The 120047-nt window shown below is 59.7% G+C and overlaps 4 protein-coding genes across 32 annotated transcripts in view; 2 read left to right on the top strand and 2 right to left on the bottom strand.

Moving 5' to 3' along the window:
* Positions 1-14422: 14422 nt before the first annotated feature.
* Positions 14423-65273, bottom strand: CROCC2 (ciliary rootlet coiled-coil, rootletin family member 2; the record flags this gene model as incomplete). Its single annotated transcript, XM_079130409.1, has 28 exons — positions 65012-65273; positions 60544-60831; positions 57194-57344; positions 56378-56526; positions 54986-55092; positions 53354-53486; positions 49973-50076; positions 49332-49529; positions 48732-48828; positions 48572-48661; positions 48235-48441; positions 47872-48071; positions 46473-46634; positions 45949-46093; positions 45560-45706; positions 45063-45293; positions 33332-33525; positions 30568-30695; positions 30045-30214; positions 29328-29504; positions 24357-24470; positions 22048-22191; positions 18200-18417; positions 17722-17881; positions 17166-17333; positions 15607-15964; positions 15066-15391; positions 14423-14482 (listed from the first exon to the last, which is right to left on the bottom strand). Exons 1-28 carry the CDS (start codon positions 65084-65086, stop codon positions 14423-14425), a joined length of 4701 nt encoding a protein of 1566 aa, XP_078986535.1. The 5' UTR covers positions 65087-65273.
* A 6874-nt stretch (positions 65274-72147) lies between these two features.
* On the top strand, positions 72148-79705 carry MAB21L4 (mab-21 like 4). The gene is made up of 5 exons (XM_079135559.1): positions 72148-73067; positions 75680-75905; positions 77320-77473; positions 78191-78547; positions 79242-79705. The coding sequence occupies exons 1-5, from the start codon at positions 72581-72583 to the stop codon at positions 79332-79334; spliced, it is 1317 nt and encodes a 438-aa protein (XP_078991685.1). The 5' UTR covers positions 72148-72580; the 3' UTR covers positions 79335-79705.
* A 4424-nt stretch (positions 79706-84129) lies between these two features.
* On the bottom strand, positions 84130-92849 carry AGXT (alanine--glyoxylate aminotransferase). The gene is made up of 11 exons (XM_079135367.1): positions 92512-92849; positions 92235-92427; positions 91268-91332; positions 90652-90752; positions 89525-89595; positions 88551-88635; positions 87380-87475; positions 86982-87051; positions 85430-85525; positions 84949-85077; positions 84130-84444 (listed from the first exon to the last, which is right to left on the bottom strand). Exons 1-11 carry the CDS (start codon positions 92740-92742, stop codon positions 84337-84339), a joined length of 1245 nt encoding a protein of 414 aa, XP_078991493.1. The 5' UTR covers positions 92743-92849; the 3' UTR covers positions 84130-84336.
* Positions 92850-118743: 25894 nt separating this feature from the next.
* The window catches only part of KIF1A (kinesin family member 1A), a 96952-nt gene continuing 95648 nt past the window's right edge, over positions 118744-120047 (top strand). For 3 of the 29 annotated variants that reach the window (XM_079131319.1, XM_079131317.1, XM_079131293.1), the window contains exon 1: positions 118744-118938. The gene's annotated coding sequence lies outside the window, so the exon portion shown is untranslated. Of the gene's footprint in view, positions 118939-119548; positions 119684-120047 lie in introns of those variants that run through there. The other 26 variants (XM_079131297.1, XM_079131315.1, XM_079131320.1 and 23 more) reach the window with 15 other exon arrangements.

Below are 120047 nucleotides of genomic sequence, written 5' to 3'. Positions count from 1 at the left end.
GGCCTCTGAGGCATCTTTAACGACACGGGGAGCCTAGTGGCAGTCACGTAGAGAACTTAAACAGCAGTAACCCAAGCAGCGTCCACAGCACGACCTCCGCTGAAGCAGGGATTGTGGGTGTTCTTCTTTTTAAAGAAGTCATTTGTTCATCTTCAGGCTGTGCTAAGGAGCGGACCCGGGGCTTCACACACTAGGCAAGCGCTCTGCCCCGAGCCACAGCCCAGACTGTGTTCTTCTTTATGTTTTGCTGCTGATGATTTTTGCAGTTGAGTATGACTCCGTCAAGCACGGGCTGCATGTGGGGTGGTGGCCCCAGCAGACTGCGTCCCCTGGGATGTCACATGTGGCAGTGTGACAACGGCCTGCTGACTTACTTTTCAGAACACATCCGGGGTTAAGCCACCATGGTCTATTTGAAAACTACACATCTTAGGAGCCCAAGTGAGCCACACACTGTCCCACTGTTTTCTGCCCTGGCTGTGCTGTGGCGAGACCTTCCCTGACCCAGCCCTGGGGCTGGCCTGCCTTGGGGTGACCGCTGAGGTCCTCTGTGGGACCCCCTCCCCTCTGTAGTCTGTGGCACCATCCAGAAATGCCTGGGAGGTGGGACACCCCGCCCTGCGCACGCCTGGGCCTGGTTGGGGCTGCCCAGTCAGAGGTTAATGGGATCCTGGCCACCCCCAAATCCCCCAGGAGAGGCAGCGAGTCTGGCAAGTAGCTGGGGGTCTTGTGCTTGTTTTAGGAGCTGGGCTTCTGCCTGCTTCTGGGCCTCGTATGAGTGTTTCCTGGTGTTCTAAGGCCCAGCACAGATGCCCAGAGGTGAGTGCCCTGCAGGGACCAGGCCCAAGAGCCACCTCCAGGTTCTCAGATATCCAGAGAGCCTGTCAGGATAGGTCGCCCAGCTCAGGCACAGAGCTGGACTCACACACGAGGCTGGCACCTCTCAAGCCACTGCTGGGATCCTCTGGGCCTTGTTGGGGTCAGGGACTGCCATGTTGGGTGACGCTGGGGGAAGCAGGTGTTGGACCGGCTCCTGAGTTCTGAGAGCAGGCTGGGTGGAGGCAGGTCGCTGCAGGGTCGTCCTGGTCCTGCCCCTGGCGCTCTGGGAAAGGCAGAGGGCAGCCCTCCCCTGCCCGCTCACTGCCTGTGCGTCCAGGCCCCTCCTCTGTGGCCCCCTCTCCATCTTCCCTGCTGGGCAGAGGGGAAGTGAAGTTCCGGGCCTGATCCACGTCCATCCGGTGTTATGTGACCTCAGTTCAGAAGCAGCTTCTGCCCCTAAGCCAGGTGCCTCAAGTGGCACTGTGGGGTCCTTTGTCTGGCACAGGAATGGCTGCTCGCACACGGAGGCCAGCACACCATGGCGAGCGCTCAGGAACTGCTCGGTGCTTCCATGTGTAAAAGTGCTCTTTTCCTAAATATATACTTCTTGTTAATCAGTAAATCAGTGTCTCCTGGCTGATTTAAATATCGATTAAATACAAAGATCTCAGAGGCACAGAAACTTGGAATATTCCCCATAAGCTGCAGTAGGGAGGGTCCCCAATTGCCATGAGAGGTTGGTCAAATGATGTGTGGCTTTCTTTCTGAAGCTGAGAAATCATCCAGACCCCCACAACTGAAGCAGGGTCCCTCTGTGCACATTTGCCAAGCAGCAGCTCTGTGCCAGGGATTCTGTCCTGTGGGTGGCACTCAGGACTGGAGAGGTGGGAGCGGGCAGGGCACGCAGGGCACTCTGAGCCAGGGCTGGGGCTGCCCAGCTTCCCTCCCCACCACCTCTCCAGTCCTCTGTGGAGGTGTGGTGTGGAGGGCCCTGGGCACTGCACACCTGCTCTTCCCGTAGTGCAGGATGCTGTTGGGCAGCGTGGAGCACACCTGCAGGCCTCCACTGAGTTCACGGCTGCCCGCCGTGAACTGCAGGTGGGCATGCCAGCACTAGTGTCTTCCCTCCCAGAGCAGCCCTTGCTGCTAGGGTCTCCATGCACATCCCCTCAGGGCCTGGGCAGACTCCATGACAGGCCACCAACAGGCATTCAGAGTGGATGGCAGAACAAGGCCCGCCCTGCTACTCTCTCTGGCTTTGGTTCTGGGTGATTTACAACATATCTGCTAATCTCAACCAGAAAATGAGGTCTGACAGGACAGCCTGTTGTAAGTGCTGCGTGATCTTGCGATGGACAGACGGGCTCCACCCGCTTCTGGTTCTCCCTGCCTCATGCCAGAGTCCTTGAGGGTGTTTCAGGAGGCCCGAGGCTGTCACGGGCCCCAGGCCGCCCGGGCCTTGTGCTGCCTGTGGGAATCAGCGGGCCGGCGTGTGCCCCAGAGATCCTGGAAATGTGCCACTTACAACATGAAAGAAGCCATCTGGAGAGGACGGGTCACCCTGGCCAGTGCTCATGGGAAACTCGCAAACATGCCAGCAGGTGAAGGAGTGGCAGGGCAGCCTCAGCCTCACGGCCACGGGGCTGGATTCCCACAGACTGTCCCCAGCTGGGGACAGGCTGGGAAGGCAGGAGGCTCGGGAACCCAGATTTCAACTGCCATGCCCCTCGTGGCCAGTGAGTCACGGGGACTTGAATCTGAGTCACTTCCAGGCACCCTGCCGCTGGGACGGGCCTGCAGTTCCTGGATGTGGGAGGTCTCAGCTTCTGGACGGGGCTGGTGGCTGACCTCCGCAGGACTGTTTTGGCCCTGGGGTGGAAATGTTTTTCCACGTGTTTCCCGGTGTTTACAGCTGGAGGGGTGGAACACAGCCTGAGGCTGAGGGAGAGGCAAGACAGGCTGGGTCTGGCTGGAGCAGCAGCCTGAGGTGGAAAGGGGGTTCTGTGGGAAGGGGTGCTGGAGGGGCGTCACCAGCAGCAAGGTCCAGTCCGGGCAGAGGCCGAGGGCCCGGGGCAGAACTCCTGCAGTCTGCAGGACTGGAGTGCTTGCTACGGCAGGCCCTGGGACACAGGGAGAGCCCGGTGTCCACCTCACCGTTGGAGCTTGGCCCCCTCATGCAGCACACAGGCATCAGCAGCCGGAGGCCCTGGGGCATCTCCACCTGGAGCCCACTTCCTGTCTGTCAGGGCTTCGGCAAGGGCTCACTGCCTGACCCGCAGGGCCTAGCTGAGGGGGGACGAGTTGCCGCTGCCGCACTTCCTGGTCCGAGCTGCTCCTTCAGGGTGAACACCTGCACAGAGGCAGGATGCAGTCAGGAGGGTGTGCCAGGCACAGGGCACAGAGAGTCCTGTGCCAGCGTGGGTGGACTGGGAGGCCACTGTCCCAGCCCCCAAGGAGAGGAGCTGTGTGTGGGAGAGAAGCACCAGGTGAAAGGAGGGCAGTCTCCACCAACAGAGGGTGCCAGGGCTCGGCCCAGGGATGCCTTCCCATGGACAGACCCCTTCTTTTCAGGCCATGGGAATGCTTGGAATGATAGGGAAGGGGGCTTTGCTTATTAACTGAGCAACGATGGCCGGTGGCCAAGACCCACTCGCTTGGGGTGACCCCAGGCATCCCCTTCACTCCTCAGGCTTCAGGGTCCTCGTCCGTAAAGCCAGGGCTCTGACCAGGTGGCGCCAGGCTCCTGGCAGCTCTGGGCTCTGCAAGCTGGCGATTTGCATAGCAGGCACGCCATGCAGGCACAGGAGGAACCTGGCGTGCAAGCACGTGCGTGTGCAAGAAACTGCCACACTTCCCCGCCCCAGCAGAGTGCAGCGTGCCACTGCTCTTCCTGGTGGACTCTGCAGGTCAGGTGCAGGCCACCTCTGCTCAGCTGCACAGGGCAGGCGCAGTCTCTGCCCCTCACACAGGACCAGCCATGCTTGGGGTCCCCTCTGTCAGAAGCCACCCTCAGCACCCCACTTTGTAGACAGGGTGACAGGGCCAGAGAGGGTGGCGACACCTCCTCTCAGGGAGGGTGGGGTAAACCACAGGTCTGCACTCTTAAGAGGCTGAAGAACAGTGCCTGGTGTGAGGCCTCCTGTGGAGGCCACACGGTCACCTGCAGGGTGCCTTCTGGGGTCCTCTCCCCTCCTGGCTCAGGAGGCTGGGGTCCTGGCCCTACCTGCTCTTCCAGCCGCTTTCCCCATTGCCAGTGGGTCTCTCTGGGGGATTCCAGGGCCTCTGTGGCCTGAAGCTGGGCCCATGCAGCTTCTCCACCTCTGCAGCCGTGTCCTGCTGGTGCTGGACGTCCAGCTTGGGCAGCCGATTGGGTGTGGGCCTGCTCCAGCTCAGCCATAGTGCCTGGAACGAGGATGCAGGGCCCTGCTGCTGTCCACTCCAGGAAGCACTGCCCAAATCCTGAGGCCAGGCCCAAGGGGGGCCTGCACTTTCCTCAGGGTCGCTGGGCCTTTGCTGGCCTCACTGTCTGGGGCAGGGTGCTCACTCTGGCCCAGGACCCCAGCAGACCTGGTTGAGCACACATTCAGCCCACCAGCCTGGGGTCCTGGCCACCTGCTTAGGCCTCAGGGTGGACCCTTAGATCAGCCTCAGTGACGTCTGGGTTCCCCTTGACCAGGCTGTGGTCCTGAGGGCGTCCAAGGTTGATGGATGGGGAGGTGGATGGGGAGAGGCCCAAGGCTCCAGAGCTACACGTGGCTGTTGAGCCCTGGCCTGGAGGGACACGTCCTGGCCCGCCCTCCAGGCTTGCCTGGGCCCCTCTGTTCCCTGTGTTACTCTGCAGAGCCAGGCTTGGTCTCAGAATTCCCAAAGGAACTTTGATACCTCAGGAGAGCAGATGGACCTAGACAGAACACTAGGGAGTGCACTGGGGCCTTGGGTTCTGGCTCCAGCTCTGCCTGGGACCTCAGCACTAGCCCAGGTGGCCCCACTGAGGTCTGCCTTTCGCCTCTGCCTGCATCCTGTGCAACAGCCAGTGAGTGAGCTTTCCTGCATGTGTGTGTGCTGAGTGCATGTGCATCCAGGCATGAGACAGGCAGAGCCCACCCTCTGGGACCCCACCCGGAGCCCACCAGGTCACTCTCAAGGCTGCAGAGCACAGAGCCCCTCCCACGCAGCTCACCTGCAGCTGCAGGTTCTGCCTCAGGGTCCAGTTACACCTCCTGGTGAAGGGTGATCAGGGACTGCTCCAGCTGCTGCTTCTTGGCCCCCAGCTGCTCCAGGGCCCTCTCCCTCCTGGTTGTCTCTCGCTCTGTCTGCAGGGAAGGGTGCAGAACTTGTACTGGGATGTGTTGGCCTCCTGGCCGGCATGTGGGTCCAGGCCGGTTTTCCCTTGGGGTAGCAGGGGCACTCCTCTGAGAGGGACTCTGAAGCCCCTGAGAGCTGGTGGGGCTGGCCAGTGGCAGTGTTCCCTGCCCCTGGCACCACTACATCTACCGCCAGAGTAGCTTAAGAACAGGGCCGAGTCATCCTGTGGAGACCTCTGCTAAGGTGGCATCCTAGGACCTCTGCCCCAGCTCCTTCCCGGGCACCTCCAGGCCTCCTGAGCCAGGGTCCCCACATACCATGGGTCTTCGCAGGACCTTGACCCGTGAGGTCACACAGGCCCACTCTTGAGGGGGCGCAAGCCTGCAGCATTGCCAAGAGGCTGCTGCTGCCCAGCAGAGCCCCTCACTAGCCACCCTTGCGTGGGATGGGGCCGGGGGAACCATCATACCATTTTCCCAGGGGAAGCTGGTGGGACAGGCTTTGCCCCTGTAAGGATGCGTGGAGTCTAGAAACTCCCTCACTGGCTGGGAGGCAGCAGCAGCAGAGGGGCCCAGCCGCCAGCCCAGAGAGCCCGGGACATCCTCATAGTGCTGCCGTGACGTCCCTCCAAGCCCTGTCCTCAAGAGGCTTGCGGGGCCAGGACAGGCAGTCGCGGAGGGGAAGCAGGTCCCACTGCCTGCTGGTCCCAGGCCTGGCCCTCCCTCCAGTCGGGGTAGACCGGCCCTCTCACCAGGGGTCGAGTTGCGAGTCTCTCAAGGACCCTGGGGTATGGTGGGTGGTTTGCAAGAATAGTTATGGGGCAATGGTCAGAGCTTATACAAACAACACTCCTTTCTTCTTTAGGACTGAGGGAAGCAGTCCTCCCCCACTGGAAAGGAAACCTGTTCCTTAAGAATCTAGTTACAGCCTGGAAGTCCATGTTGTAAAGAAGAGAAAAAGTGAAGTCCGACAAATAAATGGCCACATCCGGGTTTCCCCTCCTGAGACGCCATAAAGGGTTTTATGTGTTTGCGGGCCCCTCTCAGCTGACCTCCTGGAACTCATTACTGTTCCGTCCCTCCTCCACCAAAGCCCCAGGGGCCACAGCCAGCACTGTGCCCACAGCTGACTGCTGTCCCCTGGCACCGCCATGGCCCGGCTGGCCGTAGCCCAACCCTGACCTCAGCACCTACGGGGAGACGCCCCCAGAACCCACAGCTTGGGGCCCACCGGGGGGCCCACCCTTCAGCAACAGGGTGGCAGGATCCTGTTACTGACCTTGCTGGCTATGCCTCCTTCGTGGGAGGGCAGGTGGCCCCCTGTGGTGGCATCCTTGACCGTCCTGGCCACTGGCCTCTCTCCCCTGGTGGGCTGGGTGGTGGCAGTAGGGAGGTCGGGAAGGGCCGCCCTGCCAGCACCTGGCCTTCCTCCTTCTGGAGGGGGACACAGAGCCCCTGGTCAGATTGCTGGGTGCCAGGCGCCCACCCCAGTGCTGTCCTCCCCTCCCCATCCCACGTCCCCACCACCCCCTACAGCCTTCCTCTGCAGTCACCGTCCTTGGGGGCCAATTTGGACCTACATAGGTCCACCAAGTGGACCTACGGCCTGGCCCAGTGCCTTTGCCAGGTCAGCCTGGTGGGGCTGCAATGATCCTCCGGCTTCTGAAATGCTCAGAAGCTCTAATGGTGGGATAAGGACTGGTCCACCAGCTGTGTGGACCCTGTCCTGCACACTGACCTGCGTGATGGAGACCAGCGTGGTGAGGCCGGCAACCCCCTGGCCACGTGAGCTTTTCCTGGTGGTGTTGTGGCGCTGGCCTTCCTGATGGGACCTTGAGAGAGCAGTGGCCACCCCTTGAGCCCTGAGAGGGTGGCCTGCAGCCAGGTTTAGGGAAGCACACCTGACCTGGCTCCACCTGCTCCTCCTGCTTGGGCCCCATGGCCCCTGAGGCAGAGGCCATTCCAGCTCCCAGGGAGGAGGGATGGTGTGCTGGTCACATGTTTTGGCAGAGCTGGGGCCCAGCCTCGGGGAACTGCCAGGACCTGGTGTGTCCCCAGAGAACCAGGGCAGGGCGACAACCCCGGATTCGGTGCCATCCTCATGGGCGTGTTGAGACCAGATGGCGGCGGGGAGAACCCCCTTCCCGCAGCCCAGCCGGTCTTTCCCAGACCTCCCAGTCCTGCGGCACCCTGCACCTCGCAGGGAACCCCCACGCGCGCGGAGCCAAGTACCTGCGCCAGGGCGTGCGCGCAGCGCGGGCGAGCTCCCCCTGTAGGCGGCCCGCTCGGCGCGCCGCGCTGTGGTCCGCTCCCGCAGGGCGCGACGCTCTGCACTCAGTGCCGCCGACTCCCGCGGGCGGCCGCCGCCGCCGGAGCACCTGGGCCCAGGGAAGGGGGCGCCCGTCTTCTAAGAGCTGGGCGTTCTGTTTGACGCTGGCCCTGGCTTGACCTCAGCCACGCCCCCGCCCAAGCTGGGCATCTACAGCTGCCTCCTTTGCTGCAGGGTGCTTGCTCACGTGGAGCGAGAGAATCCGCCCTGTACTCCCTCCAGACTCATTTCCCCATCTGCCACCAGGCACTGGATGCTTTCTGGGTCACCGGCCATGCTTCCCACTTGGGCACTGCCTATACCTCCTGGGAAGGACTGAGGAGGCCAGGCAGTGCGGTCTCTTCCTGGTGAGGGGTCTGCTGCCTGGGGTGAGGGCCTGCCCTCCCTGCTGAGGCCCTCACCTGTGCTGGGGCTCCAGGGGTTCCTCAGCCTCCTGGCTCCTTGTCCAAGGCCAGCAAGTTCCTCCTCCAGCAGCCTCCCGTTCTCTGTGAAGCCCTGACCGTGCCTCCTGCTTCTCCCCAGGGCCTGCTGCCTTGCGTCCACTTGCTCCTGGAGGGAGACAGGGCCCACCTGAAACAAGGGGCACTCCAGGAGTGGTGCACAGTGCACCTGCCTCAGCTCCTACAGGTTTGAATGCTAGGGGGTAACGGGCAAGAACGGGTCTGGACAACCGGCACACTTTGAGTAGGTAGTTGGTGTGCCAAGGAGCCTCAAGGGTGTGTGCAACCTACAGGAAGCCTGGCAAGCATGCTTGCTGGCTCTGCACAGGCACGGCCTGGCTCAGCAGGGTCTCTGCTGTGCTGAGTGGTCTCAGAGGACACATCTGCAGCCTCCCCGCCTGGGAGCAGAGGCTGCAGTGCTCCTGGGGCTCAAGGAGCTGGTGGCCTCTGTCCCCACGCCCCCTCTTCTGCCTGCAGTGTTCTGCCCCAGCTTCTGTCCCCCAAAGCCCACCTGCAGCCCCCGCCCCTCCCTACCCCACAGGCAGTGGGGACACAGCTGGTCCCAGGCAGCTGAGGGTGGGGTGGCCCATGTACCCACTCCCAACCTGCGCCCTCTCCGCAGCTGCTCTGCCTTTAACCTGCCCCACCCTATCCATTCCGCATGACACCTGTGAGTCTGTCCATGGTGTCCAAGATCACCTCCCACAGGGGCCCACGGGCATGGCCAGGACACCTGCTTCTCCCCAGGGCTGTTGTGAGGGCCTTGTCCTGGGCAAAGCTGGACAGCCTCCAGTACCAGCAGAGGAGACAGAGGTGTCCTTGAACGTCCGTTAGCAACGTGAGGGAAGCTGGACCACCAGCACGTCGACCTGTCCTAGAGCCCTGGAGTCGGGTCCTCAGCATGAAGCCTTTTATCCACAATAGGCCTGGTTTAGGTGGCCAAGGCAAGTGTCCCTGGGCTCCCAGCATGGGCAGCACCTGGCTCTGCCCTCAGCCCAGTTACAGAACAGAGCTGGCTCCGGGAAGTCCTAGCTCTTGGCACAGTGAGACACTGTGACCCAGGGAGTCCAGGGAAACCCTGGTCACCTCTGGCCTCTGCCTGCCTGCTGTGCCTTTGCCTGCTGTGCCTCAGCTGTCCTGTGCCTGGACTAGCACAGTCGGCCCTGCTGGTCCGTCTGAACACTTTCTTGGAGGATCTCAAACATCTATTCCTTCCTATAAACTGCAATCAGTGGGCCCAGTTTCCCTCTAAATAAACCACAAGCAAATAGACAGAACCAAGGCAGAACAACCTACAAACAACAGGCAGTTCTGGAGAGAAGCCCGTTCAGCCAAGGGCGGGAAGCCGCTTGGTGCTGGACGCAGCCCGTCGGCAGACAGTGGCAGCAACCTTCGAGTTAAGGCAGAAGGAAAAGCAGAAATCCTGGAAAAACTGACAAGGGGAAAGAATTCCTACAGAAAACCTACGGACACACACCCAGCAGCACGGTGGACATGACACTGTTTGCCATAAAGGAGAAAAACCCAGGGAGGAAGTTCCACATCCCATGTGAGGAACTAGAAATTCTCCATGAAAAGAGGGTGTGAGGAGAAACACATCAGCCGGAGGGGAGAGAGGGGCAGAAGCAACTCTGGAAAGACCAAGACAGCAGATGAACTGTGAATGAGTCAGAGGGAAAGAAACCAACCCAACCTGGGACAGGAGAGCCAGGTGTGACCCACATGAGGTTGTCAGATGACAGGCAGGCCTGAGCCCTCGTCCCCACAGGAGCTGAAGTCAACCAGTGCAGGAAGAGGTCACAAAGCAGCAAGATTCCTCAGGGTGCAGGCCCCAGAGCTGCCTGCGCAGTCCAGCCAAGACTCAATTCCTGCCCCACTTGACTGTCCAGGTCACAAAGGCAGAAACGCTCTTAGACAAAGACGTCTGCGAACACAACCTCAGGAAGGTAGCAGCGGGGTCCACCTGGGGCCCAGCGTCCATGGCCAGGGCCTGGAAGGTAGGGCTCACCTGGACTTGGATTCTAGAACTCAGGCCTGGGGCTCAGTCAGGCTGTGGCAGGAGGTGAGCTGGCACTGGGGGATGTGAAGGGCCAGTGGGGTTGGACGTGGCATGTTTGGCACAGGGGTGGGAGGAGAGCTGGGCAGGAGTCGAGCCAAGGCACTGTGACCTGGCTCCAGCCTGAACAGTGCTGTGGTCCCTCCCAGGGGCATGGGCAGGGTGTGTGGGTAACGCTGGGTGGGTGCCAGGCATGCCCCTGCTCAGAGGCCCGGCCAGCTGTGTGCACCCAGCTGCTGCGTCCGGAGCGTGTCCCTGCCCTGCATGCTTGGCCGTGTGTTGTCCTTCTGCTGGGTTCCCATGGTAGCCCTGGCAACGGGGAGGGATTCGCTCTCAAACAAGAGCTGTACTGTTTGCACAGCACAGCCTGCCATTTATTAGAGAAATATGTTTTAATTAACTTTCTCTTGACAAACACGTTGGTCTATGTTAAAGGGGGTGGGGGCTCGGTGAGTGGGAGCCAGTCCGTGGACGTGAAAGGAGTGGTGCACGTGCGGAGCTTGCTCTTGAGGATGGTGGCCCAGGGTCTGCTCTGCCAGAGTCCAGGAACACCCTGGCCTCGGGAGGGGGCGCGGTTTACAGTCCCAGCCCCCAGCCTGCTGGGGCCCCTGGGTCCTGTGCTCTCTGCCTGAGCATCTATCCACCAAGTCGTGGGGTCCCAGGTGAGGCCACGGCACAGATGCGTCTGAGCCCCCTCCCTGAGGCTGCCACAATGCCCGGGAGGTCACCACTGGGAAACCACCTTCCATCTGCAGACCAGGGCTTCAAGGGGTCCTGAGGGCAGATGGAACTAATTGCCCCCAAACAGTGAAAATGTTACTTGCCAGAATCATAAGAAAAAGAGACATCTACGCGTGGGGCTAGAGTAGTTCACCAAAAATGTGGCTCCATACGGACAGAGAGCAAGTGCCCAGAGCAGCCTCTGCTCCAGCTGAGGAGACCCCAAGGGCAGCCCCAGGACCCTGGAGCGTGGCTCAGGTGGGCCAGGCTGGGGGGCGGCATCCCCGTCCCTCCCAGCCCAGTGAGCTCCCTGGAGGTGGGGAGCCCTGAGCTGCTGCACAGCTCAGCTGTCCGCCTCACTGACTGGGGACAGGGCCTGCCCTGCTGCTGGGCCCCACCGCTCCCCACACCTGGGGGTCTTGGAATCCCTCTTCGCCTTTCCTGGGGGCTGGAGGTCAGACAGGGGTGATTCCAGTCCCCATCTAGCACCCAGAAAGTCTCCCTTCCTCAGGGCTGGCAGGGAGAGAGCACCTGAGGCAGCCCCCCTCAGTACTTGTAAGAACTGGCCTTCTCAGGGGCCAGAGGGAGACGCATGGCCCGAGAGAAACAGGCTGGCAATTAGATCAGTGAGGAGGACGTGGTGGGGTTTGGAGGAGGAGGAGACTGGGCAGGAACAGGGGCCTAGGCTACAGTCTCTGGGCTCCTAAGCTGAGAATCCCAGAAGCCCCGGGGCAGAGAAAAGGGTTGTAAAGTGGAGGCCCTGAAAACAGAAGGTGGATTCAACCTGCAAACCAGGGCTCACCACAGACAGCAGAAGTCCTGGGAGGGACAATCAGATGGACACTGTGGTGACATTTCTACATTTCAAAGAAAAATGGGCCTCTGGTTCCACGCTGCAAGGAGCCCTGGCGAGGAAATTCCAGAGCCTACTGACCCCACGTTCCCTGAGCCCAGGGAGCGAGGCCCAGGACAGACCCGACCTCGCTGTCTGGGGCGGCTCCCCACGTTCCCTGAGCCCAGGGAGCGAGGCCCAGGACAGACCCGACCTCGCTGTCTGGGGCGGCTCGCGCCTGCACCCCGTCTGGGCGCAGGGGATGTGCACCAGAGTTCCGGTGGCCGGGCATGAGCCGACGCCAAGCTGTGGTCATGGCAGCCGCACCGTGCAGGCAGGTCTGGGGTGGGAAAAGGGCTGCCATCATCGCCACATGAGCCAGGGAGAGGGGGGCCTTGTCTCATGGCCCTGAGCTTGTGCAGAAGAGGGAGCAGTGCGGGCACTCAGCCTGGGGGCCACTGCCACAGCCATGCGGGACTCTGTGCGAGGCCCAGGAGCCCTCCACCAGGAGCTGGGTCAGAAACAGAACCCCAGGCCCAGAGCCCCTAGAACCCTGGATGAGCCTGCGGTGGTCCTTCCCAGAGGTCAGCGAGCTCATGGCTCAGTGCCCGGAGCTTTCCAGAGGCCGGCTTTCCAGAGAGCTGGGCCAGGCCAGCTCCTGACTGTGGACCTGGGGAGATCTGCAGCACAGCATTTGGGAGTGAGTCCACCGAGTATGGGCTGTCGTGGGAAGAAAGCCCTGGTCAGCAGCAGCGGGGTGGGGTTCAGAACTGCACTCAGAGGAGGGTGGGCCTTCCTCCCCCAGGACACAGCAGAAGTAGCCAGGGAGGGAAGAGAGGAGACCCTCTGTGCCTGGAGGGGTGCAGGAAGTGACCCCTGAACAGAGCAGCACAGTGTGTTCACACGTAACCTGGAAAGACAGAGGCTCTGAGCCCCAGGGGCAACCAAGGCAGGGAGAGGAGGCCTGCGGGCCAGCGCAGGAGGGACGGGGAGCAGCCCAGGGGAGGCCCGCCACCACAGGGCCTGGATTGGAAGATACCCCCAAGAGGGAGGGGCTGCACAGAGGCTGAAAGCCCAAAGTCAGGCCATGAGTCCATGGGAATGCAGAGGCCAAGGTGGGAGAAGACACCAGGGCTGGCGTGGGCCGAGGGAGGAGGACACGGCCATTCTGTGCGGGAGGACAGTACACAGAAGCCACACTCTGAGCAGCATGTCACAGAACCTACAAGCTACAGACCCTTAGCCATGGAGACATGGACACGAAGAACCGAGTGGGAAGGTCCAGCTCTAGGTGGAGGCCCTCAAGGACACATTCAACTCACAGCACGTCAAGCGTGTTTGTAAGGGTGGATTCCCAAGGGGATTTCCAATAGGCAGCGCCTGGCATCAGCCCCACCTACAGGTGCCCAGGTGAACCCCAGGTAAGATGAAACTCAGCCAGACCCCACTTCTCAGAACCCGTCTCCTGGGTGCCCCTCAGTCCTGCGAAGGAGAGGGAGAAGGGAGCCCGGGCCCACTACCGTCACCAGGCCTGGCCACTCCCTCTCCAGGACAGCTCCTTGCCTGAAACCACAGCAGGTCATCTGGAGTGGCAGGACATGTACCCGCGTTCCTACAACCCCTTCTGTGTCTGAGTGACCCGGAGGGAAAGGCCATCCTGTGGCAGCTGGAGCATGACCTGAGAGGGGCCCACAGCTGGCAGGTCCTCCCATGCCTGCCAGCGTGGCCAGAGGGAGGATGCCCAGGGGCTGGGGGCCCATCCCTCTGCCTCTTCACAGCTGTGCATCATGGCCAAGGGCCCAGCTTCCCCACGGTGTGAAGCAAGGGCCGGGACCTGTTCATGGTGCTCTTCCAGGGAAAGCTCCAGCCTGAGGCCTCGGTTCCAAGGGCCCTAGCATGCTGTGGCTCCAGTCCAGCCTGCACCCCATTCCCACAGGGAGCCCCGACTCGGCCACCGACCTCTGCCCTGACATCCCGAGCTGTTACAGCCCCTCACCTCCATCCCTGCCCTGCTGCCTGCCCTACCTGCAGCCACCGCCTCTCCTGGCTGGCCGCCCGCAAGCTGGACAGGTGCTCTGTCTCCAGCCTCTGCAGTGCCTCCTTCTGCAGGGCCTGTGCTGCCCGGGTGCTGTTCAGCGCGCCTTCTGCCCGGTGCCGGCCTGGGGGGAAGCCAGCTGGCTGGAGGGCTCCCAAGACCTTCTGGCTGCAGGGGGCTCCACTCCCAGGCCTGCCCACCCCAGTCCTCAGGCTGCAAATGAGGCCTGTGAACCGAGGACTGGCACTGGGCAGCGAGCTGGACAGGGCTCCTCCGTCTTAGCTCAGGGTCCCTGGCGAGGACCCTCTTCCATTTCCTTCCGGGCTCCAGACCTGCTGCCTGCCCTCTACCACACTGCTGTGACACCCCTCTGGGCCCAGGCCGCCCCCTGGGCTGACGCTTTTTGGGGGGCTCTGAGTGCTGCGTGGGGGCCTCTCTGAGGAGGCAAGGGGCGCGCCCCCCAGAGGGGTGCCTGGTGTGGCCATCTGGGGAACTGGGGGTGAGCACAGCCAGGGTCAGGCCCCGGAGGGGGATGGCGGGGGGCAGGGCTGGTCTCCACCTGGCAGAGCCCCCAGAGCCTGTGGATGGCCGCCCCTGCCATAGGGCTGCCGCTGTGACAGAGGGGGCACCAGCCAGGCTGGGCCGTTCCTAGGCCACTCATGGTGGCGGGCATGGGAGGGGCGTGGGTCACCTTCCTCTGCCTCTGCCAGGGCCCTCTGCAGCTGCCCCACGTGGCTGTGGGCTTGGGCACGCTCGATCTCCACCCTGCTCAGCTGGCTGCACAGGTTCACCACCTGGACTCGGGCATCGTCCTGGGCAGAGGAACTGAGGTCAGCAGGACAGCCTGGGGACAAGGAGCGCTGAAGCGTCTGCTGGCAGGCTGGGTGTCAGGGGGGCAGCTTGGGGTCCAGCCTGGGAATGTGGGGCAGGGCTGTGGGTGGGGTGGGCTGTGGGCAGCAGGGAAGGCCAGGTCTGGTGGATGGCTGAGCTGCCCTGCTGGCCTGGGGGTGCCCAGAGGGGCCAGAGATGGGGCTAGGAAGAGCAGACGTGGGCAGGGCTGGTCATGGCCTGTGGGCTAGTGTGAAGGGAGACAGGCCCCCAGACAGGGCAGAGCTGAGCGGGGTGGGCCTGCCCTGGGTCTGGTGCCAGCAGGAGGTGGGCCTGAAGGAGCTGGTGGGGCCCAGTGGGCTCTGTGACCATTGGACTGTCTCTCCCAGTGTCCCACCCACTGGGGTCCCAAGCCCACTCTGCCACCTGGCAAGTCAAAAAGGGACAGACCACAGTGGCTCTGGTGGAATCCTGCGGCCAGGAGCACATCTGAGCAGCCACCATGTAGTGTCCCCATGCGAGGGGCTCTTCCATGCAGCCTTGGGGATAGTTCTTCCAGAATGGCATGGGGTGGTGACTGGGCCCCAGGGGACATCACAGTGGGGCCAACTCAGGGGCTCTGTGGCCCACCCTGAGGGATGGTGTGGCTTTCTGCCATGTGAGGGTCAGGGCTTGAGGACAGAGGACAGTCTGGACACTGACCCTAGGGCCCGCCAAGGTCTCAGTGGGCCTGAGGACAGACTCACACATGGAGAGCAGTCTGGGTGAGTGGCTGTTCCCTGATCCCAGAGCCCCCAGGGCGTGTGCCCACATGGGTGGGGAGGACCCCAGATGCCCCTCACACCGCTCCCGTTGGGCATCCTGAAGTTTCTGCACCAGGTCTCCCAGTGCGTCCCGCACAGAGGCCACGTCCGTCACCTCTGAGTCACAGTCTCCAGGTGCAGGTGAGCGCTGTTGGGGTGGCGAGCGGGACCCAGTGGGGGAGCTGGCTCTGTGCCACCCAGGTTGAACGTGGGAGCTACTGGAGCCTGCAGTAGGTGACAATGGAGGGGACGTGAGGGACAGTGACAGGAATGTGGGCACTCCCCCTTCTCTGCAGCTCCTGCTGTGGGAGCTGGGTTGGGGCAGGGGTGGGCTCAGGCTCCTAAAATTGCCGCGACTGGTCCAGTCCCCTGGTTGTGTGAGACCTAGGAAGGGGCGGGGTGCCCAGGTTAGGGACAGAGCTGGACAGGAGGACACTGACCTTTTGTAGGAGACCCAGGTCGCTCTGGAGAGGCGGAGGGGCTTTGACCCCGCAGCCCCAGGCCACGGCGAAGTGTGGAGCACAGCCTGTTCAGTTGGGCTTCTGTATCCCGCCTGGCACCCTTGGTCTGGGCCAGCTCCTGCTCTAGACCGTGGACCCGGCCATGGGCACTGTCCAGGCGAACCTGAAGACTGTCAGCCAGGCTGCTGGCCTGCTGCAGCCTACTGGTAACACTGAGCAAATCAGTACGCAGGGCCTGCTCAGCCTGCCGGCTCTCTCGGAGGTGCCCCTCCAGCTGCTGCGCCCGGGCCTCCGCTGAGGCCTCTGCCTCCACCAGCTTCCACCGCAGCCCTAGCACCTGCAGCGGGATGTGGGGGAGGGTTGGGGCTGGACAAAGGCTCTTGACACCTGGGCTGGCTGGCCATTCAGGAGACCAGGCCTATCTGCCCCGGGAGACCCTTCCCCTGACCTCTGGACCTCACTCTCTTGCCGGTCACAGCTGGAGGGACTCCAGATTTGCTTCCCAGTTGTATTAGCAGGTGGGGACACTTGAGCCAAGTGGGAATGGCACCTCAGGACCGCAGAGTGTCCAGCAGCAGAAAGCCCTGCTGGCAGCCTGGAAGTCCCTGCTGTGTGCAGCAGCCCCAGTACCCTCCCGCTGGGGGCTCCCTCAGCCACTGCTGCAGACCCTGCACGGTCCCCTGCACTAGTCAGGCATGGCCCTGGGCCAGCACCTGCACTCAGGCCCTCTCCACAGCTGTGTGTGAGTGGGGAGCATGCAGGCTGCAGGAGCTGGGCACAGACAGGCCCCGGGTTGGAGATAAAGGGTGGCAGGCGGGGCCTGGCCTCACCTTGCTTTGCCCTCTGGGGGCACAATGACAGCCCCACTCACAGATGGGGCTGTAGTCATCTGGTGGGTCACACAGACTGTGGGAGGTCAGCCCTGTGTTCTCTGGGCATGGCCTGGGCTCAAGGCAACTGTGGCGTGCACACCTTTCTGAACCAGGGGCCCCAGTGGCCTGGGGACCCCAAGGCTCGGGAGCTCTTCTGGCTCTGGGAGGGTGGAGACCCTGGCTGTGTGCAGGGCCTGCTTCGCACAGAGCTGGCAGGCAGAGCTGGGGCTGGGCACAGGCTCTGGGAGCTGAGTCAAGGCTCTGTACAGGTGTGGGGAGCGGGAGCGCGTGTGTCGGGACATGGGGACAGCGTGCAGTCGGTCGTGGGGGGTGTGTGTGCATGGCACAGGCGTGAGTGTGAGCTCAGACCGTGGGCTCTTGGGCACCCCTCATTTCAAGGTCCCCTGCCCCCTCAGAACTCTGTCCTTCAACTGGGCAAAAGGTGGTCCTTTTCTGAACAGCTCCCTGGGAAGTCCAGGGAGTGTCTGCAGTTGGGTCCCTTGCCTCAGACCCATCTGCCCTGCCCTGGCTGCAGTCACTTAGCATGTGGGCTGTGGACAGGCCCACGGGGGCAGGTGGGAGTCAGCCTGGAAGTGGGCACTCTGGTTGTCCCCTGCCTCCTTACTGGGCTTCCTGCGGGCCCTTCCACAGACCGCAGGGTCCTACCTCCTTCTGGGTCTGCTCGTGGGCGGCCTCGGCCTGTGCCACCTGCCTCTGCAGTTCCAGTGCTTCCTGCTGGCTCTGCCACCACCGCCGGGCGTCCCTTGTGCCTTGGGTCCGCAGTTCACTCACCTCCTGGCCCTTCCTCTGAGTCTCGCTTTCCAGCGCCCTCACCTGGGAGTGGCGGCTCTGATGGGCAGAGACCCAGCAGCACCCCACCCCGCCTCTGCTCACGTGTCCTTCCTCATGGCAGCTGACCATACTATGGGGCCCCAGGCTAAGTCCAGCTCTGGGCAGGGACCTTGGGTCCCCCATGTGACCAGGCACTGGGAGCCAAGCTCAGCCCTCTGCAGACACATACCTGGTACTCCTTTCTGAGGTGGGCTGGGGCAAGGAGGACATGAACGGGTCGGGGACACTGACCTGAGAGCTGAGTGGTATGGAGGGGTCTGAGTTGGGCTGGCTCTCACTAGCAGGTGGCTCTGGTCAGTGTGGCCCCTAAAAGAAGCTCCTGCCCAGGATGGTTGAGGGGGGCAGCCTGGCCGAGTGTGGGGACCTCTACCTGTCTGCGGCTCTCCTGCAGCTCCCGGCGGGCGTCTCCCCAAGCTTGCTCCAGCTCCTGCAGCCGGGCCCGCAGCACCCCAGCCTCCTCCCGAGCAGCCGCCAGGACCTCCTCCAACACCAGCCGCTTCTGCTCCTGCTCCTCCTTGGACCGCTTAAAACTGAGCAAGCACCAGAGGCTACTGGACACCCCAGGGTCTGACCTCTTCCTGGGGACCCTGCGGCTGCCTTCCTGAAGCCCAGCCAGGCCCCCAGGTTCCCCCAGGCTGCGGAGGCAACTCCTGCAGGGCAGGGCCAGGGTCCTCGCCCCCCTGCTTGGGCTGGCCCTTGCAGGCCTCTTGGGCTGGGCGGTGGAGGTTGGTGCCTCTCCCTCTGTCTGGCCCAGCTGAGTGCATGCCCCATGCCCCCCTGCTTGTGTCCCAGACCACACCGCAGCCAGGGCTGAGCTGCAGGGCTACTCCCTGGGATGGCCACCATACCTGGCCTTCTCCTGCTCAGCCCTGAGGACGGCCGCCCGCAGCTCGGTGTTGGAGTCCTGCAGCACACTCTTCTCTCGGGTCTCATCGCTCAGAGCCCGGCGGGTCTCCAGGACCTCCCTGTGCAGACCCTCTCCGCTTTCCTCCCAGCCCCGAAGCTCCTGGTGCAGCCCGGCCAGCTCTTCCTGGGCCACGTTCAGCTGTGCCCGCAGCTCCTCAGCCTGATGGAAGCAGTTGGTTTCAGGGCCGGTCCTGGGGGCTGTGGCCTGGGTGCTCAGGCAGCTGCTCCAGGGACACATGGCAGCACACGACTGATCCTGGTCTTGAGGGAGCTGGTTTCTCATGCAGCCCTGGGTCCCCGGACCCCCAGCCTCGCCCTCCATGGGTGAGAAGGCACCACCTTTCTACCATTGCTGAGGCTGGGGGCAGCTTAGTCTACCCAAGCCCAGGTAGACTCTACCCTGACCCCCAGCCCTTCCCTGTCCTGGACTCCAGACACTGGGCACTGGCGGACAGGCCTGCCTGGGCAGAGCTGTTCACACCTCTGCACCATCCTCACCCACACTGGGCTGCTGCTGTCCAAAGGCCCTTGCCCCCGGCTGACCTGCGCCCACTCCTCTCTAATGAGTGTCAGCGAGGGCCACTCCTGCCCTGGAGTGGGCAGCTGGTCAGTAGCCCAACGGCTCAGCACCAGACACTGCATGGCTGTGGCATGCCTACTGACTCCAGCCTCCTCACTCCGCTTCCCGCATCCATGGGCGGCAGCTGGGAGGCAGGCCAGTAGCTGTGCCCTCAGAATCTTCCAGCAACTGGGCACCAGTGGGGCTGGGCTTCTGGGACTGGAAGCTGCCACCACAGCAGCAGCCTCCACGGGCACAGCTCACAGGGGCACGGCCTCTCAGGCCTGGGACCATGGGGCACAGAAGGCCACTGCGGGTGGCTCTGGGGCCCCTGGGAGCCACTGCCCCCACCCCACTCCTGGCCTTGGTCTTCCTGCGCCTCTGGTGTGAGTCCTTGTTGCTTGCCAGGCCTGTCCCAGAGTATGACCCATCCCTGCTCCAGTGGCCTCTCCCCCTGCAGGGGCCTCCAGGTAGGGCCTGGATGGTGCAGTGTGCCCTGGGCTAAAGCACAGGAGGGGGCCGTGCAGCAGCCTGGAGTTGGCTCCCCACTGTGGACAGGAGGCTTCTCAAGGTACTCGGCGCCGTGGTGGACAGGTCTGGAGGGGAGGCCCGCTGGGAAGGCTCAGGGTTGGGCAAGAGCAGCCCACCTGTAGCAGTCAGGCTCTGGGCAGGTGGGAGCTTGCTGAGGCCCAGCCCAGACCCCTGGCCTCCTGCCTCCCAGCTCTGAGCTACGGCCCTGACCAGCAGCCTCTGAAAAGGCTCCATCCTGGCTCTCACAGGTCTCTCGGGAGGAGGAGAAGGAGGAAGTCGGCAGGGGCAAGCTCAAACACTCCGCCAGGGCAGCTGCTAGTGTGCCAAAAGCAAACCCCTCGCTGCTTCCACAGGACCTTGTCCAGGCCCCTGGCCGCCTGGCTGGGAGTCTGCCTGCTGTTTATTGTTGTTCTGTTTTTGGAAGGGCCCCAGCCTCCCCTCCCACCCCACATGTGGGAGCCACAACTGTGCTGAGCATTTTCCGCTGAGCTCAGCAGAAATCCGCCCAGAAGGTCAAGGACCAGGGAAAGGGCCTATCCATCATAAAAGAAGCTGCTTTCATTTCCCAGGGCGGAGGAGATGAAAACCAGGGAAACAAACGCAGGGCGGCCCCACCCCCACCTCTACCCTGTGTCCGCCCACCCCTCATGAGAACAGCCATCCCTTTTACTGGAATTTTACAGCCAGATCGCTTAATGTGATTATAATCATTATTTCTTTACTAGAAATCGTACGAACAGCCTCTTTTAACCTCCTGCAGGGGGGCAGCTCTGGAACTGCAAAGGAGGCAGGGAGGGGAGGTGGGGAGAGGGCAGCTGTGGGGCTGGCCCGGGTGCAAGTGAGCACGCGTGTGCTCTATGGGATGTGGGTGTGCAGGCGCCAGGGAGCATGCATGTGCTTGGCGGGCATGCCGAGCATGAATGTGCACGCATGTGCTCTGGTGTGCAAACGTGTGTGTGTGTGAGAGTATATGCATGATAGCTGTGCCTGTGTGCACGCGTGTGTGCTTGCTGTTCCTCCTCGGCATGCATGTTTGGTGGTGCCCACGTGTCTGTGTGTGAGTGCTTGGGTGTCCAGCATGCACTTGTCACTTGGTGTGTGTGCTCCGAGCAGCACGTGATGCACGAGCACACTTGTGCATGCATGAGTAGTATCCGTGTGTGGGTCTGCGTGTGTGTGCGTGCACGTGTGTGTGAACCTCAGGCAGGGCTTGCAGGGTCTGGAAGTTCCTCCAACTTACAGGCTGTGGAAATGTCAGGTTTCCATGGCAACCCTGGGCTCGGCCAGCGAGGGAGGGCTCTTCTGCCTCCTTCTCTGTGATTGTTCCTCTGAGCCCCCCACCTCCTCAGCCTCCGGTCATCCCTGCACCCCTTGTGGGGTCTCCTTCCCCTTTCGGTGTCCCTACTCCTTTTGTGGGGTCCCCGTTCCCTTTCCAGGTCCTCTCTGACCACCCGAACCTGCCTTGAACCTGACCCTCCTGGACCCCAACAAAACAGATGTGTCCGTCCCCAGGTCCTCGCTATGCTGCCCCGTTTTGAAAGCCCACTCTGCTTCCCCTGTGGCCGCTGACCAGGCCTGACTTTGAAATCTGCTGGAAGGAGCCCTTTCTCTTTGGGGCCAATGTAAATAGCCCGTCAAGCTAAATCATCCTCTGCTCTCGGGCCACGCTGGCCCCACAGGGTGTGCCGGGAGGGCTGAGCCCCTCTCCCCGCTGAGCCGGGTGCATGTGGCACCAGGCCAAGGTCCCGCTGGCCAGTTTTGGCACACAGCCTAGGGAGCCGCGAGGCTGCCTGTCCCTGCGGGCCCACCTGGGCTCTGCTGACCCCAGATCCAGCCCTCAGTCACATGTCCCCTGCCCTGCCTCTCACAGGCGTCCCCAAGTCCTGGCAAATCTCCTTAGAAACGCCTCTCAATCTGCTGGCCTGCTGGGCCCCAGTCCGGCCTCTCTGTGGCTCCTCCTGCCCCTGCCCAAGTCTGCGTCCTACCCACCACGATCACGTAGCTACTGGGCTACTGGGGCCTCTGTGCTAGCACAGAACCTTGCCAGGCCCGACTGTCCCTGAAGCCTCCATGTCTCTTCCTGCCCCACTACTCCAGCCGCCTCCAGCCCCAGCCCCATCCCACCCCAGCATCCGGCTGGCCTCCCTGACATGCTGGCCACCCCAGTCCATGCTTCTGCCCAGGGCTGCCCTGCCTGGGCCTTCCCACAGCTGATAGGCTGAGGTCCAGCCTCCCCTGCCCCATGCCCAGTGGCTGCTGCCTCCTGAGAGTCCACAGCCCCTCCACAGGGGGGTGCCTCTGACTCCTGATGTCTTAGCTGTGTGGCAAGAGCATGCTGGGTGGGGGCCCCCACCCCTTGACCCCTGGATCATGTGGTCCCAACAACCTCCTGCGTGCTGGCCGGCCAGTGCAAACCCTCCCTGGCCATCCTCCCTCTCCAGCCTCCTGGGTCCCAGCCTGCCCGCAGCAGCCAGGACCCCCCCACCCCCGCTGCCATGACCAGGACTTGGACAGTCACGCCCACCCACTCCAAGCCAAATCCCTTTCCTCAGGTTCAGCATCTTTACCTTCTTTTCACTAAACAAAAGGCCAGCTTCCCCTCACCGACACAGGAGCCTGTGCCGTTTTATCAGCTCCGAGAGGGAGTCAGCTGCTCGCACCCCAGGTGCCTCCTCCTCCTGCCCCCTGGGCCTCCCTCACCTCTCTCTGCGCTGTGCTCCTCTTGGCCGCCATCTCCCGGAGACTCTCGCTCAGAACTGCGGTCTGTCTCTGGTGGGTGGAGATGGCCTCCTCAAGCTGGGCCTGGAGGGCCTGCAGCTCCTCCGTCCTGGTGGCAACAGTGGCCTGGGGAAGCAGGGAGCCGCTGCGTGTCAGGGAGGCAGCCGATGCAGGCGTCTCATGCTGGTGAAGGGTGCGGGTGGCAGCCTGAGGGGAGCTTGGCTCCAAAGCCCCCTGCCCCACTCTGTTTTCCCTCTGGGGCCAGACGATGGCGGAGGACAGGGCCCAGGACCCAGGAGCTGACTTTGCTCCTGCCGAACACTCTCCCGCTGGGCTCCTTGGCTCGTGGGGAGGAAGCAGGGTGGTCATTTGGCGGGTGCACAGGCCCTGCCCTCAGCGATACGGGCACTTGGGGTTCCCCATGTGGGCAGTGAGCTGGGTTGCCTCTGCCCTTGCAGGACTTGCTGGCCACACAGGCCCAGTATGTGGAGGAGGACCCGGGGCCTGGCCTGCAGCACTCACGAGGCCAGTCCCAGGCCGGAGCCCTCTGATGAGGTGCCTGCTTCCCCTCCTTGAGGGACCCTGGCCCCTCTGCGTGGGGGAGGAAACAGGACATCTGTGTGGAGATGCGGCTTCCTGGGAAGCCGGGCACTCTGCTGACCACTGCTGACCCTCAGTTCCTGAACTGTCACTAGGCAGGTGACGTGGGGACATCCATGGCCCCGCCTGCCAGGTGAGAGCACCGGGGTCTTGCCTGCCTTGTCACTCAGGCTGTGCAGGGATGCCACCATGGCCAGGCAGCTCTGGCACCACCTGGGACGCGTCACAGCCTGAACTATCCTCGGGTCCCACGCCCACTCTCCTGCCTGGCACGGACCCTCCCCACCGTGCCCTGGACCACGGTGTCCTCTCATGAGAGAACGGGAGAGCTTCCTTGGCTACAGTAGCTGTGGCCGACCAGCAGCAGCTGGGCAGAGCGGGGGGCCAGCTGGTGGGGCACCGTGTTCCAGGGAGGCACGGGTTCCGCCTGGGAGGACCCCGCCCTACGTCCTGCAGGCCACTGGCTAGGGGCCCTGCTGTGGAGCCCTGTGTCCTACACCCCTGCTGGACTGATGAGTCACCCCGGATGGCGCGGTCTGAGGCTGTAGGACGAGCACAGGGCCCTGGGGCCGTCCTGGCTCAGGACAGCAGGCCCCTTCGCCCAGGCAGCCCTCCTGTCGCCCGCAGCTGGTGCTCCTTGGCTGTTTCCGTTCCCGCTCCTCTCAGAGGTCTTAATTTCCGTTTTCTGAGCTGAGGTGGCAAAAGAGCCCCTATGAGCTCCCCTAGGAGGTCTGCTGGCTGGAAGGCCTGGTCCTGGGTCAGCAGCGGGCAGGCTCCAGAGGCCAGCGCTGTCTGCAGCACGGCTCTCTGGGGGTACCTGCGTCCCTCTCAGGGTCTCGGGCAGCCTTCATGGTTCCCTGCCCATAGGGTGGAGCTGAGAGGGTCGCTGGGAAGGAGGAGCACAGCCACCACCAGGCTGAGTCAGTCCTCCCAGCCTGAGGACCTTGGCCTGGCTCAAGACAGGAACAGAGCCAAGGCGGTGGCCGGAAGCAAGAAGTCTGAAGCAAGACTCTCCTGGGGTCAGGGTGCCTTGGGCTGCCTGCCCAAAGCGACCACACAGTCTGGTCTTGGTGTCAGGTGGGAGGGCCAGGCAACCCCCTGGAGTCACCTCCTAACTGGAACCTCTTTCCTGCTGCACAGCACCTGGGGTCAGCCATGAGTCCCTGCCTCCTGGTCAGAACAGCAGCAAGCCCTCCCAGGGCCCTGCCATGCGAGACCTGCCTCCCACCCCCGCTCATGCCTCCCAGGCAGGCAAGCAACGGTTAGGGGACTGCAGGGATTGCTCTGGGGGCAGTGTCGAAGCAGGATCCCCGGCCAGTGTGCCTCTGGGAACTTCTGCGGGTCCCTATCTGTGCTTTACTACCAGCTCAAGCACAAGCCGGGCAAGGCAGGGTTGGTGTGGCCACAAAAAGGGCACAGGCCTAGGGTCCACCTCAGCCCTCTCCTCCCTGGTCAGGTCTCCCCTCTCTGCCTCTGCGGGTTCCGAGGGCAGGGAACACCAGGCAAGTGGAGTCCAGTGTCCTGGCCTGCATAGCAGGGACCAGAGCTAGCTTTGGCTTTGCCGCCACCAGACGTCTCCTCCCTGTTCTGGGAGGACGGGGACAGGCGGGGAGGGTGCTGGTGTCTGGCTGCAGGCTGGGCCATGCACAGCCAGGCCAGGAGCTGCTTCCTGCTCAGGGAGGAGGGCTCACCTGGGCTTGGGCCTGCTGGCTCTGAGCCTCCTGCTGCACCCGCTCCAGGTCCCGTGTGGCCCTGGACAGTTGTTCTCTCAGCAGGCTCCTCTCTGCTTCCTTTAGAGACAGGGCCTGGACATAGGGGTGCTCGTGAGGGCTGGGACGGGGGCTAGGCCCTTCTTAGGCCAGCAGAGCACTGAGCGCCTGGGCCCCTGCAGGCTCGACCTGCTCGTGTCTCCACGCCCTGCTGCAGGGAAGGTGGCCTTGATCCCTGGGCCTTCACCTAGAGCTCCTGTCTCTGTCCACATCCTCTGGCCTGGTGTCTGTGCCCAGGCAGCCCTCCCGAGCACCCCATCCGGTCTCTGCCTAAAACCCTGCTCTCCCCCAACCTGAACCTGCCTGCAGCCCTGCTCTGTCCCAGTGCAGACCAGAGCGTCACGACCTTGACTCCTGCAGACAATGGTCCTGCAGGGCACAGGAAGGAGGCACCAATGGCCCTGAAGCCCCCGAATGCCCATCTCACTAAAGGTGTGAGGAGAGCAGGGGGCCTGGCCCAGAGAGGCCTCGACTGTCCCCGCTCACAGCAGCCTGTGCTCCACCAGCAAGCCCATGGGCAGTGGAGGAGCCGGAGTGCCCCTCACACCAGTGCTGACTCCCTCTCCACCCCAGCCTACGGGGGAGGGAAGCCCAGAGACTCGTGTCCACGTGCAGGATGCCCCGTTCAGCTGTCTTCCATCATGCCTGATGTGACCCCGGCATGGGCAACAGGAGACCACGCAAGGCAGCCCAGGAACGTTGCACAGGGGGTGGAGAAGAACCAGGAAGCCCAGAGATGGGTGTGCGAAGGCCTCGGAACACGTGGAGGACCAGGCCCCTGGCCAAGGGGGCTCTTCCACTTCCGTTAGGGAGGTGTAGGAGGTGACGGGGGGCCCACGTTCAGAGGAAGGCGTGTGGAGTCAGCACGGGCTCTCTTCTCAGGCCAGCTATGGGTCTTCTCTGTCTTGACGCTGGGCAGCCCGAGGAAAGCCCTGGACCGGTGTGTGAGGTGGGCGGGGGCATGAATGCGTTTCGACTCAGGACAATGTCGGCAGGCAGCTGGTTCAGCAGGGTGCACCCCAGTGCTGCGTGTTTCTGCTGCAAGCAGCCTCAGGAGGACGTGCATACTAAAACCCTCCTCTGGTCTTCTCCTGGGTCCAGGTGGGAGCCTCAGCATCTGGGACCTGGCCACGTGGTCACTATCTGCTACTCCTGGTGGCCCTGGAGCACACCTGAGACCTGCTAATGACGGCCCAGTTTTGGATGGTCGGAGGGCTGTGGCGTGGAGCCCTGGTGGTCAGCTCTGGTCTCTGGGAGGACTGGAAACCGACTTCAGCACATGGTCAATCATTCATGGATGGGGAAGCCCGGTGGAGGCCCTGGATACCAAAGCTCAGAGGCCTCCTGTGTGGTGGGTGCAGAGACCCAGGGAGGCCACACGCCAGCCCCAGACTGGAGACCGGGGCCTGCCCGGGGCCCAGCTCCTGTCTCTTCTCCCTCTGGTGTAGCCTTCCTAACACAGGCAAGGTCAGCCCAGCCTTCGGGCGCCCCGTGAGGTGGACCGGGGGTCATGGGCCTGAGGGGCTGGTGGGCCCCCACGCTGGCAGTTGGCTGGCACCAGTGCGACTGGCCTGGAGATGGCTAAGTCTGGACTGGCATCCACGTGGGCGTCAAGTGGGGACTCGCGGGGTCTGTGCTGACCTCAGCACGCCCAGGGTCACGAGGAGCAATCCTGGGGGCAGGTGCATGTGGCAGAAGACAGGCCCCTCCAGGGGCACCCTGTGTCTGCGACTGTCTTGGAAACCAAGGCTCCCTGCTTGGTCCTCTTCCTCCTGGACCCCTGGCTTGTTCCATTCAGAGTCAGGGCATGTCTGTCCCTCTCGAGACCCTTGTTAGTGGACACAGCAAGGAAGTGCCTGCTGGAAGTCTTCAGAGTGTCCGTTCCCGGGCGCGAGGCTTTGCTTGGCAAACAGACCTGAGCAATCCCAGCTCAGACTGGCAGGCCGGCAAGAGCAGGCACTGAGTAGACGCGTCCCTGCAGCCCTGCCCAGCGTCTCCGACTTGTCCCCAGAGCTGCTCTTGGTCCTGAGGCCTGCTCGGAACTGTTCCAAGACTGAAGTCCTGATGGCTCCCTCAGGTCCTGCTGTCCTGTTCGGCTCTGTGTCTAACTGGTGGCTGGATATGCAGGGCAGCTCTCAGGCCGCACGTGATGAGCACAGGCAGTGCAGCCTGGTGGGTGGTGTCGGAGAGGTGAGGGCCACACAGGGCCTTGGCCACTTGGCTTCCCTGGGCCTCTCCCCGGCCCCCAGTACAGGGTGATGGCACTGCATCCCCAGGGCCTCTGGACCTGCCCTTCCTTTGGCTGACCCTGGCCCAGCCCTGGCCTCTTCCTGGCCTCCCTGGTCTCAACCTCTCTTCCCAAAGCCCCTCGTGACACCCACTACTCAAGAATGGCTGCCACTCCTGTCCCCAGACCTGCGTGAGGTGCCGTGGTGGCTCTCCAAACTCCTCGCTGGCTTCCTGGCTCACTGCAGCTGGTGGCTGCGAGGCCACACCACCCCCGACCTTCCTCCAATGCCCCAGACTCCTGTTCCTCCTTTGAGGCCACTGCAGGGTGCAGGGTGGTGGCACTCAAGAGCATGGACTGCAGCCCCTTGTGGGCAAGCTGCCTGGTCCTGGCCACGGAATCCCAGTAAAGTGGGCTCGATGAGCACGTCCCTGAGTGCCGAGACTGAAACTAGAAACGCAGTGCGATGATAAGGTCGGCTGCTCCAGCCTCCGTGGCTCCCAGCAGTCGGCCTTTGTGCCAGCAGCTTGTGGTCCTTGTCCTGCTGTGGTGGCCCATACGGATGTGTTCACTTGTCTGTCCTGTTCACTCAACAGTGAGTTCTTCAGGGTGGTCTATGCCCTGGAGAGGCCTGCACTAACCCCTCAGACCCAGTGTGGTCTCAGCTCCTGGGTGGATGGATGACCAGTGGGCAGTGACAGCTGTATGCCTAGATTGGTGGTCAGGCTGAATACTCTGAAGAATGACTGGTCAGACGCATGGATGGGTGGTATGGCATGTAGATGGACTGCTGAGTGTGAGCTTAGGAGTGAGCACGTATCAGTGGATGGATGGATGGACGGTCAAGTGAGTGGATGAAACGGCTGGGTGAGTTGGTGGACAGATGATCAGGCGTGTGAATAGATGACCATGTATGTGGGTCGACAGCTGAATGTGTGGAAAGAAGAATGGATACTCAGATGAGTGAAGACAGACAAGTGAATGGAAGAACAGTCAAGTTGATGGATGTGTGGATGGATGGATGGACGGATGTGTTGGCGGGTAGGTGGGTAGATGTGTGTATGGATGGTTGGATGGATGTGTTGATAGGTAGGTGGATGGATGTGTGAATAGATGGTTGGATGTGTTGATGGGTAGGTGGGTGGCTGTGTGGATGGATGGATGGATGGATGTGTTGATAGGTAAGTGGGTGGATGTGTGAATAGATGGATGGATGTGTTGACGGGTAGGTGGGTGGATGTGTGTATGGATGGATGGATGGATGTGTTGACGGGTAGGTGGGTGGATGTGTGTGGATGGATGGATGGATGTGTTGACGGGTAGGTGGGTGGATGTGTGTATGGATGGGTGGATGGATGTGTTGATGGGTAGGTGGGTGGATGTGTGTATGTATGGATTGATGGATGTGTTGACAGGTAGGTGGGTGGATGTGTATAGGTATGGATGGATGGATGTGTTGATGGGTAGGTGGGTGGATGTGTGGATGGATGGATGGGTGGATGGATGTGTTGATGGGTAGGTGGGTGGATGTGTGAATAGATGGATGGATGTGATAATGGGTAGGTGGGTAGATGTGTGGATGGATGGATGGATGAATGTGTTGATAGGTAGGTGGGTGGATGTGTGAATAAATGGTTTGGATGTGTTATGGGTAGGTGGGTGGATGTGTGAATAGACGGATGGATGTGTTGATGGGTAAGTGGGTGGATGTGTGGATGGATGGATGGATGTGTTGACGGGTAGGTGGGTGGATGTGTATAGGTATGGATGGATGGATGGATGTGTTGATGGGTAAGTGGGTGGATGTGTGGATGGATGGATGGATGTGTTGACGGGTAGGTGGGTGGATGTGTATAGGTATGTATGGATGGATGTGTTGATAGGTAGGTGGGTGGATGTGTGAATAGATGGTTGGATGTGTTTATGGGTGGTGGGTGGATGTGTGAATAGACGGATGGATGTGTTGATGGGTAGGTGGGTGGATGTGTGGATGGATGGATGGATGTGTTGATGGGTAGGTGGGTGGATGTGTGTATGGATGGTTGGATGGATGTGTTGATAGGTAGGTGGGTGGATGTGTGAATAGATGGTTGGATGTGTTTATGGGTAGGTGGGTGGATGTGTGAATAGACGGATGGATGTGTTGATGGGTAGGTGGGTGGGTGTGTGAGTAGACGGATGGATGTGTGATGGGTAGGTGGGTGGATGTGTGGATGGATGGATGGATGTGTTTATGGGTAGGTGGGTGGATGTGTGAGTAGACGGATGGATGTGTTGATGGGTAGGTGGGTGGATGTGTGGATGGATGGATGGATGTGTTGATGGGTAGGTGGGTGGATGTGTGTATGGATGGTTGGATGGATGTGTTGATAGGTAGGTGGGTGGATGTGTGAATAGATGGATGGATGTGTTGATGGGTAGGTGGGTGGATGTGTGGATGGATGGATGGTTGGATGTGTTGATGGGTAGGTGGATGGAGATGGGTGGTTGGTTGGTTAGCAGGATGTCTACCAGGGAGGAGTTCAGGCCACAGGACTGCTGTGGAATACTGAAGCTGCACCAGGAGTAACCTGGAAAGGTTGCACATACCTGGTGGGGGTGGCCCCAATGCTGGGCTGGAGAGGAGAGTGAGGGGTGCAGGCCCTCACCTCCTGCACCACCATTACCTTCTGCATCTCGTGCTCCAGCTGGTGGAGACTGTCCTTCTGATCCTGCTTCAGGCTCTGAATTTCCTCCTCTAGAGTCTCCCTGGTGGCTTCACTCCTTGCCAGCAGCTCCCTCTCCTGCTGCAGCCTGCGTGTGGCCAACTCCTTCTCCTCTGCCAGGGATAGAATGAGGGCCTCCTGTGGAGGCACAGGGCAGGTGACGAGATCAGGGCCAGGAGACCTCCAGGCACCTGTGGTCCCAAGTGAGGCCCAGGCCCTGCATGCCAGGACTGGACAGTCTGGCCGGCTGCCCTCCCCTGTTGTCTCCAAGGCCCCACTTGGGCTGGGAAGACTCTTCGGGTCTCAGCACCACTGTCGCCCCTTCTTCTAATGGTTCCTGTACCACTTACGAACCTCTGCCTGGTGCCGCTGATAGGCGTGGGGCATAAAGACCTGTCAGACAAGGCCTCTGGGGGCCAGCGGCCAGTAGGGGAGCGCTGGTGGAACAAGGTTTCCTCCAGCTCCGAGCGCCAGCCTGCAGCCAGGGCAACTGACCGCCAGGCCCCACCCCTTCTGCAGAGGGAGCCTCCCTGACACACCTACTCGCACGCAGGGCTCCCTGGGGGCCTTGTGCCTCGGCTTGAGCTGTAAGGAGGAGCCCGCCCCCGGGTCCCACCCCAGAGAGCGTGTGGGGCTCTTAGGAAGTGGACAGGTCCCAGAGTCCCCTGGGAAGCAGACCTTCTCCCGCTGGAGCCGTGCCAGGGCCTCCTGGTGGGCCAGTGCCTGGCTGTCCAGGGCCTGCTGCAGGTGCTGCTGCTGCCGTGCCACCTGCCACTGCAACTGCCCCACGTCCCTCTGCAGCTCCGCCTCCCGGATCGTCCAGTCCCTGTTCAGTCTCTCCATTTCCACTGAGAAGCCAGAGACATGTCAGGCCCACCTGGTGTCGTGCCCATGAAGACAGCCCCCTGCTCCACCTGTGGCCAGCACCTGGCAGGGTGGCCAAGCAGGGGCAGGGCACAGGGAGGGTGTCAGGAGGCTGCTGTGCTGACTGGGAGGCTGACCCAGTTCTGAGCCTCGGCCCTTCCAGTGCAGGCCAGGCAGATGGTGGCCTCCCCTGTGTGGGCAAGGGTGGCATGTCCTGAGTTGCAGAAGCTCTGGCCTGTGCTGGTCCCCTGGGAGCTGGGGAGTGTAAGCAGTGCACCTGGAGAGGGATTTGTCCTCGGCAGGGAAGTGGGCAGAGGGAGCCTGCCCGCCAAAGTACCTTGCAAGGTCTGCCGAGCGAGCCGGGCGCTCTGGGCCTCTCCCTCCAGCTGTTCCTGCTGGACCTGCAGTTTCTTGGCCCGTTGTTGGGCCTCAAAGAGGCTGCTCTCCAGAGAGTCCCTCTCCAGCCTGCAGAGGCATCAGACAGCAGGTGCATCGCCCAGGCACTCTGGCCATGAGAGGACCTGAGCTGAGGCTAGGCCAGTGGATCAGCACATCGACCGTGTCTCATTCATTTCAAATCTCTAAGAATGAATTGGACCCTCACAAAACTGTTTCAGGAGGAGTTAAAAGGCAAGTGCAGAAACAAAAAATAATAAGTCACAGAAAAACAACTCAGAACCATAAAAATAGAAAAAACATAAAAAGGTACTTCATATTCTTCTTAAGCAAGACATGAAAACCAGAAAAAAATCAAGAGTCAAACAGATCTGAAGAGAGGGCGGGTGAGTATTCCTGCAGAAAATATTTCATAAACCAACTTAAAGATGATGGACAGATTAGAAGAAAATCTGCACTAAATAAATAAATAAAGGATTAGCATCCATCACATGCAAAGAGCTCCTACCAATCAATGAAAGTCGCTAAGCCTGTAGAAAAATGACGGTTAATCACAAAGAAAATACAAATTGCTAAAAATCTACGAAACTTACTTAACCTCACAAGTGCCCAGGAAGATTCAAATCACAGTGTTATTAATCATTTATCAGATTAGCAAAAGCTTAAAACAGTAACAACACTGAGGCTGGCAGGCGGGAGCACCCTAGGTATGCATAACTTGGACTGCAATTCCATTGTAGAAGTACAGACGACACTGTGACCACACGCACTGTGGCTTTCATAGGGTCCTGACTGGATGTGGCTGAAATGCGTACACATGGGAGAAAGTTCTGGAAATCACGGTGCACCCTGAGTCTCACATGCTGAGGAAGTCATCAACAGAGGTAAGGAAACAATCTTCTATTCTCCGTGGAAAGAGTCCCTCAAAGCACCGCCCGTTGGGACTTCACAAGGAGCGTGTCGGCGTGTGGGGAGGGTCGCCTTGGCAACGTGCACACGGATCATGTGGACGCACTTGCTCAGAAAGTGAAAAAGCCTGAGCTACTGACAGTCCCCCAGCGACCAGCTGGCCCGCCACCTGCACACGAGCTGTGTGCGTCATGGTGAAAACACAGCCCCCACACAAAGGCACACGCTCAGCTGCCCAGAACCCGCGGCAGTGCCTCAGGGAGCACCGGGCCCATCACCATCACCCGCCTCCTGGACTTGTGCCTGGTCTCCAGGGGACGTGGCCTGGGTCCCTCTGATGTCTGCCTGTCGCCTGGGAATCCGAAACTTGTCCAGCTTCCCTCTGCTGAGACCCAAGAGCAACTCCTCCACTGCTGGGCCCCGGGAGCAGAGGCCGCAGGAGCAGAGGTTGCAGGAACAGAGGCCCGGGGAGCAGAGGCCAGGCATGCCACAGGGCAGGGCAGCCAGGGTAGCTGCCTGGGGCTGAGGAGCCACCAGTGTGAGAGCTGGCCAGTGTGTCTGTGGGGTCCTCAGAAGCAAGGGCCTGCAGCAGGGCTGCCCAGCACCCACCATCATTGATCACCTGAAAGCTCACTAAAACTGCAGCCCAGAGCCAGCCGGAGAAGCAGAGTGTGGGAGACAGACCTCCTCTGGCTGAGTCGCTGCTGGGCTGGCGACTCTCTGGGGCTGCAGGGCTGCTGTGTGCAGTGGTCCTGTGTCCAGTGATCAGGGCTGAGACCAGGGGCCATGGGACAGCATCCTGGCCATGAAGGGCTCTAACCAGGGTTGTGTTCTGGGAAACAGACATTCCCAGGGCCCAGGACCTGTGCTCCCGCTGACCCTGGGCAGCCTTTCCCAGAACAGTGGTCTGTTCTGATTTCATTTGGAGGAGCGGTTTCTCCATGAAGGAGTTTCAGGACCTGGGACTCTAGGGATCCTCACACTCTCAGATGCTGAGCCCCAGGAGGAAATCTAAACACAACAGTCCACAAGGTGCAGAAAGCCAGCCAGGCTCTGGTCTCTGCACAGGCCCTGGAACCAGTTCAACCCATGGGCAATAGCCTATGGGCACCACTGTTCTTGCCCACAGGTGCCCGTTTCAACTTCTGGACATTTCCTGACTTTGGTCTTTGGGGCTCCCCAACTTCGCCTTGTGGCTCCTGGGGTGCAGGAATGGGTTTTAGACCCAGCCCTGCTCTCAAAGCCCTGTGACTCTGGCTTCCAGAGTTGCTACAGGGATGTCCAGAGTTTTAAGATGGTTGACGCAGCAGTTCAGGGACCCGGTGGGGAGAAAGGTTTTGTGTCTGCTAGAGGAAGGACCCTGGGTGGTCTCTGACTTTCTTGCCACCTCTCTAGGTGAGCCTACCTGGGAATGAAATCTCAGGAGTGCAGCAGCATGGAGGGAGGAAGAGGTAGCTGAGGGCTATGGGATGCCTGGAGCCAGCCTTGCCTGAAGCTAGGTTCATCCTGAACTTTTCAGATCTGTGAGCAAGACATTCCACCTCTTTTTCCCACTGGTCTGAACTGGGTTTTTGCTGCCTGTCCCACGTCTTTGGAAAGCTGACCCCATGATTCTTCATGGATGTGCCTGGTCTAGATGCTCTTTCACCCCAAAGGCACTGTGCTTCCCCTCACTCAAAGCCCACCCTCCAGGCACACACAGTGGACATCACTGTGTCTCTCCCACCACTGCCCACCACACTGCAGGCTCTCCAAGATCAAGGCCACATGAGACACAGTGGCAGGCCCATAGGTACCTGAGCTCAGATGCTTCCTCAGCTGAGAGCTGTCCCTGCCTCTCCAGGGCCTCCTGCTTGGCCAGCAGCTGGGCTCGCTCCCCAGACAAAGCAGCCTTCTCCTCCAGGGCTTGCTGTAGAGTGTCCATCTGGGTGTCCTGGTCCTGCAGACTCTGTGCTAGCTGCTCCTCCAGGGCCTGTTTCTTGCATGTGACCTAGGGGATGGGAGAAGGGGACAGTGTGGCAGAGAAAGAGAGTAAGTGGGCAGGTGGGAGGGCTCTGCCCAGGGAAAGGAGGGACTTTAGAAGAAGAGACTTCATTCAGAATGGCATGGAGGTGAAGGTGGAGGACATGGTAGATGGGAACCACTGATCCCCAGAATGCACACGCTGTCCACCAGAGAGGGAGGTTGACTCCTGAAGCCACAAAGGAGGTGCTGTTAAACTGGGCACTCCAGGGAGAACCCAGCTGCCAACCTCACTGGCAGACTTTATGGGGCCGTGAGTGTCTAGGGGGCAGGACACAGGGCTGAGACATGGCAACAGCAGTGACAGGACAGCAGTGACAGTGGTGCAGACCAGTATTTGCACCAAGAGAATCATGACGTTAAGACAAAGTGTATCCCAGGAGCAGGCCCCAAGGAGCTGGGATCCTGGAGAGAAGGGAGGCAGGAATGAGCGCACCATATGCTCTCTCTCTCTACTCAAGTCATTTGCTAATTTAAGTTCAGTCTGAGGGACTGACATGCTGGGGAACCCACAGCCATCAAGCATGAGCCACATTTCATATTTAATTCACAGAGGACTTGACTCTAGTATCAGGGGGGAGTCAGAAATGGCCTACCCTTCCAAAAAACTGAAACTCGGGTGTGCATTGCCTTGGTCACTGATTGGATTATAGTGCTCATTTCCTACTTTTCACTGCCTCTCAGAATCAAAGATAAAGCCCTGGAAGAATGGCATTGTCCATAACTTCAAATCATTTATAAAACTTTACATATGATATCTGATATTTAATCAACATGACCATGCGTACTAGGAGACAGGACCACATGACAAACACAACAACGCACATAAAAACCGAAAACAGAGTAGATGCTCCTTCACCCCAACCAACTTTCCAGATATTGGAGTTGCCATACACAGAATTTAAAACACTCGAAAAATATGTTGAAGAAAATGGGTGGCGGGATGTAGAAATGGGTACTAAGTATGAAAAGTATAATTTTAAAATACAATAGTCAAGATTAATAAATAATAGATTCAATGGCAGATTAGACAAGGGAGAAGAGAGGACTAATAATCTGGAAGATAGGCCTAAGTATATATAAGTGAACCATGAAGAGAAAAAAGAATAGAAAATACAGAAAATAGTATAAGAGAAGACCAGAAGAAAGGCCCATCATGTGTGTAACTGGTCAGATTTTGATTCCTTTTTTTTTTTTTCCCAGGTACCAGTTCTGACAAAGACATTACAAGAAAAGAAAATACAGAGCAATATTCCTCATGAATGTACATGCAAAAATCCTTAACAAAAAGTAAATTTAATCTAAAAATATATAAATTAATATTAACTTATTACCAAGTAGGGTTACTTCATGTATGTAATGTTGGTTTAACATTCAAAATATTAACAAATATAATTTATCAAATTAACAAAATAAGAGGGCAATAATACCATCTTAATAGATAAAAAGAAAGCATTTAGCAGAATTCTGTGCTCCTTATTGACTTTTTAAAAATCTCAGTCTACTAGGAATGAAAGGGAATATTCCCAATCTGATAAAAGGCATCTATGAAAAGCATATAGATAATATCATAGCTAATATTGAAATATTGGATTCTTTCTTCATGACTGGGTTTAGTGAAAGGATGATCACTCACCACTTCTATTTAACTTTGTTATGCAGGTCTCACTGCATAAGAGAAGAAAAAGAAAAAGTATTGAGAAAGGAAGTACAATTGTTACTCAAAGATCCATCACATGAGTAATTTGTCAGATTCAAATTCTGGCAAAGACATGACAAGAAAATAAAATTACTTATGAATATAAATGCAAAAATCCTATACTTATAAACCACAGTATTTATAAATGAATTTTTCAAGGTCACAGGATTCAAAATCAGTACATGGCATTGTATTCCTATGTACTAGTAGTGAACAACAGGAAAATGCAATTGAATCAGCAATGTAATTCACGATGTCAAATCTTGGAGTTAATCTAATAAAAATGTGTAAGGCCTCTATGCTGAAAACCATAAAACATGGCTGCAATGAATGAAAGACACGATTCTTCAGGTGCATGGATATACTACATTCATGGATAGAAGACTCCATATCGTCAAGATTTCCAGTCTCCTCAAACTGACATATGAATTCAACCAAACCCTTTTCAAAGTACTAGCAAGTTTTTATAGAGTGGGGCATAAATCACCAAGAGGACTGTAGAATGCAGATGGGCACGCAAACGAATCCAGAACAGGAAAGACAGCTTGGAAAAGGGGAATGAGGTGGGAATACACATCGACATGATGTCAGGACTTTCTATGATAAAACAGGGAGATCTCGAAAAGAATGGATAGATTGATGAACATAGATCCACAAGCCCCACACAGACAATTCAATTTCAACAAGTTGCCGAGATAATCCAAGGAGAGTTTATTTGAAAAATGGTGCTGGAACAGTTGGATATCAGTATGAAAAACAGTAGTACTTCAAACTATGTAACAGTGGTCCTTGAACTTAGCGTGCATCAGAATCACCTGGGAGGGGGGCTAGTTAAAATCCAGATTTCTGGGTTCTCTTTATGGAGCTTCTGAGTCACTAGGTCAGGGTGGGTCATGAGGATTTGTATTTTAACAAGTTCCCGGATGGTGCTTATACTGCTTGCAGACACTTGGGAAACCACACAAATTAACTTGAAGGGGACCAAAGACCTAAAGCAAAAGTCAGAATAAAACCTAGGAGGCTCTCTTCTTGTCCTTAGGCTAGGCAAATATACAGGAAATAACGGGCGCGAAAACTGGCACGTAAGAGTCCAGCAGTAGAGTGCCTGCCTTGTATGCATGAGGCCGAGTTCAAGTCCAAGCACCACAAAAAAGACAAAAAAAAAAAAAAAAAAAAACACACACACACACACAAAAAAACAAACTAATCATAAAATCAGAAATTTGCAAAAGTTAAAATTTTATGTCCATCAAAACTACCATTAAGAAAGCATAAAGGCAGACGCAAACTTGGGGCAGAATTCGCAGCCCATCTCTCTGATGCAGTTCTGTGTTCACGATAGAAGTTCTACATACATTCACAACCAAAATACAAAAACACAGCTTTAAAAATGGGCAAAAGACTTGAGCAGACATGAATATTCAATAAGCATATGAAGATGTGTTAGCTGTTGGGGAAACATCAGTTAAAAGCTTGGTGACATATGACTTCCCACACAGAGAATCCCTAAACGGTAAAACAACATCAAACGCTGACAGACCAAGAAGCGACTGAGTGAAAGGACGTGGCCGCTTTGGAAAGCTGCTTTGGCAGTTCCTTATAAAGTTCAACACACTCCTACACAACAGCTCCGCACTCTCCCTCCATGTGTTTAATCAAGAAGAAGGAAAAGGGTGGTAGATTCCAAGATGGCAGCTCAGAAACACTCCATCATCAGCAGAGTCTCAGGGGACGGGGTCCAAACACTGGAGAGCACCAGTCTTCAAAGTGGGTGATTGTGGAAAGGCACTGAGTTTTAGCTGTGAACAGAGACTTGAAAAACAGACTTGGGAGCGGGGACTGAAGTCCAGAGGACAGGATGGAGGAGGAAGAAAGGAGACAACCGGGACACAAGCAGGTCAGGTCTCAGAGCCGCGCAGAGGCGCGCCCAGAGACTGTGGCCCTGAAACCGTAGAGCCTGCCAACATCTGGAAGTGCTGTCCACTTCCCGACACAGGTCCCGGTGCCGATCGGGCCAGTGGAGAAGGTCTTGTCTGAACTAACTGAGGTGGGAGTTGTTTCAGTCAGCTTTTTGCTGCTATGGCCAAAAGACCTGACGAGAACCATTTTGGAAGAGAAGTTGATTTTGGTTCATGGTTCCAGAGGTCTCTGCCCACAGGTGGCCAATTCCTTTGCTCTGTGTCTGAGAAGAGGCAGCAGATCATGGTGGAGGGTGTGCAGGAGGAGGGCAGCTCAGGACATGGCAGTCAGGAAGCAGAGAGAGAGCTAGGCTCACCAGGGACAAAATACACACCCAAAGGCACGCCCCAGGGACCACCTCCTCCAGCCACCCTGCCTACAGTACCACCCAGTTAATCCACATCCGAGGGTTAATCCAGGGACCAGGCCACACCTCTCACGATCTGGTCATTCCACCTGTGAACATTCCTGCATCATCTCACACGTGAGTTTTGGGGGGACGCCTCACATCTAAACCATACAGGAGCCCGCTCTGTTTGTGTCCGAGAACTAGCTGCAGTGTTGCACACTAAGCAGGCACGGCGATGGGGGAAATCTGAAACAGCTGCCGCGAGTCTGTGCTGGGAAGCTGATCTGTAAACAGAGGCACTTCGCAATCAGGACTGTCCACCTGGGAAGCCGGCCGCGGGGCCCGGGGTGGGGGAGGTTGTGTGGCCACCTCCGGGAGCCGCGTGCCAGGCTGGAGCTAGGGGCGGAGTCCGCGTGGTGCCTGCCACCTGCTCTTCCACACCTTGATGCAGACAGTTGGACCCGATTGTGATCTGTCTCTCCTCTTTCTTTCCCCTTTTTAAGATTCCTCTTCTTCTCCTTTTGATATTGGATATCTGAGTTCCTTTTCTTCTTCCCTTTTTCCTCTACAATCAGAACATCTGAGTCCATCTCGCTCTCTTTTTTCTTCCACTTTCTCATTTCCCCACCTTTCAATTTTTCCTTTCTTTTTTGTATTATTTTCTTCTATTTAAAAAAAATTGTGTGTGTGTGTGTGTGTGCGCACGCGTGCTTGTGGTCCTGGGGTTTGGACACAAGCCTTGTGGAAGCTAGGCAAGTGTTCTTCTCCGACTCTTTGCTTTAGATTTTGAGGAAGGGTCCCACTATGCTGCCCAGGCTGGTTCTGAACTTGTGATCCTCCTGCTTCAGCCTCCCGAGTCACTGGGATCACAGGTGTGAGCCACAACACAGACTACTTTAAAATTTTTCCTTATTAATCAGTGACTTTTCAGCTTATTCTATATTAGTTTTGCTCTTTTCTTTTCTATCGTCATTGATGCTGGTGGTGGTAGTTGTCTTTGATTTGTCATTACTGTATTCCCACACACGGTCTGTTTATACTTCGCAATTGTTCCTCTCATTAATTTTCTCTGTAGTGCTGGGGATGGAGCCCAATGCCTCAGGCATGCTCAGCAGGCATTTTGCAACCGACCTACATCATCAAACCAGTTGTAAGAAACTGCCTCAATCCAGCCATGACTTCTCCTGTTCGAACCTTAGCAAATGCTTTTTCTTAAACAATAGGGGAAATAAAAGTCCCCTACTTATAACTCAGCCCCAAGTAAGCACAGTTAGGGAAAGCCTGAGGTTCCCTTCTTGACGACTCACCCTCCTAGCAACAGCAAAGAGCAATAACACAACTGCTGTGCACACCACACACGAGGGACCTGAGCATAGGTAGCTTCCGCACCCTTCAGACTGCGCATTGCTGACAAGCCTGCAGGCGTGACCACAGAAGGTGCACCCCAATGCACAGCTGCCTGCATCACACCTGCCTAAACTTTCAGAGGGTTCCCATCCTTGTGAGATATATAGGGTCACTTCATCTCCAACACAGCATGTACTGTGTCAAAACTCAATAAATAGATCCAAAAAAAGCCATATGAAAAGTTCACTAAGGTCTCCATTTGGAATTGAACTCAGCACTGTATTCAAACTAATTTTCCTGGACACATCAAGAGAAGTTTGCTCGGGCTGGGCTGTGGCTCAGTGGTAGCACACCTGCCTAGCATGCGAGAGGCTCTGGGCTCAATCCTCAGCACAACATTAAAAATAAAAATAAAGGTATTGTGTCCACCTAAAACTAAAAAAATATTTAAAAAAGGAGAAGTTTGTTCATTAAGAAGGTCCTCACATAAAAATGGAAGGGAGTTCTATCCAAAGAGATGCATGAATCTCAACATTGAGACACAAAAACTGAAAAAACAAGACAACACAACTTCTCCAAAAGCTAATAACTCTAGAAACGGACTCCAAAGTTATAGAAGTGGATGAAATATCAGATAAAGGGTTTAAAAGACTGATTTAAAAAATGATCAATGAATTTAAAGAGGATACAAATCAACAACCAAATGAATTCAGGAAGGCAATTCAGGGCCTAAAAGAACAATTCAATAAAATGTAGAGATTCTAAAAAAGAACCAAACAGAAATCTTGGAAATGAGAAGCTCAATAAATAAAATGAAAATTCAGTTGAAATCCTTACCAATAGACTAGATTAAGCAGAAGAAAGCACATAAGGGCTTTAAGACAAAGTAGGTGAACTATCACATTAGGACAGTAATAAAGAAAAAATAAGATACCGTGGACAAAGCATACAAGATCTCTGGGGACAATCTTAAAGATTGAATGTTTGAATCATAGGATTAGATGAGGGAGTTGAGCTACAGGTTAATAGCATGGAAAACTTATTCAGTGAGATAATAGCAGGAAACTTCAAATCCTGGGAAGACATAGACATCTAGGTATTGGAGGAGGAATTTAGAGCTCCAAACAGACACAATCAGAAAATAAACTCTTGGGCTGGGGTTGTGGCTCGGTGGTACAGTGCTTGCCTTGCATGTGTGAGGCACTAGGTTCAATTCTCAGCACCACATATAAATAAATGAATAAAGTAAAGATCTATCAACAACTAAAAGAAAATTTAAAAAAAGTAACTCTCCATGACACATTATTAAACTTTCAGAAGAATATTAAAAGCTGCAAGAGAGCATACTTACATATGTATATATAAGTAAACTCATCAGAATAAAAGCAGACTTTGCATCAGAAACTCTGAAGGCCAGGAGGACATGTAATGATGTATTTCAAGACCTAAAAGAGAATTACTGCCATCCTAGATTACTCTATCAGCAAAATTATTCTTTAGAATTGAATAAGAAATAAAGACTTTCCAAGATAAGCACAAGCCAAAACAAGTCATGACTATTAAAGCAACATTACAGAAAATACTTAAAGGAATCCTACATCCAGATAAAGAAGCAAGACAGATATAACCACAAGAGCATGGGAAAGAATGACTCTCACTAGAAGGGTAGATGAGCAAATGAGAAGTACTGACTCTCTCAGCACACCATCAAATCTCTAAGTTGAGTAAGGGAGAAAGAACTGAATATAGATTATTCAAAACAACCAAAAGAAAAACAACAAAATGATAGGAAATAATACGTATCTTTCAACAATAAACCTGAATGTAAATAGTCTGAATTCTCCAATTAAAAGATGCGATCTAGTTGGTCTGATTAAAAAACAAGACCCAACTCTTTGCTCTTTTTAAGAAACTTGCCTCACCGACAAAGATGTACACAGACTGAAAATGATATTCTAATCAAATGGAACCTGAAAGCAAGCAGAAGTAGTTACACTCATACCCTAAGAAATAGATTTCAAGCTAAAATCAGTCAGAAGAGACAATATTACTACATATTTACAAAGGGAAAAGTCCCTCAAGAAGATATAACAATTGTAAGCATATGAGCACCTGATCTTATAAAACAAGCACTACAGAACGTGAAGGCTGATAGGCCCTGATACAATCACGGTGGTGTGGTAGTCAGTTTTTCATTTGTTGTGACCAAAATACCTGGTACTGAGAGGAGGAACAGTTTATTTTGGGCTCACAGTTTCAGAGGTCAGTCAATGCCTGCTGGACTCCATTGCTGTGGGCCTGACGTGAGGTGGAACATCATGGAGGAAGAGTGTGGTGGGGAAACTTCTCAGCACTTGGTGGCAGAAAACAGAAGAGCAAACCAGGAGCAAGGGACAACATACAATCAATCCCCAAGGGCACACCCAGGGATGCTCTTTCTGTAGTCACGCCTCACCTATCTACAGCTACCACCTAGTTATCATCCAAGTTACTAGTCCAGCAAATGGACCAATCCACGGATTAAGTCACAGCTCTCATGATCTGATCATTTCACCTCAGAACATTCCTGCATTGTCTTGCTCATGAGCTTCTGGGGAACACCTCATAGCCAAACCATTAGAGTGGGTGACTTCAACACCCTAGTCTCACAAACAGATAAAACATCTGGATAAAAGAAACCAGCAAGGAAACATCAATTTGATTACTGTATTCTAGATTAAATGGATTTAACAGACATGAACACTAGGTCCCGTTCAACAGCTGTAGATATATATTTTTCATCAGCACATGTAACTTTCTCCAAAATAGATGACATTTTAGGCCATAAGGCAAGTCTTAAAAAAAACAAACTGGGATAGTTTCTTGCATTTTATCAGATCATAATGGAATGAAACTAGAAATTAACAGCAAGAGGAACTGCAGAAACTGCACAAGCACCATAAGACTGAACACGTGCTCAGGATCAAGCAGTGGGTTCTTGAAACCACAAGGGAATGAGAGATTCCCGTAGTCAAATGGAAATGCACCCACAAACTACCAGAATCTATGGGGTACCCAAAACCAGTGGCAAGAAGTCCACGGCTCTCAGTGCTTACACAAGGAAAACTGACAGGTCTCGGATGAAACACCTGATCATGCACCTTAAGCCTTAGAAAGCCAAGAACAAACCAAGCCCAAAATCAATAGAAGGAAACAAATAATAAAGATCAGAGCAGAAATAAACCAAACGAAGACTAAAAGAACAAAGCAAAGGATCGATGCAACAAAGTTGTTTGAAAAGATAAACAAAATTGATGACCCCTACTCAAACTAGCCACGAGAGAGAGAGAAGACCCAGATAATTAGAGTTGAAGGCAAAAAGGGGCATATTACAGCAGAGACCACTGGCTTCCAGAGGACCAATGTGAATACTCTGAAAAACCACATGTCGATAAAGTGGAAAATCTAGATGAAATGGACAGATTTCTAGAACATACGATCTATAAAAATTGAATCAAGAGGATATATAAAACATGAGTAGATCAATAAAGAATACTGATTTTGATTGAAACAATATAAAAAAAATCTCCCAACAAAGAAAAGTCAGGTCCAGGTGGATTCACTGCTGAATCTTACTAGACTCAGGATCGACAGCAAAGCTCCTTAAACTATTCCACAAAGCTGAAAGGGCAGTGCCCAAATGCATTCTATGAAGCCAGTATCACTCTGCCACCAAACTGGACAAGGACCCAACGCAAACTCTACACTGAATCCTGATGAATGCAGATGCAAAAATCCTCAACAAAATACTGCAAATCTAATTCTACATCCCATTACAAAGATCATGTGCTGTGATCAAACTGGTGTCATTCTACGGAAGCAAGTTTGGTTCAACATATGGAAATGAAAAAATGTAAAACACCAATAAACACAATCACAAGTAAAAGTCATCTCAATAGACTCAGAAAGCCCCTTTGATTAAATCAACCTCTTCATGACAAAAATCCTGCAGGAGCTGGGTGTAGAAGGAGACCACCTCGACACGATAAGGTCAAAGAGAGCACCTCCTCGCACGTCAGGAAAGAGACAAGGGCATCCACTCCCGCCATCTTTACTCAGTGCAGTTCTGGAAAACAGCCAGAGCAACCAAGTCAGAGAAAGAAGAAAAATGGATGCAAATCAGAAAGAGACCATCAAATCATCCCTGTTTGCAGATGATGTGATTCTACACCTAGAAAGCCCCAAAGTCTGTCAGAACTGATAAACAAATTCAATAAAGTAGCAATATACAAAATCAACACACAAAAATCAGCAACTTTTCTATACATCAATAATGAACTTGCTGAGGAAGAAATCAGGAAAATAATCTCATTCACAATAGCCTCAAAAAAAAAATCCCCTAAAAATAAACCATAAACTTAAACCAATGAGGTGAAAGACCTTTACAAGGAAAACTATAAAACACTGAAGAAATAAATTGAAGAAGATGCTAGAAGATGGAAAGCTCTCCCATGTTCATGGATAGGGGGAGTTTATATTGTTAAAATGACCACATCACTGAAAAAACTCTACAGATTCAATGTAATCCTCATCAAAATGTTACTGACATTCTTCACATAACTAGGGAAAAAAAAATCCTAAGATTCATATAGAATCACAAGGACCCAGAATAGCCAAGGCAACCTGGAAGGGGTGGGGAGCAATGCCTAATTCAAAACACACTATTGAGTCCTTGTAGCTACAGCAGCATGGTATTGGCATGAACATAGACCTGCAGACCAAAGGAATAGAATACAGCACCCAGGGAGGAGCCCACACACATCATCAGCCCTCTGATTCTTGACAAAGGAAGCCAAAACACATATTGGAGAAAAGACGGCTTCTTCAACACATGGTGCTGGTGAAACGGCAGAGGGTCAAAACTGTCAGCCTGAATAAGCAAAATGGGTACCAGATCTTCATGTAGGATTGGAAACTTTGAAACTGGAGGAAACAGGAGAAACAATCAAGGTATTGGTGTGGCCAATGAGTTCCTGAAAAGGACCCTAATGGCTCAGGAAATAAGAGCCAGAAGTGACCAATATCAAATCAAAAAGCTTCTGCACAGCAAAGGAAACCACCAACAGAGTGAAGAGACAGCCTGTGGACTGGAGAAGACCTTTGCAGCTATTCATCTTACAGAGGGCTAATATCCAGAATACATAAAGAACACATAGTCAAATTAGCAAATGGTGAAGGAGCTGAATGGAGCTTCTTAGAGAAGCATGACTGGCCCGTAAGTGTATAAAGAAATGTCCAACATCTTTAACCACCAGGGAAATGCAAGGCGAAAATACATCGAGACTCCATCTCGCCCCAGTCAGAATGACTTATTAAGGAAACAAACAAACAAAAAAATAGCCAATGTTGGTGAGGGTGCAGAGTTAGAGCCTTACTCTCTCGAGGGAGTGTAAATCAGTGCAGCCATGCTGGAAAGCAGAATGGAGATTTCTCAAAAGCCTGAGAGGAGAACCACTGTGTGACCCAGCTGTGCCACTCCAGGGCTCAGTCCCAGAGAAGTCAAAACCAGCACACGAGACGCCTGCCTTCCCATTTGTCACACCACTCCTCGCAGGAGCCAGCAGGCCAGCCCAGGTGCCTGTCCACAGGTGAAGGGATGAAGAAAACATGGTGTTGATACATAGTGGAGTTTTATTCAGCCATAGAGAAAAACAAGATCCTGTCATGTGGAGGAAAATGGGCAGATCTGGAGATCATGTTAAGTGAAATAAGCCAGACTCAGAAAGATAAGTATCGCCTGTCTTCTGTCATAGAGGGAACTAGAATAGCAGGGACCAGGCATGGTGGTGCACACCTGTAATCCACGCAGCTTGGGAGGCTGAGGAAGGGGGATTGCTAGTTCAAAGCCAGCCTCAGCAACTTAATGAGGCCCTAAGCAACTTGGCGAGACCCTGTTTCAAAATAAAGAATGAAGGGCTGGTACCGGTCCATCGTATGTATCTGCACCACGTTTTCTCTATCCATTCACCTGGCGAAGGGACCTAGGTCGGCTCAGAGGTCAAGCACTCCTGGGTCTGGTACTCCTGGTACCAAAAAAGAAAATCAAAGACAAGGAACAAGGAAGACTTGGTGCGGCACTGGAGGCCCCATGACCGCTGCCGCCCCGCCTCACCTGGCCCAGCAGCTCCTGGAGCTGGGCCCTCTCACGCCTGAGCAGGGCCACCTGCCCCTCCAGCTGCTCCTGCCGCTGCTCCAGCTGCCCGCAGGCCTCCTGCAGGCCGCTCCGCTCTGCCTGCACGCTCTCCAGCTGCTGCGCCAGCCTGGCCAGCTGGTCTCTGGCAGCCCTCTGCTCCTGCTCCAGAGCCTTCTGCTGCTCCTGCCGCTGGTCCCGCTCATGCTCCAGCTGACGGGCAAGTGGGAAGGGTCTGCGTCCAGCCACACACCACACACCCTTGGCCCCCATGGGCAGTGACCCTGCCCAGGCCTGTCCCAGGGCACTGCCCTCCCTCCCTCAGGCCTGGTCAGGGCCCATGGTCAGACCTCTGGTCCTCCCCCCAACACCCGCTCTCAGGGAGGGGGCCTCAGTCAAGGAAGGGAGAAGAGCTGGGCGGACGAGAGGAGGGACCTGGCGAGCTGCGGCCCCAGGCAGGACACCGGCCCTGGCCTCACCTGCAGCACCAGGCGGCTCAGGGAGCCTTTGTCACGGGCCAGCCCCTCCATCAGGGCAGCCATCCTGGCCAGGGAGTCCCGCTGCTCCACCCCCTCCGACCTCAGCCGCGTCACCAGCAGCTCCAGGTCAGTGTTGCTGGACTCCGCCTGGGGGGCAGTGGTCACGCAGAGGGACTTCAGGGAGGGGCCTGCCCTCCCTCCAGCAGAACCCCAGTGCCAGGCGAGGACGTGGGGCCTGGGTGGGATGCGGTGGGGGCCCCTAGAACCAAGGCTCCAGCCAGAGGGGCGCCCAGGCCCAGGGAGAATCCCAGGAAGCAGGTGAGGCCAGCGCTGTGCTGGTGACCGAGGAGGCCTGGGTGAGGAGCGGGCACCGAGGACGTGGGGCGTACCCGGGCCAAGGCGCCACGCAGGCCCTCCCTCTCGCTCTGCACCACGTCCCTCTGCAGCTGTGCCGCACACAGGGCTTCCCGGGCCACCGCCAGCTCCTTCCTGAGCCCAGAGACCTTTTCCTCCAGCTGCTCCAGGTGCTCCTGTCTGAGGCCAGGGCCAGAGGGCAAGGTGAGAGGTCGCCTCAGGGTGAGCAGGGCCACCCCACAGGCCAGACCCAGGGCCCGGCAGCTGCCAGCAGCCCCTTCCAGGCGCTGCGTCCCACGAGGAGCACGGGTCATGCCTCAGGCCACGGGCCTGGGGAGGTGTGCACACGGGGAGGGCACCCCTCACACGGGTCGTCTGTGGGCTGAGGCAGGGCAGGAGTCTGGGCTGGGGAGAGCAGCGGAAGAGCCCTCTGCCCTCAACTCCCTGCGAGGAGCCTGGTGAGGCAACAGAGCCTCCAGGGGAGGGGACCCTGCGGCCCAGAGAGGGACTGAGGCCCTGGCCACACAGTGGGTGCAGAGCCAGGGCCCCTGGAGCCCACCTGGCCTCCAGCCCCTGCTGGCTCCGCCGGCCTTGCTCTGCCCACAGCAGGAGGCTCCTCCGCAGCTCCACATCCGCAGCCTCCAGCCTCTGCTTCTCTGCCTCCCCCAGATCTGCCTTTGCTCTCAGCTCCTCCACCATTGTTTCCAAGGCCCCCTTCTCCCTGGGCACAGGGGTGGAGGTTGGGGTGGCCTGGGACCTAGCTGGACATATTCAGTATGCGCTCAGGAGGGTGGTTGGTTGGGTTGGTGGACGGGGGAGGTTGCAACAGGCAGAGGGGCTCCAGGAGGCACAGGGAGGGCCAGAGCCAGGGTCAGGGTCAGGGTCAGGGTCAGGCCTAGGGCAGAGAGGAGCCCAAGGCACATGGGCCTACATGCTCAGACCTCTGCTGGCAGGGTGACCTCCCGGCTGGCCTCCGCCTGCAGCTCTGTCCCCGCAGAGTCGGCTGGCAGCCCTGCCCACCAGCAGCTCCTCCTCCACTCTGGCCCCAGCGTTCCCAAATGACCCTTGAACCTGAGCCCTCCTCCCCTGACCAGAGGTAGTCAGGCCTGTCCAGCAGGTGTCCCCACCCTCTGCTCCTGGGCACAGTGGGCAGCCCTCCCTCGGGGCCATGGCCCCACTGCCTGGCTTGCTCTCCGGAAACCCTATCTCACCTGCACACAGCTCAGCTCCCTGCAGCAAGACCCTCTGCCCCTTCATGCTCCCTGACTGCTTTGCTTAGATGCCCATGACCCTGTGTGGGGCTATGCCCTCAGCTTGCCCCTGCCCACCTCCTCTGTGCCTCTCAAGGTGGCACTGGGCCTGCTCAGCACCCCTCGGGCTGCCTAGCAGAGCTGCCTGCCGTGAAGGGGCAGGTCCAGCCCCCACGGCAGGCACAGAGCAAGCATGGGAGGGTCTGTCTGCTCCCGGGGAAGGCCGTCTCTCGCAGGAAGCCTTCCTGGCTGCATCTGGCTCCTACTTAGCTGCTTCCTCAGGCCCCAGGGCTCTCCTCTCCAGGACCCCAGGGCCACGGTCCCAGGGTGGAGACTGGTGGAGCAGGGTGTTCTAGAAGGGAGGCCAGAGCTGGGTTTCATGGACAGTTGCTGAGGACGAGAGGATCCTGGGAGCATGGGGAAGGGTCACCCAGAGGGGGTCCTGCAGCCAGGCAGGCCTGGGGCTGGGCTGTGTGGAAGGCTCAGCCTGTGGACAGGGAGGCTCTGCACTGGGCGGAGGGCCGTGCGGTGAGCACGGGGACCCGGTGAGGGGAAGGGTGTCCTCCGTACAGGAGGAGCAGGGATGCAGGGCAGGGGCGGCCTGGTGGTTGCACCTGGAGATGTGGCCTGACACTCCTCCACTGCAGGGCCTGGGGGCGAGCTCTCAGTGCCCCCTGTGGGCCCCCCGCCCGGCGCACTGCCTGGCACCTTCCTGAGAGCTCCGCAGTCCTCTGGTAGTGCTGGACCTCACGCCTCTGGGCCTGCAGCTTGGCCAGGAGGGCCTCCTGCTCCTGTGTCCTTCTCCGCAGGAGCCTCTGTGAGGCCCGCAGCTCCTGCTGGCACCCGGACAGCTGCTCCCGGAGCCTGGCCGCCGCCTCCAGGGAGGACTGTAGCTGCAGACGCAGCTCCTGCCGGGCAGGCACCTGTGAGCCCAGAGGCCCCAGCCCCCAGATACCCCAGGAAGAACCCTACAGTTGAGCCGGCCCTTGGAGACCCCGCGCTGGCCCACCAGGGCAATGGCGCATCTGCCAAGCAGAGGGAGACCCTGGCGCCCAGGTCCCAGCCGCCCACCCGTTCCCGATGCCGCCGTCTCTCAATGGCTGTCTGCACGGCATGCAGTGCAGGGTCCAGGTGGGCTGGGGCGTGGGCCTGCGGTGGGGACACGCCCTGGTGGGGGGACGTGGCGTGTGTGGGGCTCCTTGGTGGGCTCAGTGCCTCCTGGCCCTCGGCGCTGCTGCTCCATGTCAGCTCCAGACACCTGGCATCCTCCTGGGCCACCTTCAGAGTGCAGAGAGGAAGGGACAGGGGAGTGCAGGCAGTGAGCAAGGGGGACCTTCTCGAGTGTTCTTGGAGTCATGGGCCCTGCAGGTCACTCCAGCTGGCACCCAGGACTCGGGATCGGCCGTACCTCCATGATGCTGGCCAAGATCTGCTGAAGGGACTCAATCTCATCCCCAAGGGCATCTGCCGCCAGAGGGCCCCCATCGCATCGGGATTCCTGCAGGTAGAGACCCTCAGGGGGCAGACAAGGCCTCGCAGCCGGGCTTCCCCACGTCCACCTCACGAACCAGTTTCTGGATGTCCGCTCTCAGGGCAGCGATGGTCCTTGCCCTCTGCTCGCACTGCTGAGTGAGCTTGTCCACTAGCAGCATCTGCTCCAAGAGTCTGGGCAGACGTTGGGGTGGGCGAGGAGACCAGGGGAGGTGCTGGTTCTGTCTAGACTCCTCTACAGGCAGCCTCCCTGCGCTGCCAGGGCCACACCTCTGCCTGAACGGTGCTGTCCCCTGGCCTGACCTCATGCCTCTCTGGCCGAGAACCTTCCTGGCTCCCCTGGTCTCAGGAGCGAAGCGAGACCCTGGGCTTGTCGCGCGAGGCCGCCCCTGGCCAACCTCCAGGAGTGGCTGCTGGAGGCCTGCCTTTGCTCTGAGGGGCCTCTGGTGGGACTCCTCTGCCCGCAGAGTGTCCCTTCCTCCTTCCCAGGACCCCTCTGTAAGACCCCTGGCTCCCCCGCGGTACCTGGTCTCCCTCTGGCCCTGCAGACTTCGGGGGGCTGTCTGGCGCTCCCTGGGCCCCGTCTGCTCCGGAGCTGGGCTGGGGCAGGTTTGACTGGGCAGCCCTGAGGGAGGGGCCGTGCAGGCCCGGCGGCATGCGGGGTCCCCCCGGCCCACCTGGCACGCAGCTCCGCCTTCTCCGTGTCCCAGCGACGCTGCAGCTGCAGCATCTCCCCCACTTGGTCCCGCAGCCGATGCTCCAGGGTGCTGGTCGTGATGCTGGCCGCCCGCTGCAGGCTGGAGTCCAGGCTGCTGCAGGCTGTGCACAGGCGCTGGGCTGTCCTGGCAGCTTCTGCCTGCATGTCGGCGAGGTCCCTGGAGACAGGCGGTGCCGCAGGGGAGCCCCAGGACCTGGGCAGGCTCTGGGCCAGAGACGGGCAGCCCGTGGGGAAGGCAGGCCGGCTACCTGGCCATGGCTGCGCCGCACACAGAACTGCCACCAGAGCAGGCCAGCAGGGGCTGAGGCAGGCCCCCAGGGCAGCCTGCAGCAAGACCCTGGCCCTCTGGCCTCAGTCTCCTCGTGTACAAATGATGATGCAAAGCAGTACGAGTGGCGGGTGGCCCAGGACAGGCCCTCGTGAGGCGCCAGCAAGAGCGGGCTGGACCTGTGTCCTCCCGTCGCCAGGCCGCCTGCTCTGTCCCTCCGTTCGTCCTCCCTCACTCCGTGTCCAGCCAGGCCCTGAACAAGGCTGGTGTGGCGGTGCCCGGGAGGAGTTGCACGCCCTGCTCAGGAGTGCCCTGGGCGTGGACGGACTCACCTCTCCGTGGCTGCCCGCAGTTGGGCCACATGTTCGCGGAGCTCCGAGGCCTGTCTCCTCAGCCGGAGGAAGTCCCACGGCTGCCCAGGGCCTGTCTGCCGGGTCTGCCAACAAGAGGCCCATGTCCACTGCAGGTTGGGGCCCTGACCCCTCCTGCCCACTCTTCCACAGGTGTCAAGCTAAGTTGGCTCTGTGGAGGCTGAGAGTGGGGAAGTGTGTCACCTACCAGGTCCCAGGGTCCCCATGTCCTGTGCTCCCCACCTGGGGAACAATGCATATGGACCCACAGAAGAGAGCACTCCCAGGTCCTACCAGGCAGCCCAGGAAGGGCGTCCAGGTGAGTGTGGTCCCCACAGGGCAGCTGCGGCTGCCCCCAGGAGCTGCTCAGGACCCGCCTCCTCTCCTGCTGGCCCAGGCCCTCCGGCAGCTCCTCCCTGCCTTCCTCCCACAGAGCCCTTACCCAGGGGCTCTAGCGACGTCAGATGTAGACCCCGTGCTCGAGAGCGCAGGGCACAGGGGCCAGCCCACGGTGCAGCAGGGACAGCCCCACCGGCTCTCCCCAGCACGCTCTCTGCCCGTGCAGGACCACTCCGCCACCTCCGGAGCTGCCTGAGCCCCTGCCCACACCCTCTGTGCAGCGTGCCACCTGCTCCTGCACCACAGCTGGTCGGGGCGAGGCGCGTCCCACTTCTGGGCTGACGTCCAGGGTGGGGATGATACACCCTCTGGCACTGCCCGCAGGAGCCTGAGTCTGCAGACCCAGCCCTCTCTCTGGGCAGGCTGGCCGGCCACCGTGGAAGGAAGGCTCAGGTGCAACCCTGTGGGGTCTGGAAACAGCCAATTTCTTGCCAAACAGAGCAAGAGAAATGTGTCCTTGACCCCAGGGCCTCAGGGGCCTCAGCCAAACCCAGGCACGTCCAGGTGCAGCGCCTCCTCACACCCCCAGAGAGACCCCCAGAGCTGCTCTCAGTGGGGCAGGGGTGGGGGGATAGAGGGCGAGCTGGAGACCAGCACAAGCACAGCTAGCCACACACCACGCACACCCACATCACACACGTGGACCACATACCCACGCCACACACATCCACCACACTCACATGGACCACACAAACCCACATCACACACGTGGATCACACGTGCCCACGACAAACCCACATCACACACGTGGATCACACACGCCCACGACAATGTGGACCACACCCACCTACCACACTCACATGGACCACACACACCCACGCCACACTCACGTGGACACACACCCATGCCACACACGTGGACCACACACCCACACCACACTCACGTGGGCCACACACACCCACACCACACTCATGTGGACCACACACATCCACACATGCCACACACATTCTAAGGACCATACGCACACACACTCATGCACTCACATACCATGCACACTCACATGCATGCCTACCACACCACAGGCTCACACACATGCTCACACACGTGTACACACACCCACACACACCAGGCCCACACACACTCTAATACACTCTCACACCTTGCACACACACGCACACACACACGTGCCCTGCAGGAGAAAACTGTCCGGCAAGTTGGTGGTAAGCAGAGAAGGGTCCTCCCTGGGCGTGGAACTGCGAGCCAGCTCAGGTGAGCCTGGACGCTCTCACACGGAGCTGAGCAGCTCCTCGGGTGGGGCCCTGAGGTGCTGAACCCCAGCACATCAGAGGCAGATGAAATCCCTCCTGGGAAATAGTACCTTCACCGCAACTTTCCAAGAGTTTCCACAAAGTTCCACGGAAAACAAACAGCTAAAAAGTAGTTAAAAAATAAGAAAATCACCCCAAACAGGAGACAAAGCATCATGATGTGGACACAGCAAAAGCAATAGACTCAGGTCTTGGAAAATGCAGACGCTGGACCACAAAATAACTGCTTCTAACACACACCGAAAACAGGAGGCCGGTAGAACCAGCGGGCAGCAAGATGCCTGGAAAGGAATCCATGGACTCTGCTAAAGGCAAAGCCTACAGCACTCGGAATTTAAGCCATGCAGGTGGATCAACCAAGATCAGTCACGCAGAAGCCCCTGCTGAACAGGAGCACAGGGGAGGACCCGCCACGCAGACCAGCACCACCGAGAGCAGGCCTTGCCGGGGGCTCCCACACACACCCCAGCGTTAGGGCCGAGCAGGGCTGAGTGCGGGCGATGACTCCTTTCCCCAAACCGCGAGGGCGCCAGGCCAGAGAGCTCAGGAGGGTGCACGGGGAGGAACCCATGGAAAGCTCCGGGGGAGCTGCCCAACGCCCAGGCCAGAGCGGAGCCTGCAGGAGCCCCAGTGCCAGGATGGTCACTCCCGGGTGGAGGCCCGGGAGGCACTGGCGCAGGGTGAGAGCGAGCTGGCAGCCAGGGAGAAGTGTCCACGACCCAGGCACAAAGCCCCTTCCCCAGGAGCCGAGGACAAGGTGGACTCGGGATCCCCACTGGAAGGCACTCCATTTCACAGGTGGGAACGGATCCTTGGGTGCCGTGGGGCCACCCAGCTGCACGGCGGGGACCCGGTGCTGGGTGAGCGGTCTCAGCCTCCTATCTGGAGTCCTGCCATCAGAGGTTCCCATGGGGACAGAGGCAGCTCCTGGGACAGCCTGTCAGGCAGTGCGTCCCCTCACACCAGGTGGCTCCCTGACACCCTCCTTCCACACAGGGGGTGGTGGCAGGAGGGTCCATGCTGCTGTGGTCAGGATCGACAGCCACGGGGCTGGGGTGTGGGTGTCCAGCCCTCTCTGTTGGCTTGACCCCCATGGTCTGTCCTGCCTGGTGCCAGTGGGATGGGCAGTGATGGCCTCTGGGGTAGGCTTGAGGGACATCTGTGGGGCCAGCCTGAGGCCCTGACGTAGGGCGGCCACCTCCCAAGGCTGTCTCCATCTGGGACACACTTGCCCATGGCACGTGCGTGGGCATGGCTCTGCACTCAGACCCTCCCCCTGGAGGCTGTGGGGCACCTTCAGCCCCTCAGCTGCAGAGAGCCACCCCTCCTGGTCCAGGGCCAGTGCCGGGTCGGAGCTTTGCACCTGACATCCTCTCCGCAGGAGATGCTTGAGTGGGCAGCTTGCAGGGAGCCATGGGGGTGCCAGGCTCCTACCAGGGGCCCTGCCCCACAGCCAGCCTGGCAAACAGGGCGGTGCACACCACAGCCAGCCTCCTCTGTTCTCAGGGCCTCACTCTCCCCTCAAGGGAAAGGGGACTGGGGTGTCCCCACTCCACTGACACTGTGACCAAGCCTCAGATGAGGCCGTGCCCTCAAAAGGGACTGTGTCCTGGTTCCTGGTCTGTCACTGCCCACTGGCAGCATCCACAGGTGGCCTGCTGCCGAGATAGGACACCTCTGGTGCCCAGGGCCGCACCTGCCTCTGCCCCAGCAGGTGGAGCGTGCTGCCCGCTGTGCTGGCCAGCTCCTGGGCCAGCGTGGCGTTGGCCTTCTGCATGTGCTCTAGCTGTCCCCGCAGGAGTGCGTTCACCTGGGAAAGGCTGGAGCTCCTGGGTGGACAAAACCCAGTGTTGGTGGAGGGGGTCCATCCTTAGAGAGGGGCTCAGCCCAAGACCCCAGTCAAAGCTCAAGGGGAGCCCCAAACCCCTGGGCCCAGCTTTGCCCCATGCAATGCTGACCCCGCAACCCTCTTGGAGGCCAGCATGAAGGGGTCTCCTAGCCCAGTGCCCTCCTCCCTTCCTGAGATGTGCCCTGCACCCACCTCTGCCTGAGCCTCTGGCTCTGTCTGGGAGGAGCAGGGCTCACAGAGGGCTCGCAGGGGGCAACCATGGGGAATGGGGAGGGAGCCCTGGGCAGGCAGGCTCTAGAGGGGCGGCCTCTCCTTCAGCCATGGGCCTGTCCCCCTTGCCCTGCCATCAGGTCTGCGCACAGCCCTCAGGGACCCCCAGCTGCTGGGTAGACTGGCGTCTCTGGGAGCAGCCCCACCACCGGCTGCAAGGCCAGGAGCCTTGGCCTTGGCCTCCTCAAGGCCGGTTCTCAGAATGCTCTGAGCACTCTTCCTGCCCCCAAGGGTGAGCCTCCTGCAGGAAGGATCAGCCTGCTCACTCTCCAGGCCTGGTGTTGCCGGCCTGCAGCCAGCCCTCCAGGGCCTGCAGAGCCCTCCCTCCCAGGACCGTTGTGGGGCTGGGGACCTGGAGTGCTGACATGACAGCCCGGGGGGCCGTGACTGGAGCGCTGACGTTCCTGGTGGGGTGCTGGGTTAGTGCTGGGACTGGGTTAGTGCTGGGGTGCTGGGTTAGTGCTGGGACTGGGTTAGTGCTGGGGTGCTGGCTTAGTGCTGGGACCAGGTTAGTGCTGGAATGCTAGGTTAGTGCTGGGGTGCTGGGTTAGTGCTGGGGCTGGGTTAGTGCTGGGACTGGGTTAGTGCTGGGGTGCTGGGTTAGTGCTGGGACCAGGTTAGTGCGGGGATGCTAGGTTAGTGCTGGGGTGCTGGGTTAGTGCTGGGTTAGTGTTGGGGCTGGGTTAGTGCTGGGGCTGGGTTAGTGCTGGGGTGCTGGGTTAGTGCTGGGATGCTAGGTTAGTGCTGGTTTAGTACTGGGGTGCTGAGTTAGTGCTGGGGCTGGGTTAGTGCTGGGGCCCTTAGTTAAAGGTGGGGCTCTGTGTTTGCCTTGGGGTGCTAGGTTAGGGTCAGGGTGAACAAGGGCTCCTGACTCTGATCAGAGAGGCTGGGAGCCAAAAGGGCCCAGGAGTTGAGGCTGAACCACAAGGGGAGTCTGAGGGGGCTGCTGGGCCAATGCGAGGCAGCACTGGGATGGCAGTGGGGCATCCTGGCTTCCCTCTCCGCCCTGGCTGCTGGACACAGGAAAAGCCTTCCTGCCCAGGGAGAGGGCCAGGGACCCAGAGGCTCCCAGCCCTTTGCCCCCACCCCTCCCGACCCCCAGCCTCTTGCCAATTCCACAGGCAAAGGTCACAAGGAACCTGCAGATCCGCAGTAGCTGTGGGGCAGCAGCCCTGGTTCCGGCAGCTAGCAGCCCCCTGCTGGGCTCACCTCTGCTCTGAGGCCTCCAGACGGGCAAGGGCCTCCTCCAGGTCCACGCTGTGCTCCAGCTCTGACCTCCGCAGCCGAGCCTGAGTGGTCTCCAGGCGGGCCTGCATCTGGACAGGAGTGGCAGCCCCCTGGCCCGGTGGTCCCCAGCCCACGGGGGCAGGGGCAGGGCCTCTCTGAAAGCCCACTCTGGACAGGGCCTCCCAGCAGGGGCTGGAGTCTGTGATGGGCCTGGGTTGGGTCTGGGGCAGATGGCCGCTGTCTACACCCTGTCCCTGTGCCTAGCACTGGTAGCTAGCAGAGGAGGGACGAAAGGAGATGCTGGCCGAGCTGACCCCACTCTGCCCTGGTGAGGCACCCTGACCTTATGTCAGATGGGTAAACCAAGGCCCTGACATCCCGCTGGCTGGGGCTGCCTGTCAGAGCAGAGGCGAGGGCTTGGGGCTCAGGGGCACAGTGGGGAGTCCAGGCAGCTCTGGGCCACCCCTCCAGCCAGGGTCGCCTCCAAGCACTGTGCTGTCCACTCCAGACTTATCCAGATCAGCACTCTGGGGTGTGCTGAAGGGACATTCAGGCACAGTAGCCCAAGGCTGCGAGGAGGTCACAACCAGGGCCCACTGTCCAGGGCCACGAGGTCACTAGTGGGGCTAAGACCTGAACCCAGGGCCCAGCGAGTCCCGGGTGGCGGAAGGCCTGGGATGAGGGGCCCTGGGGCCCAGCCTGCTGGCACCCAGGCCGCTCGATGGCTTCTGACTCACGCGGCTCACTGATCTACAGGCCTTCTGTGGCAGGGAAGAGCTCCCTCCCCTGCACAGCCCCAGGCCTGCCCCAGGGTGCAGAGGCTGGAGGTGGGCAGGCCATGTGGACTGGCCATGCTCCAGGTGGGACCAAGATGAGGGGCCCTCGGCACCCTGTCCTGGGAAGCTCCTGGGTGGGAGCCCCTTGGGAACAGGTGTTCCCCTGGGAGGACCGAAGCCTGGCAGGAAGGAGGTGGCAGGAGCTCGGGCCTCAGGAGGGGACACCTGGGTTGTGCTGCCACCCGTCCTGGGGAGTCTTCTAGGCTGCTGGGCCTGCACACCTGGGTGAGCCACCTGCTCCTGTGCCCTCCACATGCAGGTGGGCTCTGAAGTTGGCTCAGGGTCACCCTGAGCGCCCCACGTCCACTTCTGCTTCAGAAGCTGCCACGCCATGGAGTGGCAGCCAGGGAAGACACCCTGTGGCCTGCCAGTGTCTTCACTTTCCTGCCTCAGTGTCCCCATCCCATGCCCAGGGCCTGGATATGCTGTGGTAGGCACACAGCCCTCCCTGGTCCTGAGACTCGCAGGCGGCTCCCCAGGTACCACAGCCCACCCTGCCGCATGGGGGGCTGCCAGGCAACAGTGGCATGGCACTTACCCTCTGGCTGACCGCATGGTACCTGCTGGTCAGCTCCGCCTGCTCCGTGCTTGCCTGGGCCAGTAGGTCCTCCAGCCGGGCCAGCTCCTCCTGCAGCAGCTCCCTCTCCTCCTGCATGTGGGCCAGGGTGGTGGGTGGCCCCAGCATCCCTGTGGGCACAGCATCTTGTCAGCTTGGGTGGCCAGGCCAGGCCCCTACCCTTACCTCCCATTGCAGGGCCACCCAGGCCTTCTGGGATGGGGGCTAGCTGCCGGTTTCACTTCCTCTCCGTGGTCAGGCACCCTGTCCACCCTGCCTCCTGGCCTCCCTGCCTCCTGTCCACATCTTTAACACCCTCAGACCTGCGCACAGGCTGAGCCCCAGCCAGGGTGTGGAGAGGCCCAGACGCTGGCAACCCTGCGACAGGCTGTGGAAGGGCAGCCGGACCTCGTCCAGAGCAAGAAGTCCCCTTCCAAATGTGCAGTGGCACTTCTGTCCCTACCACATGCACAGTGGCCCTGGGGCAGGGACTAAGCCTCGGCTCCAGCACTCTGCTGCTGTCCAGGAACCATGTGCAGGGGCTGGTGAGGGACTGGGCCAAGTTCAGGCTGGTGGGCAGGGTGTCAGTGAACAGAGGAAGGCGTGGAATCGAGAGGCTGGTGGTCACAAGTGTCACCACACCAAGGTTGTCCCCACTCTCCAGCGGTGCCTGCCCTGTGGGTACTCATATGGGTGGAGGGTAGCTGGAGCGCCAGCAGGCCAGGAGAGCAGCAGGGTGGCAGCACAGTGCTGGAGGGGTGGGCCTGCACCTGGACGCCAGGGCCCCACTTCCCTCACCTTGGGGTGGCTCCTCACGCAGGCTGCTGGCCACGATCTCACGGATGCGGGCGGGCAGGGGGGTGGGCGAGGTCTGCCGGCCTTCCCCATGCACAGTGAGTGCCCGGTCTTCCCTGCTGGCTGTGGGGCTAAGGACCGTATCCTCCAAACTCTGAAAGACACCCCAGAGACACCGGTGGGCCGGTGGCCTCTGGGCATCTGCCAGGCACCCCATATGAGCAGTGGAGCTAGTGGGAGTCACCACAGTTACCCTAAGGTGGCCGATTGCCCGGGAGGGTGTGGCGGGGCTGAGCAGGTCACCCAAGGCACATGCCTGGGTCCCCCTGCAAAGGGGGCTGTGCCTGTCCTCTGGCACTGCTCTGAGAGCCAGATGGGAATGGAGAGGGCCAAGGTTGACACTGCCTGCAGGCAGGCCTGCTCCAGCCCTGAGCCAGCTCACTGGGCACCCTGGGGGGGAATCCCAGCTGTTCTCTGGGGGTTGGGGTTTCTGGTCCACAGGGGGAAGAACAAACAAACAATTTTTTGAGGCAGGTAGACTCACAGACAGCAGGGTATCTGAGGGCCAGTAGGGCCAGCGGGGTCCTCCCACTGTGCAGGACTCTGGAAGCAAGTCTGGGATGCCTCTCCCTTAGAGGAGCATCTCATCCCTCTGGATCCCCCTGAACATACTGGCCTCTCTCCTGCACTGACTGCTGAGTCACCCCAAGACCCAGGCTCTGTATGGCTCCTGAATAGGCTCCATCCTGACCACAAGCAGCCCTGTAAAGGGCAGTTACCTGGCAAATGCCAGGTGGGGTGAGCCTAGGGCCTGGTTGATCGGCTCTCCAGCTGCGCCCACACCTCGTTTTCCCAGGGGTCAGGGCCTCAGTCCCTGGGAGGTCGTGGGCAGGCGCCCCCTTCGCGTTCCCGAAGAGGAAGCTCCGGTCTTGTTCTGGGTTGGGGGAGCAACACACAGGCTCTGGGATGACCAAGGGCAGGGCCGGCCTGCCAGCCCTCCTGGGTCTCGCGAGCCAGGTGTCCAGACACGAAGCCCTCTCCTGCCCTCCTCTGAGGAAAGAGGCTGGGCCCCCGGACCGCGCGCAGGGGAAACTGGCCGGCGCAGCACCCCAGGCCCCTGCGCAGTCCCGCCGCCCTGCGCCCCCGGGGCATCGGCGGCGCCACCCGCTAACGGGAAAGCCTGCCGCTCGACTTGACTCATTCCAGCGTTGACAGAGGGTCGCTTATTAGCCCAGCCGTCCCGGGAGGCGCTGGGGCCTAATGGGTTCCAGCTGTGGCCGGGTGCCTGCGACGGGCCGCGGCCCAGCGGCAGCGGGAGGCCGCGGGGGCGGGGCGGCCGGCGGGGCCCCTGCCCCCCGCGGACCGCAGCCCCGCCCCCGCCGGGGACCCCCTGCGGCTCGGACCCCGCCCCGCGCCGGGCGCCGCCTCCTTCCGGGCGCCGTGGTCAGGAGGGGCTCCCGGACGGGGCTTCGGTTCCCCGAAGACCCGGGCTCGCCGTTGAGCCGGGTCGCGTCCTTCCTGTGTGTAGCGCCCTCCTCGGCCCAGCCAGCCCTAAAGACCCGGCGAGGTCACAGACCTGCCACCAGCCCGACTCGATCCTGGCTCTGCGGGGGTCTGTGGGGGCCATCACTGCCTCCCGTCCCCACCAGGGGGCAGCCGCTCTTATCTCCCCCTCAGGAATCCGGCCCTCCGGGGACCCAGGACCCTCTGCGTTGCTCCCCTTGCCTGGGGCTGCTGGGGAGGTGGGTTCTGGGGCTTGCCAGGCCTCTTCCCTCAGTCCCCCTCCCCTCTACTGGATCTTGGCTGAAGATTCCCAGGAGCTGGGGCCAGAGGTGGCCTGGTCCTGCTCCATGCTGAAATGGAGACTGAGGGACAGAGTGGAGACCCGTAGGGGCAAAGGGAGGAGGCTGTGGCCACCCTGCTGGTCCGTACTCCATGCAAGAGGACCTGCCCCAAAGATGCCTCAGGGAGGCTCCAGACTTGGCTTGACCTGGAATGGCGGTCATAACCTCTCCCCCACCCCAACTCCTGCGCCCCAGGCGTGACTCTTCCAGGTGATCCTTCCAGACTGTCAGGGGAGCGGCCCGAGCCCCGCAAGGGAATTCAGACACAAAGCCCAGCAAATCCACCGTGGGGAAAGGGCAGGGTCCCTACGGACCCCAAGGGGCACTGGCCCTCCCAGCTCTCAACACCCAACCACGCCCACTGTCCCATCCTACTGGGCAGCTGCCTGAGCCAGAAGCTGGGTGGGCAGGAGAGAGCCAGTCCGATGTGCCCCTGCCCACTGGCAGGCTGGGTGGGTCTCAGCATCTCAGTTCCCAGTGCCTGAAATGGCACCTGACCAGTAAAGGTCCAGCCCCTCCCCCAGCTCAGCGGGGCTGGTGTGCACAGGCCTCCTGACAGGTGGGCCCAGCACCTTCTATCCCGCCTTCTATCTGGGGGAGGGAAACATGGACCTCCGGGGGTGGGGGGCAGCGATGGGAGGTGCAGGTGAGTTGGGGCGAATGGAGCTGGAGACTGGTCCCTGTTTCCCCAGCTGAACCCAGATCAGGGACTGCACTCAGTGCACAGGAAGCCCCCACTCCTCACTGGCAATCCCTCGGGCAGCTCCCAGGACCCTGTCACAGTTCCGGCACAAAGGCCTGCTCCTTTGAGAATCCACGAGGGTCTTCATGTGGCGGGGTGGAGGGCACAGAGGAAGAAGCAGGCCCCAACACAGCAGAGACTGCAGAGCACACATGAGCCCTCACTGACCCCCGCTCACCGCCCTGCTCAGGCCAGGCCTGAACCCTGTGTCTGTGCCCAGGGCAGGGTCAGGCAGACAGCCTGTGTGCTTAGAGCCCCTGCCTGGACCCCAAGTAAGGGAGACCTTGGGTAGACAGCAGCAGCAAGCCAGGGCACCAAAACCCTTTAATAAAAATCACTGAGGGCAAGGGGGTGTCCAGTGAGCCCCAATACAACCAGGACACAGATTCTGGCCCCACCCTCCAACTGCAGAGCAGGATTGGGGTGGCAGAGCAGAGGGAGGCAGAGCAGGGGGCTGTCCTGGGCCCTCTGCCTGGAGGATAGACTTGCTGGGCTGTCGAGTGCCGACAGTGCCCCCACGTGGCTACTTGGGGAACTGCAGAAGGACTGCTGCCCAGGCTCCTGGGAGTCCAGGCTGGGCTCAGGGTCTTCAGCTGCCTGTGAACAATGAGACCCATGACCATGTGTGTGGGGCAGGGCGGTGGGTCCAGGTTTAACATTTCCCACAGGCAGACATTTCACACTCCTTAACAGACCTGAATCGAAGACTGGCTTCATCCTGGGTGGGGAAGGGAGGCTGGGCAAGTTTGGGACTTGCTGGAGCTCACCAGCTCACGTGTGCCTGTGTAGGACTGGACCTGGTCCCGAGGCTCCACGTGCCTGTGGGGATGGTCCCTGGACAACCAGCTGGCCTGCTGCTCTCCTCCCGGGACTGCAGTTGTGTCCACGGCTCCTGGGGAGGTCCTTGTGGTTCTGACCCAGCAGGAGCTTTGCAGTTGGAAGCACAAACATGAGGACAGGCCTCCAGTCATAGCCGCTGGACACCTGCTGCTGTCCTTGCCCAGTGTGGTCTGCTGCAGAGTGCCCGGGCAGGAGGCCCCTGCTGGCTCTGCTTCCTTAGAAAAGAGGTGCCCTCTGTGGTCAGGCAAGCCTGCCGGCACTCCTGACCCTGCGCAGCAGGGCTTGCCCCAGGCGGGTGCCTGCTTCCCGGGGCTGGCAGTCTCTCCTCTCACAGCAAACCCAGGGGGCCCTAAAGGCCTGAGGGGCTGGGCTTGAAGCAGGAACGGCAAGCAGAGGGGGCAGTCTCCTTTGGTTCTGTGTCCCCTGCCCCTGCACAGTGCTTGGCACGCCAACAAGCCCAGACTCGTTCAAGGCACAAATGACTGACAACCCAGCTGGAATTGCCAAAGGTATGAATCACTAACTGCAAAATGACTCACGGCAAGGAAGGTACAGGAGGGTGAGGATGTGACTTGCCTTCTCCTGGGGCCCATGACACACAGGGGCAATGAGAGCCCCACAATCAAATAGCATGGTCCACAGCAGTGGAAGCCCAGGGGGCCCTGGGGACAGGGTGCAGAGACGGGCATGAGCCCGGCAGGGGAGACGGTACAGCCGCTGTGAAGGCAGTGGGTGCTCCCAGGAGGACTGTGGGGACAGGAGGCCTGCTTAGCCCACCTCCACTGTGTCCAGGCTGGCCTGCCTAGTCCACCTACATCCACTGTGTCCAGGAGGCCTGCCTACCTACCTCCACTGTGTCCAGGAGGCCTGCCTAGTCCACCTCCACTGTGTCCAGGAGGCCTGCCTAGTCCACCTCCACTGTGTCCAGGAGGCCTGCCTACCTACCTCCACTGTGTCCAGGAGGCCTGCCTACCTACCTGCCTCCACTGTGTCCAGGCTGGCCTGCCTAGTCCACCTACATCCACTGTGTCCAGGAGGCCTGCCTACCTACCTCCACTGTGTCCAGGAGGCCTGCCTAGTCCACCTCCACTGTGTCCAGGAGGCCTGCCTAGTCCACCTACCTCCACTGTGTCCAGGAGGCCTAACTACCTACCTCCACTGTGTCCAGGAGGCCTACCTACCTACCTCCACTGTGTCCAGGAGGCCTAACTACCTACCTCCACTGTGTCCAGGAGGCCTAACTACCTACCTCCACTGTGTCCAGGAGGCCTGCCTAGTCCACCTCCACTGTGTCCAGGAGGCCTGCCTAGTCCACCTACCTCCACTGTGTCCAGGAGGCCTAACTACCTACCTCCACTGTGTCCAGGAGGCCTACCTACCTACCTCCACTGTGTCCAGGAGGCCTAACTACCTACCTCCACTGTGTCCAGGAGGCCTAACTACCTACCTCCACTGTGTCCAGGAGGCCTGCCTACCTACCTCCACTGTGTCCAGGAGGCCTGCCTACCTACCTCCACTGTGTCCAGGAGGCCTGCCTAGTCCACCTCCACTGTGTCCAGGCTGGCCTGCCTACCTACCTCCACTGTGTCCGGAAGGCCTGCCTAGCCCACGTCCACTGTGTCCGGGAGGCCTGGAAAAGGCTGGCATGCCCTTCCTGGGCTCACCTGTGAGTCTGGCCTCTCTGGACCATTTACGGTCCTGCTCTGGTGGACCTGCTCTCCCGCACCTTCGACCATCTACCGTGGAATCTCCTGAGCTGAGTGATGAGTCTTTTGCATGTTAATGGGTGGGGGGCTGCCTGAGAGGTCAGGGCAGGTCAGGGTGATGGGACGTCCTGCCCAGCACCTAGACCTGGGGCAGCAGTGCCTGAATCAGTCAGCGGAGCTCCTGAGAACCCTCACCAGGAGGTGGGAGGGTCTGGCGAGGGCTGTGCACCTCAGGGCAAACTGGCTGCCCTCGCCACACCTAGTCCTGGGCATCTCCTCTAGTGCCCTGTCCCTCAAGTGGCCATAGAGGAATCAGCGAAGGTCCTGGGTTCTGTGAGCTGTTTTGGCCAATTGCTGCACTGAGGGGTGGGAGTGTGACCAGTCGGAGGTCAGGGGGCAGCTGGGCTTGGGAGTGGCACTGGAAGAGGGGCAGTCGGGTGGGGTCGAGTGCTTGCCTGCAGGTCGGTGCCAGCTCTGGGTGGGCTGAGACTGAACTGACTTGTAGGACACCCAGGTGTTGTCCAGAGGGTTGGAGGCCAGTGTGGTCAGAAGCACTGTGGGTGAAGCCAGCTCCCCCAGTAGAGTCTTGCTCAGAGGGGAGCATGGGCAGCAGGTGGCAGTGACCCCTGCAGCCGCTTGCCAGTGCACCTGAAATCACCTTGTGACCCTGCAGTGTCCCTTCAGGGTGCCGCCCCCAGATGGAACCAGAGGCCCACAGCTGTGTGGACCCGGTGGACAGGGCACTGTTCAAGTGGCTGCTGGGCCTCGCTACCAGAGCCCACTGACAGGAGAACAGCGTGCAGACGGGGTCCAGCCACGTGGCAGAATGTGTTTCACCTCGCCAAGGAGGACGTTCGGGCCAGCCGAGGCACCTCAGGACAGTACTGAGTGACCTGGCCGTTCACAGAAAGGCCAGTGCTGAGGCTTCCACTCAAACGGGCCAAGAGCAGTCAGCCCTAGAGACGGGGCGGTGGGCGTGGGCTGGGAGGGGAGAGGGCAGAGGAGCGTGCTGACCAGCACGGCTGGGTGGCGCTCAGCCGCAGGACCTCCCAAGTGCGCGCTGTGCTTCATAGTGGTTAAATGGCAACAGTTTTCCACTGTTCCTATTTTATCACAAATAAAGTGAAAGAAGAAATGAAAAAAAAAACAAGGCTGGGAATCAAGCAGACACACACACACGTCTCAAAGAGGTAGGTGAGCAACAAACACGAGCAGTTAAAGGAATAATAAATACACAACTTAATGAAATTGAAGATAAGAGAGATATAAAGGGGTCGAAAAATGACCGAGCACAAGAGAAGGGAGTGCCTCTCAGTGTTGGGTTTGCCCCAGGAAGATCCCTCCTGGCCCCTTTCCCTGGGCAGCTGCGAGGGCCTGTGGTCCTGCCGCCCTGTCTGGGCCTCTGGTGGCGCCTGCCTGCTGCCTGCTCACCTGGGTAATTGCATCCAGATCTCAATCTCTGCAGGTGAGTAACAGGTGCTGGCCAGGTGGGCAGAGCAGACCTCCCCAGGCTCCACGTGGCTTTCAGATGACACTGCCCAGGGCCGGCGGGCATTGGGCAGACAGAAGCAGCCCTCAGCCACGTCTGCTGGCAACCAGGCCCGAGGTCCTCAGCCCCATCCCAGGGCCTCTTCACCAGTCTGCAGCAGCAAGCAGCTTGCTCTCACCCTGCAGCCGGTCTCCCCAGCACACCAGGGGCTGGGAAGCCCTCTCAGGGCCCACGTGGGCCCACAGGGTTGAAGGACTGGCGGTCCTGGCAGACCGCCACTGCTGGCCCGCCTCCCTTCTTCCATCGTCACAGCTGAGACCCATGGAGCTGGACAGCATGGCCTCCAGGTGGAGTCCCACATGGGCACCGCTCTTGTCCTGTCACCTGTCCTAGACATCCTGTCGGACTGTGTTCTGTCCCTGCGTGGGCGCCTCTGTATGAGTGTTTGTGTGCACCATGACGACACCATGTCATTCAGCACCTGCCACCACCTGTGGGCAATTGCTCTTTGCAGGGGACCTGTGTTGCTATTAAGGGCCACGTCAATGGCCTGCAGTGTGGCTCCAGGGATCTGAGCACTCTGAGTCAGCTGGTCCATCTCAGGGGCCCTGGATCCCCAAGGGGCAGGGACTGCCTGGCCTTGGTCACCAGAACCAGGTGTGTGAGGTCAGGGGATGGCTGGCAGGAGCAGGCAGTGGGTGGGCTCTCAAGGCAGGGTGGAGGGCAGAAGGTTGTGGGGGTGACTCCTGCTTGTTTTCTAGGGACTCGCCATGGAGACCACGGAAGTGAAGCTTCTGGAGTTTGCAGAGTAGACACTGGGAACCGTCCCCCAAAGAAACCTGCAGCCTCTCTCCAGGAGGCTGGCTAGTCTCACACGTGGCCACAACAAAAGCAGCAGCTCAAGACGTCAGTGCAGAGAGCCCTCCGTCCCCACTGCAGGGTGCGGATTATGAGCCTGAGGCCGAGAGGGTTGACCGAGCTTTTGCAGCCAGGAGAGAGAGGCTGGCCACAGAGCTCGGCCTCCTCCCGGGTGCGCCTGGCCTGTGCGGGGTCTGTGTGTGCGTGCCCTGGGCATATCTACTTGTGTGCTCACATTTGAGCTGAGCATGTGAGCGTGTGGAAAGTGCCCCTGAGGGTCAGGGAGGTGCGGCTGTGCGGGTCTGTGCAGGTCCCGCCCAGTGGGGCCCTGCTCTCACTGACCTGGATCACGGTGTCCAGCCCCAGCAGGGACTGCTCGGCAGGGTCCCCACGGCCAGAGGAGGAGCTCATTGCCATCCACGGGCAGGATCTCAGAGAGGGAGGGGGCCGGCTCTCTCCCTGCAAGACTCCTCCTGGGTCGCAGCCCGGCAGGCCCCTCAGAGTGCACGCCTGCAGGGCACCTGGCTGGCAGTCCTGCAGCACTGAACTCTCTGCACCTGGGAGTCCAGCCGCCCAGACCTGTGAGACCACAGACCAACCAAGCCATGGGTGTCACCCCGGCAGCAGGACGCTGGGGACTGGGTTTCCCTGGAAACAGGACCCGGGACTTGTTGCTATGGGGATTAGGTTGGTGGTGGAAGCGTTTCCGGGAGACCTGGAGTGAAGCCGTTGTCCAAAGCAACACACCGGGGGAGGGCAGGCCTCTGCGCAGACCTCCCGGCCACTCCAGGATGAAGCCGTCCCTGCAGGCCACAGTCCCACGTCCCCTTCATCTAGATCACCAACTGCAACTTCTTAAGACGTGTGGAAGACCTGAGTGATCTGTGCCAGCGCGCGTCTCAGTGGCAGACTGAGGCCTCAGAGGGCTGCTGCTCTGGGAGCAGGCAGGCCCTGTGTAGGGCAGGCCCCTCCGAAACGCCCCCGCCCTTCCAGGGCTATCTGCCCCTGCTCGACAGCTGACCCTGGCTGGGAAGTTGCTTTCCCACCAGAGCCGTGAGGGACTGCCAGGGGAGGGGCCCTGGCTTTGGCCGGTGGCAGAGGGTCTGTAGCAGAGGTGCTTTCTGATGCCAGGGCAAGACAGTGCCCACAAGTGAGGGTGCAGGAGGGAAGTGTGGCCCTTCTGCCGCCTGCAGGTGCCCTTGCAGACCCCTCTGTGTGCTCGCCTGGGCCTCTGATTGCATCTGGCAGCTGGGGGCAGTGTACCCTTCCCACCTTGCTCTACTCCCATCAGGGGCTCCTGGCACCAAGCTGGGACCTCCCTGAGGCAGACTGGCGCTGGCCAGAGTCCCTCCTGAGAGCAGGCAGCCCCTGGAGGCAGGCTCTGCTCTTTGGAGAGAGCAGCCAGCCTGTGCAGGGGACTCTGGGATGGATGCATTCGTCTTTCTCAGAGACCTGAGTTCTTGGAGCCAGCCCCTCAGACCAGAGGCAGCCACTGGGAAAGGCCAGGGGGGACCAGGCAGTGAAGGCGGGCACTTAGTGTGCAAGGTGTCTGTCTCCTTGCTGCTGAGGGAGGGTCTGTCAGGTCCCAGGCCACTTCCTTGGACCCAAAACTTAGGCAGGGGAAGTGTCCGTTCTCAAGTGATGCTGTCCTGGGAACGCGATGTCTGTTCTCCCCGGGGTCCCCAGAGCTCCTGCTCACCCCACCTCTGAATGGACAGCTGTCAGGGTGCTCCACACAGGGGCAGGCGGGTCTCTGGCCAGACATACTCCACTAGGCATCAGGACCAGGGTTCCTTGGACAGGATCTGGGGGGCTTGGCCAGTCCCTCTGACCCCAGTGCTTTTGGGCTAGCACTGTTTCTGGCTCCAGGTTCGGACCCTAGGGGGCCCACTCGTGGCCTGGGCACCTTCCTGGGCAGCTTTCCCTGGCACCCAAGGGTGCCTGTAGCACCCCGGAGTCCTGGGAGCCCTCAGGGTTGCTGTGTGAGCAGTGGAGACTGGGGTGGGAAGGGGGACTTGTGACCCAGGGGACACAGGTGCTTAGTGATCTGCAGTGGCTCTGAGTGGAGCAGCCTGCGACTCCATTGCAGTTCAGCCAGTCGTGCCGACGTGGAAAGACACCACGTGCTTGGTCTCTGCTGACTGCGCGGTCCACGGGACCCCCTCTGCCTTTCTGTGGCCATCTGCCTGCAGGCTGCCCGAGGGGCTCTGCTCAGAGGAAGACCCTCTGCAGACAGGCTTGCTCATGGTTGTGAGGTGCTGGGCCTTGGGCCCGGCAGATGACTGGGGCTGGCAAGGCATGCTGATGGCCAGGAAGGTCAACCCTGGCACCAGTTGACATCCTGGCTGTGCCAAGCTGGTGCCCGAGCCTGGATCCAGAACAGGGCTGTGATCTGGTACAAGCTCTATGTGTATGGTCCACTTCCCGCCCTCACCTGCAGGGGACACATTTGGACAGAGCCCTCAAAAGCCACGACCAGGTCAACTGAGCCTCAGTCAGGCTACTCCTCATGAGCAATTGCCACCGCCCCAGGGAATTGTCCCCTGTACCTGGTAAGCAGTCAGCTCTGAGGTGTGGGCACCACTCCCCAGGGCACAGAGCGACCAAACCAGCAGAGACAGCCACAGAAAACTATTCAGATTCCAGAGTGATCATGGCCAGACGGGCTGTCCCGGAGGCCACGCGACTGAGACAGAGGCCACTGCACTTCCCTGGGCCTCCACCCTCTTCCCAAGAATTGCCCCCAAGGTGAACCGTGCACAGAGGACACATCAGAGCCTCCTTGTCCTGCCCGCAGCAGGCTGGGCTGCACCAACCTCATTCCCAGCTGCTGAGTGAGGACAAGAGGCTGACTGAGGACAGGGTGAGGCTCGTGGCCTCCACACGAAAAGCTCAGGGCATTTCATGGAACTCCCAAGGTCACTTCCCTCTCCACAGGGTTGGGGTCAGGGGTGGCAAACTGTGGTGTCCCCACAAGTGGCCAATGATGTAAAGAGGACAGGGCAGGTGGGCTCATGGGCTGCCTGTGGGGTCTGGAGCAAGTCCTGAGAGGTTTCCTGAGGTGGAGGACAGGACTGCACCCTCCAACTCCGTGCTCACCCATTCGAGGGCTGTGGGCAAGGGCTGGTGTGGCGGGCCCTGGGGACGGTCCTGGGAAGGGACTTCTGGGAAGGATCAGGGCCCTGCCCTGGGGCCTGTTCTCAAGGAGGGCTGGGGACTGAGCACCACCACAGGGGAGAAGCGGGTCAGCAGCCTGCTCGGGGCAGAAGGCTCTGCTGTCAGCATTAAGACCCTGCTCAGGACCCCGGGATAAGCCCTGAAGCCACAAGTCCCAAAGGAGAGCAGACGGGAAAGCCACGCAACACTGGACTTGGCCCCGGTTTTTTAGAGACAATACCAGAGGCACAGACAATGGAAGAAAAAATAGGTAGATTGAGCTTTATTGAAATTATAAATCTCAGAGGACAGTATTAAGAAAGTGAATAGACAGAGTGTGTGTGAGAAAACATTTTCACATCATTTATCTGTTCTAGGATTAAGATCCAGAATATAGAAAGAATTCCTACAACTCAACAACAATAAAACAACCAATTAAGAAATGAGCAAAGACCATGTGTACACATTTCTCCAAAGAAAAGACACAAAAGCCCAGCAGGACCCTGAACATGTACTTGATATCAGTAGTCGTTAGGGAAACAAGGATCAAAGCACCATGGCGAGATAGCACCTCACATGCCTTAGGATGGCTTTTATCAAGGTGTCCTTGGGAGGACGCGGAGAAGTCAAAGCTGTGGGCACTGCTGGCGGGAATGCACAAGGGGAGCAGGATGCCAGCTCCTGGAAAACAGAGCATGGGATCCCACCCAGGCCAGCAGAAGGCAGAGGCTTAGAGAGGTGCCTGGGCACGCACTGGTGGCAGCAGGGGTCACAGCAGCCGGAGGCAAGGCAGCCGCCATGTCCCCTACAGACGGGCGGTGTGTGGTCCATCCGCACCAAGAACACGACCAGCCTCAGGAGGGAGCTCTGACACGCTGCGCAGATGAGCCTGGATCCTCCGCTGGGTGAAGTAAGCCAGGCCAGAGACAGACAGATGCCCTGTGAGTCCCCCAGGGATCCAGAGCGGCCACAGCCACGGAGGTGGGAGGCTTGGAACGCCAGCGTCCAGCCATGCGGAGGTGATGGCTGCCCAGCACGGCGAGCTTGCTCGATGCCCCTGAACTGCTCCTGAAGGCAGAGCAGCAGACTTGACTGTGGCTTCGTCCACCTCGCTGACCCCCAAGCCACACAGAAGACCTGCTGCCCACGCCGCTCCAGGGGCCGCAGCCCTCTTGCAGGCCCGCGTGCACGCTGCTGGCAGGCAAAGCTGGGTGCCCCCGTGTGCCAAGCTGACCCACGCCAGTGCTCTCCTGGACCCTGCATCCCGCCCTGGGCCACCGGGACGAGGGCGGTGCCCCACAGCCTGGCCCACACACTGCGCAGGCCCATGGGCGCGTGGGAAGCACGCTCATGAAGTCACTGGAGACAGCGGGCTCCTCGCCCCAGGGTCCTCACAGTGTCCCGAGTGACATGGCGGTAGAGGGTTTGAGGCTCGGGTGTCACGGCTGGGAGCTGGGGCAGGAGGCGGGGCGAGGGCCCTGAGGACCGCAGGAGCCGGGCAGACGGTCTCCCGCCAGGTCAGAACTCCAGAGCAACAGCAAGCAGTGCTGGGGTGTCCCTGCGGCCCACGGAGTCAGGCACGGCTCCAGCCTAGCTGGTGGTCCTGCACTTCCTGGGCCGTCCACTCCTGAGGGCCTGGTGACCAGGGGCAGGGACCAGACATGGTCTGGAGTGGGGTTTGGGCTTGTCCTCACCCTTTCATCCTGTGTCCCTGTCCAGACTGGACACTTGCTTCTTCCAGAGGTGTGTCTGCATCTGAGCTCTGGGTGACTGAGGTGCGGTCAGCACTGTTGGAGGACAGAGGGGGCCTGGGAGACCGTCTTGGGTGGCCTCCCTCTGTCAAGGATCTTGAGCTCAGGGAACAGTGACTGGCCCCGGGCCACACGAGCAGCCCTGGCACCTCTGTTCTTCAGGCCAGCTGGAGCCGTGGGCTGGTGCTCTGGGCATGTGGGCCCGGCAGGCTCCCAGAGAACAGCTGCTGCCCACCGCAGAAGCAACTCGTCCCGGGGTCCCTGCAGATGCCCATGACTGGTGCAGACCTCAGTTTCCCTCTGGGGATCAGCCAACAGAGGGTCCCCGCAGATGCCCGTGACTGGTGCAGACCACAGTTTCCCTCTGGGGATCAGCCAACATCTTTCTCTTGTCACCTCCACCTGGTCACTGCATCATGGAGGCTGAGGTAGTACTGCCTAGTGGATGTCCAGCAACAGTGGCCTGGACAGGTGGGCTGGGAAGCCCACAGGCTTGCCAAAGGCCCATGAGTGCAGGGCTGTGTGGCCATGCCAGCAGTGTTTGGAACGCCCTGCAGCTGGCTAAGTAATGGCCACTTTAGTGTCCACAGCCTGTGAGCAGCAGCAGGAGAGTGAGGACCATGGTGTGGACTTATGGGCTGCTCGTCCCCAAATACTGCCCCACCGCTGCAGGGGACAGAGGCACAGGGAGCGACTTCTGAGGACCAAGGCGAGGACAGAGCCCAGCTGCCGAGGGAGATGCAGCTGATGGAGACAGGACAGCCACAGGAAGTGTGCCCAGGGCCTCTGGAGGAGCTCAGCCGTTGACCCCTCGTCTTGGCTGGTGACCTCAGAGCTGTGGTGTGCACCTGGGCTGCATCAGGCCCCTCCTGTGGCCTCAGCGCACAGCAGCCAGGGAGCCACACATCAGCTCCAAGACCCCCAGGTGACCCCAGGCAAGCCGAGGGTGAGCGACCTGGGCCTGCTCCTCATCACCCATCTCACTGCATGGACTCTGTGTGAATGCACCCTCCTCTCCCCACCCAGTCTTTCCCAGCACATTGGAAATTCCTGAACCGGAGGCTCTGTCACTGGACCCGGAGCTGCACCAGGGCGGAATGACTGCCAACGTGTGCATCCCTGTTGGGCCCTTGTGGACCTGTCTGCTCTGCCTGCGATGCTGACCCCCATCTCACCAGCCCCCACCCGCTGCCCCTCCTGGGGTCTGCAAGGGGTTGGCCGGGGTCCTACTGCAGGCCACTAAGAACTTGGCTCCTTAGTGGCCAAAGGCTTCCCGGCCAGTGAGGGCAGGTGCCGTGTCCCTGACAGCACCCCTGCCTTCCCCTCTCTGCCAGTCCTCCTTGGTGTCCCTGCAAGCCCAGGCCCAGCCCAGGTCCAGCTTCTCAGGCCTTCATTCATCCACCATTTCCCAGTGTTGTCCACGCTGAACACAGGCATCGCGCCCACCTCCAGGACACACCAAGGAGGCCAGCTATCACCAATCAGAGGAACTGGCCCCAGGCTCTGATGTAAGCTGAGGTCCGGGAGGACAGAGTCCCCAGGTTACTGGAGAGGAGCTGGTGCGTGAGCTCCCTGGGCAGCAGTACCCCATGGCCATGGCTCACAGGTGGCAGGGGACGTGCGAAGGCCCTGCTCTCCCTGGGTCTCAGAGGCCTGGTGTTTAGGATGGACGGCTGAGACTGAGGGTCAGGGCAAGGCTGTCCAGGACAGCAGGACCTCGGAGCTCTGCAGGAGGCCCAGGCCAGAGTCCTGTGGAATCAGGGACCATGGCATGGCAGTTGCAGTGTTTGGGGGTCCTGGAGCCTGAGCAGCCACCCCGGGTGGGAGTAGATGTGCTCTGGGCAGCCCCAGTGGACAGGACAGGGCCAGGTGGAGGAAGGACAGCTTTCCTGCTGAGGGAGACCTGAAGCAGACACTGTGTCTGGGGCTGTAGCCCCAAAGGGGGTTTCCAAGTGCCAGGAACCGAGCAGTAGCCCCTGGCCTCCAGGCCTCCCCAGATCTGGTTCTGCTGCAGATCTGACCTGGAGCCACACCAGTGCTTGTGCAGGGCTGTCTCCATGTCACTGCTGCAGATGGCCCAGCAGATGAGCAACCTCTGCACACTGCCAGCCGGGGACCAAGGGTCGGGGGTGGGGGTGGCTCCCGCCTGCCGGTCCAGACTTGCACAGCCCTGCGCAGGGAGGAGGCGGGCAAGGAGCCCGGCTGGTGTGGAGTGTGCAGGGGTGAGTGGAGAGTGTCAGGGTGAGGCCTTCCAGGTGGCGAGGCGGAGCCACCAGGAGGCTGCTTCCCCCAAACCCGGCAGCTCAGCTCCCTGCCAGGTGGTGCTGGCTCCCCTGAGGAAGCCAGGCGGGTGGGCTGGTGGCCTCAGGACTCCAGCCTGGTGGTGGACATCAGTGGGGAAGTGGGAGTCACACCAGGGCTGCTGAGTGGAGGCTCCCGTGCTTGGCAGGGCACAGGTGTGGAGGCTGCCTGGGGGCTGAGGCTCTTGGCCTCCAGGCTGACTTAGAGGGCTGTACCGGGGTCTGGACAGCCTGGGCCTGTGTCCCCTCCAGCCTGGCGGGGAGGTTGGGACAGGGAAGGCCTGATTTGCAGACCGGGTCACCTGGCTCTGGAATGGGGAAATGGGCGTCGGGAACACAGCCCCTTCCCAGGACGCTGGGCCTGGCCACGCTGCTGCTGTGGCCTGAGATGGGCTGGTCTAGAGGGAGGGGCAGGAGGAGAGTGGTGACAGGTCCGGCCCCCTCCCTGGGCGGGCCTGTGGCATTCCTAGGAGCTGGGGACTGACTCACTGCCACTTCAGAGCCTGCACTCCCGTCGGCTGTTTGCCCCTCTGCACCAGGCCGGCCACTCTGGACTCTGCTCGGTGGTGAGCCGAGCCCCACCTGCAGACCTGCTCTTCACCTGGGCAGGGGCCTGCTCCTCCGCCCAGCCGCCTACAGCCGCCTGCAGAGAGGTCCGGGGCCGCCCTCGCCTGCTGCTGCTGCGGGGACGGCTGTCTCCAGCCATGGCCGTGCAGGTGTCCCTGTGGCACCACTTCCTGCACGCCGTCCGGTCGCGGGAGGCGCCCCGAGCCCAGGACTACCAGCGAGCAGAGAATGAGGTGCTCGCCGTGCTGGAGCGGGTGCACGCCCTGGACTCCCGCTTCCTCGTGGACTACTCCCGAGACCTGGGGGCCTTCCAGTTCTCCCTGCGCTCCTCGGAGGACCCGCTGGACGTGGAGGTGCCACTGTGGGTGGACGCCGAGGCCCTCTTGATTGAGGAGCTGGAGGCCCTGGAGCCAGGGGACAGCCCTGCCCTCTGCCACCTGGGCGTCCCCAGGGAGGCGGCCGGCCTGGAGCAGTGGAAGACGGAGGACGTCTTCAGCGCCTGTGTGGACGAGAGCGACGTCCAGTGCTGTGGCCACATCGTGCCTGGCAAGGTCCTGCGTGTCCTCAAGGACCTGCTGGTGGCCGCCATTGTGTACTGCAGGCACCACCGCCTCATCCCGCCAGGTACGGTGGGCCCCGCGTGTCTGTGAATGCGGGCGCGCACTCTGTGCTGCTGAGGCGTGCCTGCCCCGTGCTCAGGCATGCCCTGTGCGTGTGCACGGTGCGATTGTGGGTGCCGGCTTTGGGTGGTGGCCCTTCCAGCCCCGAGCCCCACACGGACTCTGCTTTCCACCTGACCTGGTTCTGCAGCGACGTTCGTGGATGTTCCTTTGCGAATGGCTGGACACTTCACGCCCAGCAGGCGTGACGCGGGCCCAGCGTGGTTCCAGGCTGTTGTCACCGCCCGTCACAAGGGGGTTGTGGCCGTCCCCACATCAGCCTTTGCTCACATTGCCCCAGGCTGTGTGTGCACATGTGTGTGAGCGTGCATGCGTGCATGAGTGTGCACACGTGAAAGCACGTGTATTTATAGGAGCAGGTGCGTGCCCAGGGGTCTCCACTAGGGCCGAGGTGCTCATGGGTGTCCTGGGACCATGGCAGGCTGCAGGCTGGGTACTTTCAAAGGCCCAAGCGGCCTGGTCTCAGGCTCCATCTGGCGTCTGCTGATGTGCTCCCAGGGGGCAGGCTCCTGCAGGTCCAGGGCAGCTGGGGTGGTGCAAGGAGCTGGCAGCCTGAGGAGCAGCAGTGTGGGCCCTGAGGAACGGAGCCTGCCATCCTGGGGTCAGAACAAGGATGTCGGGCTGTCTTGGCAGGGCACTGGGGACTAAGACAGAATGTCCTGGTCGCTGCCACTTCCCATGGACTGGGGTTGTCAGCCCACCTCACTGAGGGGCAGAGGCCATCCAGGCTGCCCAGCCCATGGATGGACACACGTCTGGATCCTCAGTCACCTGGGCTGCTAGGACCATCCACCTTTCCTCTGGGCTTCCTGCAGGTCCTGGGAAGGCTGCCTAGCATACCCTCTCCAGTCCTGCCCAGAGGGTATTCTGGGGCCAGGGAATGACCTCTGGGGTGACCAGAGACTGTCATTAGATGTCTGGCCTCTGCTCCCCCAGCTCCTTGGCTTTGTATCAGGTCATCTTCAGAAGTTTCTAATTACTGTGGGCAGTGTGGTGGGGCCTTTCTGTCTTCGCGCCTGACCTAACACGGTCATTGGCAACTGGGCCCATCACCTGCTGGGCGACAGCCCTCTGTTGGGTGAACAGGGGGCTCTGGGGCCATTTCAGGATGATCTCAGCCTCCAGCCCCTCCTCACGCCCAGGTTACCCCTGCCGAGAGCAGCCCCTCCCTGGGGTCTGTGCTGGGTGCAGGGAGATGCCAGGCGCTGCTTCTGACACCTTCCTTAAAAAGGAGGCACACAGCCAGGGTGGCAGAGTTCAGGCCACCCCCACCCTGGAACCGGTGAGACCAGCCGGGGCGGTGTTGGCCCATGAGTGCAGGTGTGGCTGGCTGCTTTCCAAGCTGCCATTTTGCAGACACAATGTGTGACCAACGGCAGACAGGAAGGCACAGCTGCCAAAGAAGGTGGCAGCTGAGGGGGGCTGCTTTCCTTTCCTTTTGCTGAGGGGGAAATCGAGGCCCACCTGGGATGGAGTGGCCCAGCAGGTCCCCGGTGCAGCCCTGCAGGAAGGTATTGAGGGTCCACACGAGGAGCCAGGCTTCTTCCTGGGGGTGGTGGGACGGTGGCCCACTCACTGTGGGGCCTTTCTCCAAGAATCACGTCCCGGGATTCCCTGTGGCACTTGCCTGACTCCCCACAGCCTGTCGTCCTGGTCCGTGACCCAGGCAACCTTGCTGGGCAGTGCTGAGGAGGGAGGGCAGACTGCCCAGCCTGTGCTGGACACCTCCTGAGACATGCCCCCATCCTTCCCCTGGCATTGATTTGCTTTGGAGGGGAAGGAGCAGCTGAGGCCTTGGTACCCCTTCCTCTCCACCCTTCAGTAAAGGACTGGACCATCACATCCATCTGTCCTCCCTGGTCACAGGCTGCCTAGAGGGAAGAACTGACCCCTGGGCGCTGCTGGTGGCCTGGTAGCTGAGGCTGTCCTCTGCAGATCTGTCAGGCTCAGAGGAGTGCAGGGCCAAGAGTGCCCACAGCTGTTCCTAAGGTCTGAGGGGGCACTAGGGAGATGCCCAGGTCAGCCTGTGTAGCGCACAGATAGTCCTCAGAGTGGAGTGTCATGGCCACTAGTTAAGGGCTGTGTGCCTTGAGCTGCCTAGGGCCCACACAGGACCCAAGGGCTTGAGGGAGGCTCTGAAGCCCACTATGCAGCCCTCCAGCTTCCAGCCTGCAGGCCAGGACAGCGCCTGGCCCACTGCTGCTCCTGGGCCTGAGCTCTGCTGGGCAGCAAATGCTGCCAAGTGTGGTCTGAAACAGGACCCCAGCCATAGGTGTGGGCAGAGCCCAGAGGTCTGGGGGGCATGGTCGGCAGGCTGGGGCCACCAGCAGGGGGAGGTGCCTGGCAAGGCAGAGTCCACAAAGGTAGGTGCTGGCATCACTGGGGCTCAGAGTTACCAGGCTGGCCATTGCCCCATGGTGGCCTTGTGCAGGCGTGGCCAGCTGCTCACTTGACCGTTGTTCCTGCATGGACAGAGGTGTCCAGGGTGGAGTGTCTGGGGTAGATGTGGGGACAGGCCCAGGAGAGGGCATCTGGCCTACAGTGGGGTCCTTGCAGGTTCATTGAACGCGGCCAGTCTGAGGGAGGAGCAGCTCTGCCTGTCCCTGCTGGTGTCCAGCGGCTGGAGGAAGATCCGCTTCAATGTGGTGCCTGTAGTGAGGAGGAAGCAAGGTGCGCCCACCCTGGAGTGGACCCAGTTGATGCCTGGATTCCCTGAGGGCACCTTGAGAAGAATCGTGGGCCATGGGGTGGACCTGGTGCCCGCCAGCACCCAACACTGGAGGTAGCTGCCCTTCCTGGGTCCCTGGGTCTCGGAGAGCAGGCAGGAGGGGCTCTGCAGCCTGGGGCCGCCCTCTCCCATGCAGGAGCATCTGCAGGTCCTGCCTGACCCTGCCCGCTGGCTTTCTACTTCACACTGAGGCTCCTGGGTCTGGGGGAATTCAAGATGCAGCCCCGTCTGCTCAAGCAGGTGGCCCACGGCCTCAGGGAGGTACAGCTGTGTCCCCTCCAAGGTGGGGAGATGGTCAGCAGTGTCTGGCTGTGATGAGAGACTTGAAGTGCAGAAGGCCATGTGGGATGGGACCCTCCCGTGGAGAGGAGTGTCCAGGCTGTTGCAGGTGCCTACAAGGCAAGGGTGGTTGGAGTCCAGCCAAACCTGTGGTGGGGCTTGCTGGCACCTTCCATCTGTGACCCCTTCCAGGTGGCTCCCCTACCCCAGGAGCTTAGCTACAGCTGCCCCTGCCCCACTGGCCCTGCCTCCAGAGGCCCCTCCTTGGGTCCTCCAACCTCTGTTCCCAGGAGCCTCTAATCTTGGTGGGGCCCCTGCCTTTGAGTCATGTCTATGAGAGGGAAGGAGGGGGCAGAGGCTGAGACCTCTGAGACCCAAATGAAGGGCCAGGAACCAAGTCTCACCCCAATCTGACACGGCTGATTGGTCCCTGTGTCCTGGAGCATGTGATTTGGCCAGGGTGACTTGCCCAGCAGCCCACATGCCCCAAGGTGGTGCTGTCTTGCAACAGAGGTTCAGCAGGATTCCTGGGGGCACCTCACTCCCCGCTCGCCCCTGGCCCCTTGTGCAGAGCAAGGCTGTGACCAGGGTTGCTGAGCAACCCCATCCACCTCGGAAGGAGAGAAAGGCCTTCCTGGTGTAGTCCCTGTAGCCGCTGCTGCGGCAGAGACCCATGGGCACCGGGACTCCCAGTGCAGATTCCACCCCTTGGTCAGGTCAGCAAGCACACAGTGAGTGCCCCGGACGCTGGTGGCAGTCCTGACCCACCACTGTTGCCTGCCTGGTGGGCTCAGGCTTCCTGAGTGGCCCCAGGGGGAGCTGGCATCACCCCCAGGCCCACTGACCCCCTGCCTAGGGAGCAGGAGCTGCTGCCCTAGCCAGGCGGGTCTGAGATATGGTCCTGTCTCTCCAGGGGCCAGCTGACCCTGAGCTCCCAGATGTCTCCACATCCTGGCAGGGGAGTCCGTGAAAACTGGGTTGCTCACTGAATGTCCCCTGGTCAGTTCCTGAGAAGAGTGGGCAGTGGCCAGGGCCTCACAGAACAGGCTGCAGCCCAGCCTGGCTGCCATCACACTCAGGGCTCCAACCTGGGGCAGTGGCAGAGGCTGGGCTGCTTCTTCCGGGGGATAAACTCAGTGCCTGGAGCCAAGAGTAGCCCAGGCCTGACCGAGTGGGTCTGTGCTTCCAGGACCTCCAGTGGCTACCCCCTCACCCAGCTGCTGGGTGTGCTGGGCTCCCTCCGAGGCCACCGCCTGGACAGCCTCTCCATTCTGGATAGGGTGAACCATGAGAGCTGGCGGGACGGCGGCCAGAGCCCTGGCCTGACCTTTGACCACCTGAAGGTATGCAGGAGGGCGCTGGCGCCTGCGCCTGCCCTGCCTGGGTTGCCAGAGTCTTGACCAGGGAGCCAGGGGCAGGGGCACCTGGCATGTCCCTTGTGCTGGCTCCCGCTGGTGGGCAGCCTAGGAAGGCGTCTGGAGGACTCCAGCCCCGAGGACGCAAGGCCGCGTTCAGGAGGGTGGTGGCAGGTGTGGCTGCAGCATCCTGTGACCCCCGTGAGGCCAGCCCGTGAGGCCAGCCTGTGCTACTCCTGGGCTGTGGAGCCTGGGCTGACAGGACAGCCCCTCCGCTCCAGGGATGAAGGGCCCTCTGCTTGGCTCGGGTGTTCAGGGAGAGGTCTTGACCTGTCCTCAGACCACGGCTCTGTCCAGGGTCTCCCGTGTGCCTCAGGCCACTCTCTGACCTCTCAGGCCTCTGGCCGAGGTTGGTGGGGGCACAATGGCTCCTGATTCTCAAACTGAGCTGAGAGGACGTGGAAGGAGAGGGGCCTGAGGACCCAGCAGAGCAGCCGAGGGACAGGAGGGGCCTGGGCAGGAGGGAGGAGGAGGGCGCCTGGGGACACAGCTCCCGTCCTCCATGAGGGGCCCACTGGGTTGGGCTGTGGGGGACGAGTCGGGGAGCCCAGGGGACAGAGGGTCCGGGCTCCCTGAGGGAGTTGGGAGGTGGAAGGCGGGGGCCGAGGGGAGGGGGTGGCGAGGACAGGCGGCTGCTGTGCGCAGGTGGCGCTGCTGTGGGCCTCCGCGCTCTTCCCGACGCCGGAGGACTGGGCCGAGCTGCAGGGTGCCGTCTACCGGGTCCTGGTGGTGCTGCTCTGCTGCCTGGCCACGCGGAACCTGCCGCACCCGCTGCAGCCCCGGCACAACCTGCTGCGGAGCTGCGGCCTGGACCTCAGCGCCGTCTACCGGCGCGTGGAGAGCTTCGCCCGCCGGCCTGAGGCCTCCCTGCGCATCCACGCCACGCACCTGGGCCCCGGCGCCCCTCCGCGCGTCGACACCGGGGTCAAGGCCCTCCTGCAGCTGCCCGCCAGTGACCCTGCCTACTGGACCACTGCCTACTTCGACGTCTTGCTGGACAAGGTGGGCGCCCTGGCTGGGCGGGCCCAGAATCCTGTGAGGGTGAGAACAGAGCCTGGTCCAGCACCCTGGCCGCACCCCCCAGTTGGGAGCCCAGGACAGGCTGGTGAGGTCAGGCCTCTAGGCAGAGGTGGTGGCAGATGTGAGCGCCGGGGGTCAGGGGCTGTGCAGCCCTCCTCAGAGGTGGTCTCCAGGAACCAGGGTAGCGTGTCTGAGACGCCCACACATGGCAGATGCCGGAGGCGGCTGCCTACCCTGAGATTCCCTTCCTCCCAAGCGCCGCCTTCCGTGTTGCTAGGGCGCATGCTTCTCCACCAGCTGCCCTCCGCCCCACAGGGCCTGGTCCTGTCCCCTTGCAAAGGCTGGCCCTGGCGTCACCCACCCTCATACCACCTAACTTCCACACCACTGGGCAGTGGGTCCCCCGACTTCCCTGCCTCACCTCCATTTAGGAATTGTCACCCTGGCCAGCAGGAGGACCCCAGTATAGGCTCTGGGTCAGCAGGTGGAGTGGTGTTGTGGCCAGGAGCCTTCAGCCAGCTCTCAGTGGCTGCAACCTACGTGTGGGCGGGTCCTGGGGCTGGTTCACGGCCGAGGGAGGGCCCAGGGCAGGGAGTGCTGTCTTCTGGGCCCTGCGGTGCTTTGCGGCTGGGGTGGCCTGGATTCTCCATGACCCTCTCTCCCTGCCCGCCTGCAGTTCCAGGTCTTCAACATCCAGGATCAGCACCGCGTCTTGGCCATGCAGAGCGTCTTCCAGAAGACCAAGGCCCTGCGCCGTGAGGAGAGCTGAGCTGGGCCCCGGGCTCTGCTGCCCACAGAGGCTCCTGGGACGTGGAGAGGGGTGGGCTCTCCTTGAGGGGGCGGTAGAGGGCTGTGCTCCTGGGAGCCCTCAGACTGTCCGGGGGCAGCTGCGAGAGTGTGTGCTGGGTGGCACCGTGTCCCGGGCCTCATGGACACATGCTGACCCACCCCAGGTGGCCCTGTCAGGAGGACCGAGTGCCTGGGGCAGAGCACAGAGATCTCCCCATGTCTGCATCAAAATGCTGCCCAGATCGTGGGCAGAACAACACACATATGCCAGCGGGAGGGTGCCAGGGCCCGAGCTCTGAGAGGAAGTATGGGAGCCCACAATAGAGGAGACTGCATGCAGACTTTCAAGCCTAGACGTTCTCTGTGAGTGACCCTCCCTCGCCGTCCCCACCTCCAGTTCACAGGGGCTCCGGGGCCAGCAGAGGGACCCCACAGCTCGGCAGTCAGTGCCTCCTGCGCCGCTCGTTGGAAGGGCCCTCTAACACGGTTCTCCTGGCATCCGACGGTTGGTCCTCTCCCTGTGGCTCCCCCCGCCCACACCCCTGTCAGCACATGGCCGCCTGCCTGCAGCCTGTGACCTTCTGGTGCCTCAGCCCAGGGCACATTTCTACCCTGCATCCTCTTCAGGGGCTCAGTGGTATTCGCAGCCCACCCTGGGTCCTGGGCGGGAACAGGCAGTCCATGGCTCCCAGTCTCCTCCTGGGGATTAGAGGCCTGGTGACCAGGCAGCCACACAGCAAAGCAAGTGCCAGGGCCTTTGAGGGCTGTGGGCCAGGCTCTGAGCTGGCAGCAGCACCAGGGAGCAGGAAGGCCCTCGTGCCCTGCCCCTGCCCCTGCCCCTGCCCCGTGATGGGCGTCTAGAAGAGGGGATCCTTCCAGGCAGCACTGCAGGCCAGGGGGGAGCCTCGCGTCCAGAGAAGGAGCTGCAGGGTGGCCCAGGGACGGGCAGCTGAGACCTTGCCCACCCACCACAGGGAGCAGGAAGGTGCTCAGAGCCCTGGGTGGATGGTGGAGGCTGCACACGCCACTCGGGGACGGTGAGGCTGTGAGCTGAGTGCCAGAGCCCAGGGGCTGCTCAGCAGGCATGCCACCCTCCAACCGCAGGGCCCAGGGAGTCCATGGGAACAGTGCCTCGCAGCATCTGGCACGACCAGCGTGGGAGCTGAGGTCCAAGCAGCCCTCGTAGGGTTCGGTCCCTGCCGGTGACGCAAGTGCACTCTGCTCTGAGCTGCCCTCGTGAGTGCAGCGTCACGGTCCTGTGTTGGGGGCAGCAGTGGTGTGTGCAGCCAACCGTGGGACAGTGGGCATGGTCCCTGCAGGCCCAGTCCGAGTAGGGTGGGAGGACAGTTCATTACAAGGACAGTGGCCTCGACCATCCTGCCATTGCGTTGGTGACCCACGCCATACGTGGCTGTCACTGGTCCTATCAAGGAGATTGGAGCCTGGCTCCTGGTGGCTTGCTCTGTGGGTGGCCACCCAAAATGGACCCTTTCAACTCAGCCTTTCCAGGGGACAGTGAAGGGAGAGTCCTCCCAGAAATGGAAGGTGTCCATTTCTGTGGCCTGAGGCCAGTAGCAGGAGGAGCAGGTGGACTCCGTCACCGGTGCCACAGGGGTGCGGCTCTGCAGGGGTGGGACAGGGCACCTTCTCAGGGATAGCAGTCCTGACCTCAGACCCTCAGAGGTCCCAGGGACAGAGGGCAGGGCAGAAGGCCACAGCCTTTGCCTTGGGGGTTTGGACACCCTCTCTGGTACTGACAGGAGGCAGACAAGCTCCCTGCAGGAGTTCAGAAGGGCAGTCCAGAGGAAGACTGCATCTCCAGCTCCCACCGCAGCTCGCTCCCACGGAGACAGGACACCCAACACCTGACTCCATCCTCAACAGACGCAGCGAGGACAATACGAGGTTCACAGTGTCCCCAAGTACCCCGAACAATCCATTGCGCGTCTAGGAAGAAGTCACAGGGAACCTCAGCGTATTTAACTGGTGACGGCATCAGCGTGGGAACTTTGGGAGATGTGGTCAAGGAAGGGCCAGAGGGATTCCTAGCCTGAGTTGCTCGTGCCAGAAAAGATGCTTCAGTCCAAGCTTCCCAGAGAAGCCAGGGGGAGAGGAGCAGCCCCCAGGATGAGCACACCACCCCAGGCGGCAGGAACTGTAGAGTCCCTACGAAAGAAGAGGACATCACAGCCAAAGAAGACCCTGCGAAGGGGTGGATGCAGTCAGAGTGGACATCAACAGAGAACGAAGGACAGGAAAGCCAGGAGGCCAACCCTGACTTTGAAAAGATCAGTGAGATGGACACCCTTCGCAAGGCTGATGCTGGGAACAGAGAGGAGCTGCGAGTCACCGCAGGGCGTCAGGAGCAGAGAAGGGGCCCCGAGGACCCTAGAGCAGGGAAGGACAACCGAGGTCCACCAACGACCTCACTCCAACTCAGGACACCCGAACATGCCAAGTGGAGCAGGAAGGAAGGCCGACAGAGGCGTCGCCGCTATTAAAACATCTGAACTCATTTAAAAAGCCTTTCTCTACAGAAAGGTCCAGGCCCGGAAGGCTTCCCTGGTGTCCTGCCAGCACAGAGGTCTCCCAGCAGGGCCCTGCCAACACCACAGCCCACGTGCTCCCGCCCCACGGGGATCTGCTCTCCACCTCACCTCCGCCTCTGTGGTGCACCTCGCCTGCACCAGGGTGGCTAACCAGAGGCTGGACTGGGAAAGTAGCTCAGCGCTCACCACCCACGGACAACGTCCTCTCCCCCTAGAGAACCCAAGGGGTTCTGCATAGGCCACCAGGCCCAGTGCGTCTAGCTAGGTCGGAAGACACAGGGTCCATGCAGAAATCACTGCACTGCATATTACAAATGATCTGCTGGAACTGGGATTTTAAAATACCATTTAAAACAGCATCAAAAAAAAAAAAATCAAACACCCAGGAATAAACCTAATGAAAAATATGTGCAGGAGCTCTGCAAAAAGAACTAGCAACATCGCTTAGAGCAAGTTAAGAACACCTGACTAATGTCCTGAACTGGAATTTGTGATATTTTGATGGTTTCTGCCATCTTTAACTTGATACATAGATTGGATGCGGTTCCAATCAAAACTCCAGGGAGCTGTTCTGAAGAAACAGACAAGACAATTCCAAATTTTCCACCGCAGTTGAACGGATCTAGGATGGGAATCCCAGGGTCTGCGGTCTGTTCAGTGGACGTGGCTAGGACACAGACAGTGCTCTGGATGAGCATGCGCTCTGGCCCCTCCACCCCGCGCAGGACTCGGGCAGGTCGGATCTGCACCCAGAGCTGCCCGAGGAGGAGGATGGAGGTTTCACTCAACCTCATGTTGGAAACACTTCTCGACCTGAGAGAAAACAGCCATAAATAGCTCTTCCCAAAATAAAACCTCCAGCTTTTGGAGATGCCATTAGGAGCGGAGGAGAGGCTCAGAATGCAGTTCTCTGGCAACATCTGGAATGCAGCCAAGAGCCACCACAAGCCAACCAGGAAGGCAGCAGTCACCCAGCACGAGCGGGTGTCCCCGTGCGACTTCTAGAAGAAGATGCTGGACGGACCAGCCACCAGGACCTGCAAGTTCAGCCAACCAGACACAATTTCAGGAGGGCGGGAACAGAGCTGGCAGCTCTCTGTGCACTGTCCTGGGGTCCTGCCACCCACGGCCCCGGAACCTGGGTCCTCATTGTTCACTCGAGGAGAATGGATTGCAGAGCCTGCAGAGCCTGTTCTTCGCAGCTCCAACCTAGGGGCAGCCCAGACAGCCAACAGCGGAGAAGGAGCCACAGTGACGTGCTGCCGACGGAATCCACTCAACCACGAGTGACCCACGGTGACAGTGTGAACGAAGGTCCTGAGCACTCAGGGACGGGCTCAGGGGTGTGTCCACCCCTCTGAAATGTAGCCGCCCGCAGAAGGATCTGGCGCTAGAGGTCTGACCTGAGTGTGCGCTGGCTGGGCCAGGGCAGAGGGGACCTTCCTAACTGACTGCTTGAGTGTGAATTCTGCTCTCACTGGCTGCTTCTGGGAGACCAGACCAAGGCTGGACAAAGCCACAGTCACGACGTGGCCACACAGCCCTGTGCCTCCTGGCGCCTCCCCAGACCTCACTGGGCTCCCAGGCTCTGCATCTGTCCTCGATCGTGGCTGTGCTGTCTGTGTGGCCCTCAGGGCCCGTCTCTTCGGGTCCTGTGAGCACCGGGGCCAGCAGCTCCTATCTGCTCCGGGCCTCCAGCTCCGAGACAGGGACAGAGCTGTCTCCGCTGTGTGCCACGGACCCAGAGGGAACCCTGCCCAGCCTTCTTCCTGGAGATGGGGGCTCAGCTGTGGCTGTCCTGTGCGCATCCCAGGGGCCAGGCCACTGGCCTGGTCAGAAATTCCCTAGAAATGAGGGGTGGGGTCAAAGGCCAGAGAGACCAGAGGCTCAGGAGGGGGCTCGGGAGCGGCACTGCTGCAGCAGAGCAGCTGAGCTGAGGGGCCTGGACCATCATGGCACCGGTCGGCTGTGCGTGCTTGGGGTCCTTGTCCGTGTGAGAGGGGCTTCCTGAGGGTTCTCATGGAGGTGGCATGCGAGGGTGTTTTGGGGGGTGACATCTGGGGCTGGAGTGGGGTGACAGGCCCCAGCTGCAGGGAAGATCTGCCCACAGACTCCAGGACAAGGAGTGCCGCTCCAAGGCCACACGTGGGTGGCAGGGTGAGCAGAAGCGCCCCTGTGGACTCTCCCACAGCCCGCCCCACACAGGAGGAGACGGCTGACCAGAGCTTTATTGAATATTCCCAGAGGTCGGCAGCCTGTGGGCACTGCAGCTCCTTCGAGAGTCCTGTCTCCAGGAGTTCCCTCTTCCTGGCCCCTGCCTGCCTTTTCCAGCTGGGCCAGCAGGTGTCCTGTCCCCAGGCCTGGTGACCTTGCACAGTGCGTGGGCTCCTGCCACACCCCGCCCCTCTGGGAGGTGCGAGCTTGGTGTGTGGATCACAGCTTGTTCCGAGAGCAGTGCTGAAGGGCCTCCTTCAGGGCCTCCGTCACTCTGTCCACGTTCTCCCGGGTGGCATTGCAGCCCAGCAGGCCAATCCGAAGCACCTGGTGGGCACAGGCAGGGTATGTGGCAGCCCCGTCTGCAGCCCCCCAGCCCTGAACAAGGTTGGGCAGAGCCAGGGTGGGCTCACCCATGTGGTCACCACCCCACCCAGTGTACAGGAGGGACACAAGAGCTGTGTCCAGGCCACAGATGAAGGTCCCTGAAGGCCCCCAAAGGCCTAGACCAGAGCCGGCCCTCTGCACCCAGGAGGCAGTCAGCAATTCTGGCTCTGCAGAGCCAGCTGGACCAGGCTGGGGTTTCTGGCTAGGTCTGCCGATCCAGGTGGAGGGAAGAAAGGACATTCGGAGCAGAACTGGAAAGGGTGTGTCCAGTGACCTCAAGCCAGGGCGAGGATGGACTGGAGATGCAGTGTGGCCCCACCTGCACAAATGCCCCGGAGAGGGGTGCACCCTGGGGGAGGCCTAGCACCAGTGGGCACAGCAGTGCTCGGCCTGGGCTGAGTCAGGGCCCTGGAGCCACCAGCCCCGTCCAGTGGAGCCACTCACCTTCCCCACGGAGGGCCCGAGACCGCCCGTGATCTCGATGCCAAAGTGGTCTACAATGTAGCTGACAATGTCTCTCCAGTCATAGCCAGCAGGCACCGCCACAGTGGTGACCGTGGGCAGCCGGATGGCCTGCAGGAAGTGCTGGGCTCAACATGCCACCAGATGAGCTGCGTGCCCTTCACAGGGCTCCCCTGGGGCCACCTGACTTGGCCTTGGGGTCCAGAGGAGGCCAGAGAGCAGGGGGTGGGCAGGTCGTTGCTGCCTGCAGGGCTCCCTGGGCAGCGTCCAGCCTGGAGACGCCCAGGGGCCGCACTTGTCCCTTCTCCTGGGGCGGGTCACAGCCACTGTTGGGAGGGCTGTTTCCACCAGAACGTGGAATGTCGTCTCCGCAGGCACTTAGATTCTTACCCTCCTGGTCAACTCTGGGCAGCGCAGCCCCTTCAGCTGTCCACCCCAAACATGGCCAACCTGGGCTCCTTACCGGGTCCCTCACGAAGAGCTGCAGGCCCAGCTCCTGCAGGCGCCCGTGCAGGTACGCAGTGGCCTCACGGTGTAGCTGCCAGCTCTCCTCCAGGCCCTGTGGGCAGAGGCAGGACGCTGGCTGGGCAGAGCAGGGCAGGAGCCCCTCCCTGGGGATCGCAGCCCTGGGTGTAGTGGGCCAACTTCAGGTGACTGGAGCCCCACTTGGGGCCCTGGCAGGCTTGGGGCTGGCCTGCCCTTGAGTCTGGGAGGGAGCAAGGTGGACACCAGTGTGTTGTGCGCGCCTGGGGAAATGGGGGAGCTGCCCAGCAAGCGGAGGGGCTCCTGGCCTTGCAGGGAGGGAGTGGATCAGAGCCTGTGAGGGGTCATCTTCCCGACCCTGGGCCTCCCAGTGCCATGGCCATGACTTCCAGTGCTAGTTCCCTAGGTCTCCATCACAGCCGCCATCTTCCCAGCACACTGTGCCCACGGTCTGCATTCCACTGGTCTCCTCTGGGACTGCCCCCTTTCCTGGGACCCTTCCCTTGCTGCCCTGTCTTCCTTCCCTCTCCAGCTCAGAGCTCAGCCTTGTCCCCTTGGACACACACACACACAGCAGTGTGAGTGACCTGCGTGTGGGCGACTGCCCAGCACATGGGACATCTCATCACCAAGCCAGCCCTCAGGCAGCAGCATTAGGAGTGGACACAGCCCAAGGACCCTTCCTGGTTCTTCTTGGCCTCTGGGCTGGTGGTGGGCAGTGGCCCCAGAGGACAGTGGACACTGGGCCTCCAATGTCCCAAGGGGAGACTTTGCACAGGACAAAACCACACCCTGGCCACAGCCTGTAGGCCTGGCCTGCTCAGCTCTGGGTGAGGCCTGAGCCCACAGCAGTGGCAGCCTCTCCGTGGACACAGGTGGCGCTGCAGTGGTCTGCAGGGTCAGCTTCACTGGCAGACCTCCATCAGGAGGTGGGCCTGGTGTGCTTGGTGACAAAGGCCGCTGGCCCACACGAGTCCTTCAGATATGCTGTGTCGCAGCAGGAAGCCTCACCAGACGTGGCCCTTGCACCTGAACTTCCTGCCTCTGGGACTACTGGTCGGATTCCCGTCATCTGTAGGTTCCCCTGTGGTCTTTTGTTAGAGCACCACAAAGGGATTGAGACAACGGCCCGCCTGCTGGTCACCAGCTGCTTGCCCCTGGTCCCTGTGACCACCCCTCCTCCCAGCCCTCCTGTCTCAGACCCTCAGCTCCGTCCCTACCCCACTCCTGCTCCCTCAGCAACGGAAGGGCAGAAAGAGTGGCACCTGCCCGTGTCCCCATCTGTCCCTGGGCCCTGTTGTCCTGGCTCTCTAGCCCAGGTCCATCCTCTTCAGAGCCTGAGTCCAGGCGGCCCCTGGCTGGCACTCCACTGTCCGCACTCCACGGGTGCCTCCTTCTCTGTAGACCAGGCCCGTCAGCAGACTGCTCCAGGGAGCAGCGCCTTCCCTGGGCCCTCCGTCCTCAGCCTGGGGTGCCTGGGGGCCCCAGCCTGCCTCAGGTCCCTGCATCTGGCCCCCGGCCCCGCCACTCACCCGTTCCACTATGAGCGCCAGGCTCTCCCTCAGACTGTACAAGCCAATGACAGGAGTGGTGTGATGGTACCTGGGAGAGAGCAGGGAGGGAGTGGCCAGGCTGACTACGCAGCCCCTTTCCAGGGGTATCGTCCAGTTTTAGGATTACAGACTGAGGCCTGGGAAGGGGAAGACGTAGCTGCACCAGGTCCAGAGAGCCCAGGGGAGGACAGGGCTCACTGAGAGGGTGTGGGGGTCACCCTGCTGGGCCTGGGTCCAGGCTGGGAGAGAAGGGGCCTGGGAGCCCCAGGGCCCTCCTGGGCTGTGGACAAGATGGCAGGGGCCCCGTGCGTCAGGCCGGAGGGTGGCTGGTGAGGCGGGAGGCGCCTTGGTCCAGCCGCCCTGTCCCTGCCCCTCACATCCTGGGCTTGCCGTCACAGCCCCAGAGGTTGGCCAGCCACTGGAGGTCCATGAGGAAGGAGAAGGGCTTTGTCTTCCGAGCATCGAACTTCTGCCTGGTGGGAGAGAGTGGCCTGAGCACAGGTCCTTGCCCTTTTGGGCTGTCCTGCGTGACAGGTGTGGCAGGCAGTGGGATGCCAGGGGACACGTGGGCCAGGCCAGGCTTGGGCTCTTGAGGCTGCCCAGCCCTGCTGGCCCTGGGGCCCATGTGGGCATGACCCTATCACCTGGGGCCCTGAGGCCAGCCCCTCCACTCCATCTCTGTCTCCCCTGTCTGCCCGCAGGATCAGCTGGCTCCTCCTGCAGGTCCCTGAAGGTGACCCTCACTTAAAGTCAGGAGGGTCTGCAGCTCTGCAAACCCTAATGACCTAACGGCAGGGGATGCAGCCTGGCGGAGGGCTGGGGCGGCCCCTCCTGAGGCTACCCCTCTGCGGGGGCTCAGGCTGGGGCTGGGGTGTGGTCAGGGCTCTGTGCCAGGCTGGAACCATGCGCCACTCTTCTGGGCTGGCAGCCTCTCACCGCCTGGGCGTTCCTCCGCCTCTACCCTCGCTTTGATCTGTCAGGGGCTGCAGCCCTCTGCCCTGGGCCCCTGGGACACAGAGCAGCCTGGCAATCTAAGAGGCCTGCTCTCCAGACTGGTCTGTCCAGCTCCACTCTCAGCCCCTCCTGGAGTCTCCCCCTGCCCACAAGCCACCCAGAACCCCTGACCTTGCCCCAAACTGTCTCTGTTCTGGTACATGGTGCCCAGGTGGCCTGACAGGCTGACACCTCGCCCTCGCCCTCTGACCTCTGCAGGGCTGGGCTCAAGGTCTGGACGCTGCAGAGTGGCGTGGGGGATCTAGCCTGTCCCTGTGTGGGCTCCTGGTCACTTCCTGGAGGTGGAACTGGGGTGGAGGTGGGGCTGGGTGCTCTGGGCCCTGGTCCTGCTGAGTTGGCCCTTGATGAGCAGCTAGGAACTTCAGAACTGCAGCCAAGCGTCCTACACGGGAGCCCAGGCCCCGTGTCTGGGCCTCCCCTTACCCACTGCAGCAAGGCCACCCCTGCGGGACCGGCCGGGAGGGTGGAGAGAGCTGCAGGCCTGCGTCCCTCCCTCCTGGCTCCACACCACAGGTCTGTCTGCAGTGCACTCACTTGGCCTTGTCGCTGAAGGAGATGAGGGCCGTTCCTGGAGGGCTGTTCAGGATCTTCTGGGAGCCCGAGTACAAGACGTCAATGCCTGGGGACACAGCTCCTGACAGGCCAGGTCCTGCCTGGGGCAGGCCACTCCAGCAGCCCTGCTGCCCAGCCCAGCCCCACTCTGTGGCTGGTGCCTGAGCTCTCATGTGGAGGCTGGGGAAGGGGTGGCCATGGGTTCAAACCTTGGTGCTGTGGTGTCCTAGCCAGGACCTCAGGCTGTGTCTGGGAGCCAGCTTGTCCCCCTGTGCAGGAGGGGCAGGACTGGGAGGGGCAGCCCAGCCCCTGCACCAGACGGACAGGCCCCGGCGCCCCAGCTCCCGCGGCCCAGCCCCATGTCCCTGCTGGAGCATGCCCCCTGCTGGCAGGTCCCTGTAATGGCCACCCTGCTACCAAGGTGGGCACGTGGTTGGCCCCAGGGGTCCCTGTGCTGGGAGCTCTGTCCTCAGTGTGGTGAGGTTGGGGGGGGGGGGGCTTGCAGAGGTGGCCAGGTCATTGGGTGCTGCCCTCAGGACTTGACCCTGGGTTGTTATGAAAGAGAGTTGCTATGAAAGGCTGAGCCTGGCTTCTCCCTGACCTCCGGTTCCTGCCTTGCTATGTGACCTCTCCTTCTGCCCTGATGCCTCCAGGTGACGAGGTGAGGCAGAGGTGTGGGGGTGCCAGTGGCCATGCCATGTTGTTTGGACATTCTGCCTCTCAAATGTGAGCTAAGCAAGCCTTCTTTCTGTATAGGCTATCCTGCCTCAGGTAGTGTGTTATAGTAACAGAAACTGAACTTACATACCCAGTGAGGAGTTGGTGTTGCCCAAGCCTAGGCAGACAGGACCCTGTGCCCAGGTGTGGGCTGGTGGTAGGCCTGCAGGGCTGTCAGACAGAACCTTCTGCAAGGGCCTGCACCATGGGAACTCTCCAGCAGTGGGGCCCAGCCTTACCTTGATGGTCCATGTAGATGGGGGCCCCGCCCAGGGATGCGACAGAGTCCACCAGAAGCAGGCACTGGTACCTGGGGGGTGAGGTGCAGAGGGCAGCAGAGGGCAGCAGAGCGAAGCAGGAGTGGCCTGGAGTGCCCAGGCCTCAGCCTGGACGGGGCATCTGGAGGGTCCTCCCGCGCCCCTCAGGAGCCACTGCCTCCCGCTCCCCTCAGGAGCCATGGCCTCCCACCCCCTCAGGAACTACTGCCTCCTGTGCCCTCAGAAGCCACGGCCTCCCGTCCACCTCAGGGGCCACTGCCTCCTATCCACCTCAGGGGCCACGGCCTCCTGCCCCCCTCAGGAGCCGTGGCCTCCAGATACGCTTTCTCCCGCCCAGGGTGCGGCCGTGCCTGGCTGTTGTGCCTGGCTGTTGGGCCTCCGCGCTGGGCCTGGGGTGTGTCTGGATCCCTACCCCGAGGGGTGTGTGAGGCTCAGACGGGGCAGCCGGGCTCTAAGCCTGCAGGCCCATGACCAGGAGGGCCAAGGCCCAGGCCTCCCTCGCCAACAGCTGCTCCTCTTGGCTGCCTGGGCAGAGCCACAGAGAACCCCAAGTCTCCGTATTGAAGACGCTGAGGAAGGAGCCCCAGCAGGGAGGGCGACTCAGACCCACCAGGCAGATCGGGTCTGTGGCTGCGCTTCGAGGCAGGCTCCCCAGGGCAGCCCCCGAGGGCCTGCCCACAGCCTGGTCCTGGGGTCCTGGTGGCCCGCCCTGGCTGTGGGGTCAACTGCACAGACACACAGCTGGCTCAAGTGCCCTGTCCCCACCTCCTGGGGGGACGTGGAGGCAGTTTGGGGCTCGGTGGGGGAGGATCTGGTCCCAGTCATGAGGCCTGTACAGCGGTGGGGCGCTGGGCCCTGCCCCCAGCCCCGGGTCCTCTGAGAGACTGGCCTGCCCAGGGTTATCCTGTGGCGCCTGAGAGTGGCCGGTGCCCAAGGCCATGTAGCAGGATCAGGCCGAATGTGGGACTGAGGACAGGGAAATGGCCACCTCTTGCCCTCAGGCAGGGCCAACCTGCCAGTTCCCCACCAGCACCTCCCTCCAGCCAGGCCCTGGACTGAGCAACACTGTTCCCCAGGGACAGGCTCACCTGTGGCAGAGATCCCCGTAGCCGTCCAGGGGCTGCATCACACCACTGGATGACTCACCGTGGGTCAGGAACAGCAGCACTGGCTTGTGCTGGGCCAGCCCCTGAGGGGCAGAAGGTCGGCTGTGGACAGCCCGGGGGGGAGGGACTCCCTCTCAGAGGCACTTCTGCGGGTGAGGGACGGCTGGGGCCACCAGCACGCACACAGCTTCTCCGCCTGCCTGGGCAGGCCCGTCTGGGCAGGAGTGGGGCAGGTCTCCGGCCCTGGTCAGCGTTTGCTGAGGGGAAGCTCAGCAGCCCAGCTCTAGGAGGATCTTTTTCCAAGAAAAGGACTTTCAGCAAGAGAGGATGGCCATCTCCTCCTGCTCATCCTGAGGGCCATCAGAAGGCCAAATGCAAGTCGGGACTGATCCCACCTGCCGGGGGGCACCCGGCACCCCGAGAGTCAGGGACAGGTCCTATATCCCTGGCCCCCGCCCTGCCAGCCCTGCCACACAGAACCAGACTTCCCACCTGTTCCCTGTAAAAGGGCTGAGGGCCAGCTCTAGGCCTGGCTCCCAATGTTGACCCCATCCCGCTGGGCCCACCACCTCCAACCCCAGACCTGGGCACCTGGTACCTCTTCCACCTCCTGCAGGGTGTAGTGACCTCCTGGATCCTTGATCATGGGGTGCACACGGGCTCCTGGCCAGAGCAGAATGGGCAGTGAGCAGCCCCCCAACACTGAGGAGCCAGTGCTGGGGAGCAGTGGCATGCTAAGAGGTGGACCCAGGCAGGCAGGACCTGTCCACCCTGGTGCCCAGGTGGCTGGACCTCAGAGGGAACTGAGTGGCTCAGTGGGAGCTGCTCTTCCTGCAGAGCCAGCACCACTGGGCTCCTGGGCTGTGGGAACGGAAGTCCGGGTGCCTTTCTTGGCCCGTCCTGAGCCCAGCCAGGCCTGGAGCCAGGTTCCGCGTGGCCTCATCACACAGGGTGAGCTAGGCTTGCACAAGGCCAGGCGGGCAGGTGGGCTCTTCAGGTGGGACCCCAGAGGCCCCGGGGTCGGAGGCAGGCCTGCGTGAAGCAGTCACAGGCGAGGGCCAGGCAGGCCTCACCCCCGGGGGCCGGCTGCCAGGAAGCAGCCCCCGTCCTGCCCTTGCCTCTGAGTCCTGTGTCCCTGGCAGCCGGCAGCCGGGGCCTCCCAACCTCAGGAGGGAGCTGGGGTCGGTGCATGGGCTCCAGACAGAGGGCTGTTCTGAGACCTGGGGCCACTCAGCCTCTGAAACCGCATCCTGTCACGGAGGCGTCCTGGAGCCCAGGGCTGCGGGTGCAGGCCAGGGGTTCCCACAGCACCCCCCACGTTCCAGAGACATCTCCTCAGAATCGGGAAGGGTGGGGCAGAGGGAACATCTCTGTGCTGCTGCCCATCAGGGCTGGCCCCTGGAGGGCCCTGTGGCCTGCCTGGAGGGGCGGTGGGCTGCTGCAGCAGGTGGAGGAAGGTCACCCTGGTGAGCACTCATCCAGGGCCGGCAACAGCCGGAGCTTGGCAGATGGAGGGAGCTGGCAGGCGTCACCCCAGCAGGCCGCACGGGCCCCCCTCTCCTTACCGAGACGCTCCCCGATGTCCACAGCCCGCTGCCCCCATATGCCGTTGACGCCAACCAGGAAGGAGTCCCCGGGCTCCAGGAGGTTGAACAGGGCCACCTCCAGGGCACAGTGTCCTGAGCCGCTGACAGCCAGCGTGATGCGGTTCCTGGTCTGGAACACGTACTGGATGCCCTGCTTGATCTCCTCCATGATCTGGGCCGTGGGCACATGGGTCAGGACCCTCTCCCAACTGACCACACCCGAACCACAGCCCTGCTGCGGCCCACTGAGGCCCACCTGGGACATCTCCTTGCTCATGTGCCCGATCATCTGCAGCCCCCCGGCCTCCAGCACTCGAGGAGCCAGGTTGGAGGGGCCTGGGCCCAGCAGGAGCCGGTCAGGGATGGAGAGGGGCTTGCGCAGGGCCTCAGGGGGAGGCACCGGCAGCCTGTGGGGTGCCATGTTCTGCGCCAGGCCCGCCTCTCGGGGCCCCAGGGCTGCTCTGGCCTTGGCCAGTGCCCGGAACATGTCCCTGCTGGCCCCACACAGGTGAGGCCGGGTCGATGGGCTCCTGCTGTCCCTGCGCCTTTTATTGTTGTTGAACGCTTATCAGTGTTTGTCCTGCTGTCAGGATGGACAGCTGAACCTTGACTGGAGGTGGGAACCTCTGGAGTCCAGGCAAAGGGAAGCCCCCACCCTGTGCCTGGAGAGGGACGCCCAGCCCAGCAGGTCCTGTGGATGTGTGGATGGTGCCCGGCAGCACGGTTACCATGCAGGGTGCTCAGGAGCCCAGCCAGCACATGATGAGACTTTCTGCTCCCCGTTGGTGGATCTCATGCCTCTGTGAAGGGGACAACCTGGCTTTCGTAGCCAGAGGAGAGTCAGGGCATCACACACCCAAAATCAAACATGACCTTTCACAGTGACCAGGGAAGCAGCAGCTGCCACCTAGGACCAGACACTGGACCCTCCCCTGTGACCTGCTCCCCCCTCTGCAGAGCTCTCGTTGCTGGGCAGTTTGTCAGGTGTCTGGGGCTGTGGGCAGCCAGGGCCAAGTGCCATCAGCCCAGCTCAAGCCCTGTCCAGCTATGGCACTGACCTACTGCAGCCCAGATCAGCCCAGGTCTCTAGTTTGAGCTGAACCCAGACCATGCTATGCCCCTTGGCTGGGGTGACACACCCACCCAGGAATCTCTGGCCTGCCCTGTGTGGGGCCCTGGCTCCCGGGGACAGGATGCCTTGGCTGAGCGCCTGCCCAGCCTGATCCCCTGGGGCTCCCCCACCCCCAAACCTCAACACCACAGCAATCCCACCCCTGCGGCCTCCCAGGCTCGGTCCCCTCTCTGCTCATCTAACAGGGCACCTGCGCCTTCATGCACAGTGTCCCTCTGCCGGGCACTGGGTGCTTTAGGCCGTGCTCCCACCCTCCCGTCAGGCCCCAAGGCCTCCGGGGCTGACCCTGTGGGGCCACCCCTGTTCCCTGGAGCCTCAGCTCCAGGAATCCTCCCGAAGGTCTACTGTCTGGACGCCCTTGCTTGTCCTTGCTGTCCTTCCTCCTGCCCCGGGTACTTCCCTGAGGCCACAGGCAGGCCTTCTCCCCCAGAACCCCTCTGTGCAGGTCTATGTGCCCAGCCTGGCCATGGGAGGAGAAGGACACCCAGGCCCACCCAAGGCCAGGGCCAGATGAGCTCTGCCGAGGGGGGAGCGGCCTCCCTGCTTGGCACCGTCAGAGCCCAGTACTGCAACCAGGGAAGGTGTTGCCCCAGGCTGCAAGCTGATTGGGAGCCTCTGTCCTGTGCACAGCAGGGCAGGGAGGAACTCTGTCTCCTTGGAGACCAGGGCTACCTGGCCACCTGGGCAGGCGAACCTGTGTGGACAACACACAGGCTCAGAGGTGGCTTGTACCATCTGCCACCTGCCCCCAGCCTGTGTCCAAACACTGCTAAGCTCCTCCACAGTGCCAGGAAAGCCCGCTCCCTCCAGATGGTCCTGGTGCCTGGGGCTGTTGTGGGTTGGACAGCACCCCCAAATCCCTGTGCTAACCTGGGTGCCTGTGTGACCCCACACTCAGGTCTCTGCAGATGTGACCGGGTGAAGATAGGTCATTCTGGACAAGGTGGGCCTGTGGTTGGTGTCCCTGTAAGGAAAGAGGGATTCAGACACAGAGTCGGACACACTGGGTGAGGACCTGGCAGAGACAGTGATGAGGCCAGAGCCCAGGATGGCAGGAGGGTGCTCCCTGGAGCTGTCCCCAGGACACTGCCTGCCCACAGCCTGCGCCTGGACTTCTGTCCTCCGGAGTTGCAAGAGCTCTGGCTGGGCGGCCAGCATGTAGCAGCCCCTGCTTTGGGGACCTCTGACGGGCTGTGCTACGGACACTGCCGGACACCAGCCGCTGGGCTCACTGCCACCTGCCTGGGTCCTCCAGCTGCACTTGGGTGTCAGGGTTTGTTCCACAGCCTCTGCTGCTCCTTCCTCTGACCCCTCCAGAGGCCCGGAGCTGACTCAGCACAGTGTGCAAGTGGGCTGCTGGACCTAGGTGCTTATAGACCACTGGGTGCCACCTAAGAGGGAACCCGCGCTCAATCAGCCGCACGTGGTCAGCCACGTCTGAGTGACAGCAGGTCGCTGCCACGCCCACCCTCTGGCAGGGACACCCTAGCTCTTCACAGAAAGCTCTAGAATGCCTCCCTAGCTGAAGGCACCCACTCCTCAGCATCCTGTCAGGCCCCAAGGCCCTCCAGGCCTGACCCTGTGGGGCCACCCTGTTCCCTAGAGCCTCAGGCTGTGGAGGAGTGGGCCACAGGGAGGCAGATACCCCTCTAGACCTCCCTGCTGAAGTCCTGCCCTCCCCTGCACTCGCGGTTCATAGACCTACTGTGTGAGAGACCCTGGACAGAGGGTGCCTCCTGCCTCCAGCCTCTGCTGTGTCAGCTCTGTGCCCGGCCCCTCTCTCCTCCGTCCCAGCAAGCCCGGGAGCTGGGTGGGCTCAGGACGGCGTGTGGGCCCGGCACTGGTCGGCCGTCTGGTTGGCTCTAGACGAGGCCTCCTCACTGTCCTCGTGTGTGACACCAAGCTTCTCTCCCTTCCTGGGGAGGTACCCATCCTGGCTCCACCCCCTGCTCATGGTTGCCACCATCACTGGCTGACCATCTCCCTGTGTCCACCCTAGGAGAGCAAATGGTCATTAACAGAATGGGTGAGAAGACGCTCAGGCTCACTGCTCCAGCCTGCTGGGCCAGGAGGGGTCGCCTGTGGCCTCAGGAGGCAAGGGCAGGCAGCAGGGAGACTGCCGAGGTCTGACCTGAGCAGGGCCAGTGGAGGGTGTAAGGGGCCCCAGAGCAGGCAGGCCCTGGGGACAGCACGTGCAAGACCCCTGGAGCCAAGAGCCCGTGGGGTCACTGAGGATGGACTCTGTGTGTGAGGAGGGGAGGGGCCTCTGGAGCTTGGTGGCCTTGTGGGCCCGATAGTGTCAGGTGAGACTGACAAGTGGAAGCCCCGGTCTCCCAGACCTCAGAACAAGGTTGCGGACACAGGTGCTCTGCAGGGTGATTGAGGTCACATGACGTCACTAGGGTGGCCTCTAGTACAGCAGGACTGGTGTCGCTGTGTGACAAGGAGACCAAGGCAGACCGACAGAGGCGTCGACAGGCCAAGGAGAGGCCTGGAGGGAGCCAGTTCTGCGACGTGGTGGGACCCAGGACTACGGGGTCCCCAGTCGGTGAGTCCCCAGGCCGTGAGGAGCGGCAGACAGGAGGTGACGAGGAGAGCGAGGTGCCCGGGCCCCCTGAGGGTCTGCAGTCTGCTCTTGGGAGGCTCCGGGGCCAGGGCTGTGCTCCCGGTGACCTGCCCATCTGCGCTCCGTGTGGTTCCGCTCCTCCGTCCAGCACGCCAGGGAGGGAGAGCAGCGTCCTGCCCAGGGCGCACCAGCCTGCTCACTCTGAGCAGCTCAGACGCGGGCTGACGAGCAGGCAGCAGCTCCCAGCGCGGAGAATGTGTGGAAGGTGCCGGAACACCCCTAGCACTCAGCACCAGGTACTGCCACTAGACGACACACAGAAGCCAGACTTGGAGATGAAGCAGGCTCCCTGCTGCTGCCCGCAGCCTTCTTCCTGATCCTGCTGTCCCCTGGGTGAGGACTCTGGGGCGGCAGCAGACCCTGTCACCCGCCAGGGACTTCTCTCTGGGTTCTTGTCTGGTCCGTTCAAATACTGAAACCCGTGGACGAGGGAGGGTGAGAGAAGGAGCAGTTCCTTCAACCGAGGGGAACAGAAGCAGCACTCTGGCTGGGCAGCAGGCCACACCAAGTTCTGGTCTGGGGGCTTGGGGTCACAGCAGGTCACTGGCCACTTGTGCTGAGATGGCCATGGGAGGGGCCACTCTGCTGGGTGCTGGCCCTCAGCCCTGAGTCTGCAGACTTCACTGAGGCCGCCCTTCCCGTCCCTGCCCTGCCCAGCTCTGGGTTCAGGGGTCAGCTGGAGTGTTTGGGATGCTTCTGCTGGTCAGTTCCATGGGTGGCCTTTACAGTCGCTGGACTGCTTTCGCCAGGCTCATGTGGTCACTGGGCGGTGGCCTGTTCCTGCCCACAGGTGTGCTCATGCCCTGATCCTGTTCCCCAAGGTGCACCCCCTCCCAGGGTGGCCTCTCAGGTGACACTGTCGGGAAGGCAGCCCTCGCTCACGGGGTCCCCACCCCCTGGTCCTGTGTGGACCCACTGAGAGCTTCTGGTGGGCAGGCTGAGCAGCAGGAGCTGCTTCCTGGCAGAGGCTGGGCTGCCTGGCGTGCAGCACCGCCTCCCTCCTCCCAGTGTGACTCCTGGACACAGCGGGCCTCAGTTCCTCAGAGATACCAGGACATTCTGGCCAGAGGACGTGGCCCCAGTGCACCATAGGACAGGAGGCTCAGAGGGGAGGCCCTTTGTGACCGCCAGAGGAGGCCAGGAACAGGGCCGACCCCAGGAAAGAGCGGCACCCAGCGGCCACGCCTGCACTCCATGCCCACCTCCAAACAGTGTCCTTGCTCTTCAGAAGGCAGAAGTACGCCAGGCAGGACATCAGGTAGGAGGGACCACAGAAAGGGCCAAGGCAGACCAGCCCCTGCCGGTCACTGCTCATGGAGGGCTCTGCCGTGTTGTGTGAACGAGACCTTGCAGTCCCTGTGTGAGTGTGCTGCCCAGCCACCAGCTGGACACAGACCCTCTGGCTCGAGGAATTCTGAGCCTGGTGGCAGTGACCTGCAGGCAGATGGACGTGAGAGGCAGTGTCCGATGGGGCAGCCCCTGTGGGGAGCACAGGTGGGTACCTGGCCCCAGAGGGTCCTGTGGTCACATGACCATGGCTCCTGGGGTGAAGCCGTCTCCAGAGTGGGTGGACACAGCGCAGGGTGTGGTGGTCAGAGGCCAGGCTCTGAGGGGAAATGTACACGTGGCCAGGAGGACAGAGGGGCACCTCCCAGCTGAGAGAGGGACTTTCTGAGGCTCCTGTTTCCACCTGACTTGGAGTCCATGTTGCCTGGGTGGGCTCCAAGATGCCCTGAGGCTGGGATGGAATGCCTGGGTCCTCGTGCCTCCCCTGGCCTGGCCGTGCTGCCTCCTCTCTGTAGCCAGCCCAGATGTCCCCAAGCCTGACCCCATTCCCCATGCCTATCAGCCCGCAGGAGCAGGGAGGGACTTTCCAAGCAGTGGTCCATGCTCAGACCCACCCGGCTGCCGGCCCTGCAGTGGGCCCACAGGACCGCCTCTAGACCCCTCTGCCCTTCCGCTGTGGCCAGCTCTGCCGTGGCCAGCTCCGCCGTGGCACTGGGATGAGAGGGTGAGTCCACCCGCAGGGCTGCTTCTCTGTGTCTTGACGTCCGCAGGGTCTGGCTCTGCCACCAGCCTGGAGCTGGCCGCCCCCTGGCTGGCCTCCACTCTCTCCTGAGGGAAGGACAAGGGTTGGCGGGAGCCCTGGGGTCTGCAGGGTGAGCCCTCGTGCTGGGTGGGGAAGGCCCTCCTACCTCAGCATGTCCCCAGGGAGATGTGAGGGCGGGGCAGCCCTTTCCTCGGGCCTGTCCACTTGCAGCACGGCACACGCAGGCTTCGCAGCTCTCCCGTGAGACCTGGGTCAGCCGGTCACCTCGGGCCTCAGGCGTCCCGAGTGCCTGTGTCCTGGGAGTTCTCCAAGCTCAGCTCAGGCACCTGCTGCAGTGCCAGCCGGCAGACCCTTCTGGCTCGTCACCTCCCCAGCCCAGGACCCCAGGCCTGGCATGTGGCTTCACTTAACCTTCCGACTTGCATCTTAAAACATGGGCATTTTCTCCCAAATCCCCATTATCATGCTTATCGAAACTAAAAATGGTCCCTGAATACCATGGAGGCAAATTGCCCTGGTTGTCTAAAAAACGTCTTTTGAAAGCTGGTTTGATAGAGTTGGGATCAAGCAGGAGCAGGAACGGCCCTAACGGTGGACGGTGAAGGCTTCTGGGGGTGGGGTGGGTCCCAGGAGGCCCCTGGGCTGCAGAGAAGAGGCCCAGGTTGGCGCCTCACCCCACCTCTGCCTGTCCCCACCGGGGTGGCACCTGCACCGAGGCACCCTTCTGAGTCAGCCTCGGCTCTGTGAAGGCCCGCTCGGGCAGCGGCTCTCGGGCGTCCAGAGGAGCGCAGCTCCAGGCCTGCCCTCCAGGCCCTGCCAGCCTCGGCTGCTGCCCACTGCTCTGGCAGCCCGTGGGCCAGCCTCCTCTCCCAGACCCTCTCATCAGCCTGGGCCCAGACTTCCTGCTCCAGGAGGGGACAGGGCTGGGTGCTCTGAGCTCTGGACAGGGCCGTTGTCCCTCCCAAACTCACATGGAGCCCAAACCCCAAAGTCACACGCCGGGGCGTTTGGAGGAGGGGTCTCGAGGAGGGTTAGGGTCAGAGGGAGTTGTGACAATGGGTCCCAAGAAGGCGGCGGAGGCTTTGAGAGAGGAATAGGAAGCCAGGCTGGCAGGCAGAGCCCACCCGGCATGGCGCAGCACATGGCTCTCACGGGACACCTATGCCGTGCTTTTGAACTCCAGCTTCCTCAACTGTGAGCTGACCAAACCTCTGTTTGTTATAAATTACCCACTCTGTGGTACTCAGTTATAGCAACAGAAAATGGACAAAGATAGGCTTGAAGTTCTAAGGGTCAGCTCTCAGCCCTCCTCCTCCTGGGCAGGTCTGTGTCCCCTCCTATGCAGTCCCCTGACCTGGTGAATGTGGGTGGAACAGGGTTCTGGGTCACTGTCTCTAGGTGACCTCTCCACTGAAGCTATCACCAGTGGTGCTGCTGGAGTCCTGAGACCCAGACATGGACTGCAGGTGAGAGGAGGAGAAGAGATCAGGGCCCAGAGAGGACGCTCATGTTGCGGGCCTGGCTGGGAGCACAGGTCACGGGAGCAGGGATGGATGAGTGGCCCCTACCTTCTCAGATCCATCCAGGAAGGGCAGGAAGCGGAGTCCAGATGGGACGAGGGATCCTGCTTGTCTTCGCCAGCCCTCGGTGTGCCCTGTCCTCTGCACCCACAGAGGGCAGCTCGGCCACCTCACAGTCCGCAAGGGGAGACTGCAGTCACCCCCCATCTACAGAGGAGGACAGGAGGCACCGGCAGGCTGCGGCCTTCCAAGGGCTTCCCCTGCAGATGGTCCAAGTAGGCTGGTCAAGCTGACCTGGAGGATGGGCTAGGTGTCCCTGACCTCTGGCCACCAGGTCCTGGGCTCCAGCAGGGAGCCGGAGCTCCCTGTCCTCAGGAAGCCTGTGCCTGCTCACGGTCACTCTGCCAGGGCCTCCCTGGGAGGGCTATCTAGAAGGCAAGCCCTGGCCCAGCCATGGCCCCAGGTGCAGCCGGTGCTATAGCTCCTGTGGGACACGTCCTGCCTCTGGGCACAGGCCGCCCAGCTGAAGTTCTGGATGAATCCAGGGCTTACCTTTTCCTCTGACGTAGCAGCAGGGAGGCCTCTGAGCCAGTGGGCTCCCCCTGCAGGGTCCCTGGACCCTAGCCTGCAGGGTCTTTCTGGCTGTCCTCCACAACTTCCTGATCATGCTCCTAATGTCCTCCACGTGACCGCCTTTACCCTCACACCTGTGCCTGTGCCCACCTGGGAAAGCCTCACCATCTGCAGCATCATGGACTTTGGACAGGCACCTTCCGCCTCCTGCTCCGCAGGGAAACAGGAATCGATCCCCAAACACCTTCCTCCAAGGTCAGCCTCTCTTCTGCCAAGATCTAAGAAAAGACTTAATTTCAGCCACTGCTGCTGCCAATTCTGTTTTGCAATGTCATCTTCTGACCTGTGAGGCTGAGTCAGGTCCTTGCCACTGCATTCTCTGGGTGGAAGTAACACCCAAGTCCCTTTGATGGGACTGGAGATACTGAAAGGACCTCAGAGGTGGACTTGAAAGGCTCCCCAGCCTACACACAGGGAAACTGAGGCCAGAGAGCAGGAGCCCTGCCAGAGCCACACAGCTAGTGCCAGGTAGAACCAGGGCAGGACCCAGGTGTGCCCCTCCTGACCAGGGCAGAAGCCCCAGCACGGTGTCAGGGAAGCCACCGCAGGCACCCCTACATAGGGTGTGTGGGGAGACAGGGAGACCTCAGCTCCCTGTGCAGACAGGAGTTCTTTCCAGAGGAGGCAAGGGGAGGGCACTGGAGGTCATGATGGTCAGGGCCCCAACATGAGCACCAGAGACCCTGGGGCACATTAACACACATGGTGGCCCAGGTGCCCTAGCTCAGCTGCCTCGGGGACCTCTTATGGGGTCTGTTCCCCATGTCCAGGAGGAGGCAGAGGCCTGGGCAGGTGGTGCCTGCCTGACCCTCAGGAAGAGCACCTTCCTCTTCCGCCGTGCGTGGAAGCAGCACGAGGCCTCACAGGAAGCAGAGCAGGTGCCAGCACCTAGTCTGGGCTTTTAGCTTCCAAAGCCATGAGCCAAAAATAACTTTTCTTGATAAATGTTATCATCTCAGGTATTCTATGGCAACAGAGGACAGAGCAAGACAGGACTCTGCAGTTTTGGTTCTCGTTCTAAGTGCTGGATCGCCTGGAGCGCACTTGCTGTCCCTGGTCCTGTCCAGCAGCACAGCGTGGAGGGTGATGGACCTCCCCGTTGTGGCAACGCCCTGTCCTGTGCCATTGCACTCATCTCTCCCGTTTCTTTTGTCTTTCCACTGTTCGCTTGGCTGCTTGAATTGCTTGGTCCTCACAGGGTGGTTTGCTGCAGGACAGGCCATGTGGCCATCTCTCCCGTCCTGGCTTCATGCTCCCTCTCTGTCCACTCTTTTTCGTTTTGCCTGGACTGACTTCAGAATGATCTCAAGTTCCTAAAACTCACTCTTATGATTCTTATAGAATTGCATTGAATTCACTACGGTCAGTTTTCCTCCCAGAAAGACACTCTATCTCCCAATTACTCAGGTTAATTCTGTCAATAGCATTTCATAGTTTTTAGTAAAGACATGTATTTATTGTCAAATTTATTATTACTTTTAGAATTCGGTGGCTGTCATGACTGGAATCTGTCTTCCATTCCATGTTTAATTACATTTTAACATATTGTGAAACCTTTCAAAATCCATATGACCTCATTACCAGATTTAACTAATGTTAGCAAGTCCCTAACTTTTGCTTCAGACCCTGTTTTTTTTTTTTTTTTTTTTTTTTTCAGGGTTGGGGCTTGAACCCAGGGCCTTGTCTTGACAGGCAAGCACTCTACAAACTGAGCTGTATCCCCAGCCCTCAGACCCTGTTTTCTTTAACCTTTATTTTATTTACTTACTTTTACATAGTGCTGAGGATGGAACCCAGTCCCTCTCAGGTGCTAGGCAAGTGCCCCACCACTGACCTACACCCCCAGCCCCAAAACCCTGGTTTTTAAGGGCATAAAATGGTGTCAGTAAGGGTGGTAATCAAGACAGTGTGTATTGGCAAAAAGAAAGAAGGCTGATCAACCACAAACCCGACACAAGGCCGCTCTTCAGTGAGGCTGCACAACAGGGACCTCAGCTCAAGCTGTCATAGGCCTGGGTGACCCAGCTCAGCGGAGCTGCTAGAAGATACCAGAAGTCTTCATGGTCTTGGCCAGGCCAAAGTTTCTTAGGACACAAAGGAGCACTAACCATAAAAGAAAAACAAAAGTTGGATCTCAGTGAAATTGGAAACTTGCTCATGAAAATCATCATCAGGAGAATAAATAAGCAAACCACAGCCGGAGGAAGATCTCCATAGCACAGATGACTGGCAGGGAATCCATGCACGGAAAGCGCAAAGAATCTTGCACCTCAACAGCAAAAAGACAAGCATCTGATCTTTGTTTTTTTAATGGGCAAAAAGTTGAGCAGATGCATCATAAATACACACACACACACACACACACACACACAGATGCAAAGATCCAGTGGGCACATGCATGGACGGGCTCTTAACATCGTTAAACATCAAGGAAATTCACCTTCTAGAGTGGCTAAAATAAAACAGACCGCGGACTTGCAGCGGCGTGAGAGGCGCGCAGGAGCCTGCTGGCGGAAGCGGACAGGGCTGCACGCGCTTGGGGCGACAGCACTGCAGCTTCTTACGATGGGACTGGAGGGAAATTGAAATACACGCCCCGAAGCTCTGCGCGGAGTGTCGAGGCTGGGAACGGCCCCACGCTCCCCGGAAGGCCACGCGCCCGTGGGTCAGCCGGCCAAGGATCTCGCTCTGTGGGAGGAGCCGCGCGCACCACCGTGCGCCCAGCAAGGGGCGCCAGGTCCCGCGGCGCCAGCACCCAGCGCGGCGCGCGATTCCAGAGAGGGCAGCACCGGGCGAGAGGGTGCCTCGGGCTGCGGGCCGCTGGGGAGGGGCGAGCGGCCTCCTGTGGCCCACAGCTGGGCTTTTCGCCCCTGTTAAAGGACCCGCGATGAAGACCAGTGCCCCAAATCGCCAGGCGCGGTGGAAGCTTTCTGCGCATGTTCCCTGAGCCACGCCCTCCCAAGGTGACCCAAGGACCGGGGACTTCGTGTCAGGACCGTACCCTTCGTCCGGCTGCACCGGCCAGGAGCGTCTGCGTGTGGCGTGTGGTGCTGGAAGCCTCCGCCTTCCCCAGCGTGGTTGGCATGGTGGGCTCTGAGCTCCGACCGACGGCTTGGGGCAGGGACCATCTCCATTTTGGGGTAGGCATTGGTGGATTCCAATTAGGGGTATTGAGCTTACGGTGAGGACACCAAGCCTGTCCCCTCTGGTCCTGTCCTAACCCCTGAAATGTGGAGGCCGGGTCTTGGGTGAGCACCCCTTCACTCCATGGCCTCTGAGGCCTGGGGACCACACCTGGGCCGCAGCCCCAGCTCCCACAGATCCAAGCACGTGCCTCCTCACCTTCCCTCCTGCTTCTTGGCCAGCGGTCTCTGGTGTGTCCTGTGGTTACTGGCCCCCTCCCATTTCCTGTCCAGGTCCTTGCCCTTGAGTTTTCTCAGGTTCACTGCTGGCACATATTTTTCTGGTTGATCTGGTATTTGGTCACTTCACTAATGCTTCTCGTTTATCCTCTCACATTTTCTAAGTAGTAAAAATATTTCACCTACAGTTAGTAATTATGTTTCTTTCCAATATTTAGAAGTAGCGTGTTTTTTCTTGTCTTTGCATTGAATAGGGGCACTGAAAATGAACAGAACTTGCAACCAAGAAGTTTTGACTATTGGAAATAGAGTCAGCCTCTCATTCATCGCATGTTCCTCGCCAGTGTTTTTATGCCAGGATCTTCATTTATTGACACATACCAAGTGTACAGCCTATGGAGTGCAGGCTGACAGTTGGATGCTGTCCACCATGTGTGATGGGCACAGCCCGGTAGTCAGCATCTTGCTCTCAGACAGTGACCGTGTCTCCTTGGTGGGAATCTCCCGACTCTTCAAGCTCTTAGCAGTCATGCCCCTGTGCTGCTGGGCACCGGGACTGTCCACCACCAGCTCCCTCCATCTCCTAAACAGCAGGGAGGCCCACTTCCCACCAAGATTTCCCGCCTCACCAAGCTGCTTTGAAAGTCATGGTGCCCAGGCTGCTGACTGCCCCAAGTTTCCTGCATCCCCCACTGCACAAGGTGCTCAACCTGACCCACATATGATCTTTGGGGGCAGTAGTGGGCACCTCCACCAGCCTTGGTGAGCCGGCGCTCAAGAGCAGATGGAGCGCAAACCTGCGCAGAGATCTGAGGACTGAAGCAGACCAGGCCTGAGGGAGCCTGCACGGGTAGCAGCACCCTCCCCCAGGGCGGGCAGGCCCCCGTCAGGTGCTGGCTCCCGGCGCGGTCTGTAGGCATTGCTGCCTGTGCGTGACTTCTCTCTGGAACTGAGCAGAAGAACCCAAGACTGAGCTGGTGACGACCCTTCCCTCCTCCTCTCTGCGAGCTCTGGTGAGCCCTGCTCTGCTTCCATGAAATACCCTGTTCTAGGTGCGCATGTGAGTGTGAGTGTGAGGGCTGTGCCTGGCTCTGTCACGTGACACAATGGCCTCCGTCCATCCCTGTTACTGCGAATGACAGGCTTTCCTTCTTCCTGAGGGCTGAATAATAACCTGTTACTTGTAGATGCTGTGCTGCGGTTTGGATCTGGGATGTCTCAAAGACTCGTGTGTTGAAGGCTTGGTCCCCAACATAGCAATGCTCAGAAGCGGACTTCAGATGTGATTGGACCACAGGGCTGTGATCTCACAAGTGACCAATCCATCAATGGATTCACAATTGGATGCCTTTACTAGAGGGTGGAGCAGACTGAGGGGGTGAGGCCTAGTTGTAGGGAGTGTGTCCTTGGGGGTCTACCTGTGGGGACTAATCTTGTCCCTGGCCCCTTCTTCTCTCTCTGCTTCCCAGCAGCTTTTGTTGGCCACACACTTCCACCATGATGTGCCACTTTGCCATTGGCCCAGAAACAGTGAAGCCAGTGGACCATGAACTGAAACTTTGGAGCTAGGAGACAAAATAAAATCTTCCCTCCTTTAAGCTGATTTCCTCAGGCATTTTGTCATAGTGACAAAGATCTCTCTCTCTCTCTCTCTCTCTCTCTCTCTCTCTCTCTCACACACACACACACACACACACACACAGAGTTTTCTGTGTCTGTCCATTCAACTGTGGACCACCATGGTTGAGTCCAGGTCTTTACGTCAGGCAACTCTTGGTTCTGGGTATACAACTCTGAATACAGAGGGCATTATCTTTGCCCCCTGGAAGAAGGAAAAGAAGCTTAGAAACATATAAATACTGACATGAAGGCAGGGCAGATCCCGGTCTGGCTGCAATGGAGGTGGTGTCTGGTTCTGGGTTACCATGCTACCCCTCTGAGAACAGACTCAGGGTTTTACCATCTTGTGACTTTTCTGCTTTAAAATAGTATAAAAACAGCAAAAAAAAAAAAAAAAAAAAAAAAAAAAACCAGCAGCAGCTACTGGTTGCTCTTCCAGGAGCAGGAGAGGGCGCGGCGGGCATCCAGGCCTTTGCGTGGTTTGCAGGAGAGGTCTGTGAGCCCCTCGTCCAGTCAGCCTTTCTCTCTGACGTGAAGAGCCCAGAGATCAATGTTTTCTTGGAGAACCATCCATTGCCTTGGCAGCTCACTGTGCATGACACTGTTCAGCATCTCCTCCCCGTGACTGTCCTCCTTCCCAAGGGCAGCCCGCTGCCTCAGCCCCACTCCACGACCTGGCCTTTCCCTAACTCCCTGCTCCCACTCTGCAAACCTGTGGCCGCAGCCCTCCTGTCCTACCTTCAGTGTCCATGTCCATCACTCTTGACCCTTCCTGCCTGACTGTTCCCCTCGCCACTGGGGCTGCATCCCCTGGCATTGGTACATGACGTGCTCATTTCCGTGCTGGCTAAATGGTATGATTTCGTCTGACCCAGTAAGTTTTTCACTTCCAGTGTCTCAGTTTTCGTTTTTTTCTGGACTGTGCATCTCTGGTCACTACACTGGGTTCAGAAAACAATCACCTGTGCAACTGCCTCTCGGAAGGCCGCGTTCATATTCGGGGGACTCTGTGCCTGATCAAGTGATGTCAGCACCCCGGGGTCTTGAGACAGGCTGACATGTGTCAGGTTCCTGCAGGTGGCTGCATGGCACCCCCGGGGGGCACTGCACAAGTGAGGCGGAGAACCCACCAAGGGAGGGGCAGCCCCAGGCTGGAAGGTGTGGGAAGACAGCAGGGCTGCAACCAGAAGCAGGTGGCTCTGGACCCAGAGCCCCCAACAGGAGCCGCAGCCCGCCTGCAGTGGAGGGACATGTGGCAGAGGGACTGGGGCTGGGCTGGCCGGGCAGCTCCACTGCCAGCCTGTGTGCCTGTCCTCAGGAGACTGCTGAGTGGCCCTGGGCAGGCTGGGACCCGCCACTTCTCACGTCCAGCTCAGCACACTCCTCAGTCCCCACTTCTGCTCTGTGTGCAGAACAACAGGATCCAAGCCATGTCACGGGTGGGTGGCAGGAGAAGCTCACCTATCAAGCACCACTTTCATACACAGAGGGACAGCCCTTCCCGTCCTCAAGCCCTTAGCCCAGACACAGAGGAAGCTGAGGCATGCAGGACACTTGTGGAAGGACAGAGGAGGGCCAGGGGTCTAGGAGACAAGCGTGGGGCTGGATAGGCTTTCAGCAGACGCAGGCGTCTCAGAGGAGAGGGCTGTGGGCTTTGGCTGGACTGTCGGTGGTCAGCACACCTCCACTCTGGGTCATGGAGGGATCTGTGGGAAGCTTTCTCTGTGTCCCTCACCACAATAGGCTCCTGCCCAGCCCACAGCACCGGATGGCCAACTGCTTCTGGCCAGACACTGAGTCAGCAGCTGGCTGTCCAGCACAGTGGAGCAGAGCCCAGCAGAGCTGCCCTATGCAGCGCAGTCCTATGGTCTCCTAAGCCAAGAGTTGGGCAGCCAAATATGCCCTCAGCTGGGGGCCACCCGAGGCTCTGGCTTCTGTCTGGGGCCCAGTAGCACCTGTCTCCAGGAGGCCATCTTCCTCCCTCAAAATGGAGCGTGTGACATTGGTCCTGCCTCCTGGTGATGGCGGTGAAGTGAGGTTAGGAACTGTGGAGGGGCAGGCCAAGACACACACACGTGCACACATGCACACCCATGCATACCCTCTCTCCTAACAACCTGTCCAGAGAAGAGTGTGTCCCTAAAAACCCAAAGCAGGATCTGAGTCCATTTCCAGGTCCTACCCTGGGAGAGGCCCCAGCACCAGTCAACTTGAGCCGCACCTCCTACCCACTGAGCAGGACCTGGCCAGGCTCCACTGCCCACTAACAGCGGTGTTCACTGGACAGTCCTTACAGGCTGCCATGGCATGGCTGATCTCTTCCCATTGCACAGCAGAGGACTGGAGCCCACCCAGGCCACAGGCTCCTGAGAGGCAGAGCCGGGTCCGGCAGGGCCTGGGATCCACCTCTGCACCCTAGTGTCGCCTGTTCTACTCTTCCCCAAGCCCCAAGGACAGCAGTGTCCCCACTTCACACACACAACCCTGACACCCTCAGAGGGCAAAGCAGGGGGTGGAGCCAGGAGGGTGCAGGGTGTGGCGAGGACCCAGGGCAGGAGGGGGCTTTGGAGGGTGGGAGGCTATGGATTTAGGGAAAAGCTGCAGAGAAAGTGTTATCATAGGATGAGCCAGGCCCCCCAGTGGAGCAGGCACCTGGAGAGGGTCATGGAAGACCAGGTGGGCAAGGGGTGTCCTGTGCACAGAAGGCCCAGGGTCAGGTCAGGGAAAGCACATTGGGAAGAAGACAGCCCCGCAGAATCAGGCCTGGACACCAACTAGCACGGTGCTGGCCTCAGTCTGACCCCTGGGCTCCCTATCTTGCCTCAGGGTCTGCAGTTCCACCATGTGGCTTTGGAGCCCTAAAGGCCTTCCCGCGCTAATAGGTGGCGCTGGACCCCAAATCCACCGCAGGGCGAGCCCTCAGAGCGACCACAGCTTGGGGCTTCAGGGTCGGGTTGGGGCTCGGGGGTGCCGGCCACTCTGGCAACCCGGAGCGGCCCCCAAACCAGGTCAGGACCCTCCGTCTGGGGGATGCAAGCCCTGGTTGCTATGGCAACGGCGCTCCAGTGAGGCACACTGCACAGGCAACCTGGTGACAGGGAGGTTGTCTTGGCAACCAGGGGCCTCCAAGGGGCCGGTCCTCCTGGCCCAGGCCTTGGGGCGGGGCCCAGGCGGAGGCCCCAGGCGCTCGCTCCGCAGAGCAGAGCATCCTTCCGCGCAAGGCCCAGCGCCTTAGCCAGGGCGGCGCAGCCCACTTCCTCGCGGGTAGCAGGCTCTTCCCTTTTGTGCCTGGGGTTCTCCAGGTTCGGTTGCATTTCTCCCACTCGTTGATTTCTGCTCCGAGCGCCTCTGTGGGCAGTTCTGGAGAATCCCGGCCGCCGTTCCTCCGCGCCTTGCTCCAGCCGCTGTCCGCCCTGCGATTCCAGCGGTTTTTCTGGTGCGCGCCGCCCGGCTTCCCCTTCACCGCCGCGCGCACCAGGCCTGGGCGCAGCCCTCCGCCCGCGGCCGCCCGCCGCTCCCCACCCGCGGCCCCGCCAGACCTGCGCGTCCCTCCGCGGGGCGGCTCCTGGGGACGCTCCTTCCGGGGTGCAGGCTTGGTCTCCGTGCTTTGAGTTTCGTGGTCTGTTATTCTAGAATTTATTTTTATCAGGTTGAAACATTTGGAGTGTCTGTGTTCATCAGGCAGCAACTAAGGACAATTGTAGAACACGATTTCATATGATTTGACTTAATGTCTTTTCTTCATTGTTTGGCTTTATCTACAAGTCTACAGCTCTGATACCATTTTGCAAACTTTAATGTTTTTAATGTCAGGTTTTTCAGTAGTGTAATTTCAGAATAATACAAAAAGACAGCAAAATAAAACTGGATCTTAATCTGCACCCTTAATTCTATAGCATTAAAAAAAAATCAGGCCTGAAAATTCAAGCCATTTATACAGGAAGGCTGCATATTAAACAGGGAAGTACCAACTGCCTCCTGGGCACCCCAACAATAGCCTGCTCTGCATTATGATTCCTTTCAGGAAAAAAGGGCAGGATTCTCTTACTGCACTCTTCTATGTCCCTTTTAAATAATGTAGCAAGACATCCTGGCAGTCTTTCCACACGAGCACACACTGCCCAGACATTCCCTTTTAGCTACTTTGAAGAAATCAATAAATAACCTATTTCCTTTAACACCATGTGGTCTCCAGTTTCTGCATCAGTGTTGTGGTGAATATTCTTGCCTATTTATTTGGGAAATTGTGTGCATATAGCCATGGGTGACTGAACCAAGAGTACCTTAAATGAAAATGAATTTTGACAAACTGCCTTCCAGAAAAATGGCGCATTTTGCCCCAGACACCACCATGGCACAGAAGGGCTGATTTTCCCAGGGCTGACCTTGCAGGACACTACCCGCCCTGTCAATTTTGGACAATCTGGTCAAAAATAAAAGCCTCCTGGATTAGACCTGTACTTCTTTAATGAGCCTGTCTTTTGCTGCTGTTGATCTGGTTCCATTCTGTGGACTCCCCTGTTTTGGCCTCTGCCTGTGCATCAGGTGGTTGATCCTGGTTTTGCTGTTGGTTTGCCTGAGCTTTTGTACTTGGGGGATTTCCCTTCCTCTCCAGATGCGCTGACGTGTTTCCCGGCGTGGGGCTGGTCTGTGGGTTTTGTCCCGGTGCTGCTGTGCAGATGTCCAGCTTCTGAGTGGCCCGTCTTCTCTGCCAGCCTGTCGCATGTGCTCCACGTTTCATCCTAGGTTTCTAAAGTTGCACTTTTCCATAAATTAATGCTTATCCCCTCAGGAATTCATCCTGATTTCGGGTGTCGGGAGGTCCAGCTTCCCACCCATTTAATGCTTTATTTCCCCAAAATTATTTTAAATGGATCATTTATCATACAATTTTGATCTGTTTCTTCTTCTCTCCTGGACTCTTTTTAATAATTAGGATGTCTTAATGTATTTGGGTCTGATTGGCAGGTCTTCCTTCTCCATTGTAACAAAAATGTCCTGATTAGTCCTGATGCGTTTTTCCATTTGTCTGGCCGTGTTGGACATGTAGTTTTTTTTTTTTTTTTTTTTTGTGTGTGTGTGTGTGTGTACATGGTGCTGGGATTGAACCCAGGGCCTTCCGCTTGTAAGGCAAGCACCTCTACCAACCGAGCGACATCCCCAGGCTGGGGTGAATGGTCTTGATTCAGGAAAAGCTTGCCTGTTGGATATTCTTCTTCCTTTCCCCAGGTGTGTTGTGCTTTTCACTAGTTCACCTCTCTCCCCTGGGGTCCCAAAGCTTTCTGTGTGGTTTCTTCTTGGCGAACCTGTGTTTTACCTTTCTGGCGGCAGGTGTGATGTGGCCCCCACTGCGGCTTCGCCTGGCTGGGTTTGCTTTCGGGGACTGCTGTCTTCTGGCGACAGCTTCTCTCACCCACTCCAGCTGCTTGTTCCCCGTTGCCCTTCAGTTGCCCCTTGGGTTTTCTGGGTCACCTCATCTGCAAATAATGGCAATTTTGTTTCTTCCTTTCTGAATTTTCCCCAGACTCTCACACACTTGGGTGTCCTACAAGTTGATGCTGATTTTAATTACCCGGCACTCCAGTAGACCCCAGAGGGAGGGGCTCAGTCCCTTCCTCAAGACCTCACCCCCTCCAGACTGCAGCTGTGAGGGCCCGGCTAGCCACACCTCTGTTGGACTGGCCTGCAGACCAGTGTTCCCACAGATCCTTCCTTGGGCTTGATAACGTTCCTACAACAGCTCTCAGAATTCGGAAACGAAGATTTATCCCTAATGTGTGGTGCAGGGCTTGTGAAGGGTACAGATGAACAGGCAGAGGAGGAGGCCTTGGGTGGGGTGTAGAGGCCCAGTGCAGGAGCTTCTGTCTCCAGGGATTGGGGTGCACCCTCTTGGCATAGGGCTGCGTTCATCAATCCACAAGCTCTCCAAGCCCTAGGGGAATTTTTCAGAAGCCTTCATGTCTTTGTGCGTTTCTGGGCTGTTCTAGCACAGCACCCTGGAGTGGCTAACTTATATGCAGCAGAAAGCTGTTCTGAGGCTGGAAGCCCCAGATCAAGGTGAGGGCCGAGGCTCACAGGTGGCGCCCTCTGTATGTGCACCTGGTGGCAAGAGTGAGGGGCTCCCTCGAGCCTCTCACGGGCACTGCCTCACCCACTCTTCTCCTCAGGGCTCCCCCTCTTCACGCTATCACCCTGGGGTTAGGTTTCCACTTAGGCATGTGGGGACATCTCGCAGGCAAGGTCTGCTACTCACCTGCCTCCAGCCCCTCTGCCCTCTCGGGGACAAGGGGTGGGGGTGAGGCTTCCAAGGGTCTAACCACGGGGCAAGCTCTCTGTGAACAGCCCCCAGGAACCTATCCAGGAGTGCCTCATTAAACACAAGAGCCCTGTCACCCAGAAAGTCCAGGGTTCCGTCCTGTGTGAGGAACCAGGGTCCTGGAATCACATGCTGGAGGAGAAGATGTCCTCACACCCTGCATGTAGGAGGGCTGGAGGCCGCCTGGCCCTCGGGGGAGCAGGACCGAGACAGTTGAGCTACAGTGTGGGATCATTCAGAGGTGCGCCTGTATCCCACCTGCTCGTGGTACTTAAGGTTTGGCTCTTGTATTGTCATGAAATTGGTCAGTGGCTTTCTGTTCTGAAGTCTCTCTGCCAGATTTTTTGGTTTTGTTTTTTGTTTTTGTGGCACGGGGGATTGAACTCAGGGGCATTGACCACTGAGCCACATCCCCAGCCCTATTTTGTATTTTATTTAGAGGCAGGATGTCACTGAGTTGCTTAGGGCCTCGCTTTTGCTGAGGCTGGTTTTGAACTCATGATCATCCTGCCTCAGCCTCCTGAGCTGCTGGGATTACAGGTGTGCACCACTGTACCCCGCTCTCTGCCAGGTTCTGACCTTAATGTCCTACTGGTTTCAGAGACAGAATTAGGTAGATACCTTCCTTTCTGTAGCCGTGGGTCACTATAAGTAACATTAGAAGAGTTTGGGTATTTTTGAGTTTAAAAGACGGGAAGCTTCTGGGCCCAGGCCTGGGGCGGGAACTTTCCTCATATTGCTGATCTGTTTGGTTTCAGTTTCTGGAATTTTTTATTCAGGAAATCATTCATCTCTCACATATGTTCAAGTTATTCTCATGTAGCGTGTTCTTACACCCTGTGACCATTTCTTCTTGGGCTAGCTCTGGCTTTGCATGACTGCTTAACGTCTTATTTTCTTGAGTAGCAAAACCGGCAGTTTCCTTTTTCTCTCCTCTTGCTTCTTTGTAAAGAACAACTCTTTAAAGATTCTATTTTCTGTTTTTACCTCTAAATTTCTTCGTTACTGCGCCTTATTCTCTTTTCACGTTCCTCTGATTCTCTTTCTTTCTTTCTAAGAATCGGGTAGCTCACTGATTTTTCCCCGACATTCCCTTCCTGCTGGGCCAGGGTGTACAGCTGCAGCCCTCCTCCTCCTCCTCCTCCTGCACATGTGGTACAGCTGCAGCCCTCCTCCTCCTCCTCCTCCTCCTGTTCCTGTGGTACAGCTGCAGCCCTCCTCCTCCTCCTCCTCCTGTTCCTGTGGTACAGCTGCAGCCCTCCTCCTCCTCCTCCTCCTCCTGTTCCTGTGGTACAGCTGCAGCCCTCCTCCTCCTCCTCCTCCTCCTCCTGTTCCTGTGGTACAGCTGCAGCCCTCCTCCTCCTCCTCCTCCTGCACATGTGGTACAGCTGCAGCCCTCCTCCTCCTCCTCCTGTTCCTGTGGTACAGCTGCAGCCCTCCTCCTGCACATGTGGTACAGCTGCAGCCCTCCTCCTTCTCCTCCTCCTCCTCCTGTGGTACAGCTGCAGCCCTCCTCCTCCTCCTCCTCCTCCTCCTGCACATGTGGTACAGCTGCAGCCCTCCTCCTCCTCCTCCTCCTGCACATGTGGTACAGCTGCAGCCCTCCTCCTCCTGCACATGTGGTACAGCTGCAGCCCTCCTCCTTCTCCTCCTCCTCCTCCTGTGGTACAGCTGCAGCCCTCCTCCTCCTCCTCCTGCACATGTGGTACAGCTGCAGCCCTCCTCCTCCTCCTCCTCCTGCACATGTGGTACAGCTGCAGCCCTCCTCCTCCTCCTCCTCCTCCACCTCTTGTACATGTGGTACAGCTGCAGCCCTCCTCCTCCTGCACATGTGGTACAGCTGCAGCCCTCCTCTCCTCCTCCTCCTCCACCTCCTGTACATGTGGTACAGCTGCAGCCCTCCTCCTCCTCCAGCTCCTGCACATGTGGTACAGCTGCAGCCCTCCTCCTCCTCCTCCTCCTCCTCCTCCTCCTCCTCCTCCTGTGGTACAGCTGCAGCCCTCCTCCTCCTCCACCTCTTGTACATGTGATACAGCTGCAGCCCTCCTCCTCCTCCACCTCCTGCACATGTGATACAGCTGCAGCCCTCCTCCTCCTCCACCTCCTGCACATGTGGTACAGCTGCAGCCCTCCTCCTCCTCCAGCTCCTGCACATGTGGCACAGCAGTAGCCTTCCTCCTTAACCCTGACATGTATGCTGTGCTGTGTTCCTTACCTCCTTTCCTAGGTGCTGTGAAGCTCAGCCTGCTTTACTGTGATTTTGTGAGATCAGCATCATTTAGAGCACAGATCGCAAGCCCTGCAGGGTGGCCTTCTCCTGTGGCCTCCTTCTGCTGCATGTGTCCTGGGTCCTGCCGGCTGTGGGGAAGCTGGGTAGATGGATGGATGGATGGATGGGCAAAGATAAAGGACAGCCTGTGAGATGGCCTCTCCTTAGTGAGAATCAAGCAGGCATATTCCAGGAAACCGTGCTCTTTCCTGGACAGTGGCCACCCCTGCCCCTGGCCACTGGGATGACCCACATCCTCTGGGTGTCTGTGGGGAGGAGTAGGGCAGGGTCCTCAATGCAGCTGGGAGCAGCTGCCTGAGCCAAGGGAGTCTTGAGCCTCCTAATGCCGGGCAGGGCATGCGGCACCCTTGAGCCAGCACCTCAGACACAGGAACTGAGCAGACAGCAAAGGGGGCCCCAGGGCACCTCCCCACATGCCAGTGCTGCCTTCAGGTTCTATGGAAGGTGAGAATAACCGAGGCTTCAAGGTCAGACTATGAGCCAGGAAGAGGAGCAGGGCCTGCCTCCTGCCATCAGACCTCCCATCCAGGGGCTCCATGCCCAGCACCTGGGAACTCGAACAGCTGGAGCGGAAAGCATGTGCCCAGGGTGCTGTGTCCATCCCGGACCCTGGGAAGCAGAGACCAAGGCAGGACTAGATGGAGGGCCAGGAAGGGAAGAGCTGGGGAGAGTCTCAGCCTGTGGCTCCTCCCTGGAGGCCCTGTGGACTGATGCAGTTCTGGTAAGAGCTGCAGTGGCAGGAGGGTTGGCCCCCACTCCTGCCCAGGCTCCATCTTTGGGCGGGAGCAGCCAGGGAAGACTCAACTCTGCTTGGTAGGCAGAGCTCCCAAGGGCAGCAACTGGGGCTGGCGTCAGTCAGTCGGGCCATCATGGCCATAGCTTGTGGCACTGAACATAAGCATGGGAAAAGACAGAAGACGACCCGTGCTCAGGAGGAAAGGGAAGGTGCGAGCGACAGTAAGCGAGGCTGGACTCGCAGGGACGGCAGCTCAGTGAAGAACAGGCCTGATGAGTGGCATCTGGTGCGGCTGGAGGGTGAACCCAGAGCCAGAGGCAAGGGCCTGTGTTCCAAATGCAGTCCACGTGGACGCTGGAAGACCAGAAGAGGTTCCCGGGGGCGCCCCCAGAGGGGAGGCAAGCATGGGAGCCATGCACACAGGGAGCGGGCTGGGCGGGGCCGTGGTTTCAGCTGGGAGGGCAGGGAGCCCACCCACCCAGTCGGAAGACAGAGAAGGTGCAGGGTTGAGCTGGGGCAGGGCCAGTGCACGGAGCACAGTCCCAGCGGAGGAGCCTGTGACGGCACAGGAAAACTTTGAGAAGACAGCGCGATGCATTTTTCCTGAAGTGAAGAAAGAGACACCATTTCAGATTGAAAGAGCTCACAGACAGTCAAGCAGATGAGAGAGAGAGAGAGAAATCCATACCCTATGAAAGTTCCAGAGGAATCCTGAAAGGACGAACCCATGGACACTGGACTGCACAGCACACAAGGAGAACACCAAGCAGTATTTTTAAAGTGCTGAAGGAAGCAAACTTTGTAGCTCAAATTTTACACCCACCAAATTAAAAGTGTAATGAAATGTTCTTGGGACTACAAGGCTTTAGAATGTTTTCTAGCCCAGATCCACATTAAGATCTTTGTATTTCATAAGTAAGAATGTAGGAGGAGCTTCAGCGAACGTGGGCGCTGACTGTCCTCAAAGCAAGGAGCAAAGGGAAGGAGGGCGCCTCTGTGTGGACCAGGCCTCCCGCCATCAGCAGCGCCTGGGGGAAGGAGCCTGTGCCAGGCAGAGCACCTCTCCTCCTGGGTGTGCAGAACGCAGAGCCCGGCCAGGCACTGGGTGCGGGTTTAGTGGTCATTGTGCACCAGAGTCCCGTGTTAAGGGTTTCGTCCTCAGGGTGGCACGGTTGGGAGGCAGTGGACCCTGAGAAGGGGGGGGCCTTGCCTGAGGTCCTTATCTCATTGGTACTGCCCTCCAGGGGACTGTAGGACCCCAGTCTCTCAATCTTTCTCTTTGCTTTCTGGCTTGTCGTGTAAGCAGTCTGCTCTGACACACACTTCTGCCATGATGCCCCTACCAGGTGGTGCAGGCATACTTGGTCTTGGACTGGAACCTTCAAAACCATGGGCCAAAATAAATCTTTTCTCTTCATAAGTTAATTGTCTTGGGCATATCATTATAGTAACATAAGGCTGACTAATATATTGGGTAAATAAAATAGAAAAGAGTCTTAAATTCTGAGCAATCACCATAAGAATAAAAATAAAAATACGTGTAAGTAAGTAGGAGAAGGCTCAACATGTGCAATGAGAAGTAAGGACAACAGTACTGAGTAAGTGGAAGTTTTTAATAAGGTGACAAAAGTTGTCCTTGATATTCAGCAATCACTGTGAACTTAAGTGGAATAAATAGATTAAATTCTAGTTAGAAATAGAAACTGTAAACTTAATTTTAACCATGGCTTGTCTGAAAGAGATATGCTTAAAAAAGGATACAAAAATTTAATATAAAAAGTAAGCAAATAGGAAGCACAGGAAACTGGGCAGTCTTCATATATAACACTCAAATTTAAAGTAAAAAAATTAAAAACCCCAAACAACAGAGGACACACAGGCATGAGGATGGGGAGCCACTGTATCAGCATGCACACTTCTTAAAACCACTTGGCTCTCTTGGATGTGGTACATCCAGCAACACCTACCAGGCCAGGGAGTGAGGGGCAGGTATCCAAACCATTATAACTGGAAATTTTTCTTTTCTTTCAGTGCTGGAAACCACACCCAGGGTCTTGCACATACTAGGCAAAGACTCTACCTCTGAATCACATCGCCAGTCCCTCGATGAAGGTTTCAATTTTATGAAACCTTAATAGCTCAAGTTGACTTAAATTGGCGGAAACACAGAAGTCTGTGCCCACCGTACTGGACAGTGCATTCTGAGCACAGGTACCATTTGTAGAAATGGACCACACATTAGGACCTAATTAGGACAGGGGACCACCTGGATGCACCAAGCTCCTGGCTCCAGTTTCCCCTTGGGCTTAGCCAAAGTGACACCAGGTCAGGCCAGGGTGTTGCTGCCTTTGCTCCCCTCCTGTGGGGGCCAGGCTGGCTCACCCTCCCCCGGGGCCTGAGCACCCTCACCCCCCCACCTGCAGCGGGAAGGCTGCAGTGCTGGGGAGCCCTCAGGACCTCCTGACCTCCTAGCACACCTTCCTGGACAGTCACTGTATCCAACACTGCTCAGGTTACTCAGTTGGAGTATGCTATCAGCTCTGCCAGGATCTTGACTGAACATACTCTGTTCTAGGACAAAACCAAACCAGAAACAGGTAATGAAGGGTTAAAATACAACAAACACTGCTGTTATGATATAACCCAAGAGTTTAAAAGGAGATCCTCAGCGACGCTAAGAAATATTTAGATCTGAGTGATAATGAAAGCATTATATGACCAAATCTGTGAGATCCAGCTAAGACAGTGCTGTAGAAGGAATTTGGTAGCTTTAAACAGATCTATCAGAAAATTGGGAGGTTTGAAAATGAACTTACATATGCCATAAGACAGCACGAAATATCAAACCAAAGCATCCCAAAGAGAGGAATAGATGCAGACAGAAATAAATAAAATAAAGATAGAACATTAACAAAACTGAATGATGAACCTCTGAAAATACTTAAAAATATTTAAAAAAGAGAAAAATGCAAAAAAAAAAAAAGAATAAACTTAAGTACTGAAACAACACAAGCATAAATATGCTAGTAATTTTAAAATGGAATGAAACGGATTAATTCCTAGAAAAATGTCAAATCTTAGATTAATTCCTGGGAAAATATTTTCGGGGAGAAACAGAACTGGCCCATGCTAAAGAGCGTGGGGAAAACGGAAGCGACGGGGGCAGGCGACTATTCTTTCTACCGCTGCTAGGGACAATTACTACTTCCTCCTTTGCCAGGTGGTTTTGGGAAAGAGGGAGCCGTCTCCTGGTTTTGGTGCTGGGGGCGCGGCGGGGTGGGGGCTTGCGGGCAGGGCAGGTGTCTGCTCTGCTCCTCACCAGGCGGCCGTGCAGTCGCTAGCGGCCCCCCTCCCCCGGCTCCGCGGATCTTCAACAGTGAGGCCTCAGCGCCGCGCCTGGCACCTGCTGGGCGCCGAGGACGCAGATGGCAGGGCCTCCTGATGCCCCTGTTTCACCGCGGCATGACGTCACTACACCCACCGCCGCAGTGCGGGCACCCCCGTGGGCGAGCAGACCACAGGCGTGTCACAGTTGGCCGGCCCAGGATGATGGATGCCCGTCAGCCCCCAGGGGACCAGAAAGCAGGGGGGTCTGGTGAGGGCTGAGGAACCAGAGCAGCGAGTGACTTGGGGGTCCAGGGAAACCTGGCTGAACAGGCAGAGATGACCCCGAGCGCGGCCGGAGGACAGCCGGGTCCACAGGCGGGCGGTTGCGTCAGCCTGGCACGGAGGGCATCTGGGATGCTCTGGCCTTCCGGTGCGCAGGCCCACGCGTCAGATGTGGTTTTAAGACCCACCTGTTACATCTGGAGTCCACACCCTAACCCTCGCCCCCTTCGTCCCTTCACTGGTGAAAGATCCCAGCTTTGGCTGACCCCACGGCTGCTCCTTGGCCTGGGCTGGCCTCTCCCCGCCGGGCGCAGGCGGAGGTTTTATGATTTTCCTTGTAAGGGGTCCACATGCGGGAGGGTCTGGCGTGGGGTCTGAGGGCAAGTTTGGTGGGCGAGGGCCCTCCCCCGCATGGTGGAAGCGCCTTGGGCCGTCCTAGAGGGGGACGCGGCATCCGCGCCCCGGCGTCTATCCCCCACCCCCCTGCATCGGTGATGTCACAGCCCGGCCCCAGCCCCCTCCAGCCCCATCCTCATCGCCTCTGCGGCCGCGACGCCCGTCCCTCTCCCTGCGCGACAAACCAGCTGGCGGCTTGGGCTCGGACGCCGCACGCAGCCAACCAGCGCGGCGGGAGGGGCGCGGGGCGGGCCGGGCCGGGGGCGCGCAGCCCGTCACGCGGCGCCACCGTCACTGCGCCGAGCACAGCCCGCAAGCGGCAGCAGCTCCAGGCTCGGGAACCCGCTCCAGTGCCAGTGCCCATGCGGGGCCGCAGCCAGTGACGCCGGAGAGGTAAGGCCGCCGCCCGCCGGGCTTCCTGCAGCCCGCGCCCCTCACCCGGTAACCGCACCAGCTGCACCCGGGGTGGGGAGCTCCGTCCGGCGCAGGCGTCCTTTTCTCTGCCCGACGCGCGGGCACCTCGCAGTCCCTTCCCTTCCCCCGACCCTCCTCCGTCCCCGCGAAGAACAATGGGGAGAATTGAGGGATATCGCCCTTCGTGCGCAGCCGGGCAGCCCCCGCCGCAAGGTCCCCTCGCTACGGAGGAACGCGGGGTCCGAGTGGGCGGGGGTCGCCAGGGGAAGAGCGCGCGCGGCGGGCGGGATCTTCGGGCACCGTCCTTTCCCAGCTATAGCGTCCCCTGGAGAGGAGCCGCCCAAGAGAAAGTGGTCCCGGCGGCGCTGCACCGGCCGGGTTGGGGAGGGATGTAGAGAAGGGAAGAGCGCGCGGATGCGGACACCGGGGAGGGGGCGCGGCTGCAGAGCCCCGGGCAGAGGGGAGGGCGCGCAGGGCGGCTGGGCTTGGGCAGCTGCTCCGGTCCCCGGGTGGGGGAGGGCGGATGCAGGAGCCCAGAGCAAAACAGGCGGGCGGGGCGGGCGGGGACTGCGGCGCGAAGGCCAGGCCACCGGCTTGGAGCGCACCGCGGCGCTGCCCATCATCTCCCCGAGAGACCCCAGCTCCCTTCCAGAAAGCCCCACCACCTGGGAAGGGCCGCCGCCGGGCGCGGCCTGCCTGGACGCAGCCAGCGCCCCAGTAACAGGTGTGGCCCGGCGGCGGGCGGGCGGGGGCTGCGGGGCCGCAGCGTCGGGACGAGCGGCGCTCCCCAGGCTCCCGGGCTCGGGGGACTGAGGAACACCGGCAGCGAAGACCTGGCTCTCCCTCTGGGTCCCCCTCAGGCCAGCTCCGCGCCAACCAGGGCACCGCCCTCCTCTCCCGAAGGGGCTGGGGCGGCGGCCGCGTCTGTGCGGGGAAGGAGGGTCTGCGGGCTGGGCGCGGCCCGGGCGCGGGCGCGGGCGCGGGGCTGCGGCCGCGGTGCGGGGGAGGGGCGGAGGGAATGCCAAGTCATGGGCCTGCTGGGCGCGAGCGCGACGTCGCCGGCGCGGACCCGACGCGCGCCCGCGGCC

This window comes from Sciurus vulgaris, assembly GCF_902686455.1.
Source record: "Sciurus vulgaris genome assembly, chromosome: 3".
Classification (NCBI taxonomy): domain Eukaryota; kingdom Metazoa; phylum Chordata; class Mammalia; order Rodentia; family Sciuridae; genus Sciurus; species Sciurus vulgaris.
The sequence above is the reverse complement of the archived record's forward strand: the minus strand, read 5'-3'. Positions and strand labels throughout refer to the sequence as shown.

Excerpts from the sequence above, each read along its gene's own strand:
- MAB21L4 (XM_079135559.1), top strand. The coding sequence starts at position 72,581 with ATGGCCGTGCAGGTGTCCCTGTGGCACCACTTCCTGCACGCCGTCCGG. Across the intron at positions 73,068-75,679 it reads CCACCGCCTCATCCCGCCAG|GTTCATTGAACGCGGCCAGT; the intron begins GTACGGTGGGCC and ends GGGTCCTTGCAG. Across the intron at positions 78,548-79,241 it reads TCGACGTCTTGCTGGACAAG|TTCCAGGTCTTCAACATCCA; the intron begins GTGGGCGCCCTG and ends GCCCGCCTGCAG.
- AGXT (XM_079135367.1), bottom strand. The coding sequence starts at position 92,742 with ATGTTCCGGGCACTGGCCAAGGCCAGAGCAGCCCTGGGGCCCCGAGAG. Across the intron at positions 91,333-92,234 it reads GGACATCGGGGAGCGTCTCG|GAGCCCGTGTGCACCCCATG; the intron begins GTAAGGAGAGGG and ends TGCTCTGGCCAG. Across the intron at positions 89,596-90,651 it reads TACGGGGATCTCTGCCACAG|GTACCAGTGCCTGCTTCTGG; the intron begins GTGAGCCTGTCC and ends CTCACCCCCCAG.